General features: G+C 39.9%; 1 protein-coding gene and 1 long non-coding RNA gene across 5 annotated transcripts; one reads left to right on the top strand and one right to left on the bottom strand.

Annotated features, from left to right (window-relative positions):
* Positions 1 to 14,251: 14,251 nt before the first annotated feature.
* On the bottom strand, positions 14,252 to 43,775 carry LOC136145628 (uncharacterized). Its single transcript, XR_010658817.1, has 3 exons — positions 43,646 to 43,775; positions 29,509 to 29,593; positions 14,252 to 16,754 (listed from the first exon to the last, which is right to left on the bottom strand). It is a non-coding gene; the product is annotated as an uncharacterized lncRNA (long non-coding RNA).
* On the top strand, positions 43,578 to 108,435 carry GASK1B (golgi associated kinase 1B). 4 transcript variants are annotated; one of them, XM_065904127.1, is made up of 5 exons: positions 43,578 to 43,722; positions 44,922 to 46,065; positions 67,039 to 67,253; positions 102,370 to 102,596; positions 105,772 to 108,435. In XM_065904127.1, exons 2-5 carry the CDS (start codon positions 45,156 to 45,158, stop codon positions 105,977 to 105,979), a joined length of 1,560 nt encoding a protein of 519 aa, XP_065760199.1. In that variant the 5' UTR covers positions 43,578 to 43,722; positions 44,922 to 45,155; the 3' UTR covers positions 105,980 to 108,435. The 4 variants fall into 4 exon arrangements, with proteins under 4 accessions (XP_065760199.1, XP_065760198.1, XP_065760201.1 ...); XM_065904126.1 differs by lacking the exon at positions 43,578 to 43,722 and adding an exon at positions 44,024 to 44,219; XM_065904129.1 differs by lacking the exon at positions 43,578 to 43,722 and adding an exon at positions 44,024 to 44,223.
* Positions 108,436 to 120,784: the final 12,349 nt, after the last annotated feature.

Below are 120,784 nucleotides of genomic sequence, written 5' to 3'. Positions count from 1 at the left end.
CCCCAAACAATAAAGTAATGGTGCATGAGAACCGCAGACTGACCAATGTGCTCAGTAAGTTAATGATTTCTGTGACACGCTGTCTTCACACATACAAAACAATAATTTCCAAAACTTGACCATGTAGGGACAAGGCAACTCCCTGCTCAAACTGGAGGAGGAACTGCCTACTCAAGAGAGACAAATAAGGTCTTCTTCTCCCTCTCCACTTTTCCTTTGATTATAAAACTGTAGCCCATAGGTTCTCAGAGCAAAGCATTTCTTGCCCACCTGCTTGTAAGCCTCACAAGCATCCTATTCTAATGCATCACTTCTTACCTACCACTTTGCTCTCATTGAATTCTTTACACTGAGACATAAAGGACTATGGTAACAAAGTTCTTTGGAGCACTCCTGAAATGACACTTAAAGACTTCCCATTAGATGATTATAGCTTATGGGTAAGTGAAATGAATGACAGAGTGTTATAAGAGATAGGAAGGAGGAGCTGGAAATAGTTTATAATAAAGAAATTGCATTACCTGTGAAGAGGTATAGTGTTATTTGAAAGTGCATTTAGATTAGTTATAATTGTGCTGTATACTCGGACAATTCTTGAAATAACTGTGCAGAAAATATAATTAATATGCTGAGAGGAGAGAAGATGGAATCACATAAATCCTTATGGACCTCTCAGGTGGCACCAGTGGTAAAGAACCCACTTGCCAATGCAGGAGTCTTAAGAGATGTGGGTTCAGTCCTTGGATCAGGAAGATCCCCTGGAGAAGGAAATGGTAACCTACTTTTATAAAAAGCATAATTAATATGCTGAGAGGAGAGAAAATGGAATCACATAAATCTTTAATTAAAACTGAAAAAAAAGAAAGGGGGAGGGGAAAAAAAGACAACAAAGCAGAAAGGCAATAAGCAGAAAAAAGTTTATGGTAGATATTAATCTACCTCTATCAATAATCACTTTAAAGGTGAATTGTATAAATACACCAATGAAAAATAAAGACTGACAGAATGAATAAAATATAGGACTCAATTACATACATGTTGTTTATAAGAAACCGACTTTAATTATAAAGACACAAATGAAAAAGGATAAAGATACACCATGGTTACACTGATCAGAAGAAAGTTGGATTAACCATTTTAATTTCTGACAAAACTGACTTCAGAACAAGGAAAATTTTAAGGATGTATAATGATAAAGGGTCAACTCACAAAGATGACATGACAATCTTGTGTCTGCATCTCAGAGTACAGCACAGCACTGAAGTATATGAGGCAAAGCCAGATAAAACTGCAGGGAGAAACAGACTTAAATGCACTATTATAGGTAGAGTCTTCAGCAACCCTCTATTGGTAATTGACAGATTCAGCAGGCGTAAAATCAATGAGGATATAGTTGAATTGAATGCCGCCATCATCATCTGGGTCTAACTGCCAGTTGTATATTCCACCCAATCAGAGGAGATGATGCATAAAACACTAACCTTATACAGAAAGTTCTTCAAGCTCACATAAAACATTAACCAGAATAGGCTACATTCTAGGCTGTACAGAACATCTCAACACATATAAAAGAATAAGTATCACACAAAGTATTGAGAGAGTTAAAACTTAAGGCCCTTTAAGGAGGAGGTGAACATTCTTGCTCATGCTTTCCTTAAGCCTTGTGCAACAAGGTATCTTCCCCCAGAACTGGCCTTTCTTTAGGTCTGGAACTAATGATCACACAACACAATGTCTTATTCATGGAAATGCTTTTTTATGTTAGTGATTATAGTTGTAACAGATCTTGCCTGGGAACCTGTTTCTTGATACTTGTACCCCTGATTACATAGCAATAGTATATCTCACCCAGAGACGTTGCCCAGAACCGTTCTCTCTGGCTAATCTTGTGCCAAAGTTATCTCAGGATGTATACCTTGGGAAAAGGTTTGGTGGAACTCTTACAACCTTGAAATATTCTTTTTATCTGTTATCAGCAGCTAGTTGAGAAGTATATAAGGTCGCGCTTAAAGGAGTGAGGCAGTTTTACCCCCTTCTGATGTCTCTGTCAGAAGCATTCTCTGTCCCGTCACTTTAAATAAAATTTCGCACACAAAGCTCTGAGTGACTGAGACCTGTCTTTGGTTCCAGAGTTAAATCTTCTCTTTCAGAGACCGTGAATCCAGCAGCACCATTCACCATAAGCTATCAGTATGCTCTCAGAACACAACAAAATTAAGTTACAAATAAATATGGAAAATACACATTTCTAAATAACTCATGGATCAAAGAAATGCTCTCAAAAGAAAATTTATTTCAAGCTGAATGAAAGTACTGCTTATCAAGCTTATGGGATGCAGTGAAAGCAATATATAGAGGGAAATTTATAGCACCTAATACATACATTAGAAAAGAAACATCTAAAATCAACAATCTAAGTTTCCATAAGAGGAAACTAGAAACAGAAGAGCAAAATAAGTGCAAAGTAAGAAGAATAAAAAAAAAAAATAGAAATCAATGAAATTGAAAACAGGAAAACATTAGAGAAAATAAAGGTAACAACTATTTATTTGAAAAGGTAAATAAAATATATAAATCTCTAGCTTAGGCTAACTAAAGAAAAAATACACAAATTATTGTTACTAGAAATGAAAGTAAGGACATCACTGCTTATCCCAGGGATGTTAAAAGGATAATAAAGAAATGTTATAAACAGTCCTATGGCCATACATTTGATAACCTAGATTGAATGGACCAATCCATAAAAAGACGTAATTGCCAAAACTCAACAAAAGAGAAGTACACAATTTGCTTAAGAAATGTTATACAAAGAAACTGAATCAGTAATAACCTTTCCAAACAGAAAGCACCAAGCCCAGATAAGTTCACAGGTGAATTCTACCAACATTTAAGGAAGAAATGTATACCTATTATCTATACTCTTTCAGAAAATAGAAACAGAAAAACACTTCCCAATTCATTCTATGAGGCTAGCACTACCCTAATAATAAAACCAAATAAAGACATCACAAGCAAACTACGGACCAGTATCACTCATGATTATACATGAGAAGATTCACAGCAAAATCTTAGCAAATGGAAGCCAACAATATTATAAAAAGAATTATACCCAAAGTCCAAGTGAGACTTATTGCAGGTGTGCAAGAATGATTCAATATTAAAAAACCATTTAATATAATGCATCATATTAACAAACTAAAAAAAAAATTGCATGATCACATCAATAGATACAGGAGAACCATTTGGCAAAACCCAATACCCATTCCTAATGAAAATACTCAGTAAACCAGAAATTGAAGAAGAGGAACTTCCCCAGTTTGATAAAGAACATCATTAAAAACCTACAGTTATGATCATACTTCATAGTGAGAGACTAGGAGCTTTCCCACAGAGATCAGGAACAAGATAAGGATAGCTCCTCTCACAGCTGCTTTTCAACACTGTAATAGAAGTAATCGCTAAAACAATAAGACAAGAAAAAAATAAAAGATACGCAGATTGGAAAGGAAATAATACAACTGTCTTTATTCATGCATGATTTGATTTTGTATGTAGAAAATCCCAAAGAATTACAAAAAGAACTCCTGGAACAAGTAAGCAATTATAGCAAGGTTGCCATATACGAGATTAGTATATATGTCAATTGTTTTCTATATGCCAGCAACAGTCAGTATAATTTGAAATTAAAAGTACTATACCATTTACATTATCACTAAAACAAATACTCAGTATAAATATAACAATATATATATAAGCCCTATATGAGGAAAAGTACAAAATAATTTTGAACAAAATTGAAGAACTAAAGAAATGGAGAAATATTCCATGTTCATGGATAGAAAAATATTATTATGATGTCACTCTTCTCAAGTGGATCTGTAGGTTGAAAGCTATCCAAATAAACATCCTAAAAACTTATTCTGTGAATATTGATGCATTGATTCTAAAGTTTATACAGAAAGAGGAAAGACCCAGAATTGTTAAAACAGTACTGAAGACAGCAAAGAAAAATGATAGTACCAAGTTTCGAGGCTTACTGGAAAGTACAATAATCAAGATAATGTGGTATTAGTGAAAGAATAGGCACATAGATCCATGGAACAGAATGACAAGCCCCAGACAGACCCATATGTAGAGAGTCAATTATTTTTTATAAAGAAGCTGATAGAGAAGGAATAGTCCTTTCAAGAAATGGTGCTGGAACAGCTAGACATCCATGTGCAAAACTAAGTTAGCTGCAGACCTTATAATTTTTACAAAATTTTCAGACAAATCATATACCTAAATGTAAAATACGAAACTTAAAAACTTGTAAAAGATAGCATAGGAGAAAATCTAACTGACACTAAGTCTAGTGATGAGCTTTTATATGCAATGCTAAAACCACAATGAATAAAAGAAACAATTAATTGAACTTATTAAAATTAAAAATAGTGCTTTGTGAAAGATGTTAAGAGAATGAAAAGACAATCCTAATATGGGAGAAAATATCTGTGAAATACATGTCAGACAAAAAACTTGTATCCAAAAATATACAAAAAACTTAAAATTCAATAGTAAGAAAGTTAGCAACACAAGATAAAAAGTGGACTCAAGATCTGATGGATAGTTCATTAAAGATTTAAAAATAGCAAATAATTATATAAAATGATGCTGAGTATCATATGTTACTAGGAAGTTGCAAGTTAAAATATTTGAAAGTTACATCACACTTTTAAACCACTAAACACCTACTAGGATGGTTCAAATCCAAAAATCTGACAGTAGCAAATTATGAAAATGTCTTAGAACAATAGGAATTCTCATTCATTACAAGTAGGACTGCAGAATGGTGTGGTTACTCTGAAAGACAGGTAGGTGGTTTCTCACAAAGAAAAGCAGTCTTACCATAAAATTTGGTAAACATGCTTCTAGGTATTCACACAGAAGTATTGATACTTATGTCTAATCTTTCTAGCAGCCTTATTCATAATTGCTAAAAATTGTCAAGCAACCAAGATATCTATCAATAGGTGAGTGGGTAAGCAAACTGTGGTATATCCATACAGTAGAATGTTATTTACTAATAAAAAGAAGGAAACTATCAAACACAACAAAAACATGAAGAAACTTTAAATGCATATTTTTAAGTCAAAGAAGCCAATCTGAAAGGGCGCCACACTGTATGATTCTAACTATATGATATCCTTGACAAAACAAAACTATGGAGATATTAATACTAAAAAGACCAACAGTTGTGAGAAGTTCAAGGGGAGGAGGGGAGTGATGGTGGAGGATTAAGAAGAGTGAAGCTGTCTGAATGATAATGTAATGGTGGGTACTTGATATAATACATTTGTCAGAATCCATAAAATTGAACAATGTAAAAAGTAACCTCTAACCAAACAACAGACTTTATTTCATAAAAATGTTTCAACATTGGTTCATCAATCATATCAAAAGTACCAAACTAATGCAAGATGTTATTAACAGGGGAACTGTAATAGAGGAGGAATGAAGTGTATGGGAACTCTATTCTGTATGCTTAAATTTTTCTGTAAATCTAGAGCTGTTCTAAAAATAAAGTTGGAGGGGGAAGGATAAATAGGAGTTTGGGACTAACGTGCTAAGTTAAGTTCAGCCAGTTCAGTCACTCAATCCTGTTCAACTCTTTGCGATCCCATGGACTGCAGCATTTCAGACCTCCCTGTCCATCACCAACTCCCAGAGTTCACTCAAACTCATGTCCATTGAGTCGGTGATGCCATCCAACCACCTCATCCTCTGTCATCCCTTTCTCCTCCTGCCCTCAATATTTCCCAGCATCAGAGTCTTTTCAAATGAGTCAGTTCTTCGCATCAGGTGGCCAAAGTATTAGAGCTTCAGCCTTAACATCAGTCCTTCCAATGAATATTCAGGACTGATTTCCTTTAGGATTGACTGGCTGGATCTCCTTTCTGTCCAAAGGACTCTCAAGAGTCTTCTCCAACACCACAGTTCAAAAGCATCAATTCTTCAGTGCTAAGCTTTCTTTATAGTCCAACTCTCACACCCATACATGACTAATGGAAAAACCATAGCCTTGATTAGATGGACTTTTGTTGGCGAAGTAATGTCGCTGCTTTTTAATAAGCTGTCTAGGTTGGTCATAACTTTTCTTCCAAGGAGCAAGCATCTTTTAATTTCATGGATGAAGTCACCATCTGCTGCAATTTTGGAGCCCCCCCCCCCAAAATAAAATTTCTCAGTTTCCCCATCTGTTTGCCATGAAGTGATGGGATCAGATGCCATGATCTTAGTTTTCTGAATGTTGAGCTTTAAGCCAACTTTTAAACTCTCTTCTTTCACTTTCATCAAGAGGCTCTTTGGTTCTTCTTCACTTTCTGCCATAAGGGTGGTGTCATCTGCATATCTGGGGTTATTGATATTTCTCCCAGCAATCTTGATTCCAGCTTGTGCTTCCTCCAGCCCAGCGTTTCTCATGATGTACTCTGCATAGAAGTTAAATAAGCAGGGTGACAATATACAGCCTTGAGGTACTCCTTTCTTGTTTGGAGCCAGTTTGTTATTCTATGTCCAGTTTCTAACTGTTGCTTCCTGACCTGCATACAGATTTCTCAAGAGGCATACCAGGTTGTCTGATATTCCCTTCTCTTGAAGAATTTTCCACAGTTTGTTGTGATCCACACAGTCAAAGGATTTGGCATAGTCAATAAAGCAGAAGTAGATGCTTTTTTGGAACTCTCTTGCTATTTTGATGATCCAGCGGATGTTGGCAATTTGATCTCTGGTTCCCCTGCCTTTGCTAAATCCAGCTTGAACATCTCAAAGTTCACAGTTCACGTACTATTGAAGCCTGGCTTGGAGAATTTTGAACACTACTTTACTAGTGTGTGAGATGAGTGCAATTGTGTGGTTGTTTGAGCATTCTTTGACTTTGCCTTTTTTGGGATTGGAGTTAAAACTGACCTTTTCCAGTCCTGTGGCCACTGCTGAGTTTCCCAAATTTGCTGGCATGTTGAGTGCAACACTTTTGCAGCATGATCTTTTAGGATTTGAAATAGCTCAACTGAAATTCCATCACCCTCACTAGCTTTGTTCGTAGCGAAGCTTCCTAAGGCCCACTTGACTTCACATTCTGGCTTTAGGTGAGTGATCACACCATTGTGATTATCTGGGTCATGAAGATCTTTTTTGTATAGCTCTTCTATGTATTCTTGCCACCTCTTCTTAATATCTTCCGCTTCTGCTTAATATCTTCATTTCTGTCCTTTATTGAACCCATCTTTGCATGAAATGTTCCCCTGGTATCTCTAATTTTCTTGAAGAGATCTCTAGTCTTTCCCATTCAACCGTTTCCCTCCACTTCTTTGCACTGATCACTGTAGAAGCCTTTCTTATCTCTCATTGTTCTTCTTTGGAACTCTGCATTCAAATGGGTGAATCTTTCCTTTTCTCCTTTGCTTTTCACGTCTCTTCTTTTCACAGCTACTTGTAAGGCCTCCTCAGACAGCCATTTTGCTGTTTTGCAATTCTTTTTCTTGGGGATGGCCTTGATCCCTGTCTCCTATACAGGGATCCTAACTCTGTCCATAGTTCATCAGGCACTCTGTCTATCAGGCCTAATCCCTCGAATCTATTTCTCACTTCCACTGTATAACCGTAAGCAATTTGATTTAGATCATACCTGAATGGCCTAGTGGTTTTCCCTACTTCCTTCAATTTAAGTCTGAATTTGACAATAAAATGTTCATGATCTGAGCCACAGCCAGCTCCCAGTCTTGTTTTTGCTGACTGTATAGAGCTTTTTCAACATGTACACACTACTATACATAAGATAGATAAACAACAAGGACCTACTGTATAGCTCAGTAAACTATTTTAAGTATCTTATAAAAAATCTATAACAAAAAATGTACATGTATGTATGTGTATGTGTGTTTATAACTGATCAATTTTGCTATGTACTTGAAACACTGTAAATCAACTCTTTACAAAGATTGAAGGCAGAAGGAGAAGAGGGGGACAGAGGATGAGATGGTTGGATGGCATCACCGATTCAATGGATTCGAACTTGGGCAGAATCTGGAAGATGATGAGGGGTAGGGAAGCCTGGCATGCTGCAGTCCATAGCATCACAAAGAGTTGTACATGACTTGGCAACTGAACAACAAAATCAACTATATTTCAATAACAAAGTAAATAAAAAATAAAACCTACAAAAGTATTAAGTTTTTGATTATTTTGTGAAAGTTAACACTATTTCATATGCTAGTTAAAGTACATCAACTACATAAATATGAGAAGATGTAGATAGATAGATATGTTTTTTTAATTTGATTAACTTTTATACCATTCACTGAATATGAGACAAGTTTATAAAGTGAAACATATACTGAGAAGTACCATTTTATCCTTTCCCTTAGAATAAAAACCAGTTACTTCCCATTTTGATCTCTGAACACCTGTTTATCATTTGATGGCCCTTCTGGATAAGTATGGATGTAAGATCTAGGCTTCCTTTCTCTTTCCCATAGTTGCTAAATGATCTTCTTGGATATAATATGTGCTATCCTTATCCCAAATTTAGATTCTATACAGAATGAGGAACTGTGAATTACAGAAAAATCCTCTTTATTCATTAGATAGTGTAATAATTCACTTCACTGTTGAAAAGAACTCTCACTGGGTTCTTTGCAAAAGAAGGCATCAATTTAAAACAAATAATTTTCAAAAAGAGTTTTATTATATCATGAAAGCAAACAAAAATTTCCAAGAATAACGTGACACTAGAAAAATATGCTGTGAGCATTGATGATGCAAAATGTTAAAAGTAAATGTTCCTTCCCCAATCCAAAGCTTATTTATCATGTAAACTATTTCACAATAAAGTTTACTTCAATGAAAAATAAAACAATTACATTTTATTGAGTTTTTAAAATTGGGTTCACAAAAAAGTTAGATCTTTATTCTTGAAAAAGTTTACTATAATATGCTGAACCAGTGATAGTTTTAATCACTTATTTTGAGTTTAGGAGAGAACTAATACCATTTATTTGCTTTTATTTATTTATATTAATTTTATGAAGTCTTGGAAGCAGTGTAGAATGAGAACATAATAGGAATGAAATATAAAAAACAGAGAACTTATAAATGAGAGAAGAAAATCAAGATGAAACGAAACAAAAGGTACAGATTCTAAGAACCCATATATTTGCTATGCAAATTAGTAGTAAATTTTAGAGGCATCTTTATAAAGTGGAAGCCAGTCACAGAAGCCTATATTTGAGGCATTTTTAAGGTATTATTTTTTAAAATCTTTTGACCATGCTAAGAGGAACATGTCATCTTAGTTCCCTGACCAGGCATCAAACCTGTACCCTCTGCCGTGGATGCCCGGAGTCTTAACCACTGGACCACCAGAGACATCCCCTTAAATTAATATTAATTGGATATCCATGCATCCTTGACACTCATGTATTCATCTGAGAAATCTTTATGGAGGACCCACAATAAACTGGAGAGTGTATCCGCATTGGGAAGAGACAACAATCCATGCACCAACTCAGCTCTCAGCTACCCAGTGCAGAGATAACATCTATAATGAAAGTGAAAGTGAAGTCGCTCAGTTGTGTCCAACTCTTTGTGACCCCGTAGACTGTAGCCCACCAGGCTCCTGCATTCGTGGAATTTTCCAGGCAAGAGCACTGGAGTGGGTTGCCATTTCCTTCTCCAGGGGATCTTCCTGACCCAGGGATTGAACCCAGGTCTCCCGCATTGCAGGCAGATGCTTTACCATCTGAGCCACCAGGGAAGCCCATCATACGTAATATATGAGGTCTATTAAACAGTAATGTGTGTGAAGGAAAAACTAAAGGAAAGAGAAAGAATAATGTTTATGGGTGTGGGTATATGTGGGGAGCTGCATTTCTGGAAAGGTCATCAGGGAAGACCTCCCTGGGAGTGGAACACTGAGGGATGGCCTAGCAGGAGGAGAGGGGAGGGAACAGTGATGCCCTGATGCTCCTGCAGAAGGCAACAGGGTCCCTGTGGGTGGGCCTGGGGTGGTGAGAAGAGGGTGGGGCCAGGGAGCAAATAGGAGGCAAGCAGGATAGGAAGGGGGCTTCTCAGGTGGCACTAGTGGTAAAGAACCTGCCTGCCAGTGCAAGAGATGTAAGAGATGTGGGTTAAATCCCTGAGTAGAGAAGATCCCCTGGAGGAGGGCATGAACCCCGCTCCAGTATTCTTGCCTGGAGAATCCTATGAACAGAGAAGCCTGGCAGGCTATGGTCCATAAGGTTGAAAAGAGTTGGATACAGTGAAGTGACTTAGCACACAGGCAGGAGAGGAGGGTCCTTGTGGGGTCTCCAGAGGACTCTGCTTTTCCTCTGGGGAAGGTGGGGAGAAGTTCAAGTCCTGTGGTCACAGAAGATGTATTAGTTAGTTATTGCTGCATAACAAAATGTCCCAAATACATTATCTTGGGGAATATTAGATATTTGTCCTCTCTCACAGTTTCTGTGGACCAGGAATTCAGGAATATCTTGGATAAGATTCTCACTTAGAGTCTCTCCTGAAGCTGCATGGAGACGCTGGCTATGGTTCCTGGCATCTGAAGATGTGGATGGGCCCCGAGACTCCACCTCCAAGGAGGCTTGCTCATGGGATGGGCACACTGGCTGTCTCTCTGGGGAGACCTCAGTTTCTCTTCATGGGTCTCATTAGAGGACTGCTGGAGTGTCCTCATGGTGGTGTGGCTTCCCCAGGGTGAGAACTCCAAGAGGGAGGAAGACCCACTGTCCTCTATGACCTAGCATCTGAGGTCACACAACGGGGCATCTGCAGAATTCTGTTGATCATGTACTTCAGCCCTGACTCCGTGTGAGAAGGGACTGTTTCATAGTGTGGATACCAAGGGCTGAGGTTCATCAGGGACTGTCTTGGAGGTGGATGACCAGGGAAAAGAAAGGAGGGAATTCCTGGAACAATGTCCTCCCAAGCAATGGGATCTAGTGCAAAGGAGAGAATAGGAACATCCCGATCAGCGATAGCATACAGGTGCAGCGGCAAAAGGTTGGGAAGATGTGCTATTTTTGTTGTTACTGTTGTTGTTCTACTTCTGATTTTTTCCTACTTCTCAGTGAAGTAGAAAACAAGGTCATGTGTCAAGAATGAGGACTGGGAAGGAGGTTTTGGAAATTCATCAGTATTTCAAGTTTTCCAGTATCTCTCAAGCAATGCAGTGGTCATTGTCACTAAGCATTGCCTGGTCATATTGCTAAGGAGGAAAGAAAAACACCTTTTTGGATCATTGTTGTATTATATGGGGCGCGGCCTGGGTTTGGGGAAAGTAAAAGAAAAACCAAGAAGTTTAGTCATTGGTTTTTGTTTTTCATTTTAAATACAGTGATTTTCTTCCTCTGATCTCAAGAATTTTCTGTGTTATATAGCATGGAAACTTTTAAGTTATAAACATCCTTTGGTTTGCAATTAGATTATTTTGTTACTCCTGCTTACAGAATGGAATAAAACACAGATAATTAAAAGTAAATATTTGAAATATAATACACATTCTTTTCCTTACCTGATCAGCCTAAGACCACCAGAGATAAACCTGTGGACTACCAAAGTCAGATACACTGACTCATTGCCATATGGGGACATTTCACGAGAGAAAAAGAGAGAGTAATGATGGGATTTTGCAAGAATGGCATTTAGGTGTAATGTAAATGAAGCAGTATCCTTTTTTTTCCTTTGACCGTGCTGTGTAGCATATGGGATCTTAGTTCCCCAAACAGGGATCAAATCTGAGACCCATTCAGTGGAAGCATAGAGTCTTAACCACTGGGCTTCCAGGAAAGTCTTGAAGCACTGTTTTGATGGTCTCCAAGCAAAGTCGGACGGTGCGTAAAGGGGTCACCATCAGTTATGGCCTGTGAATGGACCTGTGGTTCTGTTCCTTGCAAACGAAGTTAAGAGAGATGTCAAATGCTATGTCAAGATTGCCGTGCAAAACTCTGCGTATGGACCACAAGTCAAGGCTATTACCCTGTGATGCAATGGCTAAACTCCTTCAGACCAGACTTGCATATTTCATCTTACTGAAATAATTTCAAAAAGAAATGTTCCTGATAGTCCATGATTTCAGAAAGTAAGATTTTTCAGTATTGAATTCATGGTCATTCCAAGAATTGGATTGCTATGACACTTTATGGCTGTAGTGTGTATTTGGAAGAATTACCGTTTTCTGATAAATTTGTACCTGGCTTTACCTGAAGTTCAGAACCCGGGCTGGTGAATTGTAAGGAAGATGCTTATTCTTAGTCAAAGTAAAGTTTTTCTCCAGAGGACCTTTCTGTCCCAGGGATCGATCCCAGGTCTCCTGCATTGCAGGCAGATTCTTTACTGTCTGAGCAGCCAGGGGAGCCCTATGTTCTGTATTATTATAATTTACTAAATCTCAAAATCTGTTTTTTGATGGTTAAATGTAGTTTAATGATGTAAAAAAAAGGAAGTAACCTATATGTTCAGCGATAGAAAAAGGTTAAGTAATTTTATATCTATGTTATGAAATATTATACAACCATTAAAACTTCATGTGCCTCACTTCTATGTATGAAGAGGTTATCTCATTAGGTTGTTGCACAGATTAAATGAATTATTATGTGTAAAGTAAAGCTCAAAATCTTGGTGCAAATGTTGTTCTCTCTTCCCGGGTACTCTTGGTCAAGAGACTTAAAGAGTTTGTACCTCATATTTTAAATCTGAAATATAAGGAGATTGAAGAAATTCCTTGCCAGTTGGTTTATAAAATTAGACCCCTTTTATGTTTAATACTGAATTTACAATGCCTCCAGCAGTGTGTTTATGAGACCTCAGCATCTGAGTTCCCACACCATCGCTCAGCACTTGCCAGTCCCTAAAAGGAGGCCTCCCAGGTGATCACAGTGCCCATGTGACACTTTCATCTTCTTTTCTTGTTCAGTTTCCCCAGGCTAACAGCTACCAGCGTCCAGTTGTCTGGGGAAGACCTGCAGTGTCTGTGATGGATGGGATGGGCACCACACCCGTGCTCCCATAGCTGCAGCTCCCCAGGCATGGGACACTGTTGGTTCAAGAAGCTCAGAGGAAGCCCCTCCTCTCAGGACGTCCTCTGGGCCTTGAAGCAGTTCTGCTCCACCTCATTCACCTGGCTGAGCCTCTTCTGCCTTCTGGGCCTCGTCACTTGCCCATGATCCTCAATGCTTTGAACAAGTAAGCAAATGAAACAAAATCAAAGAAACAAATCAACCGATAATAACAATAATGATAAAGAAAGGATGTCTATATTCCCAGAGATCCAGCTCATTCTACCTTGCGTGGTGACTGATCAAACCTCAACATCTAACTTCAGCCTACAGATCACCTCATCTTTGTCAGAAACAAAGGACTTGCCTTAAGTTTGTGTGGTCAAAGGGCTGGTCTGCTGATCTTTCTAAACACACGGTAATGGCATGGTCCAAGTAATTTAAACCCTCTGTGTTTGGAGATCAAAATCTTCTCCTAGTATCACATTTAATTAAAAGTTTTATTTTATTTATTTATTTTTTTATTTAACTATTTTTTATTGAATATAACTGGCATACAACATTATGCTGGTTTTAGGTGTACAACATAATGATTTGACATTTGCATACCTTATAAAGTGAGCATCATGATAAATCTAGTAATAGTCTCCCCACAAAAAAAATATATTACAATATTGTTGACCATAATCCTTATGCTTTATATTGCATTCTGGTAATTTATTTCTTATATAAGTGGAGGTAACATTTAATTAAAAGTTTTAAATTGATTTTACTCATCAAAAATATAAAGTTTGCTGAGTCCAATCTTATCTGGGATAAAGCAGTCTTTTACTGCTTGCCGGTAAACCCACATGGGCTCTTTATGCTTGCTTGTCAGTGTGAACGTATTTTTTTTTTCGTGTTTATTTATTTGGCTGTATCAGGTCTTAGTTACAGCACTCAGGATCTTCGCTGGGTCATGCAGGATCTTTTGTTGTAGAGTACAAGCTCTCTAGTTGTGGCTTGCAGGCTTTAGTTGCCCCTCGGGATGTTGGTTCCCAGACCAAGGATCAAACCTGGTTCCCCTGCATTGCAAGGTAAATTCTTAACCACTGGATCACCAGCAAAGTCCTGTGTGACTGTAATTTTTCCTCAACACTGTTTCCAGTTGATGAATTCACAGGATGAGAGGGAGCTAACACAATACCTCTGGTGGAAGGACATAGGAGCAAAGTCATGGGGCAGCTGATGAGAACTGGTAGTGGGGTGGGGGGAGGCAGAAGTGGAGTCAGACACGGAGGCAGGAAAGAAGGTCACTAAAGGGGCCCTAAAAGGAAACCTTCTGGGTGGTGGATAATTACATTAATGCTAACTAATAATTACTGAGCGTTTACTATGGGTGTTTACAACAGACCCTTCTCTTCATTATCTTGCTCAATTCTTAGACCAACTGGGTGATGTCATTACTACCGCCATTTTTGATGGATGAGGATGCTGAGCAAAGTCTGAAAAGTGACCTCAGATTCACACAGAGCGTCAGTAGCAGTGCTAGTTCTCAAGTCAAAATCTCTCTGATATCATTGCTTGGGTTATTCATTCTTAATATGCTTTCTAAAATATTATGACATGGATGCCTCATTCTGACCTCTAAAGAGAACTGAAACATGCATCTAAGTATCTGAGCAAGTAAAAAACTGTAATGCATCTATACAGCTTGACATGTGTGTTCAAAAATTCTCTAAGCTGGCTTCATCCACCGCTGATCAACTACAGCTTTACTCACTTTGTTCCTGACCTCAGAGCTCTGTTAATCTGACTCTCTTCCCAATGTCTTTATACTTTACAGGTGAATGTTCCATTTTCAAACTTAGCTTATCAATTTCTCCCTTATCAATTTGGGAACCAAAACCAAGAGTAAGAGGCAGCTCTACAGCTCACGCTATCACAAGAAAAAGATGAGATGTGTTTGAAAAGAACTGTCAACAATAAGCTATGGGTTTGGTAACTCAGACGGTAAAGAATATACCTGCTGTGCAGAAGACCTGGGTTTGATCCCTGGGTCAGGAAGATCTCCCGGAGAAGGGAATGGCAACCCACTCAAGTATTCTTGCCTGGAGATTTCCATGGACAGAGGATCCTGGCAGGCTACAGTCCATGGGGTCACAAAGAGTCTCACATGACTGAGCAACTAACACTTTCACTGATGTGGGAAGCTTATGAAAAGAAATTAATAGTGGATATAGCAAACCCATTTCTGGATATGTATTAGAAGATGAAATCTGTATCTCAAAGAGATATCTGCCCACTTGTGTTCACTTCAGTGTTGTTCACTTCAGACAACCTATATGCCCATCAACAGATAAATAGGGGAAGAAAATGTGATATAACAACATTACTATACATATATTATAATGGAATATTATCATCCGTGAACAAGAAGGAAATCTTGCAATATGAGGCAACAGGGTGAATCTGGAGGACATTATGCATACTGAAATAAGCCAGTCACAGCAGGAAATGGCATAATCTCACTTTTATGTGAAATTTTAAAAAGTCAAAACAGAGAGTAACGTGGTAGTTGTCAGGGTCTGGAGGTTGGTGGGGGAAATGAGGAGGTGCTGGTCAAAGGGTTGGAAGTGTCAGTTTGAAGATGAATAAGTTCTGAGATCTGATGTATGGCAGAGTGACGATCCTTCATATAATATTGTATATCTGAAAATTGCTGAAAGAGTAGATCTTAATCATTCTCACAACACACAGAAATGTAACTGTGTGTGATGATGGGGTGGGAGGTGATGGAGTGTTAATTAGCTTGATTGTGGATCATTTCATAATGTATGTATATCAACTCACCACATTGTGGACTTTATATATGTATGATTTTCTTTATAACTCCATAAATTGATAAAAGTCATCATGAAACTTGACTGCAATTAGAATAAAAACTTATTAACACAGTCGGTGAATCCAATACGAGGACACCACATAGATCCTTTAGTGTTGTCTGACTGTGACTTGGTCTTTCTCCCCACGTGCTGGTAAGAAGGGAGAACATGACCTTTGATTTAGGGTTTAGTGAGATCTGCTCTTTTAAGTAAAAGCTTTATTTAGTGCTCAGATTCTCTTAATAACATAAGAAAACAGTGCTCAATTGATCAAATAGCCTCCCAGCCCCTGTTCTTCCAATGCAGGGGTTGGGGTGGAAGGTGCGGCTTATGAGATGTTAGGGATCTGGAGGAATCATAGCCTTAAGGGGTTGTGTCTTAGGAGATATTTAAAATCTACAATGTGGTCCAGGTTAGGGACCTGGAGGAATCAGATCCTTAAGGGGTTGTGTCTTTTGATCCTCTATTTCCAGGACAGTGTCCCACTTAATCTCTGTTTCGTGTGCTGGCATTCCCAGCTCAAATGTGACTTTTGCCTTGAGTGCCATCACTTCATGGAAACTGTCAACATCACCAATGTCAGCCACATTGCTAAATCGGATGATTAATTCTTAGTCACTTTTTCTGTGACCCTTCAGCAGTACTGTCACAGTGATCTCTTTGATGTTTTTCATTGACATGTCTTCAGAACATCACTCTTCCTGGTTTTCCTCCCATAATCTGAAGGCTTCCTCAATCTGCTTGGATGGTTCCTCATTTGCTCCTGAACTCTTAATATCAGACCCATTGAATAACACAGGGAACTATACTGAACACTGAGTAATAACCTACAAGGGAAAAGAATCTGAAAAAGAACAGACATAAATGTATGCATAACTAAATCATTTTTCTGTATACCTTAAACTAACACAACCTTGTAAACAAAGACACTTCAATTTAAAAAAAAAATGACTGAAAACGGAGAGTCACCAAAATATAAATAGGGTATGTAAGTTGAAATCATGAAATCCACCCACCCTGAAAGTCAAATATTAAAAACAAAGAGGAAATCACAAAAAACAAAACCAGTAATTCAATCAAAAATTGTAGCAGTGACCAGATTGCTCTTCTGATATCCAGTCCCACATTTCTAACAGCTTCCTTTCTTTTTAAGATTTTTTTTAATGTGGACCCTTTTTAAAAAAGTCTTTATTAAATTTGTTACAATATTGCTCCTGTTTTATGTTTTGCTTTTGGGGCCAGAAGGCATGTGGGATTAAGATCCCTGGCCAGGGATAGAACCCACACCTCCTGCATCGGAAGGCAATGTCTTAACCACTTAACCAGGGAAGACCCTCTAATAGCTCCCTTGATCTCTCCTTGTGAGCATCTGAGAGAAAACTCAAACTTACCCTAGTCCTGCCCTGCTCATAAACTTCCCCTTCTCCATCAGCAGTAGCCCCATTGTTCACGTTGCTCAGATCAAAAATCTTGGGGTTCTGAGACTCTGCTAGCTCATGACCTTGTCTCTTGCTCCAGAAGGGAGAAACATATCAGGATGTTTTGCTCTTGAGCTCTTGCCTTTTTGTGATTTATGACCCATTCTTTGCTCTTATAACACCCACTCTACTATCACCCATAACCATCTTAAAGTGAACAAAAATTCCTCTGAAAACTAAAGTTCTAGATAATCTCATGGTAAAATTACACACACTTTATAGTTTGAAGTTTTGGCTGAGATGACCTGTTTCATTAGAATCAATAACATGCATAAATTGTCTCTTATAGATGTTGAGCAATAATGTTAACTGTTCACATTTCCATGGCCTCATTTGCATCATCCATGGGGCTTCAGATAGGCTACCCTCTCCAGTATTCTTGGGCTTCCCTTGTGGCTCAGCTGGTAAATAATCCACCTGCAATGCAGGAGACATGGGTTCGATGCCTGGGTTGGGAAGATCCCCTAGAGAAGGGAAAGGCTACCCACTCCAGTATCCTGGCCTAGAGAATTCCATGGACTATACCCATGGGGTCTCAAAGAGTCGTACACGATTGAGTGACTTTCATTTTCACTTTTTTTGGGGGGGGGGGTGCTTCAGATTCAGCATATTTGAAACATTATCCTTTCAGTAAGGGACACCTCTGCTGTTTGCTCTTCTTCCAGGAATAATACTCCTGTCCTTCTTGGGATTATTCCTCTCCCTTCTCTGACTTTGTGGTTTCCCTGAGCATGGCTGTTCTCTCATACAAGTCTGCCCCACTGACCTCATTTTGTTGGTTCAGGGGTATCATCCTGGCCCAACCTAAGCGAGGGGTAGGACTGCAAAACCCTCGTGACGATTGCTTGATCTTTTGTATGGCACAGGGCAGTTGATCAGATTCCTCTCTTAGAATTTTTGAACTTAAAAGCACAGAGAATAAAAGGGAGAGAGTAAAACTGCCTGCCTTTTACTCTCTGCACTTTCAAGTTCAAAGATAAGAGACAGAACCTGGTTCAGAAATAGAGAGAGAAGCAATGAAGAGTGAACCCAGGGAGCTGTATGGTGGCCACGCTGCCAACGATGGAACGTAGTCTGTAGTGAGAGGAAAGGAGGCCAGCATCCACAGAGATGCACAGAGAAAAGGCGGGCCAGGTTCTGTTGACAATCTGATACACCAGTCCCCGGACTGAGCTTTTCCTGAGGCCCAGCTGTAGCTCTGGCCTCTCAGCAGGTATTCATGGAGAATCCCATGCTTTATATTTCAGAGTCCCATTGCTAGCCAAAGGGAGAAAAAGGCCTTTATTTCCTCATATGATTGGGAGGGATGTTGAAAGAGCTAATATGATCAAAGAAATACCTGCATTACCCAGGCCTCTGCTTATGCCTGGAACTCACACTGTCCATTTGTCACCTCTGCTTCTCTCAGCAATTGAGTTGGTCTCAACTGAACTTCATACAATTACACTGTTTTCTAGGTTGTTGCGGAAGAGGGTTGCTTGCTGCTGTAGCTGTTCATTCTTCCTAGACATTTCCCCAAAGACAACAACTCCAGGAGAAAGCCCCTGCTGGCTGTACTGGAGAAGTCTCCAGAAGCCCTAATTGGCATGCTCAGGTCTTCAGACCACCTCTGAGCCGGTCGCTCTGGAAAAAGTATGGGCACGCTGACTGGCCAGCCCTGGCTCCTTCACGGCTCCTATGTCTGTGAGTAGATCAGAGTTGCTGTACTTAAAAACTGGAGACTTATTAGAAGGGTTATGAAAATGCATTCTGAGAAGACAATTGTAGCTACCACCACTGTCCACTACCCCATTGCTGGGTCAATGCTTTCTTTGATTTCATGCAACAGAAAAAGCTTTTTTTTTTTTGGTCTTAGTCTGTTTACTTGTTTCATCTCGTTTGCCATCAAGAGTCAGATCTCCTCTCTGTTTTTCGTTTTATGTGCCTCTCTCCCAGCAGGATGCTGTTCACCAAGCCACCCTAGTAGGAGATGTGGGAATCTTCTTCCATTTCTTCTTATCCCTCCGTCCCTTTATCCAAAAATGTGGGAATTATCCTCCATTTCTGCTTATCCTTCCATCTCCATATTCAATCAAATATCCTACATTAGCTCTAGCTCTGAAATGTATCTAAAAATTTCTAGATCTGAAATGTCTCTAAAACTAACCTCACAGTTCCATCCCTATGGTCTCAGCTACTGTCCCATGCCTTCATCACCTTTCAGTAGACTTGCCCCTTCATTGGTTTCCTTACTGCTAGTCTTTTTAATAAAAAATATAGTGACTTTATTATTTATTTATTTGGCTGCACTGGGTCTCACTTGTATCACTGGGCTCTTTTAGTTGCAGCAGTGGAATCTAGTTCCCTGACCCAGGGTCTAACCCGGGCCCCCTGCACTGGGAGTGTGGAGTCTTAACCACTGGACCACCAGGGAAGTTCCTAACTTCTAATCTTGTTTCTTTGCCTTCCATCATCCATCTTACTGTGAAAGTGAAATGATCATATCACTTCCTGAATAGAGTTGTCTCTTGGGCCCACTGCCAAGAAGATAAAAACTCCCTGGTGACGCACTCAGGACCCCTGTAAGCCTGTGCTGAGCATGCCTCACAGGGGCCTGGTGTTCGAGTCTCAGCATCAGCTCCTAGCTATACATCCTGTACCTTGGCTGGTGTTATCCTCTTATCTTGGGTCCTATTCCTTTCAGGCATCGCTGCTTTGGCCCTGAACTCTAATCTCATAATTCAGTGTCTCTTTTTGGCTCTGGGGATTTCTCAATATCCTGACTCCTTCTGTCTTTGATATTTACCATGTTCCCAAGCATAATATTCTCTATAAATAGCTCAGAAAGATTTTAAAAGTCACATAATTCCTTGACTCAACCCAGATACTCTATATTAGAAATATTTTTTGAAATGAACTCCTGGAGAGTCTGAAGTAGGTGGTTTGCAGATGCAGGACTTTGGCAAACACCATGCTTTGGTGTCTGCTTTTGCCTGCTATCTGGTTCTCTGATGTCTCTTCTTCCCATTGACTGGCTTTCCTCCTCTACTTACTCCTGAGACCTCTGACTGGTTGACTTGACTTTGGAATCTCTTCAGATTTACATTCTAGTCATCTCTGCTCTGGACTCTGGAGCCATCAGCCAAGGATCAGTTATTTCAACCACTGAGCTCTCCTTTGGCTATATAGCCCATCATAATTCCACAACCTTGGATTTATTCTATTTTTCCTTTATCATCCATCCTTCAACCTATAGTTCAAGTCCAAATTACTTTTCCCATCTACTTTGGCCATGTCTCCAGCTATAAATTCTCCTGACTTAGGGGCCCAAATGGGCTTCCCTCGTAGCTCAGCTAGTAAAGAATTCACTTGCAATGCAGGAGATCCCGGTTTGACTACTGGGTCAGGAAGTTCCCCGAAAGAAGGGATAGGCTACCCACTCCAGTATTCTTGGGCTATCCTGGTGGGTCAGATGGTGAAGAATCCACCTATAATGCAGGAGACTTCTGTTTGATCTCTGGGTCAGGAAGATCCCCTGGAGGAGGGCATGACAACCCACTCTAGTATTCTTCCCTGGAAAATCCCATGGACAGAGAAGCCTGGAGGGCTACAGTCCAAGGAGTCACAAAAAGTCAGACGTGACCAAGTGACTGAGCACAGCTCGGGGGCGCAAATACTAGATAGATAGGCAGACTGTCACTAACCCTTTAAAATTATCATAAAGGCTCAAGTTAGTGGTAAACTTCAGCTGACAGGAGACTGTACTTCTCTTCCAAACTCCATATTCAGTAAAATCATGTTGTTTGAGATTGAATTTGAATATTTACACCAACTGCAGAAATCAGCAAATATTCAGAAAATGCTACTCTCCCCAACCCCAAGGGACTGAGAAACATTTTCCAGCATACCCCTGTTTTCAGAGCAAGACCAGCGGTGGGAGTCCTGGTGCCAACCTGGACTATCTGATGTAATCCTTGCAGGAAGAAGTGTGCACCATGAGCGCACAGGTGTACTGAGCCTAGACACGTGGGCAGTTAGTGGTCTCTGGGGCTTGGGAAGTAGAAAAGTAAACTCCTCATATTGCTTCAGACCTGTTCAGCTGCTAGATGGGTCCCTCTCAGCTAATGGCAACTACATTTACACATCATGTAGGTGATCTGTACAGCAAGTTCCTCATTCATGAAAAGGGAATGTTAATAACATTTATCTCACAGATAAAAACAAAACAACCCCCAGAGTGATCCTCTTCCATCATTTTTAGACTAAGTCCACTTCTCAGTTGAAAACTCTCTAATGGCTATTTCCCTAGAGTAAAAGCCAGCATTCTTACAGTGGCCTTGGCCTTGCTCTGAGCTCTCCTGGGACATAAAACCCTCTCAGTCAATCCAGACTGAACATCCTAGCCACCCTAGAATGGAGTGACTGTGGGGAATACAGTGGAATTGTTAAAACAAGGTGGGAATGAAGATGGAGACACTGAACGCATGTGGGTAAGTGGTAAGGAGCAGAGGAGGAGCAGGTCAGGAATTCTGTCCAAAGCAAATCAAGTAAAACCATGATCTGTAATGGGTACCTTGAAAATGGGCCTGCTATGAAGAAAGCAAGAAACTATCCCCAACTAGTACCTGCAGAAAACCTGGCAACCTTCAATACTCCTTAGTCCTAGGTAGACGTGGGCAAAGTGTGGTCTGGCTTTGTTGTGGAGTATTCAAAGTCAGGAAGTCTGTGCAGGTTTGGACAAAAAGTATTTCCAAATTGCGTGGTATGTGGAACATGCTCCACTAATAATATTGACCTGCTTCTCTCCTAGAAAAGCGAGTAGGAACTGAATGTTCCTTGGGAGCAGCTGGGATGGGTTTAGGGTTAGGGTGAGGGTTAACACAGCAAAGAACAAAACAAGGGCACTTGGGAGAATCAATCTCAGTCCAGCTCATGGATAATCTTCTTTTTCTTGAGGCAGAAAAAACCTAGGCCAAGAACAAATATCCTAAGTGTTATCTTTAAAGTCTCATCTTGATAAGGTGGGGATTATAAACCAAACACACAGATAATCAAAGAGAAAACAAACATAAAAACTGATATTTAGCTTGTTCAGTTTAAAAACATTGCACTTGGGACTTTCCTGGTGTTCCAGTGGTCAAGACTTTGCCTTCCAGCGCAGAGGGCACATGTTCAGTCCCTGGTAGGGGAGCTAAAATCCCGGGGCCAGAGAGTCAAAACATAAAGCAAAAGCAATACTGTAACAAATTTAATAAAGACTTAAAAAAAAAAAAAACTTAAAAAAAATCCCTCAAACCAAAAAATCATTGTATTAAGTAAAAGATCCTACAACAAAATCTACCAGATTTGTCAGAAGAATCAGCGTGAGATCCTGTCTGTTGTCTTCAGCCTGGCTTCATCTATCTTTTCTCCTTTTTTGGTACTGGTCTATTGATTCTGTTCTGGTCTGGACACGCACCTTTTGGGCTGGTGTCTGATCCCTGAGCTGCTTGTTAGCCTGTATCTCAATACTCTAATTATAACTTGGCTGTGGTTTGTCTGCGGGCTAGATCCTATGCTTTTGGTACCCAGTGGTACAGGAGACTCTCACACTATCATCCTTCTGAAACCGTTTACCACAGATTGGGACTTGAACCCAGCCCAAATCCACAGTACCTGGTCGCAGGACCTAGTGAAGCTCAGGTTCTTGATGTCTGATCACAGAAAGAATTCAGTGAGAGACAAAGTGGTAGGTATAAAGTGGGTTTATTCAGACTCAGAGAGAAGCGCACTCCATAGACAGCGTGGGCCATCACAAGGGGAGTGCACAGCAGTCTTGGAAGGTGGCCTGGTTAGTCTTTAGAGGCTGGGTAATTTCATATGCTAATGAGTGGAGGACTATTCCACCTATTGCGGGGAAGGGGCGGAGATTTCCAGGATTTGGGCCACCACCCACTCCTTGGTCTTTTAACAGTGCCTTGGAACTGTCACGTGCCTCCGGGTGTGTCATTTCACTTGCTGACTGAGGATCAAGGTCCATCTTGGTCCCATTTGATTCTAATCTGTTTATATTGTGCCCTTGGGCTATGTCATTCTTTCAGAAGCTGTCCCCTGCCTCGTTCCTTCCTGTTACATTTCCCCCACTCCCCTTTGTCCCCTGCATCCACCCCATCCTGGTTTCTTCTGGATCACATGCTTGGGTTAATCCAGGTTCTCTCAGAGATCAATGCACAGAGATAGACTCTGTGCAAATGTCTCACTGCAGGATAGAAAATTCCATCACAGCACATCCAGCTAGCAAATAAAAGATTCTGGAGTGCTGACAAGGTCAAAGCTTTGTCTTGGAAAATTTGTTCCTGCTGAGAGTTGAGGACTTGGTGAAGAATCGTTTCTGCTTGTATGCAGTTGAGGCTGTTGGTTCCCACAGAGTTCCTGTAGCTGGTGTGTCCTCTCCCAGCTGCTTTGAGTAGAGGAGCTCAAGCTAGACTACAGCTTCCTCCTGAGAAAGGCCCTCACCCTTCCTTGGCTAGTGGAACCTGGCCCTCCCAGAGAGGCTTAGGACCTACTCCTCCCTCCCCTAGCAGCCCACTTGGATCAGATTTCAAATCTCATTCCACTCGTAGGTGGAGTTGGGAAGAAAGATGCTTCTGCCATATAATCACCACACATAGTCCTCTGCAAAGGTTGTGGGTCTGTGACTTTGTGCTGATCGTGTGCTGTCACTTAAAATGATCCTCCTCCCATCTTTATATAAAATCTACCTCACGACTTGGATTTTTTTTTTTTTTTTTCCTATCAAGTCAAGCATTCAAACCTTTCTCTAACTCTGATTAGGGAATTATTTCCAGATGAGAGCTTTGATACATCTTCTGGGACAAGCTGTCAAACCCACACTTCATCAAGGGTGCCTCACCCCAGTAATGATTTGCATCTTTGGGAGGGAATATATCTTCAGACTTATAAAAAAAAAAAAAAGAAAAAGAGGTAGGAGGTGGTGTGTGAGTCTCTCTCATCAAATTGCATTGATGTGGAGCTCGAGACAGAGGTATTGGATTCTGTTTCCATAGCAACTGCTTCACTGCTCAAGGGGAAAAACAGGACAGCAATTGAAGTCTGTGTTAATAGCAGCTCTAAAAATAATCGGTAATGTGTTGAAATCAAGTGAAAGACCCAGAAAGCAATAGGTAAAAATTACAGCCATGCAGGATGGGGTTGAAAATGAGGTGTTGTGCAAATACTGTCACAACTACAATATGCTTTAAGAATTACAGGAATAGTTGGTAACAAATACATGTTTGAGGCAATCAACTATTATTTTATTTGCTCATTCATTCAGGCAACTATCCAATCTTGATTTTATGCCAGCCACTAGATAACATCTGAAGGAACAGAGGTATGTCAGGACTGTCTCTCTTACAGGCTCTCACGGTTTTATGGGGGCAATAGATGGTGGTTAAAATGGATGTTTTGTTTGTCTCCCAATACCAGTCTGTTTCCCACCGTGTAAGCAGCCAGAAGATTAAGGATTTGTATGGGATTGCTATCACATGCGGCTCCAGGGACAATTGAAAGTCATTTGCTTCAGTTATTGGTTCAGCAGTGAGGGTGTAACCCTACATGGCACCATTTTAACTATGCTGATTGCCTTCTGCGTGAGGCTCAGGAATCTTATTTGGTGCCGTGCTTATAATTATTTTTTTTTCACCTAGAGGTAAAAGAGGGGTCATGGAGGGTATATTGCTCCAGGAAGCCACCCGCTTGGTGATCAGCCTGAGGATGTCAGCTGTTGACAGAGGCAAGGCCAGGATAAGAACTCAGAAACACGGCCAGACGTGACCCAACAGACCAATGGCTGGCTCTACCCTAGCTGCTCTGGCAATGCCAGCCAAGACAATTTCTCTTTTGTAGATTGATTTTTTGTAGAATTTTGTAGCTTGAATTGAGTTTTTAGGTTTCTTGCTGCCTGCAAACAAAAACAGCATCGCACTAGTGACAAATGACAATATCATGGAATCAGTAAATTATTGGAAACAAGTGGGGAGAATGAGAGACATAAAGAGGAAGAATGAATCAGGAGGAAGTGACAACTAGCTCCATCTTGGAGAAAGGAGTACAGGAAAGATCCAAGAGTGTCCTCCGTAATGAGGTAGAGAGTTTCTGTCTGCATAGTTGCTGGTGGTTGCTAGAGAAACGGGCCTCTCCTAACCCAGGCTGAGTGCCCAGGGCGGGGTGCACTATGATCCCCAGGGAGCCCGAGCCCAGGCATCCTTCACCTTCACTGCCCGTTGTGGGGATGAACATCACAGCCCCCGTTGCACAGCAGCAACTTGACCCCAGGATGGAGGTCCCCCTCCAAAACCCAGGGGTGTTTCTAGGCTGCGGGTGGGGAAGGGGGTGCCAGTAGCATTATTTTTCCACTTTTCCGGACTTCAAGTTCCTAGCCCCTGGTGGACTAGTGGCTAGGATTCCTGGCTTTCACCCATGCTGTGTGTGGTGCATGTGAAATCGCTTCAGTTGTGTCTGACCCTTTTCAACCCTATGGACTACAGCCCACCAGGCTCCTCTCTCCATGGGATTCTCCACGAAGAATACTGGAGTGGGTAGCCAGGCCCTCCTCCAGGTGATATTCCCCACCCAGAATCTAACCCGTGTCTCTTGTGACTCCTGCATTGGCAGACAGGTTCTTTACAACTAGCACCACCTGGGAAGCCCCTTTCATCCAGGCTACACAGGTTCAGTTCTTGGGCAGAGAACTAAGATCTTACTTCAAGACACCACTCACTGCTGTCTCCCTGAGATCAGATGGAGGTCACCCTCCAAAGCCCGGTGGTGTGTCCGGGCTGTTGGGGCGGTGGGGGCGGGGGCGGGGTGGGGGGAGGCGTTGTTGCCAGCGGCACTATTTTTGTACTTTTTCTGACCCCGGGTTCACAGCCCCCTAGACTCCATTGAGCACCAGGGCTTTATCTTTGACCCGGACATCATGCAGCTTCCTGCTTTCCTTCAGGTCTGCCCTGCACCTCCGCAGTGGAAAGTTGACCAATAATTTGAGGGAAGTGTGAATGCAGATTTAAGAGCAACCTGTCTGAGGACCCCTATCCTCAAAGCCCAGCTCCTTTGGCATTACTGACTCCGTGTCTCTCTGAGCCTGTAAGACTTGTGCCTTCCTCTGGAGCCCTCGTCACCCCGGCCACAATCTGGAAGATGCCCACAGGAGACGTCTGAGGTCACTGGGGTACCCCATGTGCTTCCCTTTCCAAGGATTCCCACTGCTCCTATCCACTTGTGCTAACCCTCCAAGGCCTTCAATTTACCACTAGCGCCACCTGCCTCATCCTCCAAGGATTGCTTATATGTTTCTCCAACTTTTCCAAGTTATTTTTTGGTAGATGATTTTATTCAGTATAAGCTACATTGTTGGGCCCAAAATTGTATCCATTGAATTTTAATTTCTATAATTTCTTTAATCATCTCTAAATGTCACTTTAAAATTTCTTTTAAATGTGCGCTCAATCATTTCTAATCTTTTCTTATTGCCTACTCACTTTGCTGTCTTTTAAACACTATTTGTATAGTGCATACTAAATATATGTTTGGATTCTAATTCTAAAATTTCTCTCTTTTTCTCTTTAATATTGATGATTTCTTATACTCACCTCATATGAACTTATATCCATTTGTGGAAACTTTAAATTTGAGAGATGCTTCATTTTAGAGAAGTTGCAAACAGTGGATCCTCTGCTTTTCCTTATTTATTTTGAGTCTAGATTTAAAACACAAAGGCCTATGAGAGTATCTAGCTTGACATAATGCTGAAGCAGAAATTATACAATTTAATCTTGAATTGTGTTCTCTGTGGAAAACTTATAAAAGTGATGGAAATGTTTAGTGATGAACTTAGATTCACTCAGCTTCTCAGGCTAAAGTTAAAACCTTTAGCTGCTGAAATCGCATGCTCATCTTTTAAATGTTTTATTTATTTAAAAATTAATATTTTAGAGGGAAGGTTATTTACATGTTAGTTAAAATTTAACTCATTTTAAAAGATTTTTTTTTTTCCTTAAGGAAAAGGACAATGTCTTTTTCCCAAGGTCCAATAAGTGAATACATAAAAATAAGCCCCTGTTTGGTTTGAAATTTATGACAGATTGGCAGTTGAATTATTCATCAAACTAGAATGAATAATCTATAAAACTAATCAAAGCAGTCTAGCTCAGTCACTTGGCAGATGACAAATTTGGCCTGATTAGGATTGTCGTGTTTGAGGCTGTGTGTAGGTGGGACCAGTTGGACTGTGTTGGAACAAGACAGGATGGGAAGAATTTAGATCTGAAGCCAGATCTGTCTGTTAGGTTCGGGCAGGTCCTGAGGTGGTGGCTGGGGAAGAGGAGGAGAACCAATAGGGTGAAAGCTCCAAAATAGAGTCTGGCCTGGACAGTGGGATCCCATACGCCTCTTGATGGGGGCACCGTTGACTCTCCTTCATGACTACGTCCAAAGAGACTTGACAGCGACTGCCGCAGAGTAGCTACTCCAAAAATATTTTAAATAAAACAAAAGACTATAACAGGAGCCTAAAGACATGGCAACAGGCACCTCATGCTCTCATAACCCCTTACAGGTGTCTCTATAATAGGGAGATACCTGCCTGGAGAAGGACATGTAAAACCGTCCAACAACTGGCGACCCCTCCCCTGAGTTCTGAGCAGATGGGCATGATCAACCTGAACCTCTTTCTGGCCACGATAAGTAAATATTCCTAAGTTCTCCCCCCTCCCTCCCCCACTATAGTGTCCTGGTAAAGACCAAGCTAACTCCTTTTTGGTATGCTAAGGGCTTTTATGTATTAATTCATCTAACCCTAAGGAAAGCTATTATTAAGAAGAGTAAAATGAACCTTAAACTATTATATGTTTACTGGCATCATTCATTATTGTTCTGGTAATGTTGCCAGGGGTCTAAGCAGCCTGAAGATGTCAATTTACCTGAGGAGAAGTCTGTCCATGTGTGATCTACACACAAGACCGTCTATGATAAGTGCCCTAAGCCCATGGCCATCACATTGCTAAAGAACCTTGGCTATAGCCTCATGTGGTTACCACAGACTAATTTTGAATAAAGGCAAAAATTACCAAAGATTTGAATCCAAAATAAACCAGCCAGATGTACCTGATTATCTTTAAGTCCTTTGCTAAGTGTAGAAGGAGATAGTGAATCAAATTCCGAATAATTTGCTGTGTTAATAACTCAGTAAGGCTAATGACTGTTGAATCTGAAACTAAGTGCTGATCAGTGTTTTACCCACCGCTGTTTTCTTGCAGCCTCCTTAGAGAATGCTCAGTCATCAGCATCATCCTTGCTAGAAAAAGGGAGCAGGTGAATAAGCCATGACTTCTTCTGTGTATTAAGCACTGTGCTAAGTGCTTTACACACATGTAATATGTAATTTGACTGTTGGCATAACCCTTGAACTAGATACAATAATCCCAGTTTTTCAGATGAGGAAATTGAGCAAAATGAACTTTCTTGGTGTCTTAGTCCAGGCTACTATCACAAATTATCATAGACTGGGCGATTAAAACAACACACATTTCTTTGTCACAGTGCTGCAGGCTGGGAAGTCTGGGATCAGGGTGCCCGCATGGTGGGACTCTGAGAGCACTGTTCCTGGTTGGCAGGGGGCCATCTTCTTGCTGTGTCCTCACATAACACAGAGCAGAGGCAGTAAGCAAATTCTTCTGTCTCTTCTTTTTATTTTATTTTGTTTATTTGGCTGTGTCAGATCTCAGTTGTAGCATGTTCCCTGACCAGGGATTGAACCCCTGCATTGGGAGTGCGGAGTCTTAGCCACTGGACCACCAGGGAAGCCCTGTCTCTTCTTCCAAGGGCACTAATTCTACCAAGACGGCTTCACTTTCATGATCTCATGACCTCCCGAAGGCCTGGACACCATCACAGTGGTTATCAGAGTTTCAACATGTGAATTTTGAGGGGACACAAACATCCACAGCACTTGCCAAAAGCACCTCACTGAGATAAGAGTATTTTGTTTACAGATTCCTCAGCTCAACTGAATTCAAGTGCAGATTTCCTGTCATCAGCTCTATTGTCTGGTTATTTCTATATCCTAAGCAATTAGTGCAAAGATAAAGCAAAGAACCTTGCCTTTGAGCTGGTGATGACCTCAATCAAGGTTGTTTTCATCCCCCAGAGAACTGCAAAATGATGTGCCTTCTTCACCAAAGATTTCCTGAGGGGAAATAATTGGGGTGTGTTATATTTAGAGAAAAAACATGTTCGTTCTTAGAAAAATATTTGATTTTCTTCTATGTGTTACAGCGCTTTGTATCTGTTCATCTTTTTAGTTTCAGAATCCATTCCAGGCTTCTCACCAAAGTTTTCTGGCTTATAATTTTTGGCTGCGATACACATTATGTGGCCATGGGAACCTGAGGACTGCTTTTTGGAAACCAGTGTGATTTTACCATAAAAGGTGTCTTTATGGGCACAGAACTGGTGCTGGTCCGAGGAAGTTTTGATTCTTCCTGCAATTTTCCTCAGTCCCTCCACACCCAGCCACGAGGGCTCCTGGTTTTCATTTCATGGACTGTGAATTGCAGTCTCTCTCAAAATTTTCCTTTCCCCAGTGTTTATACAGCATGACCTTGCTTTGAGAAAGGGGCTTGGATCCAGAGGGCTGGGTGACTGGCTGGGCAGATATGTGTATTAACCTGTTCTGTCTGTTCTAACCCAACAGATTAAATGTCGAGAAGGAAAAAGAACACTCATAAAGGAAGAAAAGGTACAGAATGACTTTGCATAATGTGGTTTTGAGTCTTCACACAACTTTTTTGTTTCCTTTCCTTCCTCTTTTGGCATTTTTCCTCTCTTCTGGGACTGCCTAGTTCTTTTGAGGGTTCGTCCATCAGGGCAATGATTCTCAAACATTAACACGCCTCAGATTATCTGGAGGGAGGGCTGGGTTGAAGCACAGTTGAAGAACTGTGCTTCTAATAAATTCCCAAGTGAAGTTGTAGCTGCTGGTCCAGGGCCAGAGTCTGAGAACCACTGGTCTAGGGACTGTGCTTTATTATCTGAATCTTTTCATTCATTCACTTATTCATTCATTCATTCAGTGTTTAGTGAGACATTACTGAGTCTTGGACACACCATTCCCCTGACAGAACCCAGTTTTAGGGACTGGTATTTTAACTGAAAGTAGGGTCTGGCTCAAAAACCAATAAAGAGGCCAGGTTGGTAGAAAGGAAAGTTTGCTTTACTTTGGAAGCCAGCAATGAGTGGGAAGGGTAGTGTGCATGCTCAGTCACTCATTCATGTCCGATTCTTTGCGACCTCATGGATTGTAGCCTGCCAGACTCCTCTGTCCATGAGACTCTCCAAGCAAGAATACTATAGTGGGCTGCCATGTCCTCCTCCAGGGGAATCTTCCCAACCCAGGGATTGAACCTGCATCTCCTGCTCTGCAGGAGGATTCTTTACCATCTGAGCCCTGGGAAGGGTGGACACCTGTCCAAAGGCTGAACCCACCCCCCATCCCCCTACTGACAATGGCAGGCAAGAGCTTTTATAGCTGGGGGTGGAGGAGTCTACATGCAGAAACAGCACAGTCAGCTCTAACAGTCATCCTGAAATTGGTCATCGGTGGTCTGATCAGTGTCATCTTGGTTGTTTTAGGTACAGTTAATCTTCAGTTCCAGGGTCTGTTCCCATTTCCTTGAGGCCAGTTCTTGGAATTGTGGCAGCTTATGTCATGGCTACAGTCTGGTCAAAATGTAGTTCACTTTTTCTACCTGGTGGGTGTTTCAGTACCTGCAAAATAGCTCACAGGATATGACTCTGAATATTATCTATAGCCCCTGAGAAGAACTGAAAGTCCTTGATTTTGCTTACTGACTACATTATTATTATTTGGTCTCCTTTGACTGTTTTTCTTGGCTTCTGACTGCTTTTCTCACTTCTCTGATTATGCTTATTCTTTGGCTAAAGGCTTTTTCAAAGACAGAAGGTGGGCAGAAGACATGGGGGGCAAGGACCATAGAGTCCTGCTCCATTTTGTTATTTAGTGAGTCTTTAACAAATGTTAATTTATTGTGCAACCTACATTTCCATGAGTGTCGGCAGTCTGGGAACCAAGCATTCTTTGGTGGGACTGACTCCAGCTTCACTGATACTCCCCATCTCCTGCATGAAAGCAGACCTCCAGCAGCTCTCAAAAAGCACTATTTGTGCCGCAGGGACTTGTCACTTGTGTGTTTATAAACCCGGTCAGTTCTGATCACCGCACGCCAGTCTCTCCGGGATGTTTTCTCTGAGGAGCTGCTTACAGGGGACTCACTGCCCAGCCTCCTCCTGCCACTGCCGCCGCCTTCTATGGTGTCCACACCAGGAGAGCCAGCCCTCTGTGTCCCAAACTGCCAATGTCTGGAAGTGGGAGCAGGGAGGGGAGCAGCTCCCTGACCCTGCACTCTTTCTCTTACCTGGAAACCAACCCGTACTGCCAGAGCCTCAATATCTCAGAATAAAACATGTAAATCCCTCCATCAGAGTTTGCCTGTAGTTCTTTCCTGGGGCTTGAACTCATAGGGTCAATGGGTCGGATACATGACACTCACACATTCTGTCTTTTCTCATCCAGCTTTTCTATCTGTTCGTAACCACGTGTGTGTGGTTTGCCACATGTGTCTGAACCGTCATCGGGAGCACAACTGAGTCTCAAAACTGCTAGATAGAAATGCAAAAAGGGACCTCAATTCCTCCTGGTCTTATTTTCCTGTACTTTTAAGGTGTTCATTTATAGCTCCATTTCTAATGTGGCAAATTTAATCTAGGATTGCCAGGGGCCTTCCTTCCTTCAAGTGTACTCTGCCTGCAGCTTATTTCTTTTACAGCAACTTGCCGTAGGGTAGGAGAGAAGTGATGTTTTGTCCACACTAGGCTCCTGCAAGGAGCCTAAGGATAGAGATACAGACTGAAGACCACTGCTGCCCAGGACGTTTGGTCCTAAGCCACGAAGGACCCAGGGCCAGTGTGTCTGTCTGTCCTGGCTTTCTTCTGTGTGGCCTGGGTGTGTGGGCAGGAAGTAGAGAATTGAGGCTTTCAGCTTCCACAGCTGAAACAAAGAAGCTTAGTTGTCCAGACTGGGGCTTTTAAACGGAACTTACCTCCAACTTACCTACTTTTCCTGTTCCTCCACAATGACTCTGGGTGTCGTTGGGTTTTAAAATTATAAAACAGACGCTGAATATTATAACATGCATGGTTATAATGGTAGCGGTTTAGTCTCTAAATCATGTCCAACTCTTGTGACCCCATGGACTGTAGACTGCCAGACTCCTCTGTCCATGGGATTTCCCAGGCAAGAATATTGGAGTGGGTTGCCATTTCCTTCTCCAGGGGATCTTCCCAACCCAGGGACTAAACTCGAATCTCCTTCATTGTAGACGAATTCTTTACCACTGAGCCACCAGGGAAGCCTATGACATGTGTAAATCCTTTAATTATTCAGAAATGAGATGACAACCCTATGAATATCTGTTATTGTGAACAGATGTCAGATTGGTCGAAGTACATTTCATCTGCTTCCTGGAAACACTGCTCAGTTTCTGATCATCCTAACACAGTTCAGTTCAGTTCAGTTCAGTCGCTCATTCGTGTCCGACTCTTTGCAACCCCATGAATCGCAGCATGCCAGGCCTCCCTGTCCATCACAAACTCCTGGAGTTTACTCAAACAAATGCCCATAGAGTCGGTGATGCCATCCAGCCATCTCATCCTCTGTCGTCCCCTTCTCCTCCTGCCCGCAGTCCCTCCCAGCATCAGGGTCTTTTCCAATGAGTCAACTCTTCGCATGAGGTGGCCAAAGTATTGGAGTTTCAGCTTCAGCATCAGTCCTTCCGATGAACACCGAGGACTTATCTCAGAGACATTACTTTGCCAACAAAGGTCCGTCTGGTCAAGGCTATGGTTTTTCCAGTGGTCATGTATGGATGTGAGAGTTGGACTGTGAAGAAAGCCAAGTGCCGAAAAACTGATGCTTTTGAACTATGGTGTTGGAGAAGACTCTTGAGAGTCCCTTGGACTGCAAGGAGATCCAACCAGTCCATCCTAACACAAACATACTCTAAATAAATGGAACCAACATTCCTAGGGAGATGAGGGCAAAGGGACTGTTGTGGGGGATTCCTACACTGGGAAATGGCAAGGTAACTCTTCACCAGGTGTAACAGCGGACCGAGGGGAGGAGGTCCAGTGAGTGAAAGACTGGGTAGTTTGTTCCCTGGAAATAGGCCTATTGGGGGCTCTCTTGGCCACATATGAGAGATGAATCTAGGACACTCAGCACCACTTCATAGATCTGCAAGGCTAGCTCTGAGGCGACACTGGGTTTTCTTTCACAGGCCTCCCCAGGAGGCTCAGTGGTAAAGAATTCGCCTGCCCATGCAGGAGACTCAGGTTCGATCCCTGAGTTAGAAGGATACCCTGGAGAAGAAAATAGCAACCCACTCCTGTATTCTTGCCTGGGAAGTTCTACGGACCGCAGAGCCTGGCAGGCTACCGTCCGTGGGGTCTCCAAGAGTTGCACATGACTTAGTGACTAAACAACAAACAACAACTCCTATTGAGACTAGACGTGATGGCCTGAGTCAACAGGAAAGATGTCCTTAACTGTGAGTCATCAAGTGTCAGATAAAAGTGCACATATTTCTAGAACATACAACACGAAACCTGTAACTTCTTTATAAGGGTTTAGAGACAGATCTAGGATTTCCCTGATGGCTCAGATGGTAAAGAATCTGCTTGCAATGCAAGAGACTTGAGTTCAATCCCTGAGTCATGAAGTCCCCCTGGAGAAGGGAATGTCTATATACTTCAGTATTCTTGCCTAGAAAATCTCATGGACAGAGAAGCTTGGTGGGCTATAGTCCATGGGGTTGCAAAGAGTTGGACATGACTGAGTGACTAATACACAGAGACAGAGCTAATATAGATCACTATTGAAGGAACCACCAATTTCTTGGTACCAATGAAACCCGTCTATAAAAAACATTTCAAAGCTTATCAGGCTAAGGGTGTTTCAGTAACAGGCCAGGCCAGCTTGGTGCTGCCCAGGCCTGATGTTAAGATGGGTGACAAGAGTGCTAGCAAATTCCCCATGACAAGCAGGAGAGAGGTCGGACCCAAGAACTGAGGCTCAAGTCAGGATTATAGTTCTAGAAGAGCTGTGGATCCTAGAGATCAGGAGGGCAGCAGGCAAAGTTCAGGACTCAGTGGACAGGTTTGCGCATCACAAATTGATTTCACGGAGGAAGCAGTGAGTGAGATCTTAGTTCCCTGCCCAGGAATTGAAACTGAAGAGTCTGGTTCAACCACGTAGAAGCGAGCCGACTGCGAGGAACCGCGCAGAAGCGCGGCGGTGAGGAGCGACCCCTCGCCCAAGGTCAGGGGTAGCGACCGAGAGCGCCAGGCTGCGACAGCGCAGGAGCCACAGCCGAGAGGAGCATCCCCACGCCCGAGGTCAGGGGTGGCGGCCTGAGAGGAGCTACCCCACCTCCAAGGAACGGCTGCTGCGAGGGCGCAGGAGGGCTGAGAGGAGCTGCTCCACGTTCAAGGTCAGGAGGGCGGCCTGTGAGAAGATATCCTTCCTCCAAGGTAAGAAGCAGTGGCTGCGCTTTGCTGGATAATGTCCGAGGTAACAGAAGCCCAAATAAGACGGTAGGTTTTGTGAGAGGGCATCAGAGGGCAGACACACTAAAACCATAATCACAGAAAACTAGCCAATCTGATCACAGGACCACAGCCTTGTCTAACTCAATGAAACTAAGCCATGCCATGTGGGGCCACCCAAGACGGTTGGGTCATGGTGGAGAGGTCTGACAGAATGTGGTCCACTGGAGAAGGGAATGGCAAACCACTTCAGGATTCTTGCCTTGAGAACCCCATAAACAGTATGAGAAGACAAAATGATAGGATACTGAAAGAGGAACTACCCAAGTCGGTAGATGCCCAATATGCTACTAGAGATCAGTGGAAAAATAACTCCAGAAAGAATGAAGGGATGGAGCCAAAGCAAAAGCAATACCCAGTTGTGGATGGGACTGGTGATAGAAGCAAGGTCTGATGCTGTAAACAGCAATATTGCATAGGAACCTGGAATGTTAGGTCCATGAATCAAGGCAAATTGGAAGTGGTCAAACAGGAGATGGCAAGAGTGAATGTCGACATTCTAGGAATCAGTGAACTAAAATGGACTGGAATGGGTGAATTTAACTCAGATGACCATTATATCTACTACTGTGGGCAGGAATCCCTTAGAAGATATGGAGTAGCCGTCATGGTCAACAGAAGAGTCCAAAATGCAGTACTTGGGTGCAATCTCAAAAACGACAGAATGATCTCTGTTCGTTTCCAAGGCAAACCATTCAATATCACGGTAATCCAAGCCTATGCCCCAACCAGTAATGCTGAAGTTGAACGGTTCTATGAAGAACTACAAGACCTTTTAGAACTAACACCCAAAAAAGATGTCTTTTTCATTATAGGGGACTGGAATGCAAAAGTAGGAAGTCAAGAAACACCTGGAGTAACAGGCAAATTTGGCCTTGGAGTACGGAATGAAGCAGGGCAAAGGCTAATAGAGTTTTGCCAAGAAAACATACTGGTCATAGCAAACACCTTCTTCCAACAACACAAGAGAAGACTCTACACATGGACATCACCAGATGGTCAACACCAAAATCAGATTGATTATATTCTTTGCAGCCAAAGATGGAGAAGCTCTATACAGTCAGCAAAAACAAGACCAGGATCTGACTGTGGCTCAGATCATGAACTCCTTATTGCCAAATTCAGACTTAAACTGAAGAAAGTAGGGAAAACCACTAGACCATTCACGTATGACCTAAATCAAATCCCTTATGACTCTACAGTGGAAGTGAGAAATAGATTTAAGGGACTAGATCTGATAGAGAGCCTGAAGAACTATGGACAGAGGTTCGTGACATTGTACAGGAGACAGGGATCAAGACCATTCCCATGGAAAAGAAATGCAAAAAGGCAAAATGGTTGTCTGAGGAGGCCTTACAAATAGCTGTGAAAAGAAGAGAAGTGAAAAGAAAAGGAGAGAAGGAAAGATATTCCAATTTGAATGCAGAGTTCCAAAGAATAGTCAGGAGAGATAAGAAAGCCTTCCTCAGCGATCAATGCAAAGAAATAGAGGAAAACAACAGAATGGGAAAGACTAGAGATCTCTTCAAGAAAATTAGAGATATCAAGGGAACATTTCAGGCAAAAATGGGTTCGATAAAGGACAGAAATGGTATGGACCTAACAGAAGCAGAAGATATTAAGAAGAAGTGGCAAGAATACACAGAAGAACTGCACAAAAAAGATCTTCATGACCCAGATAATCACAATGGTGTGATCACTCACCTAAAGCCAGACATCCTGGAATGTGAAGTCAAGTGGGCCTTAGAAAGCATCACTATGAACAAAGCTAGTGGAGGTGATGGAATTCCAGTTGAGCTATTTCAAATCCTGCAAGATGGTGCTCTTAAGGTGCTACACTCAATATGCCAGCAAATTTGGGAAGCTCAACAGTGGCCACAGGTCTGGAAAAGGTCCATTTTCATTCCAATCCCAAAGAAAGGCAATCCCAAAGAATGCTCAAACTACCGCACAATTGCACTCATCTCACATGCTAGTAAAGTAATGCTCAAAATTCTCCAAGCCAGGCTTCAGCAATACGTGAACCGAGAACTTCCAGATGTTCAAGCTGGTTTTAGAAAAGGCAGAGGAACCAGAGATCAAATTACCGATATCCGCTGGATCATCGAAGAAGCAAGAGAGTTCCAGGAAAAACATCTATTTCTGCTTTATTGACTATGCCAAAGCCTTCAACTATGTGGATCACAATAAACTGTGGAAAATGCTGAAAGAGATGGGAATACCAGACCACCTGACCTGCCTCTTGAGAAATCTGTATGCAGGTCAGGAAGCAACAGTTAGAACTGGACATGGGCCAACAGACTGGTTCCAAATAGGAAAAGGAGTACATCAAGGCTGTATATTGTCACCCTGCTTACTTAACTTATACCCAGAGTACATCATGAGAAACACTGGGCTGGAGGAAGCACAAGCTGGAATCAAGATTGCCGGGAGAAATATCAATAACCTCAGATATGCAGATGATACCACCCTTATGGCGGAGAGTGAAGAGGAACTAAAAAGCCTCTTGATGAAAGTTAAAGAGGAGAGTGAAAAAGTTGGCTTAAAGCTTAATATTCAGAAAACTAAGATCATGGCATCCGGTCCCATCACTTCATGGGAAATAGATGTGGAGACAGTGGAAACAGTGGCTGACTATTTTTTGGGGCTCCAAAATCACTGCAGATGGTGACTGTAGCCATGAAAAGATGCTTACTCCTTGGAAGGAAAGTTATGACCAACCTAGATAGCATATTAAAAAGCAGAGGCATTACTTTGCCAACAAAAGTCCATCTGGTCAAGGTTATGGTTTTTCCAGTGGTCATGTATGGATGTGAGAGTTGGACTGTGAAGAAAGCTGAGCACCGAAAAATTGATGCGTTTGAACTGTGGTGTTAGAGAAGACTCTTGAGAGTCCCTTGGACTGCAAGGAGATCCAGCCAGTCCATCCTAAAGGAAATCAATCTTGGGTGTTCATTGGAAGGACTGATGCTGAAGCTGAAACTCCAGTACTTAGGCCACCTCATGTGAAGAGTTGACTCATTGGAGAAGACTCTGATGCTGGGAGGGATTGGGGGCAGGAGGAGAAGGGGACGACAGAGGATGAGATGGCTGGATGGTATCACCGACTCGATGGACGAGTTTGAGTAAACTCTGGGAGTTTGTGATGGACAGGGAGGCCTGGCGTGCTGCGATTCATGAGGTCGCAAAGAGTTGGACACGACTGAGCTACTGAACTGAACTGAACTGAGTCTGGATGAAAACCAGAAATCCTAGCCATCAGAACAGCAAGGGCTAGAGGCTAGAAGCTAGAAGTTATTTTCCCTGGATCTTTGCTCCCATTGAAAAATGCATGTCTTGGAAAGGCAAAACTGTAAATGCAGGTACAAAGTTTATTATTACTGATACAGCACCACAAGTGAGGAAGCACACAGAAAAACAGTTTTAGTTAAGACAGAACTAAGGGAGAGGTGCAGGAAGAGAAAGGGTGTGGGGATCCCCTCTTAGTGAGGAGGCAGTTAAGTCGTTTTTATATAGGGCTGTTCTTCCAGGTTTTTGTTTACCTTTAGCCAATTATCTTTTTTTCCCCCCACACCTGACCTGCCCTATGACCCTCCCCAATGTTTTTTCCAAGATAGATTCCAGCCAAGAGGCCTATGGGATATTAACATCACCTATTATGGGGTGGTGCCCCCTCCTTTTTGACCCCTAAGGAGCCTTTCTGTGCATGTACAGTGTCTCCCTTGCTCCAAGGATGGGAAACATGTGACCTCTTGATCCTTGACTCAAACAAGATCTAGCCCCTTTCCGTTCCTGCCATGATTATTACCTTAAGGTATCCACAGGAAGCAAAGCCTGGCTATTTATCCTGTTTCAGTCATCACTGACATTTCGGAGAGCAAACAGAAGGCTGGTTGTAAGTATCTTAACCTGGAGCCCACTTATCCCCTGTTTCAGGAAATTCAAACAGGTTGTACGTGTCTGGCCAGAAATCCATCTTTTTCTTGCCCCAAGAAATGTAAACAGGAGGTTAGTTGTAAATATCTAGCCTGGGGCGCATCTATCTCCTGCCTCAGACCAGAAACAAGTATCCATCTGTCGGTCTGTACCTTATGCATCAAGTCTGGGTCAAGCACAGCAAGAAGTTTGCCACTAAGCTTTTCAGGGACTGGGGCCCTTAGGCATCCGTCTGGTGGGTGAGCTTGTGTCCATGTCAGCAGCAAATAGCACATCTGACAGATGTGGGGAAGGAGAGCCCTCCTCACCATCTGCTCGGGTCCTGGACTTCTCCCAGGTAACGGACAAACAGTCTTTCCACACGTGTATCTTTTCCTGGGAAGCCTTGAAAGATTTAAAGATTATTTCATGGCCAGTAAAATCTAAGATGTTTCACTTGACTGTAGATAAGTGTTAATTTGCTTCTGAAACTAGCCATTTAACTTTTAGAAGCCTGAATTATAACCTTTCTCACTAGACTTTTTCAAACTGTGAATTTCTGGGCTCCTTCTCACAGAAATTAAGGGGAATCTCTGGGGAACTGGATGGAATATAGGCATCTATTTTTTTTTCAAATTTTCAGTGATTTCATTGTTCTTTAACTTTTTAATTTAATTTTGAAATAATGAATACATCGGGCTTCCCTGGTGACTTAGCTGGCAAAGAATCTGCCTGCAATGCAGGAGACCCGGGTTTGATCCGGGAAGATCCCCTGGAGAAGGGAAGGGCTACCCACTCCAGTGTTCTGGCCTGGAGAATTCCAACGTCTGTATAGTCTGTGGGGTCGCAAAGAGTCGGACACAACTGAGCAACTTTCATTTCATTTCATTTCACTTCAATGAATTCATCATTGTAAATCACAAATTCTTCACTGTAATTACAAAAAGATGTAAAAAAGTATGACTCTCTTACTCCTTTTCTATATAAGGGTATAGTGTCTATGATCATGATATAAAGAATATAAATGAGTATTTGTTTACCCACCATCTTTTTCAGTTTTATTAAAGGATAAGATATTTATGGGAAATGCACAAATAATAAATGGATAGCCAAGAAGCTATCCCCAAATAAACACCACCTAGGTGAAGAAATAGAATATTAGGGAATTCCGTGGTGATCCAGTAGTTAAGACTCAGCTCTTTAACTGCAGGGATCCAGGTTCAATCCCTGGTCAGGGAATGAAGATCCTGCAAGCTGTGTAGCACAGCCAAAAAAAAAAAAGTGTACAATATGATTAAAAAAAAAAAAAGAAGTGGAACATTAGCACACACCACAGTGCCTGCTCACATTACTTCTCCATAAAGGTATAAAAAATTAGCGGGTTATTTATCTATTTATTTTTTTTAGTGGGTTATTTCAATGGGCCATACCACTGTCTCATTGTCTACTTTTCCACTTTGTTCTCCTGATAGATTTATTTTTCAATGGAGAGAGAATGCTTTAGGTGTGAGGATTATCCTATCAGTCTCTCTGAGCTAATAATATTCATAGCAATCACAAATATTTTGAGTGTTCTATGTGTCTTTATGTGGCATATGTGGATAGTAGAGCGTGGTAGCAAATTTTCAAGCCATGAATTCAAGGAATTGAGCCTTGTTTTTCTAAAAGTAAATGAAAATTCTCTTTGGTGCCCATGATACCTGATGGGGAAAAATACTTTCGTGTTCAGTTTCAATTGTGACCTTGAACAAAAGGTGGGAAAGGTTACACTTTTCCGTGTGGGTTCACCAGGCCTGCGGATGCAACAGCTTCCCTGGGGAGCCTGAGGTCTCTGGGGCAGAGGATGTTGGACCACTTGTGGGCCATGCACACAGGCCCAAAAGGGAAAGTCGGCTTGCCAGTCATCTTGAGTACTGCCCAAGAGGACAGCCTGAAGAAATAAGGAGCTCTCCATGGATCAGTGGGTTGTCAGATTCCAAAGGGCTGAGCAGACATCAACAGCCAGCCAGAGAGGCCATGATCTTCAAAGTGAGGGCCCCATCCCCCTCCCCGGTCAAGGGTCAGCTTTAAGCACCTGCCCAGTCCAGAGAGCCAGCACGCAATTCACAGCATCAGAGGGGAGCAAGGTGATTTCTGCTGTTAGCTTTACATCCCCATCACTCTTCACCTCTGGGACAGCCAGAGCCACTCACGGCAGAGTGAGTGGGCGGGAGGATCAGGTACAGGAGGTCTAGACAGAGAAAACAACCCTGTGTGGATTTCCTTTCTCCTTTTTCTATAGATTTTGGCCACACTTTCTGTGGAATAGCAAACTTCCAGAGAGGGGAAATGCTGTAAACATAAATGTGAACATCTTGACTATTACACAGAATCTAACTTTTGATTAGTTTATGTGTGTGTGTATATGTGTATATCTGTGACTAAAATACAGACATTGGAAATATAATCTAAGTCTAACTGCAGAAGTTATGTCTAAATTTTTATCCAAAGGAGTTGAAAAGTGCTATACTAGTCCAAAGAGCAGGTTTGAACAGGCAGTGAGAAGAATGACTCAAATTGCTTTCTGGGGCTTCTTGGCTCAGTGGTAAATAATCTGCCTGCCAATGCAGGGGACATAGGTTCGATCCCTGATCCGGGAAGATCCCACATACTGTGGGGCAACTTAGCCCGCTTGCAGCAACTCCTGAAACTTGTGCACCTAGAGCCTGTGCTGCACAACTAGAGAAGCCACTGCAACGAGAAGCCCATGAAATGCAACGAAGAGTAGCCCCCGCTCTCCGCAACTAGAGAAAAGCCCATGTAGAAACGAAGCCCCGATGCAGCCAAAAACTCAAACAAACAAAAAAAAAAGTTTTTTGATTCTCACTGCTGAGCATTGCTTATCCAGTGTATTTTTCATATCAGCATATTAGCTACTATGAGATGGTTCCTAGCGCTACCAGAGATCTTTGCTTTGGGGCAATGATGACTCCCTGTCAGGAGGCCAAGGCTGGGAAGGGACTGTGAGACGATCTGTGAGGCATCAGGGACAAAAATGTGGGGAGAAGAGGGACAGTCAACCAAACTCACTAGCTCAGACATTTTTTATCTACTTCCTATACATTTCTCCACGAAAAAAACAAGCTTTGGAAACAGTGGATCTTTCTCCTTAGTATAACCTGGCCTCTGCCAAACACTAACTTTTACTTTTTAAAGAGTTCAGGACAGTTATTCTTCTAAATACAAGAAAATAACAAGATAGTTTTACAAAACAGCTTTTGTTATAGCTTTCTTTCAAAAAGTTAATATTTAGTATCTAGAAAGTAATTCTGTGCTCATGGAGGGGTGCTTTAAAGAGTATTGCTCCCATATAATCCAGCAATCTCACTCCTGGGCATGTATCTGGAGAAAAATATGGTTTGAAAGGCTACGTGCACCCGAGAGTTCACTGTAGAGGTGTTTATAACATCCAGGACATGGAAGCAACCTAAATGTCCATCAATAGAGGAACAGATAAAGATGATGTGGTACATACATGTGGTGGACTATTATCAGCTATTAAAAAGAATGAGATAATACCATTTGCAGGAATATAAATGAACCTAGAGATTATCATACTGAGTGAAGTAAATCAGACAGAGAAAGATAGATATCATATGATATTATTTATATGCAGAATCTAAAAATGATACAAATGAACTTATTTATGAAACAGAAACAGACTCATTGATTTAGGGAATAAATTTATGATAACCAGTAGGGGATGGGTAGGGAGGAGGGCTAGAATGGGAGACTGGGATTGGCATGTACACACTGCTATATATAAAGCAGATAACCAACAGGGACCTACTGCATAGTACAGGGAACTCTACTCAATACTCAGTAATAACCTAAATGGGAAAAGAATCTGAAAAGTAGATGCATGTATATGTATAACTAAATCACTATGTTGTACACCTGAAACTAACATAACATTGTCAATCAACCATACCCTGATAAAAATTTTAAAAAGAGTATTGAAGTACAATGGAAATCAATTTGATGCTTAAATTCTCGTGAAGTTTAGACAGAAAGAGGTATTTCTAGGCCACTGTCAGTACTGGAATTGTCCTGTCCCGTTCCTCCACATGGCAGAACTTTTAAAGAGGAAGAAAGATCTGAATTTGAGTGCTTAAAGGAACAGTTCTATTACAATTTTTGGTATTTTATCACTTGGAAGTTAATTCTTTCCTTCTATATATATTCTAATGCCTTGATCTTTTTTGCATTGTCAAATGTAGTCTTTTTAGGATTACAGACAATACTCTAATTTCTCCCACCCCCATATCACAACCTTCTTTTCCGGGGGGGGGAGTCATTCCCTGTCCGCTTCCACTGTGCCTGCCTGTTTGCCTTCTAGATTCTATTTGCTGTAGAAGCAAAAACGGTAAGTCTAAGTGAGTCCCAGAGGTCATCAACCCTTGCCTTTGTGCCAGGACACACAAATCACCTAAACCAATCACTAACCTGTTTTTTAAATACCTCCAATCAGAGAGATTCTACAACTTTGTTTTTGTGAACAGTTGTACTGTACAATGGCACGTTGTAAATGTCTCTTCCTACCCATGTGTACTCCTATTTGCCTGTTCTATTTTAACCCTCATTTGCATTAACCTTTTCTTACCTTTTAATGGATTTCTAGGCCACTTCTCAGAAGAGGTGGGAGATCAACGTGACTCTGGACACAGCCAGGATGAAAAGGTGAGTCCCTGGGAACTCTGATGCTCTAATCCCAGGCCTCTGGGGTGATGGCATTCATCTCAGGAGGCCTTTATTCTACTGCTGCTAAGCAAACCCTCTCAAAAGCCTTTGAATTCCAAGAGTCTGTTTCTAAACAGGACACTAGAGGGCTCCCGGGGGTTAAAAATAAGTGGAGAAATATTTGAATGAAAACTGCTTCTGGACGGCATTTGTTTTTTTCAGAATTTAAAATTAAAGTTCTTTTTTTTTAATATTAAAAAAAAAAAAAACCCTCACATGTCTTAAAAGTGGGTTGTCAGCAGCCAGTTAACAAGTATCCGCTTTGCTTTGCAATCAGTAGTTTTCAAGGGAACTTTTAAAGCTGAGCTGAAATATTTGAAATGTGGAACACTCTTGACCATGAAATATGTTCTACTTACATGCCTCAGCCTTTAAAAGTTCTTTGCATTAGAGTCAGAGATTACATTCTTCCTGGAGCCAAGCACGGGGCCAGCTGTGTAAGTAAGGTTGCTTACCAGTTCTTTTCTTTTTAATAATGTGAAAAAAGACAGCTAGAGAGCTTTGGGTTTTCTTTCAGCTGAATTTGGTGGAAAGAAAAGGACTAAAACGCAGTTAGATGCATGTTTTGTGTTTATGTTTGTGTGTGTGTGACCGAATAAATGCAATTACTTCCAAGATACGTGAGCATGTATGGTTTTATAGTATAATGACCCTTAATGTACGATAATGAAATGTATTATGAAGAAAAGATTGTACCATCAGATTAAGAGAATATATTTCTGAATTTGAATGTTAATACTTGGTGCTTCTGCCCAGTTAATTAATGCAAGGCTTATAAAAATAAACAGAAGATAGCTATAGATTTTTAAAACCCTTTGTTGCTTTTCTTAAAACATTTTTTAATTTCAAAGAGAAGAGCCTGAATTTGTCCAATTTTAATGCTTTTCCTTCAAGACCAAATTAAAAGACTCTAGCTACAAGTTATAAAACAGTCTTGAATTTTGGTAGTTTGTTTTCACTAATTGCAACTGAATATCAAATGCATACATCTATCTTGTTTAATTTTTAACTCCATTTAAAAAATCATTTAGTGGGGACAGTAATGAAAGGAAAGCGTCCCATTTTTAAAATTTCCTCTTGTGGAGGAACTGAACGGGAGTTTGACACTGACTCAGTGCACTGTTTCCATTCATTCCCAGGAACGAGTGAGACTTCTCCTTGGGGAGACTGATGGGGGTGTAAAAGGTTTGTTGTGGCCAGTGTCAGAAGCCCTCCCGGCTCCATCACCAACGCCGAACTTCCACCTCGACCCCCTGGAGACCACTTAGACACCTGAGCGGAGGCGACAGCTGCGTTCAGAAAACCATGCTTCATGTCAGCAGGCACCAACGGCCGAGTTTAAACTCAGTTCAGCATGCGGACACGGCGGAGAAATGAGCTGTCGGGACAAGCCAGGGCAGCTCATAAACTGGTTCCTCTGCTCCTTGTGCGTCCCGACGGTGCGGAAACTCTGGAGCAGCCGGCGCCCCAGGACGCGGAGGAACCTCCTTCTGGGCACCGCCTGCGCCATCTACCTGGGCTTCCTGGTCAGCCAGGTGGGGCGCGCCTCTGTCCAGCACGCAAGGCCGGCAGGAAAGGGGCCGCACCGGAGCCGGGCTGCCACCGAGGCCCCCTTCCCTGAGATACCCCTGGATGGCACGCTGGCCCCTCCCGAGTCCCAGGGCAATGGCACCACGCTGCAACCCAACGTGGTGTACATCACCCTGCGCTCGAAGCGCAGCAAGCCAGCCAACATCCGTGGCACAGTGAAACCGAAGCGCAGGAAAAAGTATGCGGTGGCTTCTAGAGTCCCGGGGCCCGAGGCTTTGGTGGGCCCATCCCTTCGGCCTCAGGTAGCTGCAAGGGCAGCGGATCCTGGAGTGCCCGGGCACGTCCCAGGGGCAAACCTGGCCAAGGCTGGGGAGCGACCCTGGAGGTGGATCCAGGGTCCGGGAGCGCGAGGTGGGGGCGCCGATGTGCAGCCGCCCCTGGCCGGGGAGAGCAACATCCGGATCTACAGCGAGAGCGCCCCGTCGTGGCTGAGCAAAGAAGACATCGGCCAGATGCGCCTGCTGGCCAACGGCGCCGTGGCGGGTCTCCAGCCGGCCCAGTCCAGGAGCGGAGCACGCCTGCTGGTGCTGGAGGGGACTACCCGGCCCTCGGTGCCTGCCTGCGGTCCCAGCCCCTGCGGGCTGCTCAAGCCGTCTCTGGACATGAGCGAGGTGTTTGCCTTCCACCTGGACAGGATCCTGGGACTCAACCGGACCCTGCCCTCTGTAAGCAGGAAGTCTGAGTTCATCCAAGGTAACCCTTTCCCAGGCTTCGTTCTTTGCAGCTGTTGGGGATTGGGCTTGATTTTCTCTTTTGCCTCCCTCTCTTTTTCTAAATGATTTTCTCCACCCACGGTTCCCATTTGGACAGCAGCAGCAGCGTGTCTATCCACGTGGTTGGCATCCTTGATTTTCTCAGCTTTGGGAGGATGCAAGAGTGCTGGGGAGAGGCTGTCCTCCACAGGCAGGAGAAAGCCCCCACCACGGTAATCTGAGCTCTCGGTTTCCCTGACCTTGCTTCCCAGAGGTTTATTAAACCTAGTTAAAGCCAGTGGCAATTTCAGTGATGAGGAGTGGAAGCTGGGGTGGAAGAAAAGAACTTGCGGGCAGTCAGACATATTATTAAATAGGATACTACTATGGAAGTAAGTAAAATGTTATGCATGGGAAGTTTTTAAAAGTAAGGGGATCTGTTTCACACTTGATAATATACATGTTTCGATGCTGTTCTCTCAGATCTTCCCACCCTCGCCTTCTCCCATACAGTCCAAAAGTCTGTTCTATACATCTGTGTCTCAGCCTCCAACTAATAAAAATAATTGGGAAGAAAACAAAACAAAACAAAAATAAATAAAAGTAAGGGGAGAGTGGGTTATCTTTTTTCTGCAGATGGAATCTTTTTAAGAGGCCTAGAACCAGATCATGTTAGACTCAACACCTTCATTTTTCACAAAGGTGGATTTGTAAATGCTTTCATTTACAAAGCTAATGAGGTCAAAAGAGGTGATTTGTTCCGTAGATACACTAATCAGCTGGTGGTTTCTCCAAGTCCATGACTATGGTTTATGGAACCTGAGTGTCCAGATGCCTTCAGGTGATAAACATTTTGTCAAGTTCCAGGGTGTACAGCCAGTTGCTTTGGTTGCAGGTGGCCAGGACTGGTGTGTGGCCATGCTCATGCCACAGAAAGAATTTTCTCTGATGCCTGAGGCAATTCCAGAGTGTTAGGACAAAGTAGGGTAGGTCCCTTGCTTGTTTTTGAAAGCACAGTGATCCCAGAAGTTGTCACTAGCTCAATCCAGGCTAGTCCAAGAGGCTAAAAAGAACCCCAAAGAGATTCTAAGCTCAAAGGCTGTTTCTTTACTTCCTGTCGCCATGTGAGTATGAGTTCAGTCGCTTCAGTTGTGTCTGACGCTTTGCAACCCCATGGACACCATGGAGCCCGCCAGGCTCCCCTGTCCATGGGATTCTCCAGGCAAGAATACTGGAGTGGGTTGTCATGCCCTCCTCCAGGTTATCTTCCCAACTCAGGGATTGAACCGGCATCACTTGTGTCTCCTGCATTGGCAGGAGGGTTCTTTACCACTAGAGTCACGTGGGAAGCCCCTTCCTGTCACCATAAAAGCATTTCATCCCAGGCCCTGTGGAGTATAGACTGGAATGCATTAAAGCCTTGGGAGTGGTCAAAAGCCAAACTGCATTTTAATGACTTTAGGAGTATCTTAACCTTAGAATGGGTACTTCTTGAACTACCTGTGATTTGCTTAGAAAGACTGGTCATTCCCTACTCATCTTGGTTCATAGCTAAGTGCTTCAGATTCACAGGTGTGTTTCCATGTCTCAGGTTCACAGAGTCTTCACCAGGATGAGGCCAGTGTGAGAAAGCCTCTCTAACATTCAATCAAACGTTGGTAAAAGCTCATTTCTAGCGGGTGCTTGCTATTTGCTAAACACTACACAAGTTGAGACATATAGTCCATATACACCTTGATTCCTATGTTTCTCACAACAGTGCTAGCAGGTAGGTACTATTATCATTTCCACTTTGTAGATGAGAATACCGAGGCTTATTTAGGCAAAGTAATTGGCCTTGTATTCATAGCTAAGCTCGGTTTTGCACACAGGTCCAGCAAACTTCATGACATCAGCTCTTAGCCTTTGGGCTTAGGTGACTGTATCACTTCCTCCAGACAGGAGCATCCTGGAGAGAAGAGAGATATGGGAGGGGGCAGAGACAGAGACAGCAGGCACACGCTGAGGCTCTCCTGGGCCAGCAGCACAGAGGGTCCCCCAAGAAGGTTCTCTTGCCATTCATTTCACGTTGTAAAGGCCCTTGAGGAGAGGTGATGCATGCTCGAATGTATCCTGAGGAACCATAGTCTGATCCGTCCTTCCAGCTTCCCTGGGAAAATGCTGGATGGAGTTGGGAGAGTGAAGTAGAGTTAGAAGCCTGGGCTCTACAGCCAGACCACCTGAGTTTGAATTTACCAGTCATGTGACCTTCCATGAAACAGTACCCACCTCAAGAGGCTGTTGTTCGTTAATCCATAGAAAACCTTCAGTGTGTGTGTGTGTGTGTGTGTGTGTGTGTGTGTGTGTGAGTCACTGGGTTGTGTCCAACTGTTGGCGATCCCATGGACTATAGTCCACCAGCACCAGGCTCCTCAGTCCATGGAATTCTCCAGGCGAGAATACTGGAGTGGGTTGCCATCTCCTTTGCCAAAACCCTCAGTCAATATTGGCTATGCGTATTACTACACTAAGCATGTGAGGTACCAAGTTCATTGAGTATAGCCTCCAAGCCTCATCTGTCGTCTTATTTGTTTTAATTGAAGTGTAGTTGATTTACAGTGTTGTGATAGTGTTGGGTGTACAGCCAAGTGATTTAGTTATACATACACATATATGTTCTTTTTATACACATATATGAGCACTCTGCACAATATAATTCTATTCATGGAGACACTGTACTGATATAAAGATTCTTTTCAGATTCATTTCCATTATAGTTTATTTAAAGGTTTTGAATATACAAAGTAGACTCTGTGCTATATAGTAGGTCCTTGTCAGTTGTCTGTTTTCTATATAGTAGTGTGTATCTGTTAATCCCAAACTCTTAATTTATGCCTTGCTCTTTGTTAACCATACATTTGTTCTCTATGTCTGTGAATCTATTTCTGTTTTATAAGTAAGTTCATTTGTATCATTTTTTGGTGGTTCCACATCTAAGTGATATTATATATATGTCTTTCTCTATCTGACTTATTGTACTTAGTATGATAATCTCTAGGTCCATCCATATTGCAGCAAATGGTATTATTTCAGTCTTTTTTATGGTTAAGAAATATTCCATTGTATATATGTGCCACATCTTCTTTATCCATTCCTCTGTTGATGAACATTTAGATTGCTTCCATGTCTTGACTATTATACTGCTACTATGAACACTGGGGTGCACGTGTCTTTTTGAATTAGTTTTCTCTGGATACATAATTTCTTTATGTGACAGGACGAGGACTGAAACTCAGGTGTCCTGCTTGCTCAGTGAAACTTCTTGGTGCCAGGATACCTCTAAGGCATTTAATTATGTTCTCCAAATATCCAGCATCTTTGTGAATGAAGAAGGCAGGGTTGCATTCAATTTGAAGGAGGCATTTATAATCCCAATATAGACGGGTGTTCCCCTCTTCTTTCAGAAGTAAGTGGTTATGGAAAGAAACTGGCAAGGTTGCACTGACATGACTCTCTATGTGATTAATTAAATAGCAAAGATCATATTTCAGGTAATACCAGAACTTTCTTTGTTCTTTCTTTGATTCTTTCTCCTAGAATGTAGTTATTGAGAGTCATAAAATCAGGCCAGTTTCCTCAGGAGGCTAGGACCTAATTTAGATATAGTTATGAGCACTCTGCACAATATAATTCTATTCATGGAGACATTGTACTGATGTAAAGAACATACATAGATCAGTTCTGGTTGTGGTAAGGGATCCATAGTCTTAGTTTCCTGTTATCTACCTCTAGCCTTTTTCTGACTTGTGTCTTTCTCCCCTTGATTTCCACAGATATGTGTATCTTCCCTCTAGGGTCCTCCTAGTCCTCTCTTGGTCCAAACTTAGCTTTATTTGAGCCTCTGCATCTGCCTAAGTTGGTGGTAGATCTCATCTAGGTGCCCAGCATCTGCTTCTGGCTCATTTTGTGTCACTGCTTTGTAACTACAATTGCTTGTTGGATCATCTCTTCCTTCCCACTAGGCTCTAGGTCTGTGAAGGCAGAGATATCTCCTGTCTTGCTCATCACTGTGTTTTGGGATCCCAATGGAGAGTCTGGCACATAGTAGGTGCTCAGTAAATATTTTTGAATAAATGTAAGAATGCATTTTTGGACTGTTCCACTGACTCTAAGCAGTAAATCTATATTTGCTTCAGGCTTTCAAAACTCAGGACAACTGCTGCCATTTTTTTGTCCTAAATCCAGGCTGGTCTTTCTCCTGCAGCATCTTATAAATAGCTCTTTGGAAAGGGTAATGAAAAATGTCCTTGGCAGCCTCTGAATTATGCAAATAATAAGGTTTATGGAGCTTATTCTTGTGAGGCCCATCAATATAATACGGTCTGCAACCTCATGTGCTCGGTCACTTAGTTGTATCCAACTCTTTGCAGCCGCATGGACTGTAAGCCGCCAGGCTCCTCTGTCCATGGGATTTCCCAGGCAAGAGTATTGGAGTGGGTTGCCATTTCCTCCTCCAGGGGATCTTCCCAACCCAAAGATGGAACCAGTGTCTCCTGCTGGCAGCAAGAGTCTTTACTACTGGGCCACCCGGGAAACCCCTCATACCGTAATGTATGGTGGCATCATGCAATGGTATGGTGGCTTCATACCGTCATGTATGTGGCCTCATACCACTGAGCCACCTGGGAAGCAACCTCATACTGTAATGTGATTTGATAATGAGTTTTCTATAGGAGGAACAGTGGAACTCAGGTATGTATTTTTCTGATGATCTGGCTTGGTCTGGGAGTAAAGCTTTTAATATCTGGGAGAGTGGTTAGGGAGACAGTCCTGTAAGTAATCTGCCTTAAGTGTTGTTTTTCTTCTCTGACTTTTGATGAATGTTTGTGAAAATGAATTTATGCTTGGTGACAAGAACACGGCTAGTCTGTCTTGTGTGATGAATACAGATATTTTGCTTATCTCAGTTAATCTTTCAAAGAAACCTATGCAGGAGACACTGTCTTCAATTTTGAGAAGAAAGAAAGATAAGAAGAAGGCAGCTCAAGGTCATACAATGAGTTTAATTTCCAGGAAGAATTTAAGCACTTGTCTTGTAACTTCCTGTTTATCATCTGCTTTCCTCACCAAATCATTTCAGGGGCCTTAATTAACTGTGTCTTCTTTCCCCATCACCACAACCTATTCATGTACTCGTTAGTCAGTTATCTGACACAACTAGACGCTGATGACTTGCATGCTGATGCACAAATATGGGCTGTTTTATCTCTTAAGGAGACAACACTGTAACCATAGCAAGAATAATATTGAATGTCACCATGTATCAGGCACTGTTGTAAGTACCATGTGCCTATTATCTCATTAAATCCTCCTAAACTTTTATGACAGGTACTCTATGAGAGACATTTTGTGGACGTGGAAGGAGAGGCCTAGTGTAATTAAATACCTTTGCTCATAGTCATATAAATTACCCTGATGTAAAAAGGGTCCATAAGATGCAAAGGGAGATGTAAAAGAGCGTCAGAGACTGTGATTGAATGATGTGCCTGTTGCAGCCCCTCAGATGAAGCTTTCTGCCCATTCAGTCCAAAGACAAAATGTCCCAGTGATAAAGCTCATCTCCAGGTGTTTCTTTGTCTTTTTGTAAAACTGACAGAGGTGATCCTGTCATCCCAGAGCCACTGGCTAAGGTTCATCTGGGGCAGGTTCTTGGCTGTACAACTTGATGAATTCTAGATGTCTCTCCTTGAATCCCAAAATATATAAATGTGAAATTAGCAGGTATACTGGCCCTGAACAGTGTACTGAACCATTTTCTGACAGATGTCACTCCAAATATATCCTAGAAAATAAGAAGGGTATACTTGGGGAAGCGTAAGGTTGTAATTAGGTAGGGAGAGTCAGGAGGGAACCATCCTAAGTCTAGCCATGACCACTGGGCCAGAATCCCATCCTATGATACCTGTGTGGGAAACACAAACCTGAATTGAAAGATAGCATCAGAGGCTTTGTAAAAAAAATGCAAGTTTGCAATAATGAAATATGTTTTTAGTTGTAAGTCTATAAAGAATCTAGTGTTATGTATCACAGGACATCTATACTGCATTTGATGTCATTTACCTGTTGAATTACTTAACAATTCCACACAGCAGACAGTATTAATACTTTAAATATGGGAATCCTGAGACTTGGTAAGGTGTATTTGCACAAGGATACATAGCTAGTGAGCAGTGGAAGTGGAATTTGTACCCAGATCTGTCTCATACTAAAGTCTCCCATGTTGCTTCTCTTACGCACAATACCACTCAAACATAATTTGATATAATCATGAGATAGTGACAGCAATGTGCAAATTTTAACCTGGTGACTTCTGACTTACCATTATGCCAGGCTTTCTATTTAACCTATTTTTTCAACTCAACCATTTAATATTGATACAATTTTCACTCAAGGGAAGTATGACCATACTACTCTAAACACGGCTACAAGGGTTCAGTTCAGTTCAGTTTAATCACTCAGTCGTGTCTGACTCCTGGTGATCCCATGAATCTCAGAACGCCAGGCCTCCCTGTCCATCACCAACTCCCGGAGTTTACCCAAACTCATGTCCATCGAGTCGGTGATGTCATCCAGCCATCTCATCCTCTGTCATCCCCGTCTCCTCCCGCCCCCAATCCCTCCCAGCATCAAGGTCTTTTCCAACGAGTCAGCGCTTCGCATCAGGTGGCCAAAGTATTGGAGTTTCAGCTTCAGTGTCAGTCCTTCCAATGAACACCCAGGATTGATCTCCTCTAGGATGGACTGGTTGGATCTCCTGTCAGTCCAAGGGACTTTCAAGAGTCTTCTCCAACACCACAGTTCAAAAGTATCACTTCGGCGCTCAGCTTTCTTCACAGTCCAACTCTCACATCCATACATGATCACTGGAAAAACCATAGCCTTGACTAGATGGACCTTTGTTGGCAAAGTAATGTCTCTGCTTTTTAATATGCTATCTAGGTTGGTCATAACTTTCCTTCCAAGGAGCAAGAGTCTTTTAATTTCATGGCTACAGTCACCATCTGCAGTGATTTTGGAGCCCCCCCAAATAAACTCTGACACTGTTTCCACTGTCTCCTCATCTCTTTCCCATAAAGTGATGGGACCAGATGCCGTGATCTTAGTTTTCTGAATGTTGAGCTTTAAGCCAACTTTTTCACTCTCCTCTTTCACTTTCATCAAGAGGCTTTTTAGTTCCTCTTTACTTTCTGCCATAAGGGTGGTGTCATCTGCGTATTTGAGATTATTGGTATTTCTCCCGGCAATCTTGATTCCAGCTTGTGTTTCTTCTACCCCAGCATTTCTCATGATGTACTCTGCATATAAGTTAAATAAGCAGGTTGACAATATACAGCCTTGACATACTCCTTTTCCTATTTGGAACCAGTCTGTGCTACAAGGGTTATTGTTGTTTAAGTACAAGCTAATGCCTCCCAGATCTTTTTGTTTTACCATATACAATTACTTGTATGTAAATGTGACTGAACATATTAGTATGTGTTCTGCCAAACTGTCCTTGGGAAAGCCATCAATCAGGACAGAGGTCACCAGATACTGTGTGGTGTTGATACATTTAGATAAGTTTTTAACAAAATATTTCAAATATGTATCTAAGGCAAGACAAAGCAGATTATGTTCATGTAAAGAGCAGAGGAACCCAGCGGACCCTGTGATCCTCCATTTAGCAGCTTGGCCAACCTTTGTGGCAGTCTGCTCAGCTCTGCAAATGAATCCCAAGGGCTACCATTTTGGTAGCATTTAAGCATCCTACTATTTTTTCATGCCTAGCATGGAAGATGCATTATGTTTGCTTTATTTTTAGGATGCTGCTTTACTGCCACAGAGGTGTCAGACTGAATTAAGGTAGCCTCGTCCCAGGAAGTCTGTGTGCAAGGCTGCTTGGATGACAAACCGCAAGCACCCCACCAACTTCCATTGAAATTCATTGTAAATCCCAAGTTGCTCACTGTTCTCCGCCTTGTACTGGCTCGTCTTATCATAAAGCAGGAGAAATATGCTGTGTATTTTCCACTCTCCTCTTGAGTCCATGTGATCAGTGCTGTGAGTTTCTGGCTGATAGTGAGACTGCCAGGGCAGGGAGATCGCAGGTGCACAATTCATGTTGTCTCAAGCTCTCAGGTAAGGACAGAGGTGTTTTGCAGGGAGTTATAAGAATCACCCAGATGCCCATACAACTTGGAAACACCCTGACTTCAAAATCTTAGAAATCTTGGACACGGGTGCAAACTTTCTTAAAATATTAACTCAAGAGTGTAGGAATCATGTCTTATTTTTGAGGAGCTGGGAGGAAAACATGTTGTGTTCTTTATCAGAAAAGCCTTGAGGGTTTTATTGCTTTAGCAATCAAATTGAGTTGGTAAGTTTAACACACAGGTTTACGGAGCATGGGCTCCAAGCAGTGCTAGGCTCTGCTATTTTCTTGGTTGCTCATTACATACTTTCATTGGCCAAGTAGGGGAACCTGGGAGCCTTCTCTGCTGTTCTTCTGGAAGGTGCCCCTGGATCTCCCATATAGCTGAGATAGAAGGGTCAGTGGCTAATAGTTGCCACAGTGCTCACAGCCTGAAAATGGCATGTTCCTCAGTTCCATGAAATCTGTTTCCTTCTTCAGCATCACATTATCTTTTCTTCTTTTAAGAAATATTTATTGAGCACCTGCTATGTGCCAGCCACTCTTCATTGGGGGCCATATCAGTGGACAGAACAGTCAAGAACCCCTGTCCCCATGGAGCTGACATTGTTGGACCAGGTGACAGCTCATAGCCTGGAGGGGTTCTTCATATGACTCATGATTTCAAGATTCAATCAGCATGTGCCTGAGCCCAAGGTCATGACCTTTCTGTTGGGACTGAATCTGTTGCCATCTCTAGGTGGGTTAAGGACTACACAGGTGCCGATCTCGGTTAATGGGCAGATATTGACATTTCAGCTGAGTTTGGTTGTAATTTGTAGCATGTACTTTCTATTTGTGACTCTAAACATGAGGAAGAAGCTGTAGAGTTTTTAATTCAAATAGCTTTGCAGTTCACAGCGTAGACTGGCGTATCTGCTAGGGCTGATACCACAAAATACCACAGACTGGATGGCTGAAACCTTTATTTCTCACAGTTCTGGAGGCTGGAAGTTCCAGATCAAGGTGTCGGCTGGTTTGGTTTCTTTGAGGCCTCTTCCCTGGCTTGTAGACAGCCACCTTCTCGCTGTGTCCTCCTATGAGCTTAACTGTGTGATCCTGGGCCCCTTGCATTCCCTCACTATGTCCAAATCTCCTCTTTTTCTTTTATTTAAAAAAAATTAAAATTTTTCCAAAAAATTTTTTTAGGATTTTTTTTTTATGTGCATAGTTTTTTTTTTTTTTTTTTTTTTTTTTTAAGTCTTTAAGTTTGTTACACTGTTGCTTCTGTTTTATGTTTTGGTTTTTTGGCCAAGAGGCATTTGAGTCTTAGCTCCCTGAATGGGTTGAACCTGCATCCCCTGCACTGGAAGGAGAAGCCTTAACCACTGGACCATCAGTCAAAGTGAAAGTCACTCAGTAGTGTCTGACTCTTTGTGACCCCATGGACTATACAGTCCATGGAATTCTCCAGACAGGTCAGAATCCTGGAGTGGGTAGCCGTTCCCTTCTCCAGAGGATCTTCCCAACCTAGGAATCGAACATTTCTCCCGAATTTCAGGTGGAATGTTTACTAGCTGAGCCACTAGGGAAGTCCCCAAATCTCTTCTTCTAAGGATATGAGTCATATTGCATTTAGACCACTCTTAATTGCCTCTTTAAAGGCCTTTCTCCAAATGCAGTCACCTTCTGAGGTGCTGGGGTTGGGACTTCAGCATGTGAATTTTGGAGGAACACAGTTCAGCTCATAATGACTGGCAGTCTAGACTCCCTGAATTTGAAGCCGGGTTCTACCGTAACCTGAAAGTTGTGTGGTCTGGGAGAAATGACTTAATCTTTTTCTACCTTATTTTTTCAAGAGTATCATGATATTGGTAATGGTACTAACCTCATCGAGGTGTGAGCATTGAGTGAGCTGATGTGGATAAAATATGTATAACAGCACCACCCCTCCCAAAAGGACACTCAGTGATTGCTATCTGCTATTTTCATTTGGTTTCTAAGCTAATTCAGCTCTTCGTGATAATGTGTCCTTAGATTTTCTTAGTTTGTTTCTCTAAATTGATGTTTACATGAACTAAATAAACAGACCCTTCATGTTGTCATTTAATGAAAGTACTTCGGGTGGATGGTGGATGATCCCAGTCTTTCCTGTTTGTGGAGTGCGAGGCACTTTACCTTCATCATCTCACCAAATTGTATGGCAGCTCCACACACCAGTTAGTCTTGAACAGGTTTCCTGTGGGGAAAATGAGACTCAGAGAGTAAACATGTCCTCAAAGGCTGGCAGGTCGTGTGGAGTCCAGCCTCGTCCTTATCACTGTATGAGCCTTCACCATTATCCTCTCACCTTAATGGATTCTCAGCGGGTGTGGGCTGGGCCTTCCCAGGTAATCACCATCCACACCAGAACCTGCTACCTCCATGGCCTTTTAGCATGATTCCCGAGTAGAGCCAGGATGCCTTAACTGTCCCCTTCTCAAGACGCTGACTTAGGGTCACAAGGAGTGAGGCAGTGTGTCTGCACCACTCCTGTCTTTATCATTCCCAGTCTCAGAGAATTATGGAGATGTGGGGCTGTAGAATGAGGACCTGGAAACCCCTGGACGCCCCCACTTCTACTCCTCAAGGGCCTCTGATTCTTTTTAATCCATTTATACTGTTGTTGTTCAGTTGCTCAGTCATGTCCAATTCTCTGCAACCCCATGGACTGCAGAACACCAGGCTTCCCTGTTCTTCACCATCCCCAAGAGTTTGCTCAAACTCATGTCTATTGAGTCGGTGATGCCATCCAACCATCTCATCTTCTGTCGTCCCCTTTTCCTCCTGCCCTCAATCTTTCCCAGAATCAGGGTTTTTCCCAATGAGTTGGCTCTTCACATCAGGTGGCCAAGAGTATTGGAGCTTCAGCATCAGCATCAGTCCTTCCAGTGAATATTCAGGACTGATTTCCTTTAGGATTGACTGGTTTGATCTCCTGCTGTCCAAGGGACTCTCAAGAGTCTTCTCCAATACCACATTTCAAAAGCAAAATTTCTTCAGCACTCAGCTTTCTTTATGGTTTGACTTTCATATCCATACATGACTACTGGAAAAACCAAAGCTTTGACTATACATACTTTGGCGGCAAAGTAATGTCTCTGCTTCTTAATATGCTATCTAGGTGTGTCATAGCTTTTCTTCCAAGGAGCAAGGGTCTTTTAATTTCATGACTGTAGTCACCATCTGCAGTGATTTTGGAGCCCTAAGAGATAAAGTCTGTCACTGTTTCATTGTTTTCCCATCTATTTGCCGTGAAGTGATGGGACTGATACCATTATCTTCGTTTTTTGAATGTTGAGTTTTAAGCCAGCTTTTTCACTCTCCTCTTCTGCCTCATCAAGAGGCTCTTTAGTTCCTCTTCACTTTCTGAGTACAGTGAAATCACCACTTACTAGGAGGTCACATCAACCAAGTGTTTATTCAGGGGCCATGGACCATTGATTAGAACCTACAGGCTGGAGATGGAAAGTGGGGGATTCTGAAAAATTCACTGATTTATTCATCAGCATATTTGAATGCGTGGTCTCTTAGACATTATGTCAGCAGCTGGAGAACCAAAGATGATTGGTGATGAGTCCCTGTTTTCAAGAGCTCCCAGCTTGGAAGACAGGAGGTGGCTAAGCAAACCCATCGTACAGAAGTGGTCAGGTAAAGACCCCAATGGAGATATTTTGGGGGAACCCTGCAGGCTCAGGGAGGGATGTGTATTTAGGGGGATAGTTAGGAGTGTTGCAAAAAGATGTAGAAGCAGTAATGTCAGACTGTGGGTGAAGTGAGAGATGGGTGGGTGTAGAAAGATGGAGAGAGCATGTGCCTGGAAAACAGTTCTGGGAAAAGATTAGCGATTGGAGGGGGAGTGGAGAATGACTGGTTTGTGTCATGGAAGGACATGGACTTCATCCCACAGACCATGGGGAATCATTGATGTGTCTGAAGAAGAGGGGTGATGTAATGAGCTTCGGACTGCAGGAGGCTTACTCCAGTCAAGAGTTCATGGCTTCTTCATCTACATTAGCAAACACTAAATGGCCCAGGACTGCATCACCCAGATGTGACCAACACTTTATCGACAAAATGTGATTGTCTGTGGGGCCTGGCAGTGATCCCATCCTCATGATCCTCTGAAGCTGAGGTCGGTTCCTGTTTTTCAAAGTGGAATATTGAGGCAGGAAGAGTCTGGAAGTTTCCATTTTCATAGCGGAAGTCCTGGGCAGACCTCGAAAGCAGAAGTTCCTGTCCATGAGTCAAAGTTTCAGAACAAAGAAGGACACGTTTTAAAGTGGAACTGATGGTTTGGATTGTTTGAGTTGTCTGTGGTGGAGGAAGTCACAAGTGCCTCACACTTGGCTAATGCTTGAGGAAATGTGGAGATTATTTAAACTCAGTTCAACCTCAAGAAAACTAGTGAAACAGTTAGAAAAGTAACTAAATGCATTTATTTTTTTTTGTTGCAAGAACTAAATCACCCAGAAATCGGATTCCTAAAACAAGCTCTTATATTCAGGGCTCGACTGTCTGCATAGATTCTTAACATATAAAATATTTGGAATTCTGCCTCTCTGTTGTCTCCCCTTTTAAAATCATAAAAACCTCACATAAATTGGTTCTTTCTAATATGTGACAGTGCTGTATTTCAGTGTCTGTCTGGATCTCTTACCACCCTGCCAGACAGGTTTGGAAGATGGTCTTTTTACCCCTTGGGACACTCAGTGCCTCAGTCAGGGTGGCTGGAGGACTGGGCTCCAGTCCTATGGAGACCAGAGATACTGCCAAGAGTGGAACCCTGGGACTTGGTGGTCCCGTGGCTAAGACTGCATTCCCAATGTAGGGGACCCGGGTTCTATCCCTGGTCAGGGAACTAGATCCCACATGCCACAGTTAATGATCCTGCATGCTACGATGAAGACCCAACATAGCCAAAAAAAAAGGGTGCAAGAAATAGTTGTGACTTCTTTCTTGACCCCATCCACACACTCAGGTCTTCTTTAGAGAAGCTTCTTCTCCTTATCAAAGGCTACAGCCCAATTCTGGAGTCCAGCAGTTTTTTGTTCTGCTTGTCTTTGCACTGAGAGCTCAGCCTTTATTTTAGTCCTTCATTCACTCCCTTCAGAACATTCTTCAACTGGCAGACATGTAACCGGATCATCATTACACACGTGTTTGCCTGATTCTACTGAATTCCTAGCTACAGCCTGGGTCTTGTCTGGACTGGGATCTGGTAGGGCCTCCATTTTTGGTATGCTTCACTCTCAACTCTTTCTATCAAAAACAAAGGGACAAAATGGGTCCAGAAATTAAGGGGCAGTGGTAAATACATACTTTTAGAGTAAGAGGATGTTTAAAAGCCTGAGTATCTAATTCTCTGTCCCTACCCTCTCCCCCAAGGCCATCAGAATCTTGCATTCTTATTTACCCTCTTTCACATTGACTAACTTGTCCATATTCATCAACACTAAGCCAAGAGGTCCTGCCTGCTTTTTTCACTTCTGTCTAATACTTTTAATCACTAGAACCCTACTATGAAAGGCACTGTAGAAAAATAGAGCAGATCATTCATTAACAACCAGACACCTGCTTCTCTCTCTTGGGAGGTGCACCCCTTCAACACTTGCTTTTAGCAGATTAGAGTTTTACAACGTTCCAATTTTCCTTCAGTGCATCAGACAGTTGCAATGGTCCTGGGCAAAATTTGTTTCCCGTAACAGAGATGAGCCTCAAGTTTTGGCGGGTCTTGGTTTTCTTTAATGGATTTTGGAGTTATTTTTAATGAAAGGCTCTAAGCTGAACTGTCTCTTTCCTTTCTGTCTTGTTCACAAGAAGTCTTGGAACTTGGCCCATGTGATAAAAAAAGGCTTCTGATTTCAGAGTTCAGGGAGTTTTACTTATTTTTGCCCAGTGATAGATACAGACTGACAACTCCACCTGTAGTTCACAAAGACTGGTCACCGGTTCAAGGTGAAGGGCAGTTAGTAAATTAGGGTAGAGGAGGCTGTGTATAACATTCATTCTTAGTGGATTTTCACATTCATCTTCTCAAAAGAATGTCTTCTTTGTGCTTTTGAATAAAGAACAGATGTGGGAGGACATAAAAATTCAGGGGAACTATTCAGATTTTGGAAAAAATAAGTTTTTCTGGCAAGTCTCATTTTTTTAAAAGACAGCTGTATAACCTTTAGTTTACGTGAGCACCCACATATCTTCTAAAACCCCACTTCCTCCCCACTCTGACAGTTAGAATTTTATTTCTTCGCTGTAAAATTTCTCTAGAGAGCGCAGTGCTGCGTCATTTTGACAAACTCGAATGTGAAGAGATGAATGCAGCTCATCTCTGAGGCACTTCAGGTAAGTTGCTTTAACCCATTTCCTGCTTTCAGAGACTATTTTTCTGTCATGCCTTCAGATCTATCAAAGTTCATTTAATGCTGTTATCAGCCATGTTTTATACAAAGTGGAGTTCTCACGGCAGCTGCTCACAGTTCTGAGCTCTGGAGCCGTTCTCAGCTGTCACTACCTCAAGGGAGGGCGATGTGCACAAATACTCTGCATGACCTGTTTGTTGGGAGGAAGAGTGGGTGGCCTACCCACTCTCAGAACTGGCGCTGGCCTGCTTTCTGGAAGCCCCTTTCCCGTGGCGACTCATGTCAGGCAGGGCAGGACAGAACCTCTTTCTGTGACAGTCAGAATGTTTGCCAATGGGAGATGGATGTGGAGGAAAACAGTCGATACTGACTGAAAACCAATTATTCCTATCTGCTGAAAGCTCCCTGTGGCCGTTTGAGAACAATTTTTAAAATGATTTAATAGCAAATGTATCATTCAAAAAATTTAAGGTTTAAAAAGGAGAACTGGAAAATGAAATGCAATATACTCATAGGCTGAAATGGTAATAATTTTTTCACTACAGTCTGTGGGTGAGAGATAGCCCACAGCCCATTTTTGTGTTTCGTGAGCTACCAGTGGTTTCTACAATTTTTAAATTGTCGAAAAAATATCATCATCATAGTAATATTACTATGACACTTAAGACATATATAAACTATATATGTCAGTGTCTAATAAAGTTTTATTGGAACTTAGTCACCACCCTTTGTGTGTGTATTGTTTTCAATGCTTTTGTGTCCCAATGGAGTTGAGTACCTGCTAGTGGACATTGTATGACCCTCAGTCACCATCTGACCACGGGTCTAGATATCACAGTTAAAGTGATAATACTTAAGAATATTTAACTGTAAGAGATATGCTTGCAATATAACATTTAGTGAAACAGTTCTGACAAACTATATATGTAACACGATTCCAAATAGTTTATTATCCTTGTATGATTTTTGTGTCTTTCCCTTGGTGGAAATGTAAGTTCTATGAAAGCCAAACAGCCACAAAAAACAAAACAAAAACCAAATAACTGAAAACCTGACATGTATGCTTGTGTGTATGTATGTATGTATGCTTTAGGCCTAGAGCAGCACTTGAGATATAGTAGATGCTCAATAAACAAATAAGGGCTAAGGGAAGCTTGATGAATTATGTGATTGTATAATGCATACATGTAATAATAGTCAAAGCAAAACCTTTCTAGGATATGCATATATGTGAGGCACAATGCTGAGAACTTTAAATGCATGATCCCATTAACCCTAATGCAGTTAGTTTTGGAAGGTACAGTATTGCCCACATTTTACAGAGGATGAAAGCAAGGTTTGAAGAGATTATATAACATGTCTAACATCACAAAGCTAAGAAGTAATGTGACCAGAATTCAGAAAGTCTCTTGGGTTCCAGAGTCTGAACTCTAACCACAAGCTGTATTCCTTAAATTTCTAAAAACAATTTATTTTTTCAGGTGCGAAAGAAAGACATGGGAAAGTATCTGATGTAAATATACAATTACTAGGATAGGAGATTTTAGATGATTGTTGTTTTCTGGCTGTATACATATATTTCTTGGTATTATAGTTGCTTAGAGTATTTTATTAGTTTCTTGTGTAGTATAGTGGTTCAATGTTTCTGTAGTTTTATACTCCATTTGAAGTTATTAAAAATCATGGTTATATTTTCTTGGGCTGTATATTGTTTTTTTGTTTTTATGCATAGTCGCTTGTGACTCTTAACCCGCTACCCCTGTCTTTCCCCTCCCACTCCCCTTCCTCCACTGGTAACTACTAGTTTGTCCTCTACGTCCGTGAATCCGTTTCTGTCTTGTTATATTTATTCTGTCTTGATTTGTTTTATTTTTTAAATTCCACAAGTATGTGATAACACAGAGCATTTGTCTTTTTCTGTCTGACTTATTTCACTAAGCATCATACTCTTCAGGTCCATCCATGTTGTTGCAAATGGCAGAATTTCATTCTTATTACCGGGTAGTATTCACTGAATGTATACACACACACATACACACACACACACATGCACACATACCACATCTTTGTTACCCATTCTTTTGTTGATGGACACGTAGGTTGTTTCTGTATCTTAGCAATTATAAACAGTGCTGCTGCAAAGATTGGGATGCATGTATCTTTTATAATTAGTATTTTTGTTTCCTACAGATATATGCCCAGCATTGTAATTGCGATTCAGCCACATGGATACCTATGTCCCCTCCCTCTGGAATCCCCGCCTCCCATCTCTCACTCCATCCTACCCCTTTAGGTGGTCATGGAGCAGATCTCCCTGGACCACACAGCAAATTCTGACTTACTGTTTCACATATGGTGATATATGTGTCCCTACTATTCTCTCAACTGTCCCACCCTCTCTTCCCTCGCTGTGTCCACAAGTCTGTTCTCTATCTCTGCATCTCCATTGCTGCCCCACAGATAGGTTCATCAGTACCATCTTTTTAGATTTCATACACATGTGTTAATATACAAAATTTGTCTTTCTCTTTCTTATTTCACCCTGTAGAATAGACGCTAGGTTTGTCTACTTCATTAGGACTGACTCGAATGTGTTCTTTTTTATAGCTGATATTTTAGTAATATTTCATTGTGTGTGTATCTATATCTATCTATTTATATACCACAGTTCATCTGTTGATGGATGTCTAGGTTGCTCCCATGTCCTAGCTATTGTAAAAAGTGTTGCTGCAAACACTGGGGTGCATGTGTCTCTTTCAATTATGGTTTTCTCAGGGTGTATGCCCAGTATTGGAATTGTTGGGTCATAAGGTAATTCTAACTCTCTTGTATTGTTGATGGGAATATAAATTAATATAGCTGCTATGGAGAACAGTATGGAGATTCATTATTTGTATTCTTTATTATGTTAGCCATTCTGACAGATGTGAGGTGATATCTCATTGTGATTTGATTTGCATTTCTCTGATGAATAGCAGGTTAAGTGTCCTTTCATAACCTATTGGCCATCTGTAAGTTTTCTTTGGAAAAATGTTTATTCTCATTTTTTAAAGCTTTCTTTACTTTTAAAGCTTTCTTTATTTTTCTGATATTGAATTGTATGAGCTGTTTATGTATGTTGGATATTAGCCCCTTGTCAGTCATTTCATTTACAAATGTTTTCTTCCATTCAATAGAGATCAGATGTTTCCTCACACCATGTACAATAAACTCAAAATGAATTAAAGACCTAAATATAAGACCTGAAACCATAAAACTCCTAGAAGAAAACACAGGCAGAATATCCTTTGACATAAATCATAGCAATATTTTTTGGAGCCAGCTCCTAAGAGAAAAGAAGTAAAAGCAAAAATAAGCAAATGAGACCTAATTAAACTTAAAAACATTTACACAGCAAAGGAAACCATAAACAAAACAGAAAGAAAAACTATTGAATGAAGACATGACTGAAGCGACTTAGCAGCAGCAGCAGCAGCAATCCAAGAGCGTGGGCTATCTTTCCATTTTTTGTGTTGATATAATTTTCAAATTCCTTCATTAGTGTTTTATATTTTTCAGTAAATAGAATTTTTACCTCCTTGATTAAGTTTATTCTTAGGAATTTTATTCTTTTTGATATGATTGTAAATGTGATTGTTTCCTTAATTTCTCTTTCTGAGAGTTCCTTTTCAGTATATAGAAGAGCAATAGATATCTATATGTCAATCTTGTATCCTGTAACTTTACTAAATTCAATTATTAGTTCCAACAGTTTTTTTTTTTTTTTTTTGGGTGGAAACTTTAGTGTTTCCTATATATAGTAAGATGTCATCTTTTAGCTATACATTTTAATGTTTTTCCACATTTCCTAAAATGAATAGATTTACTTTTTAAAAAAATGAAACAAATATTTCTAAAGCAAAGAAAAAAGCAATGCAGAAATTGTTAACTGTTTATGTGCACCATTTCCTCGTTTCTCTGAGGGCCTCGTGTGCTGAGGAGACTGCTGGTTTGTCTTTCTTGTACATTGATTTGTTTTGTTGGAGTTCAGTGTTGGATTTTGACTCCCCTTGAGTACTTTCTAGCCATGAGAATGCAAAGCGCTAGCTGTGTATCACTTTGTTCCAAAGATACCGACTGATAGAGCCTCTTGGTGTTAATATTTCGAAGTCCATGTCTTTGTAAGCTTCCCTGGTGGCTCAGTGGTAAAGAATCCGCCTGCAATGCAGGAAACACATGCAGGAGACGAAAGTTTGATCCCTGGGTTGGGAAGATCCTTTGGAGAAGGAAATGGCAACCCGCTCCAATATTCTTGCCTGGGAAATCCATGGACAGACGATCCCAGTGGGCTACAGTCCATGGGGTCCCAAAGAGTTGGACATGACTTAGTGACTAAACAACAAAAAAAGTCTTTGATAGCTATGCTGTGTCTCTTACATGTGTTTGGTTACACTGGTTTATTTGTGTCTCCCACTACATGATGGACTGCTCCTCTTGTTATTGTTGTTTGGTTATTAAGTCATGTCTGACTCTTTGCTGTCCCATGGACTGAAGCATGCCAGGCTCATCTGTCCTCCACTGTCTCTCAGAGTTTGCTCAAATTCATGTCCATTTAGTCAGTGATGTTATCCAACTATCTCATCCTCTGCCACCCCCTTCTCCTTTTGCCTTCAATTTTTCCTAGCATCAGGGTCTTTTCCAATGAGTCGGCTCTTTGCATCAGGTGGCCAAAGTATTGAAGCTTCAATCCTTCCGGTGAATGCTCAGTGTTGATTTCCTTTAGGATTGACTGCTTCTACCTGAAATTTATTATTATTATTATTATTTTTTAAATTGACATAGTATTTGGAACATATACATTTAGCATTATATTTATCTAGCATCTAAGAAGATAATCAGGTCCCAGTAGCACCAAATCATTTAGGACAGTAAAAGAAATAAAAAGGAGTGAGATAACAATTAAGTTCTTTAGTCATGGTTCCTCTTTCTTTATTTTTCTTTTAATTGTACATCAGTGACTGTGACCTATTTTCCACAGTCTAAAGGACTTTCTACATGCCCTGGCCTAAATTGCAAGGCTAAAAGAAGAAAAAAAATTTTTTTTGAACAAAAGTGGAATGTAGGTGCTTAGAATGATTAAGGGAATGTTATTAATATTAGTGAGGTCCCTGGAATACCAAATTGAAGAGTGGTTAGAAGAGTGACTGTCCTTGCATTAAAGACCAGAGATAAGAACTCTACATGAAGGCAAACAAGCAGGGTGGGAAAATAAATCTTTAACAAAAACAGTTATAGATTGAGAACCTCTCAGGTTATTTGAAAAAGCTTTAAAAATTCCTATGATGTGTCTTGACATTCCAGCCATAGTTTCAGAGGCTTCTATTGTTCAGGCTTGTTAAGAATGAGTTAAATGGGATTTTTAGATCTTTGTGACTTACTTTATTTATTTATTTTTTTCCCAAGAGATCATTCTGATTTTTTTTTTTTTTTTTTTTTTTTCGGACGCGGGAGAAGCGGCCGGCCACCTCCCCCGCCCCCCATTCTGATTTTTAAGTTACAAGCAAAGCTGCTCATCATCCTCTTTGAGTGACTTTATTTGACAGACATGGAGGCTTGATGGAGATACTTTTGGTTTTAAACCTGCAGTATCATTTAATGTATAGTTTAGCAGTGAAATTTCTAAACTATCAAAACTGAGACAAAAACATTCAAGTGACATTTTCTTTGAAATATATACTATGCACTGGAAATTGAAAAAAATGATATTTGTTTAAATATACTTTATGCAGTTTTATGTGAATAAATGATCATTTACCAGCAGTGCCATTGTTCCATCAGAAAAGAAAAAAGAAAAACACCTCAAAACACCTCTAAACCTCTTACTTCCTTTTTCTTTCTTTGGAGATTATAGTGACTGGTGTGAAACATACAATTTCACTTTTAAATTTGCAACTTCTGAAAATTCTTTTTCTTCCTGACATCATACTGTGGCCTCAGAAAATCAGACAGTTGTTATTACAAATAGAGTGCAGCTCCACTCAGACACTGAATAGACAATTATAAATGTCTGGATTCTTTCCTTTTTCAAGGTGGCTGCTTTTAGATGTGGAATAAAACCACATTAACCAGAGGGTGTTGTTATTGGTGGTTACAGGCCTATTCCTGCCACATCTATAAAGTATCTTTTTTTTTTTTTTAATCCTTTTCTTTCCTTGTCTAACAGTAACTTTCCATCGTATAAGACTGTTATCAGGAAGCATCATAAAGGTATATGAATATTAAATTATTCAGAAGACAAAGGGACCATAAATGTCACCTAATCCAACTCTAGCACATGACAGATGAGAGTGTAAAGCTGTGGAAGAGTGAATGACATCCAAGGGCACACACAGAGTCAGTAACTTGCTAACTATTTTTTTCTCTTTTCTTTTTTTTGCTTTTATAGATGGCCGCCCATGTCCTTTCATCCTCTGGGATCCATCTTTGTCTCCAACAAATAATGAGACCCACTCTTCTGTTAAGCTCACTTGGGGAACTTATCAGCAGTTGCTGAAACAGAAGTGCTGGCAGAATGGTCGAGTACCCAAGCCTGAATGGGGCTGTACTGAAATACATCACCACGAGTGGTCCAAGATGGCCCTCTTTGATTTTTTGTTACAGGTAAGTTTATTTAATCAAGTAAGTAGTTACCTGAGACTAACACTGAGCTATGGCAGTCTACAGTTAGGAAGCTTCTGCACCTTTTGGGTTTTTATGAAAGTGTAGTTTAAATTCTATAATGTTGTATTTGTCAAACCTGGTACAATGTCATAAGACATTATATCCTTTAGGAAATGTTCAGAAATGTCCCTTAGCCCTTTTATTAATTTCTGAATAGGTAAATCTTCAGTACATTACTACTGGAATCATCATACCTATCATAGATACAATTTATTATGATAACCAATCAGTGGCTTTTCAAGGTAGGCAGTCTCACAGCACTTGGGAGGTAAGTAAACTGAAGTTTGGTGAGGTTAAGTAACTCACCCCTGTTGTCACAACTGCTCAAAACTGGGCTGGAGTCCTGGGATCTGGTGGTAGTAGAAGTTTGTCTTCTTTCTATTTTTCCACACTGTTTCACTAGTCCCTTGGTCACTTATCTTACAGTCACCATTTCCTGTTTTCTTTCCAGTAATTCTTTGTAAATACATCATTAAGATTGACATTGGAGAATAATAAATATTGACCATCTACATAGCTGCATGATTAGATGTTTTATAGGTTTCTTATAACTTTTTTCTCCTTCTAATGAGGATCTCATGACTCTTCCTGTCCCCTCATTCCAATTACTGCCTTCCTCTTCTTCCACTTTAGAAAAGCTGCCTTTCTGTTGTTGTATTGTTAATTAGTATTTTGTAGCCATTTAGGACTACCTTAGGACATCTGCAAAACATTCTCCTTTTGTTAAATTTGTGTGTGCATATGTTTGTGTGTGCCTTTTCTAGCAAGGAACTAGAGAGGGACAAAAATGTAGGAAGAGGAGCTTACCTGGTGATCTGGTGGTTATGAATCTGCCTGCCAATGCAGGGGACATGAGTTTGATCCCTGGTCCAGGAAGATCCCACATGCTCAGAGCATCTGGGCCTACACGCCACAACTACTGAAGCCCCCATTCCCTTACAGCCCATGCTCCACAATAAGAGAAGCCACTGCAATGAGAATCCTGTGCACTGCAACTAGAGAGTAGCCCCTGCTCACTGCAATTAGAGAAAGCCCAAGCAGCAATCAAGACGCCATGTGGCCACAAAAAAAAAAAAGAAAAAGTATAGAAAGAAACCCAGTTTGGTGAGAGCCACAGGAAAGGGATTAGGAACTTTCGAGGAGAGATGATCTCTGGTGTCCATGCCTCAGAGCCACCAGTGAGAACTGAGCTGGGAGCAGGCCACTTGGTTTGGGGAGAAGGCCATCAGGAAGCACCAGATACTGATGAACTGTGTAGCTGTGAGGCTCAGGCCAGGCTCCGGATAGGTATAATCTTATTATTCCATTTATTAGCATACTCTCTCTGTGAGGTAGACACCTTCTCTCCATTGTACAAGTAAAGTCACTGAGGCATAAAGAGGTTATTATTGAGAACTGTGAAGTGTCTGAGGTCTTACTCTGCTTGGAGGCTAACAGGTTAGCCAGCTGTAGATGTTAGCAGAAGACAAAGGACTCTCAGATGAGAGACAAATGACTTCATTACCCATATTCCTCTGCCCTCAAGGCCCACTGGGGAGTTACGGAGTGGCCTCACTGAATGCTGCACACAGTGGGTTTCTGTACCTTCTAAGAAAACCTCCAGTGTTATTTCATTTTTTTTAACTGAAAAATGAAATGATGTACATCATGCTGGTTTCAGGCATACTCCACAGTGATTTGACACTTGCAGACATTGTGAAATGTGCACTGTGATAAAGCTAACATTCATCTGTTCCCATACAAAGTCATTACAGTATTATTAATTATATTCCTTATGCTGCATGTTACATCCTTGTGACTTGTTTATTTTATTTTATTTTATTTATTTTTATTTTTATTTTTTTAATTTTTTTTATTTTTCAGTGGGTTTTGTCATACATTGATATAAATCAGCCATAGAGTTACATGACTTCCCCAACTGGAGGTTTGTATTTCTTAATCCCAGTCACTTATTTCACCTGTCAATCTCCCTCCTCTCTGGCAACCACCCATTTTTTTCCTCAACATTTAGAAGTCAGTTTTCCTTTTGTTTTGATTTTTTGTTTATTTTTTAGATTGCACATATAAATATGGTGTTTGTCTTTATCTGACTTATTTCATTTGGCATAATGCCATCTAGATCATCCACATTGTCACAAATGGCAAGTTTTCACTTTTTTATGGCTGAGAAGTTTTATATGCATATACATATATACAGATATCTCACATCTTTATCCATTTATCTATGGATGGACACAAGCTGCTTCCACATCTTAGTTATTGTAAATAATGCTGCAATGAACGATGGTGTGCATAGATCTTTTCAAATTTATGTTTTCTTCAGGTAAATACAGAGAAGTGAAATTAGTAGATCATATAGCAGTTATATTTTTAAGTTTTTGAGGAACCTCCATCAGTTCAGTTCAGTTCGGTTGCTCAGTCTTGTCTGATTCTGTGACACCATGGACTGCAACACAGCAGGCTTCCCTGTCCATCACCAACTCCCGGAGCTTGCTCAAACTCATGTCCATTTGAGTTCGTGAGGCCATCCAACTATCTTATCCTCTGTTGTTCCCTTCTCCTCCTGCCTTCAATCTTTCCCAGCATCAGGGTCTTTTCAAATGAGTCAGTTCTTCTCATCAGGCGGCCAAAGGATTGGAGTTTCAGCTTTAGCATCAGTTCTTCCAATGAATATTCAGGACTGATTTCCTTTAAGATTAACTGGTTTGATCTCCTTGAAGTCCAGGGGATTCTCAAGAGTCTTCTCCAATACCACAGTTCAAAAGCATCAATTCTTCAGTGCTCAACTTTCTTTATAGTCCGACTCTCACATCCATACGTGACTACTGGAAAGACCATAGCTTTGACTAGACAGACCTTTGTTGGCAAAGTAATATCCCTACTTTTTAATAAACTGTCTAGGTTTGTCATAACTTTTCTTCTAAGGAGCAAGTAGCTTTTAATTTCATGGCTGCAGTCACCATCTACAGTGATTTTGGAGCTTAAGAAAATAAAGTCTGTCACTGGTTCCATTGTTTCCCCATCTATTTGCCATGAAGTGATGGGACCAGATGCACTGATTTATTTATATGCCCACCAATATTTCACAAGGTTTCCCTTTTCTGCACATTCTTGCCAAAAATTTCTTATATTTTGATAATAGTTATTCTGATAGGCACGAGGTAGTATCTCCTTGTGGTTATTTGCTGATTTTTTGGGGAGCAGAGCAGTTGGTATGCAGGATCTTAGTTCCCTGACTAGGGGTTGAACCCTCACCCACTACAGAGGAAGTGTGGAGTCTTAACCACTGGACTGCAGGGAAGTCCCTTTCTTTGCTGATTTTTTTTTTTCCTGTGGTTTTATATTTCCCGGGTGATTAGTGATGTTCAGCATCTTCTCATGTGCCTGTTGGCCATCTGAATGTCTTCTTTGGGAAAAATGTCTATTCATATTCTATGCCCATTTTTAAGTTGTTTTTTGATGTTGAATTGTATGAATTCTTTGTATATTTTGAATATTAACCCCTTAATAGATATATAGTTTGCAAATATATTCTCCCATTCAGAAGGTGGCCTTCCTTTTGTTGACAGTTTACCTTGCTGTGTAAAAGCTTTTAGGTTTGGTAGTCCCATTTGTTTATTTTTCCTTTTGTTTCCCTTGCCTGAGTAGATAGATCCCAGAAAAAAAAATTGTTAAGACAGATGTCAAAGAGCATACTGTCAATATTCTCTCCTAGATTTATGGTTTCAGTCCTTATATTTAGGTCTTTAATCCATTTTTGACTTTATTTTTTCATATGGTATGAGAAAGTAGTCCAGATTGATTCTATTGTACACAGCAGTACAGTTTTCCCACGACCACTTATTTAAGAGGCTATCTTTCCCCACTGTATATTCTTGCCTGCTCTGTTGTAAATTCATTGACCATATAAACTTGGGGTTGTTTTGGGGCTCTCTATTCTATTCCATTGATCTATATGTTTGTTTCTATGCCAGTACTATACTGCTTTGATTACTGTAGTTTTGTAGTATAGCTTGAAATCAGGGACTGTGACAACTCTAGCTTTTTTTTTCCTTCTTTCTCAAGGTTGCTTTGGCTCTTTTGGGTCTTTTTTGTTTTCATACAAATTTTGGAGTTATTTGCTCTAGTCCTGTGACAAATGCCATTGGTGTTTTGACAGGGATTGCACTGAATGTGTATATTGCTTGAGTAGTATAGTCATTTTAACAAATATTGATTCTTCCAATCTATGGGCACAAAATATCTTTCCATTTGTTTTGTCATCTTCAATCTCTCATGGTTTTCAGAGTACAGATCTTTTTCTTCTTTGATCAGGTTTATTTCTAGCTAATTTATTCTTTTTGATATAATTGTAAAAGTGATTGTTTTCTTAATTTCTCTTTCTGATGGTTCATAATTAGTACTTATAAATGCAGCATATTTATTTTTTATTTTTAATTGGAGAATAATTGCTTTACAATGCTGTGTTGGTTTCTGTCATACAAAAATGTGAATCAACTCTAAGTATACATATGTCCCTTCCCTCGTGAAGCTTCCTCCCACCCTGCACGCCATCCCATCTGTCTAGATTTTCAGAGGATCAGGTTGAGCTCCTTGTGTTAAACAGCAATTTCCCACGAGCTATTTATTTTGTACATGGTAATGTATATGTTTCAATATTACTCTCTCAATATTTCCCACCTTCTCCTTCCCCTGCTGTGTCCACAAGTCTGTTCTCTAGGTCTGCATCTCTATTCCTGCCCTGCAGATAGGTTCAATAGTACCATTTTTCTAGATTCCATATATGTTAATATATGATATTTGTCTTTCTCTTTCTGACTTGCTTCACTCTGTATAACAGGCTCTAGGTTCATCCACCTCACTAGAACTGACTAAAATTTGTTCCTTTCATGGCTGAGTAATATTCCATTATATGTACCATGACTTCTTTATCCGTTCATCTGTTGATGGAAATCTAGGTTGCTTCCATGTCATGGCTATTGAAAATAGTGCTAGAGTGGACATCAAGGTACATGTGTCTTTTAGAATTGTGGTTTTCTTAGGGTATATGCCCAGTAGTGGGATTGCTCAGTCATATGGTAGTTTTATTCCTAGTTTTTAAAGAAATCTCCATATTGTTCTCCATAGTGGCTGTATCAATTTACATTCCCACCAATAGAAAGTTCTTGCACCATTTTCTCTACATCCTCTCCAGCATTTACTGTTTGTAGATGTTTTTGATGATGGCCATTCTGATGGCTCATCAGGTAAAGAATCCACATGCAATGCAGGAGACACCGGAGACACTCGTTCAATCCCTGGGTGGAGAAGATCCCCTGTAGAAGGAAATGGCAACACACTCTATTATTCTTGCCTGGGAGATCCCATGGACAGAGGAGCCTGACAGGCTACAGTCCAAAGCGTTGCAAAGAGTCAGACACTACTGAGCAACTAAGCACATTTGGACTGGTGTGAGCTGATACCTCATTGTAATCTTGACTTGCATTTCTCTAATAATAAGCAATGCTCAGCATTTTGTTTATTGACCATCTATATATCTTCTTTGGGGAAATGTCTGTTTAGATCTTCTGCCCATTTTTTTTATTGTGTTGTTTTTCTGATATTGAGCTGCATGAGCTGCTTGTATATTTTGGAAATAAATTATTTGTCAGTTGTTTCATTTGCTATTAATTTCTCCTATTCTGAGTGTTGTCTTTTCATCTTGTTTATGCTTTCTTTTGCTGTACAAAAGATTTTAAGTTGAATTAGGTCCCATTTGTTTATTTTTGTATTTATTTCCATTATTCTAGGGAGTTGGTCATAGAGGATCTTGAGGTCAAAGAGTGTTCTGCCTATGTTTTCCTCCAAGAGTTTTATAGTTTCTGCTCTTACACTGAGGTCTTTAATCCATTTTGAGTTTATCTTTGTGTATAGTTTTAGGAAGTGTTCTAATTTCTTTCTTTTACATGTAGTTGTCCAGTTTTCTCAGCACCACTTATTGAAGAGGCTGTCTTTTCTCCATTATATATTCTTGTGTCTTTTGTGAAAGATAAGGTGCCCCAGAGGTGCATGGATTTATCTCTGGGCTTTCTATCTTGTTTCATTGGTTTATATTTCTGTTTTTATGCCAGTACCATTCTGTGTTGATGACTATAGCTTTGTAGTATAAAGTCAGGAAGGTTTATTTCTCCAGTTCCATTCTTTTTTCTCAAGATTGCTTTGGCTATTCGGAGTCTTTTGTATTTTCATGTGAATTATGGAATTTTTTGTTCAAGTTCTATGAAAAAATGCTATTGGTAATTTGATAGGGATTGTATTGAATCTGTAGATTGCTTTGAGTAGTGCAGTCATTTTCACGATATTGATTCTTCCAAAACAGGAACATGGTATATCTCTTCATCTGTTTGTCTTTGATTACTTTCATCAGTGTCTTATACACTTTCTGTATACAACTTTTTTGTCCGCTTAGGTAGGTTTACTCCTAGGTGTTTTATTATTTTTGTTACAATGATGATTGTGACTAACTCCTTAATTTCTTTCTGATCTTTCATTGTTAGTGTATAGGAATGCAAGGGACTTCTGTATATTGATTTTGTATCCTGTGACTTGATTAAATTCACGGATTAGCTTTAATAATTTTCTGATAGTATCTTTAGGGTTTTCTATGTATAATATGATGTTATCTGCAAACAGTGATAGTTTTACTTCTTTTCCAGCCTGGATCCATTTTATTTCTTTTTCTTCTCTGATTGTCATGGCTAGGACTTCCAAAACTATGTTAAATAATAGTCATGAGATTGGGCACCCTTGTCTTGTTCCTGAAATTAGAGGAAATGCTTTCACTTTTTCACCATTGAGAATAATGTTTGCTGTAGAAAACCGATCTAATGAGGTGTTGCTAGCAGACCTGCCCAACATTTGCCCCAGAAGGAGACATTATTTTTATTATTTGGTCAGGAAGAAAATCTATCTTCCATCCCAGAAGGAGACAGTCTTTGTAAGTTGAAATGCTTTCTGCTATATTGACAAGGTTGCAGAACAAAGCTTAATATAAGACATTCAGAAATGCCATGAAGAATTGTTTCTCAACAGTTACTTCTTTCATTTGTTATTACTTAGTTAACAAGTTCCCAAATAGAGATTTCAGCAAGCTTGTCTAATTGCATTTCATATTTTACACTATTATTTTACAACAACTGTCAAGTTATTTTTAGTTTAATGAAAGAAGTTGGTGTGATAAAATGTTGTAGCAATAAAGTGGATAATGTATGAAGACTTCTAGGATGAATGTAAAGGTACTCACTGTAGGGGTTGAGCAGCATAGTTGTTGAAAGTCCTGAGGGTGATGATGCCTTGGGGGAGCAGAGGATGGAGTCGAAGTTCATGAAACTAGTGGTGAAATCTACAAGAAAAGAAAGACCTTGAGGTTTGCAGCCTATAATCAGAAGAGCTAACCAATAATGATTAGAGGGCATGCCTTGTTTCTGGTGATATTTTGTTGTTGTTGCCCTGATTCTTGGTTTGCTCTGTGTGTTCTTTCCCTAGTTGTGGTGAGTAGGGGCTACACCTTATCATGGTGCATGGGTTTCTCATTGTGGTGGCATCTCTTGTTGCAGAGCATGGGCTCTATTCAAGGACTTCAGTAGCTATGGATCTTGGGCTTAGTTATTCCAAGGCATGTGGGATTTTCCTGGAGCAGGGATCAAACCCAGGTTTCTTGCAGTGGCAGGCAAATTCTTATCCACTGTACCACCAGAGAAATCCAACATATGTTTTAATTTTTGAACCTTCAACTAAATCTCAACAGCCTCTTTCTTTATCATTCTCCTTTCTGTTGAAGGAAGCTCTAACTGTTCTCATCCAATGAAAATATATTTATGCAACATCCACTATGCAGGGGCAGCAAAATCATGTGAAATGGTTATCCCCCACTACCCTACCCCAAGTTTGGTTTGTAAAACATTATTTAGTTAGGAAAATAGAGTGTATAAAACAAAAATATAGATCCATGTAAAATGGCTGACTGAGATAATATAAGTTCCTATTGTTATGAGGTCAAAAGAAGAACCTTTGGCCATAAAATAGTAAGGAGGAAGTTTGAGTAGGGTCATAGGCTGTGAATGATAAAGAAAAGAAACGTGTGTGAAAGAACATGGGATTGGCAATGTCCTTGTGATATTTAGGATATCCTAAAGACAGGCACATCACAGGAGATTTGTGGTTTGGTTTCAGACCACTGGGCTTCTCTGGGGGCTCAGATGGTAAAAAATCTACCTACAGTGCAGGAGACCCAGGTATGATCCTTGAGTTGGGAAGATCGCCCGTAGAAGGGAATGGCTATCCACTATAGTATTCTTGCCTAGAGAATTCCATGGACAGAGGAACTGGTGAGCTACAGTCATGGGGTCACAAAGAGTTGGACACAGCTGAGCAACCAACATTTTCTTTTACACTTTTTCAGACCACTACAACAAAGTGAATATGATGACAAAGTCAGTCACACAGATTTTTACATTTCACAGTGCATATAAAGTTTAGCTTGATAGTCTATTATAATGTCTTAAGGGTATAATAGCATTATGTCTAAAGAAAGCAATGTACTTAAGTTAATTAAAAAAATAACGCTGCTGAGAAATGACTCCAATGGACTTGCTCAATGCAGAGTTGCTACAGACTTACCAAATGCAAGTTCTTGTGCCTGATACACAGTGAGACCAAACAGAAACTTGGAGTTTAGAACAGAGAACTGCTTATTGCAGGGCCATGCAAGGAAACTCCAAAACCCGGATCACCCCCAAAGGCTTCAGCAAAGTATTTTTAAAGGCAAGGTCACCATGTTCCTGTGAACTTCCAACAAGACAAATGTTATTCTCTATCTGCAGCTTTTCCCCCCTATATGAATGGAAAAATGTTATACCCTTAAAAGTTAGAGACTTGAGAATGGGCTATCATGTATATATATGACTCTAGGCAACATTCTTAACTTGAAGCAAAAGCAATAGAATACAAAAGTTAAAATATGGAGTCAGATTTGTTCTTTCCTACTATAAAGCCAACTTGTAAAAAACACATTTTCTGCGGAGCACAATAAAATGATATATGCCTGTATACCATTTATCTGAAGCAGTTATTTAGGGGAGTAGTTATACTCTCTGTCTATAAGAGATACAATAGAACATTGAGGAAGAGAGCTATTTTTAAAAAATATAGTTATGTTGTAACTCTCTGTTCATTACCCTGACTCAGCAAAAACCAATCCCAGCTGAGACACAATCTCATGAATACATCAGCTTTTATCGTCACTGTGTCTATTGCCTGTAGTTGTGAGGATGTATCTGGGTATCACTCTAATAAGTTTTCAACAAAGATAAATATTTCAAATTCTTAAACTAATACTATTAATGATCTATCAGTCATATAAAATGTGCTATATGCATGGCACTGTTCTAAGACTTGCTCCTAAGCACTAAAGTATTCACTTATTTAATTCTCATGTCAACCTTATAAAGTAGATATTGTTATTCCCATTTTAGAGGTGAGGAATCAAGGCAAAGAGAAATTAAATAATGACCTGGATCATATATCTGGTATGCAATAGAACCTGGAGTCAGACTCAAAGAGTTCCAACTTGAGAGATAAATTTCCTACAATACCTCTTCCTCTTCATTTTTGGGGGGTGGAGTGGGAGGTGGGGGGTAGATGGTTGTCTTCCTGTTTTCCAAGTAAAAAATTTGGAGTTGTGTGGGTGCTTCAGGATACTTACCCTTTCATCCACACAGTGACCAAATCCTTGATATCTGCCCAATCCATCTTGTTGCAGGGGTAGTTCACACTCTTATGTTAGTTCAGGCTTTGCCATTTATTAACTGGATGATTCCCTCCAATCCACTCAAATTTTATGAGCCAAGGTCACCTTTGGCATGAGACACCAGACATCAGGCTACTACCTCAGCAGGAACTGATGCTCTTGGCAGATCAGCTCTATTTGTAGTCTACCCTCTGCTTCTGCTGCTTGGGTGGGGAAGGCAGTCTTTTTCACCCTTGATAATTCATGAGAATGAGATCTCAGCAAGCCTTTCCTGAAAGTGTTCAAGTAAAGACACAAAGATTAGAGTTCCTAATTATGGCTCCAGTAAAAGCACTGAATCTAAAAGTCAGAATTTAATCTGGTTGGTAAGAAGTTAATCTGGTTGGTGTGTATATGTATACACACACACACACACACACACATACAAGGATGGCATCTGTGAGAATGGATTTACATTTTTTTTAAATTCATCCAACATTTATTTACTCCCAAAGTCTCAGACAAAAGGCTAATTTTTCACTAGATTTTGCAGTGTTTTATAATTCTACCAGTAATGTATGAGTGTGTCTGTTTTTTTCTCTTTCCTACTTTGGTAAATGGAAAACTAATGTTTTTGCTGATTTTTATGGAGGATTATAAGGTCTTGTATATATTCCAGTTCTTTCATTACAAGTGAGATTGAGGATATCATATTTCCATCTATTGATCATTTGCATTTTGTTTTCCGTGAATTGCTTGTTCATGTCATTGATCTTTTTATTGCATTCCATAATTTTTTTCTTAAAGATTTATAAAATCATTTTTATATCTGTAAAATTAGCCATTGTCCAATCCTAAATGTCTCAGATAATTTTTCTTTATTGTTTTCTTTTGAGTTTTCCATTAGTAGATTTTATGCTAGAGAAATTTTACATTTTTTGTAAGGTCATATTTTATCTTTTTACTTCTTATATTTAGCATGATACAATGTTTATTGAAAATGTTTACTGAGCAAATAAATGAACAAGCTTTGGCCATTTTTTATGAGTACCATAATGAATAGTTATCTTTTATACAATAATGCTTCCCATCAATTGCTTGAAATTTTTATTTTAAAGTCGAATGTATGCCTTATTTAAATGGTGTTTGGGAATATGTTGGATTGTGGTGGATAGATTTTGTAAGCAATCTTAGAAAAGTTATGCCCGAAACAAATTGAAATCACTTGCTCTGAGATGTTGCAGCAAGGACAAGAGGATACAGAACACAGTTGTTAATTTTCTGTACACAACATTCTTTCTGTTTCACCCAGTTAACAAATCTACATTCCCAAAGGCAATGGCATTTTACAGGGTCTGTAAAATGTGATAGAGGCACAAGTAACCTTTTATTCTTGAAGCGTGGGGTTCTGAACTGAGTGGATAAAATTTCTTCTCCATTAGTATGACAAAGAGTAGTATTCTAGAGAGCATTTGAGTTTCCAAGATTTGGTCAGATTTCTTTCAAAAGATTAAATAAAATAACAGAAGAAGATTTAGGAGGTAGAAAACTTGCTTTTTAACCTCAAATATAGTCTGTATAATAGGAACTGAGATTCTGGAACCAGCCTGCTAAGCTTGAAATCTAATTTCCAATGACTAATTTTTTTTCTAGGTCTTGGTTTCCTTAACTGTAAAATAGGAATAATCATATTGTTTATATAGATTATATATAACAATAACAATCATATTGTTATTTAGAAGATTCAATACTTTTTATACACATAATGGATATAGAATAATGCTTGTTAACACAGGAGGTGCTCAGTGGGTATTTCATATTAATTAAGAAATTGATCACCCGGAAATAATAGTAGAGGTAAATGTCAACATAAGAATTAAAGTATTTTATCATTATTTTCATGTATTAAATTATAAATTATTCCCAAACCATTTCATTTTTTCTACTCTCATGTGCTTTCATACTTATATTTAGATTTTAGCCTATTAAGTTTTAATTATTTTTGATTACTCTGTCTTCTTTAATAAACTGTGAATTTCTCAAGGGCAAGTCCCTGTCTTACTCAGCTTTATAACCTTTCAATTAGCAGCAGCATGTCTGAAAATGTTACAGTTACTCAGGGCATTTGTTTTTTTTTGATCAAAGAAAACTACCTGGTTACATCAAAATATTAAATTCAAAGTGTGAAATTAAGTGTTAAAAGTGAAAGAAATAAAAGCATACTTGCCTTGCCATAAAGAAATACAGTTTTGTTAAAGGCAGAGAATGAGATGTTTAGAAAATGAAAATCAAATGAATAGAAAATGTTTAATACTTTTGCTCTTTAATAAAGTCCTCCCTGTATTTATATTTTTTGTTTGTTTGTTGGTAAGTTAAGGGATGTTTCTATAGAGAGAGACCAACATAAAGGTGTCTTGGGAGATGTTTGCTTTCACCATAAACAGAATAAGTCACGCATATTTCTTTCCAGTTGGATTTGACAGATGCTTTTTGAGCTCTTCTCTTTTATAAAAATTTTTATTTTTACTTTTTTGATTTAATTTTATTTTATATTGGAAAATATTTGATTTACAATGCTGTGTCAGTTTCTGGTTATGGAGCTAAGTGATTCAGTTATATCTATCTATTTGTATTTATATATCTAAATCTCTGTTCTTTTTCAGATTCCTTCTCCCATTTAGGTTATTACAGAGCATTGCATATAGTTTCCTGTGTTGTATAGTAGATCCTTATATAGTGGTTCATATATGTTACTCTGAAATGAGCTCTTTTCTGTTCCAGACACTCAGTAGGTTTAGCGCTGGGATAAAAGGCTGAGACTGTTTCTGTGCCCACAAGAGTCGTGAAATCAGAAGAGACAGATCATCACAGAAGAATATGTTATGTCTAGTAATTGAGTTTAACAACCTGTAGAAACAAGTGAGATATTATGTGTTCTTATGGAATTTGAGGTAAAAATATATGGACAGAGAATATGACATTTAATATAGAAACATAAGAACTGGCAGAAATCAGGTGAGCCACAGGAGTTAGGAAGAGAGTTTCAGAGGGATGGATGCTAACAAAGGACTGGAAGAGGGGAAAAGTTCCCCGAGTGGAGGAAATGATGCTTTGGAAACTTCCTCTTCCCTTAAGGTAGTTTCTCCCAGATGTCTGTGAGTAGTAAACTTGTGATCACAGATTCGGTGAGTAGCAACAGCGTGAACTGGTAAGCCTGACCCCTAGCATGCTCTCTCCTCTTTTACCTTGGCTCATGGTTTAATATGTCAATTTAATGAATCAGTTAGCATGTGTTAAATTCTGACCTATTCTTCCCCGCTGTTTATTCTGTGAGTTATTTTTTGCTCTTAACGGTGTGATAATAGTAAAAAGGGCTTCTCAGATGGCGCTAGTGTTGAAGAACCTGCCTGCCAGTGCAGGACACATAAGAGATGAAGGTTTGATCCCTTCATCAGGAAGATCCCCTGGAGGAGGGCATGGCTAACACACTCCAGTATTCTCGCCTGGAGAATCTCAAGGACAGAGGAGCCTGGTGGGCTATGGTCTATAGGGGCACAAAGAGTCGGACACTACTGAAGTGATTTAGCTCACACAGCACAATAAGTAAAGGTAAAAATTCAACTGACTATTAAGAGTAAACATTACTCTTCATTAAAAAGAAACTGAGTCTGTAGGAATGTTCTATATGCCCAGCAAAGAAAGATCCCTGCTGTGTGTGGTCTCCATGGTAGTTGATGACAGGCTTCTAAGCATCCTTCCCCTTTATCCGTACAGCTCAGTGATCAAGGGCCTCGCTGCCAACTTTGGAGGTCAGTGCAGAAAAACACTAACAAGCAAGTAGGTGTTCTGACAGCAAAAGGCGTAGCAATCCAGGGACCCAGACACTGGTATTTCAAATACATAATTTGGGTCAGTTTTACTGGTTTTGTGTAATTAGCACACTGCCAATCTAAATGGCCCCTGGCCATGTATTTATTAGTAGGTCCAAACAAGCAAATATAGGTTCTCATTCATTTGCTGGCAGATAATGAGGGATGATCCCGTTGGATTCTATCTTGGCTTCAGGTAGCAGAGAAAATCTGGGATTAGCTTTGGCAATATATGTTGGCATGCTGCAGTAGCTGGGCTCTAGGGAGCAAAGACTGCCAAGGATGATGAGAGGATTTAGAGAACATCACATTCCTGCTTTTTATTGTTGGTTAAAAACGCAACAGTGCTTCACTTGACTGTAGAGTCACTTTACTAAGGTAAAGGACATGGAGAATATGTCAGTCTAGGCTTTAAAAATGACAAGCTTCTAAGTTTGCAGATACTCATGTGCTAAGCACTGAAATGTATTCTGGTTAACTAATAAATTTTCAAACTGTAAAATTAATTTGCCCTTTTGATATTCAAAAATCTGACTTTGACATAGTTTCTTCCGTATGTATCCTCACACTGTCACTAGAAGAAACTATTTTAGTATTAATGATGCTATAATATAGGGACTATTTATTGAAGAGACCTCAGAAGACTTTATGGATTAACTTATGACACTATGTTTTTAACCTTCTGAGTACTGCTTGCAATATGTGGCAAACTGTGTAGAAAATTTGGTACCATTGGGCCGTACAGCAGCTTTATTATTTTTTATGTTTTATGTGTAGAGATAGGGAAGTGAGGTAACAGAAGCATATTTGCTCCTGATGATATCAAAGAATATAGAGATTTTTATTTTATTAATTAAATTAATTTATTTAATTGGAGGCTAATTACTTTACAGTATTGTGGTGGTTTTTGCCACACATTGATCTGACTTAGCCATGGGTGCACATGTATCCCCATTCCCGAAATCCCTCCCACCTCCCTCCCCACCCCCTCCCTCTGGGTTGTCCCAGTGCACCGGCTTTGAGTACCCTGTCTCATGCATCAAACTTGGACTGGTGATCTGTTTCACATATGATAATATACATGTTTCAGTGCTTTTCTCTCAAATCATCCCACCCTCACCTTCTCCCACAGAGTCCAAAACTCTGTTCTTTATATCTGTGTCTCTTTTGCTATCTTGCATATAGGGTCATTGTTAGTATCTCTAAATTCCATATATATGTGTTAATATACTGTATAGGTGTTTTTCTTCCTGACTTACTTCACTCTGTATAATAGGCTCCAGTTTTATCCACCTCATTAGCACTGATTCAAATGTGTTCTTTTAACAGCTGAGTAATACTCCAATGTGTATATGTACCACAACTTTCTTATCCATTCATCTGCCAATGGACATCTGGGTTGTTTCCATGTCCTAGCTATTGTAAACAGTAGTGCAATGAATATTGGGGTACATGTGTCTCTTTCAATTCTGGTTTCCTTGGTGTGTATGCCCAGCAGTGGGGTTGCTGGGTCGTGTAGCAGTTCTATTTTCAGTTTTTAAGGAATCTCCACACTGTTCTCCATAGCGGCTGTACTAGTCTGCATTCCCACCAACAGTGTAAGAGGGTTCCCTTTTCTCCACACCCTCTCCAGCATCTATTGTTTGCAGACTTTTTGATAGCAGCCAGAGTATAGGGATTTTTGCAGGAAAAGGATATAATAAAGTGGCTAAGCCATGCTAAGAAGATATTTTTATTAAGGAAGAATTGGGGCTATTTTAATATTACGTCCAAGAAGACTTAACATGTATTTTTTACTTAATTATTTTGTTATAAAACTTGAATGTATAGCACTTTATTTTTAAATGAGTCCTTCCAGTCAGAGAGAGAGCATGAAGGACATCATTTTTGTACATGTATAGTTAAAATATAATTTACTTTTAACAAGTAAAAGTAAAACCTTTTATTTAGACAAAATTTTGTTTTTAATAAAGGCAACTTGTCTCTTCAGCCTCTCAAACTTGAAGTCTGGAAGCAAATTTGTCACTTCCTTCCCTAACAGTGTGGTTTCTCTACTTACCTATTTCTTCTATTTATGACATTCCTATTTTTAAAATCAGCTAGATTTGAAATTTTTGAGTCATCTTTGCATCTTCCTTTCCTTGGTGACTTGTATTTGAATAGCACTAAACTTTGACAGTTCTGAATGACTCCACATGTTTCTTTTCATTCTTACTAATGTTGGGAACAACCCAGACCTGAATCAGACTCACCCCTATCGGTCAAGATGCTATGAGACTCTGAAGTGATTTCCTGGTATCTGGCCTTCCCTAGCACAATTTATTGTGCAAGTCACTGCTAATTTCCTCTCTTCTACTTCATTTAATCGTATTACATCTTGTGAAAAAAAAATCTCCTAAGACTTCTATTTGATTGGAAAGTGAATTTTAAATGCCCCAATGCATTGAAAAAATGTATTATAGACAAATTAAACATATAGAAAATAGAACATTATAGTGAGCTTTCAGGTAACTGTTATCCATATACATCAATCAGTCACCTCATGGCTGGTCTTGTTTCATCTCCATCTGTCTATTTCCTGTGCCCACATTTATTTGAGACAAGTCCCAAACATCATATTTCATCTGTGAATATTTCAGTATGTATTGTTGGAAGATAGAACACAGAAGCACATTACCATTGTCACAGTCATAAAAAAAATTATCAACAATTTCAGTCAGATATCTTGTCAGTGGTCAAGTTTTTAATTGTCTACTAAATATCTCTCTATGTATCTCTCTATGTATTTATCTATGCATCTGCCTATGTATTAAAGTGTATATGTATCTGTCTCTCTATCCATTTATCTCACAGCTGTTTTCAATCAGGATTAAAATGAAGGCTTCCCTTTGTGAACAGTTAGTATGTCTTTTAATGAATAAACTCCACTTCATCTCTTCTTTTCTTCCCTTCATTCTACTTATTGAAGAAACTAGGTTGCCTGTTTTTAGAATTCTGGACTCTGGAAATTGCTAGTTTAACTTCTTGGTGACTTTATCTTGTCCTCCCATCATCTCTTTCCATGTAAGTATGTGTCACGCTTAGAGACTTGATCAGACTTAGATATAACTGATTTTATCTAGACTTCTTCACAGATAGTGGTGTATTGTACTAGGGACTTGCTGGTGGTGTCGAGCTGGTTCTTCTTTTCAAGATAGTATCACTGTGTATATTGATCACTCAGTATTGATCCATGCATTCACTAGCCATTGAAGATGAGGGTGTTCTAATCCTGTCATTACTGCTTTACTGATTAGTTGGAATACTTTACTTTAGGGAGTAATTTCCCTTCATCTCTTATCTGGTTCTAGGCAGTACAGGTCATGTAGCATCTGTTTATCTAGAGGTATGGTTTACATAGAAGAAAATTAGCGTTACTTTTTAGCAACATCATGACATGACCTTCTAACTTCCTTTTTATTCTCGTCTGTTATGATTCTCTTATATAGTATTTGTGTACCATAGGCTGAGAACATTACAGGTAACAAGCACAATAAGGAGGTATGTGTTTATTAACTGCCTGTGTTAACTCTGTGTGTGAGTGTGTGAATTTTACAGTTTGGGGTATTCCAAACTGTCAGTGATGGAACGTGCCCCCAACTCTTCTTTACTCTCTGCTCACCACCAAGACTCTGTTCCTGCTCCTATCTGATGTACAGGCTGCTCACCCCTCCAAGTCCAGCTCAGATTCTGTCTCTGCAGAGTCTCTGGGATTAACTTAATCTGACTAAGCTCCCTTTCCCCCCTGAATGTCTAATACAATTTTTAAAAAAATCCTACATGTTTTTAATTCACTAAATTCACAGAGAAATAGCATAGATAGCATTCATGTAAAACAGACTTGGGTTCAAATCCAGCTTCTTCCAAGTCACCTCTGTAACCCTGGGCAAGTTTATAATCGCTCAAAGCTTTACTTTCTTCTTTATATGAAGAAGAAAATGATTTTACTTCCATTGGAGATTTGCTGTGAGAATACCATGAAGTAATTCACATGAGGTACTTACCATGGTACCTGGCTGTCAAGAGCTGAGGGTTTGTTCACCCCAAATTCATATGTGACTCCTGCCCCTCCAAGGTGATGGTATTAGGAGGTGGGGCCTTTGATGAGATCCTGATGACAGAGCCCCTAGAATAGCATCAGCCCTCTTAGGGAAGAAGTCCAACAAAGTCTCCCCGACTCAGTCCCTTCTGTCACTCCAGACTCAGTGAGGAGTCAGGAGTGTAGCCCCAAAGAGAGCTGTCAGCAGAACCCAGCCACACTGGCACCATGATATCAGACTTTCAGCCTCCAGAGCTATGAGAAATATATGCTTCTCATTTATAAACTAACCAGACTAATGGACTAAGACACTGATACAGAGCAAGTACTCAATGGATCAACATAGTTATCATCTATAACCACCCCGTTTATAGGAACTGAATTTATACGGAAGCTATGATTTCCTGAATCTCCAAATACTGCAAACCTTTGGTGGTGGGAATCATGTAGGTCTATCTTTGAATTCTCTGCAGTGTAGAGTTGCTCCTGGTAGCCTTTGGTGCTGCAGGAAACCATGAGCATATGGGAGACCATTTCCATGGAACTGCCATCCGGTCAGGTTGGGGTGAGGGGCATTTTTGCATACATGGGGGAGCTGCAGACAATACCTCCTTTGGCGCTTGTTAATTACAGGGTTCTCCACTGACAGAATTCAGGAAACTAGCTGGAATTTTATTCTCATATTCTATTCCTTGAGATCTCCTTGTCAAGACAAAAAAAAAAAAAAAAAAAAAAAATCAAAGAACAACAATGGTCTTAAAAAGTAATGTGTTTTTCAGCTTCTAGAATTATCCTGTCAACTTCTTGTGCATATTGGCTTTCAGAATTTTCTTTAGAGATAGAAATATGTGAAAGTTAGTGAAAGTCCCTTTGACCACCACCTCATGTCCCCTTCATGCACTTTGTCCCCAGAGGTGATCACTGTCATGACATTTGTATACATTTTTTCAGCCAATTAAAAAATTATTTTACATGCACAGTACATGGATATCTGTGTGTTTAAAAAATTTTACATATTGAAAATGCAGTTGAGTACATGCATTTGTCACTGCTGGTTTTTTTTACCAATTGCTTATACTTTTAACAATTCAAGAGAGGCAGGGTCTAGCCAGGCTGTGGTTTTAGGATGAGGGAGGTGGGAGGTGGATATTAGGGAGGATCTATTCCTGAGAATATAGGTCTACAAGGCAGCAGCCAAGAAGTTTTTCCAGGATTGGAACTGGAGTCTTAGTGCGACAAATCCCACATTATTGCTTTTGAACTCTAACATTATGCGAAAGGCTTTGCTTGGTTTCATCAGTATTCTGTTTAAATAATTTGCTTTATAACCATTTGTTCTATTTTTCCTGTAAGCATATCTTCTTGCTTTTAATTTTGCTTTATAAACAAAACTAGGAATCTAAGTGTACAGGATACTGCTTCCAGCGTTCAATTAAATTCAGCAAACTTGGACTGAGGGATTTCTGTGTTCTAGCTAGACATCCTCAGGCATCCTTTCAGGTTTTATGTCTTGGCTCTCAAATTTGATTCAGTGTCATTCCCAGGCCTGGGAACTATTGTTCTCTCCTTTCTCAGTGTGATTCCTCCCCAGAAGGCTCCTTGGTAGACTCACACACCCAATTCCATCTACAGAGTCAGTAACATCTGCAGAAACGGACCCGTTAGAGCACCCTTCTCTTTAAGAAGTAGAGCCATCCCAAAATCTTGGGGAGATTAGAAAACCAACAGTAGAATTATATTCGCCTATATTTCAAAAGGCAAGCAATTTTACTTTTTATGACTCTCACATGGAATGTACTTCTGTTGCTAAAATTTCTCTACAAGAACATGGCAGGATGGAGAAAATCAGTACAAGGTCTTGACGTTTGTCAATCTGTGTTTGTGGCCTGGACATCATTTCTCTAGTGGAGACCTTTTAGAGACCACATTCTCTCACTCTAGAGAATTTAAGATATTTATTTTATTTTTCACAGAGACAACTTTGAAGAGAACGAGTTGCCCAGTCACAGTAAGCCTAGTGCATGATAGAGGTGACCTGGCCTCTACAACAGGAAGGTATTTCTGTAGATCCTGTACTGTGCTCTGTTCAATCACACAATTGTGTCTGACTCTTTGCAAACCCACGGACTGTAGCCCACCAGGCTTCTCTGTCTATGGAATTTTTCAGGAAGGAATACAGGATCAGGTTGCCATTTCCTATACCAGGGGACCTTCCTGACCTGGCCTACTTCCTATAATGATTCTATGTGTCTCAAAGCATCTGCCTCCTCTGAAGAGGCATAGAGGTGCTCAGATATCTTCTTCCGACTTTGAAACCTTTAGAATTTTATGTATCCTTTCCACCTACTGTCTAGCATTTATTCTCAGAACTTTCCAGGATGGATTATGCTAAAGCCTTATTTGCATAAAATGTGGACTGGATGACATAGGTCTTTGCTATTGTATCTTTCTGAATCAAAGGGGAAGTGTCTGGTCAAATCCATTATATTCATAAACCTCATATTACCAAATGACAACCAACTGAGCATTTCTGGGTCAATTCTAATTTAGCTATTAATCAAAAGCACGATCTATTTTCCTTAATAACAGGTCATTTTTTCGTATTTCAATCCTTGCCATGGCATTTTTAGGCTGTGCTGAAATTGATGAGTACATAGTCAGTATATATCAGCCCTAAATCTTGTTGTATCCATAGATGGACTGGAGAGTTCAGGGATTGGAGGAAGTCTGTGTGATTCTGTAAATATTTTGAGACTCAAAGATTGTTTAATGCATCATTTGAGCTAGCTTTTGGGATTAGTTTCCCCACTGATCCTAAGCCATTGAAATGTAGACACTTTGAAACCATCCTTGACTGCTCTGTTCCAGAAAACTATGAGGTCTAAGTTTCGGAGCTCTAGATAAATACGCCACAAAGTAGATAAGAATCCATGGAAAAGGCAGCAACAGTATGCCACAGGGACAATGAGAGGGCAAGCAGATACTTATCTGGCTCAATATGTATTATAATTTTCTATGTAATCATTTAAAAAGATTTATGGTTCATTTGGGCCAACTGAATAGACTCAGGGAGACTTGGGGCAGAGCTGGTCCATAAGGATTCTGTTAGCACAAGGCTCTTCCCAACCATATTCAAGCTGTTTATGGATGCAGATAACTAAGAGATAATGAGAGCTTTTAACATTTGTTACTGTTTGTGGTCACATTGAATGGGACTGTTCAGGACAGTGGCTTTTCTGTGGCCCTTTCAAGGGGCTCCGTGAGGTCACGACTATTTCTATAATAACACTGAAAGAGGTTTTGCTTTTTTTAATGATGTTTACAAAATTTGCAATCATGGGGTGAATCTGTTGGTGCCTTAGGATGAATCAAAGCTGGCACCAGAACCTCCCAAGGGTCAAACTGCTCTCTGTGGCCAATGGACTCATGTGAAAAGACACATGGAATCCATGCATGATTCAATCAAGAAAGTCCTTGATGAAGCATTTGTATGTTGATGATGTTTTTAAGTCTTTACCTTTAAGTGTACACCTTTTGAATATTCTGGGTAACAAAATGGAAAGTGTATATAAAGCACTTCTACTGCTTCTCACAGTGCAGTGGTTGTCTTGAGGAAAACTGCTTATTCAATTGTTTGAATCAGGGGCTAAGCTCACTGCAGAGTTTTTCTTTTAAAACTATTTTAACTTGTGAGAATAATTCCATTTCTCTTATTATTTTTAGAAAGTGTAGCAATTTCTTGTAAAATTGTTAACGTGTAACAAGTGTATCAGTGTTATTTTTCAATGAGTTAATGCATAGCTATTCAATTTTTTTCAGTTTTAATTTCTATATGGTAGATAACCACATCAAAGAGGCTTTTGAGGCTCCCATCCTTTTAAGAATGTCAAAATGTTCTAAAATAAAAAAAGTTGGAGCACTGTGGTTCTAGGGTAATTTTTCTGAAATAAACTTAACTTTGCCTGTATGGATTTCCTCTGTGGCTCAGTGTAAAGAATCTGCCTGCAATGAAGCAGACTCAGGTTTGATCCTTGGGTTGGGAAAATCCCCTGGAGGAGGAAATGGCAACCCACTCCAGTATTCTTGTCTGGACAATTGCATAGACAGAGGAGCCTAGTGGACTATTGTCCATGGGGTGGCAAAGAGTTGGACATGACTGAGCACACACGCATGCAGTTATTTGCTTGTATAGGCTCTAAAAACTTCAACGTCATTACATTTTTGTAATTCTAATATTCTTTGATTTTGATTTTAAGACTGAGCTTTTTACACAATATTGGATAGAGGAAAACATGGAGGTCCGGCCTGATAAGAGGTATTTTAGTAGTTTAGTATCTCCATTAGACAGACGTCAATAGGAACCAGCATCCGTTCCTTCATTTTCCCCCACAGACTTTACTTAGAGTATGTACATTGCACAAAACCTGATGTGGTCAACGTGGAGGATGTACAGTGAATCACACTTAGAGATGATGGATTGCAATCTCCCAGAAAGCAGGAATCTTGTCTTCTCTACACTGGGGGCAGTGTGGAAGAGGTAGAATTTGGTAGAAACCCACATCATTCATAGCTGAGTCTCCTTGGGCAGGTTCCTTAGCTTCATTGAGATTTTTTCTTTATTTGCTAATATGAGAGAAAAAAAATGATACCTTTGGCTCAGCTGGTAAATAATCTGCCTGCAATGCAGGAGACCCAAGTTCAATCCCTGGGTCAAGACGATCCCTTGGAGAAGGAAATGGCACTCCACTATGCTTACCTGGGAAACTCCATGGACAGAGGAGCCTAGTGGGGTACAGTCCATGGGCCCATAGAGTCAAACGTGACTGAATGACTGAGAACATATATGTGTGTATAACTGAAATCCCATGGACAGAGGAGCCTGGCGGGCTATACTCCATGGGGTCGCAAGAGTCGGACTTGGTTAAGCGACTAAACCACCAACAACAACTTTTTGGGTTATTTTAATAATTAGAAACTGTATGATACAAATTGCTGTGGCAATAGCCTTGGATTTTATTTCCAAGCTACATAAAGGGCTTTATTTTATAGCTTTTTGCCAACCCAGGGAGCATAAAAACAAATCCATTTTCAAACAGGAAATTCTATACATATGTGTAAAAATAATCTTTTTAAAGTTTAATTTATTAAAGCAGAATTCATTTTTTACTTTTCTGATTTTTCCCTTCTATCTTTATTGAGGTATAATTGAGAAATACAATTGAAAATACTTAAAGTGTACAATGCTGTGATTTGGAGATGTGATTTATATATACATTATGAAATATTTACCACAGTCAAGCTAATTAGCAGATTCATCACCTCACAGAGTTAACCTTTGTGTATGTATATGTTGAGAATGTGTAAGATCTACTCTGTTAGCACATTTCAAGTGTACAATACACTGTTGTTAAATATAATCTGATCCTCAGAACTCATCCAGCTCCTCCCATCCAAAGACTAACCAGGCCCGACACTGCTTAGTTTCCAAGATCAGACGCGATCGGGTGTGTTCAGGATGGTATGGCTGTAGACAGAAATTATCCATCTTCTAACCAAAAGTTTATTTCCTTTGACCCACTCCACAGCCCCTGGCAACCACCATCCTACCCTCAAGCAATATTTATTTTTAAATAGCCAAAGAATAATCAGTCTAGCAGAATTAACTTTTTATAAGAGAGCCAGTTTCCATGAATAATGAATTTCAATATCTTTAGGATATATTACATTAAGTTGTGTTAATCATTGTAAAAGAAAGAATATTTCATGGTGCTTGTTAAGGATGGTGAATGAGACTTTATCCAGGACCATCGAGACAGGTGTAGGGATCACTGTGATGGGATTTGACAGGGAGGCAGGGAGAAAGATGGGGCTCCATGCAGCCGTGCAGGTGGGGATTTATAGCCAAGGAGCAGAGGAGGGGTCATGGGGTAGACAAGGGCTAATAGCAAACATCAGGGGGAAGGGGAGTTCCAGGTAAAGTGGCCTGACCAGATTCTTGCTAAAGACAGGTGACAAGACTTCACCTTGAGGATGGTGGAAGCTGAGGACCCAGGTTAGCTATTAAGTGTGATCAGGTAACTCCGAGAGTAAGGACTTTTTAAGGTTCTTGCTAAAAGTTAATTTTATAAGGAAGTGCCCCGTTAGGCTTAGGAGAATTCAGGAGACTAAAGTTTGGTCAAGCAAAGTAGTTGTGTCACCAAAATCAGAATTATGTTTTAGTGCAGTCATTTAGTTTGTTTTTACTTATTTTTGTGACTATCCTTATGATAAAATACTACATGATAGGGGACAATAAAGCTGATAGAAATTTCATAAAAATGCTAAAAGTGAATGCATGTCAAGTTGAGCAAAGCAAAAGCTTTTAATGACGCTGCCCTGAGATGTAAATGTACATTGTTTTAAAATTACCGGACAACCCTATTTAATGTTAAATCTTGAAAAATACTATCTCAGTTCACTGGAAAAAAAGCATTTTTAAGAAACAGTACTTATAATCAAGGTTATTTTATTGCTATTTTAAATTTATTTGCTTCATATAAATCCATTCTATAAATGAGAACTTGATAAAATGTAAAAATTATTGTTTCTCTTGGTCCAAGTGCTCTTTAGAAATCTTTACAGGAAGGTGGGTGTGCCTTTGATAGAGGCTATTTTCATGCAGCCCTGCTTGTGCAGATTACAGAATGTGAATTTTCTTTTCTTTAAAAATAGATTGTCACTTCCCTGGTGACTCTTTCCAGAGTCTTTCTGTGGCAGGATGATGTTTGATTTCTGGTATTTATTCAGAGTTACATGAATTCAAAATATTACATCTGTTGAGACTTCCCTAGAGGCCCAGTGATTAAGACTCAGTGCTTCCACTGCAGGGGGCACGGGTTCCGTCCCTGGTCTGGGAACTAAGACCCCACGTGCAATGTGGCATGGTCAAAACAAAAACAAACAAACAAAATTATTCTATCTATAGAAACAGATCCAAATATATTGTAGCATTAAAAATAGCTTTACTTATACATAAAAAATTAAGAAAAAAATAGGCCTCCCTGGTGGCTCAGAGGTTAAAGCGTCTGCCTACAATGCGGGAGACCTGGGTTCAATCCCTGGGTCGGGAAGATCCCCTGGAGAAGGAAATGGCAACCCACTCCAGTATTCTTGCCTGGAGAATCCCATGGACGGAGGAGCCTGGTGGGCTACAGTCCATGGGGTTGCAAAGGGTCGAACCCGACTGAACGTTCTATATATGAAAATACTATTATGTCTTTACTTATGGTTCAGAAATGGGACGTAAACTGGAGAGTCTGTCTTGAACTGATACTCAGTGATTGTTATCCTTCAATGTGGAGCTCTGGATTATAGGTGGTGTAAAGCCTGTTTGCAGAGGCCAAGGCACAGGGGAACTCATGCCCATAGTTAGATATATGTACTGTAAATGATTTTTACTTTCCTCATTGTTTGTAAGCTGCTCTGCTGGGCATTTGCATGCATACTCATTTAACAGGCTACCTGTTGCCATGGTAACACAGAAGGAAAATGAAACCTATTCTTTTCTGAGGTGAGAGTTCCTCAGCAAGACAGATGCAGGCTGGTGAGAACCTCTGCTTTTGTTTTTGCTTTGTCAAGTTCCTAAGGTATCAGGCCAGGTCTGTGATCACAGGTACTGTGGGGGCCGTGGGGTTTGTCTGAAGTTGCCCTTCTCTATGATCTGGTGGACATCCACACATCCATTAGCCCACAGGGATCCAAATATGGCCCCACTGATGACATGGCAGCCATGTATTGATTGACATCAAGACAAACCCAAGTACAAGGATTTCCCAGTGTGAGTTATTATTAGCTGATGGATAAATAAGCGCATCTGTTTGTGTTTCTCTTTCTTGGGTGGGGATGATAATGTTAGTGATTCTCATGCATTTTCTAAAGACAAATGAGATGTCAAATGAGATCACTGAAATTCAAAGGAATTTTCCAGAAAACTGCGAATTACAGTCCTGTTGTTACCTCTGTCACATCTTCTTGTCAAGTGTTTATCAGATGTCTCTTACAAGCAGGATGTCATGCGGACTCCCTGTGGGCTGGGAGACTTCTGGTCCAATAGTAACATTGAACCCACATGGAGACGCCATCCAGGAGCAGATGACGAGCACAAGCAGCTCTGTTCTTTGCTCCCTGCCCATCTTTCCCCACTCGTTAATACTGGATGCTGTTTTTAAAAGACCCACGTCTTACTCTGCCAGCATGATTTTATTTACTTGACTCTTCCTAGAGAAGAGTGCTTTGGAGGAGCTTTGTAAATAGCCAGATTCAAAGTGGATACCAACCATCAGGAAAATTCTCTTAACGATAAAATTTTATCAAGTGCCTGCTCTGTGCCAAGTGTTGGATGAGTTACTGTGCTAACACTTTGCATATTTTATTGCGCAGTTTAAGCTTTCTCTCTAAAAATGCAGTTTTCTTTGTAAAATTGCAGTTTTTAATTTTTATTTTATTTATTTATAATTTTTAACATTAAAATTTAAGTATACTTGATTTATAATGATTCAGGTGTATGACCAAGTGATTCAGCTTTATATATATGTTTTATATATATATATATATATATATATGTTCTTTTTTGGGGCTTCTCTGGTAGCTCAGCAGTAAAAAATCTGCCTGCAATGCAGGAGACACAGGAAATGTGAGTTTGATCCCTGGGTCTGGAAAATCCCCTGGAGAAGGGCATGGCAACCCACTCCTGTATTTTTGCCTGGAGAGTCCAGTGGACAGAGGAGCCTGAGGTGATACAGTCCATGGGTCGCAGAGAGTCAGACATGACTGAAGTGACTGAGCATTTACACACATGTTCTTTTTCATATTACTTTCCATTATAGGTTATTAAAAAATGTTGACTATAGTTCCCTGTGTTCTCTTATTGTTTATCTATTTTATACCTTGTAATGTGTATATTTTAATTCCCAATTTCCAATTTATTTCTCTCTCCCCAAAAGGTGGCATTTTTAAAACAAATAATTTGAAAAGAGATGATGAGAAGCTTGAGGTATTGACTTAACAGACCAGAAGCACACACACACACATGTGCTCACTCAAACCTTCAAATAAAGTATGGAAAGACAGGTAGAAAAATAGGGTGATAACATTACCTAAAAGAATTGAATGAAAGAAATTTTTGAATCGGAGAGTTTCTTATCTGTGTTCGAAAGTATCTCTTCATTTTAGTCTCTCCAGCTTCTGAGCACATCTGGCCTTGGTTCCCTTCGGTTCCTGTTCTGATGTCTCCTGATGGCCTGCTCCCTGCCTTCTCCTCTTCCAGCCTTGTGGGAGAAGGTGGTGGTGGAGCCTGCAGACACATCCATTTCTCAGTTTTCCCTGTAGACACCGGGCCCTTGGTCCACTCTGGCTCCGAGTCCTTGGCTTCATGTCCCCTTTACCTGCAGGAAATGGACCCAGACTGTGCTGCTCCAGGTGTGGTCAGGCACCTGGGTTAGTCCAGACCCATCCGCAGAGAGAGAAGGGCAAACACTGCAGATGAACATCTAGAAACTTTGATATCTGTTTGGTACAGTGGTTTTGTCTGTTGAATCTAACAAGACATTTGGTTGGTATTTTGTATCTTTTAAAATTTCATTTCTCTTGTAATAAATTATTTTGTTTTATTGTATTATCTTTTTAAAAAAAAAGTTTCATTAGAAGGGCAGTGAATACATTCCTAAGAACATTTATCATAGTATGGTCTTTATGAAGCTCTTGTTCCCTGAATTCTTGAGATGATTAGATGACTCTAATGGAAGCACTTCTAGCTGTGAGTGATGATGTTCATTTATTTATTTATTGAAGTGTAGTTAATTGACAATGTTGTGTTAATTTCAGGTGTAGAACAGAGTGATTCAGTTATACATATATAGATATAAATTCTTTTTTAGATTATTTTCCTATTATAGGTCATTACAAGATATTGAATATAATTCTCTGTACTGAACAGTAGGACCTTGTTGGTTACGTTTTATGTATAGTAGTGTGTATATGTAAATCTCAAGCTCTTAATTGATCCCTCCACCTTTACCTTTCAGTAACCATAAGTTTTTTTTTTCTATGTTTGTGAGTCTGTTTCTCTTTTGTAAATAAGTTCATTTATATAATTTTTTTCATTCCATGTTTCAGTGGCATCAGATGGTATTTGTCTTTCTCTGTCTTATTTCAGTTAATATGATAATATCTATTTTATTGTCTTTTAACAAAGCAACAGTCCACATGGAATGTGAAGCCCTGGGAAGGAAAAGACAAAAATACCAGGTTTTTCACGGTAGATCATTTGAGAAGTGACCATCTAACATACCCTCAGGTTCTCTAAAATGTCTTTTGATTTCCTGCCTTCATGCCTTTGCCTGTTTTTTAGCTAATATGACCTATCTCTTAAATCCCAACTGTAATATCCTCTTCTACATGAATTTTGCCTGAACTTTTCATTGAAGTTCATTGTGTTTCTGCAGAAACCTTGTGACCAGTGGTTATTGCAAGTAGGATCATTTAACCTTCTGTACAAACTCACTTGTCTTTCTATAGCACCATCTTTGAAGGCTGTCCCTGGGAGATACACTCAGGGTAGATAAGAGATGCACTTTGAAGGGGTGGACACCTGCTTTAGAATCCTGAGTTTTATCATGTATGAGCTGAGGGACCCTGAGTCATCAGCTAGCCTGTCTGCACAACAATGTCCTCATTTATAAAATGGGGTTCTTGGTAGCACCTAGGTCTTAAGGTTGCTATGAAGATTGAATAATCTATGTAAAGATTTAAGTGTACAATTCCTGGCACATACAAAACATGCAATCAATGAATGCTATTATGTTTTACATTATTAATATTAACATGTTTGAAATATTTTAATTGCCTTTGTTCACACAATAAAATTAGTTATTTAACTGTTTTACTTTGAAGAAATAGAGATAAGAAACTCCCACAATTGTATGGACAGACCCACGTTTTGAAGACACAGCTAGGATGGGCGGGATGCAGAAATGACTGCATTTCTGCAGATTTCTTCTGGGTCTTAGAGAGCTAGTCAGGGCAGCTAAGACTTCCTTGTTTGGACTCTGCACACATAGCTTGAGTCACTCATAGATACTTTTTCTTACAGACAAAACTTATACAACCAAAAGGAAAATGGGATTAGAAAAAGAAACTTCAGAAAGGCCAGATATCTAAAAATACCCCCACCAACAAAATATTTGGCTGGAACATCTGAATTTTCTGAGTATAATTTTAATTAGGTAAAGATTGAAAATATGTATTTTTCTAAAAGAGGAAAGAGTAATTTTATGGAAAATAATGATTGTCATGAATCTTCAGATGCCTTCAGAAGATCGATTTTGCAAAAGACTTTTCTTGTTTTAAGGAGTGAGAAGATATGAATTTGAACAAGCTGCTGCAATGGTGATCAACACGTAACTGCTTAACTAACAAGATTTCCTCCCAAACTGGCTTTTTTGTAGGATTATTATCTAAAAACATAGAGAGGAAGTTGGCAACTGTGGTGCTTGATCATGTGATTGTTGTTCAGTTGCTCCATCATGTCTGACTCTTTGCGATCCCATGGATGGCAGTAGGCCAGACTTTCCTGTCTTTCACCATCTCCTGGAGCTTGCTCAAACTCATGTCCATCACATCAGTGATGCCATCCAGCCATCTCATCCTCTGTCGTCCCCTTCTTCTCCTGCCCACAATCCCTCCCAGCATCACAGTCTTTTCAAATGAGTCAGTTCTTCACGTCAGGTGGCCAAAGTATTGGAGCTTCAGCTTCAGCATCAGTCCTTCCAATGAATATTCAGGACTGATTTCCTTTATGATAGACTGTTTTGATCTCCTTGCAGTGCAAAGGACTCTCAAGAGTCTTCTCCAACACCACAGTTCAAAAGCATCAGTTCATCGGTGCTCAACCGTCTTTATGGTCCAACTCTCACATCCATACATGACTACTGGAAAAACCATAGGTTTGACAATACAGACCTTTGTTGGCAAAGTAATGTCTCTGCTTTTTAATGTGCTGTCTAGGTTTGTTATAGCTTTTCTTCCAAGGAGTAAGTGCCTTTTAATTTCATGGCTGTATTCACTGTCCACAGTGATTTTGAAGTCCATGAAAATAAAGTCTCTCACTGTTTCCACTGTTTCCCCATCTATTTGCCATGAAGTGATGGGACCAGATGCCATGATCTTAGTTTTTGAATGTTGAGTTTTCAGCCAGTTTTTTCCTCTTTCACCTTCATCAAGAGGCACTTTAGTTCCTCTTTGCTTTCTCCCTTAAGTGTAGTATCATCTGCATATCTGAAGTTATTGATCTTTCTTCCCACAATTTTGATCATGTGATAGTTAAATGAAATGATTGTTTTCCTGTGTGCTCTAGACAAGTGAATATATTAAAACCATATTATGGATACATAGATGTCTAGAATATGCTTTGTTAGGTCTTAAAAAGTAGGTGAACTCTACTCAAAGTAAGCAGAAATATATTCAAGATAAAACTGAATTAAATGCCAAGCAAAATGACACTTAATTTAAAGGAGTGGATAATGATTTTGTGGTCAGATTATTTTGGATATATTGAATGTCAATTTGAAAGAGAGCCCATAAGAACAATTCTGGGAAGACCTAGGGAGTGATATTTAAGAGCTGCTTAGGCCCTTAGGAGACAAGGCCAGTAAACAAAGACATAGTTTACTATAGGGGAGGCTAAGAAAAACAAAGTAAAGCAATTATTTTAAGCCTTACAGTGTGATTCTCTGTATGTGTACACACACACACACACACACACACACACACACATACACACCCCATTTGAAAAGTGGTGATATACTCACCAAGTACATGCATTATCTGAATAAAAGGAGCGATAAACATTTTTGGAAGAGAAGTTAGGCTGAAATCACACACCTACTTTCATTAACAGGGTCTGTGAGACTTGAATGGCACAACAGTCTGACAGGGAAGTGGTGAAATCATCATAGACTGTTGAATGATTCAAATTGGATCAGACAAAATGCTTTAAAAATACACTGTTGGGGGGAAAAAACATGCACCATTGGAAACAATCTCACGTTGGGAAGGCAGTAAAAAGATGGACCTAGAGCCCATCACACAGAGTGAAGTAAGTCAGAAAGAGAAAAATAAATATATTTTAAGGCATATATATGGAATCTAGAAAAATGGTACTGGTGACCCTATTTGCAAGGCAAGAATAGAGATGCAGATGTAGAGAATGGGCTTGTGGACACAGCAGGGGAAGGAGAGAGTGGGATGACTTGAGAGACTAGCTTTGAAACGTATTAGGTTGGTACCAAGGTAATTGCAATGTTGGACTGCGAATTTTAAATCGTTATAACTAGGCTCAAACACATCTTTATTTATCAAATAGGAACGATTACACTCAATACATTTTTGCCAACTGGAAATAAGTTTGCTTATTCCTGTAGTGTAAAAATTCATGCTTCCAGATTCCATGGAGTCTTGGAAAGCATTTTCTGTTTCCTGCTAGTTGTGGAAGCATTTTCCTTGCCAAAAGTTGTTGAGATGCTTGAAGAATTGGTAGTCAGTTGGCAAGTGGTCAGGTGACTATGGCAGATGAGGCAAAACTTCGTAACCCAATTCACTGAACTTTTAAAACATTGGTTGTGCAACATACAGGTTGGTGGTGTTGTGGAGAAGAAATGGGCACTTTCTGTTGACCAAAGCTGGCTGCAGGCATTGAAGCTTTCAGTGCATCTTATCGAGTTGCTGAGCATACTTCTCAGATGTAATTATTTCATCAAGATTCAGAAAGCTGTATTGGGTCAGACCGGCAGCAGACCACCAAAGAGTGATCATGACTTTTTTTAGTACAAGCTTGGCTTTGGGAAGTGCTTTGGAGCTTCTTGTCAGTCCAACCACTAAGCTGGTCATTCACTGGTTGTTTTATGGAATCCACTTTTCGTCTCATGTCACACTCCAATCAAGAAATCATTCATTGTTGTTGCATAGAATAAAAGAAGAGACACTTCAAAACAATTGTTTTGATTTGCGATCAACTCGTGAAGCACCCGCTTATGAAGCTTTTTCACCTTTCCAATTTGCTTCAAATGCCCAATGACTATAGAATGGTCCTGTTGAGTTCTTCGGTAACTTCTGTAGTTGTAAGAGGATCAGCTTCCATGATTGCTTTCAACTGGTCCTTGTCAACTTCTGATAACCAGTCATTTCACACTCATCTTAAAGGCTCTTGTCTCCTTTGCAAAACTTCTTGACCTACTTCTTGACTCACTGCACGGTAGAGTTGTTTGCAGTTCCTGGGCCAAATGCATTGTTGATGTTACAAGTTGTCTCTGCTGCTTTATGACCCATTTTGAACTTGAATAAAAAAGTCACTCGAATTTGCTTTGTGTCTAACATCATTTCTGTAGTTTAAAATAAATATAAAATAAACAGCAAGTAATAAGTCATTAGCAAAATAAATAAAGCAAGATATGTGCATTAAAATGATGTATAACAACCACATTTATTTAAGAATGTATTCCAACGTCAAATGGCAAAGTTCGACAATGTAAAACTGCAATTACTTCTGCACCAAACTAATATATCACGATGTGTAAGATAGATAGCCAATAGTAATTATAAAAGGATGCTCTAAGTTGCTCTGTCTCACCTCTAACTCTTAGTGCTTTCTTGTAGTCTAAAAACAGAAAGATATAATATTTATAGAGTACTGGAGGTTAGGGCCTAGATGCTAAATTGCTTGTTATCAAACAATATTATATGTGATACCCCTGGTTTTGTTGTAGTGACAACAGAAATGCTGCTATTTGTTTTGGTCCTTTCCCGCTACTAGAAATCAACAATGAAGAAAGAGCTTAGAGTTCAGAGCACCGTTTAAGAACTGGTTGGTAGATGTGTCCTTACAAGTAAAACTCTAAACACGCTTACCCAACACAACACACCTTAATGTTGTAGCCAAAGTGAAATAAGATTAAGCTTTCTCCCATATATAATGTCATTGTAATTGGATAAAAGCATACAATGATGATGGGAATAGGGTATAGAGACTCTTTGAGAATTATTAGCTACTGTATATTAAAAAAAAGGGATGATCAATGAGAATCAGCTCCTTGAAGAGGTATTTTTTACATTCTCCCTGACCCCTTGATGGTAACTTGAATAACTGGCAAGCACATACCACCTCTTCATATCATTTGATTTCCCTTATATTCAAATCAGTCAAGATAATACATAAAAGGAATCAACTGAGGAGAAAGGAGTAAATTCATTTTTCATTTTTCTAGTAGTTTCCAACTTATGCTTTTTTCATTTAACCACAGTGATGTGGTTGGGGCTCTCTTGCTCACCTTTGGGAAACATTCAACCAGGCCTGGGAGCTTATGTGCCTTGAGACAGCCAGTGTGACATTTTTGTATAAACCCTGGTTAGGCCCATGATCTCACAGATCAGCTTGCCTGAAGCTAGTTCTGCCAAGGTCCCCTGATCTGTATACTGTTTCTTGACCAGCACCATACCCTCTGAACTGTCCAAGAGGCTGGTGGCTCATGGAACACCTCATCCCATGTGACTGCTTTTATATAAATTTCATAGAAAATTGGCTTACACTAACTTCTTATATAACCACTGCTTCCCAAAGTATGCTTTTGGATGCAAAGTCCACTTACCTGCAGAAAGCAGAGAGGAGGGTCATTTTTCTGATCGTGGGTTTGCTGTGTTAGCGAGGCAAAACTAAACTGATTCATTTCCCTCTGGAAGTAGTGCTGGTTTGGGCGGGGTGCTGGCCCTGGGTGACATTTGCCTCAGTGCCTGGCCCACTGCTGGGTGGTAGAAGATATTACATAGACATTTGTTGGATGAATCAATGCAGGATTTTTGCAATGTAGGCTCAATTTTGGTACTACTCTTTCTGCATTTCTGTCTTAGCAACTGACGACCTAGAGTGACCAGCCCTATAGGGTCTGCAAGAAAACAGGAGGAAGAGAAGAGATGGGAGTTTAGTAAATAAAAGAATAAAAGACTTAAAATGAAAAAATAATAGAAATGACAGCTTGGGGACTTCCCTAGTGGTCCAGTAGTTACGACTCTGTGCTTCAATATGCAGGAGACAGAGGTTTAATCCCTGGTTGGGGAATTAAGATCCCACGTGCTGGGTGGTACTACCAAATCATTAAAAAATAAAGACAATCTGTGTTGAGCCGTCTTTTGAATCTTGAGCATACATACAATCTTTGACTAGACAAACTATTCAATGTGGTGTATTAGGGGGAAATGTGGCATTTCAAAGACAAACACAACTGCGTCTGAATCTTAACTTTGCTACTTACTAAAATTCTATGCAGAGTACAATGTTTAACCTCTCTGAAGCTCAGTTTTCCTTCACTGAAATGAAGAAACTACTTTTTGTTTTGGAAGCTTGTTTTGTGGTCAATCATTTCATACAGTGTGTGCATGTGTGTCTCAACAATAGTGAGGACAGTTTTCATTTTTGAGTATCTTCTAGATGCCTGGGTCAGGCTGGAGTGTATCCAGACACTTTTGTGTCCTTAACCCACCAAAAGTACAATAATAGTATGATTCCATTGAGACTCAGTATTGTAAAGGGAGCTATACAAGTTTGCGGAACTGCAAAGAAGAAACGAGTTTAAATTTATCTAACTACTTAGCCTAGGCTTTAATTTACCATGATTAATAAACATTATTTTTTCCCTTGCCAAAAAGATATGGAAGTAACCCAATTCTCCCTTTCCTAGTTAAGGTCTGCCCTCTGTAGGGTGGTCGCCCTACTCCCACAATAAACCCCAATAAACCAAAGTGTTCTGCTCATTCATTTAGAGTCTAACTTTGCGCTCCATTATCATTGGGCTATCATTGTTGGATATCACATCTTTTCCATAGGTTTGTTCTCAGTAACTTGGAGTTTTATACTGTAATACTAAAATCCAGAGAGAGTTAGGGAATGCAGTAAACTTTTGGAGCCACTGAGACAGCCCAGATTTTCTGGATGTATCCAAGTACAGTGATTCGTATCTTCTGTTCCAAGTAGCATCAGAGATTCTTCTGGCCACACATTGACATATGATGTCAGTGGGAACTCTGAATGTGGAGGGTGGAGATGCTTAGTTTGGATGATCTGCCTATGGAGCTGTTAATGGAGCTGGGTCAGAAGGATATGAAATTTGGACTTATTCTGACAGTTAATTAAACGAACCTGGCCCCAATTAAATTCTGGCAAGTCAACCACTTGGAAAGTACTTGTTCTTTGGAAATCTAACTTTCCCAAGTTTTGTTTTTACTCAGTATCTTGGATTTTGTTTTTGTCTTCCCTTTCAGATTTATAATCGCCTGGATACCAATTGCTGTGGGTTCCGACCTCGGAAGGAAGATGCCTGTGTACAGAGTGGACAGAGTTCAAAATGCGACAACCAGGATTCCGTGGTTCTAGCCCACATTGTTCAGCGAAAGCAGGACCCAAGACACTTGGTTTTTATAGATAACAAGGGTTTCTTTGACAGAAGTGAAGATAACTTGAACTTCAAACTCTTAGAAGGCATCAGAGAGTAAGTTTCCTGATATAGTAACATCTGTAGGATTTTGCATTTCTATTGAATACGTAGTAAGGTTTGAGAAGACTCATATCCTATGTCTGATCAATTTAACCCTTAAAGAGAATCTGGGAATGGAGGCGCAGAGAAGGGAACCAAACCCAAGGGAAGTAGAAAAAGGGTGCAACCAGGTTTCACTGTAACTAACCTGTGCAACCTACAGAGGTCCCGCTGCCTTTCATAGGCATCATATTGCTTGGCCCTCAGTGTGAAAATCCAGGTGGGATGAGGTTGGAAGCATGCAGGCCTCTCTGGAGTAGGAACTAGCCTGGTGAAGGTGAGCAGGTCACAGGGGCTCCGTTACAGGGTGCAGGATGGGGGAACCAACAGACATTCAAATACTGACAAGGCAGGATGTCCCAGGGCAGAATAAACTCAGTGACTTTGATAAACACATGGGAAGTTAGAGGCAACCTGCTGTGTAGAACACAGTAGCCAAGAATAATGGCTGTTCAATTCAGGGTTTCTGAGTATTTGGAAATCCTTCTGTAGACATAGATTATGGGGACAAGTATCTTGAGCTTACACTCAAGAAGTATTTGGAAATAAAGGAAACTAACATGCTCCATAGTGGCAGGGACCTCACTGTAGAGTCTGAGATATTCCTCCCCAAACGTGGGAACTGAAGCTACATTTCAGACTCCCCTTCATAAGCACCCATTCATTGTCTGTCTTTCTTTTTTTTTAATTGATTAATTTTTGATTGCACTGGGTCTCCATTGCTGCACGTGGCCTTTCTCTAGTTACGGTGAATGAGGGTTTTTTGTTGTGGAGCCCAGGCTCTGTAGTTATGGCTTGCAGGGTATAGAGTGTGGAATCAGTAGTTGTGGTCCGTGGACTTAGTTGCCCATGGCATGTGGGATCTTCCGGGATCAGTGATCAAACCTGAATCCCCTGAATTGGTAGGTGGATTCCTATCCACTGCACCACCAGGGAAATTCCCTTCATTGTCTTTCAGCCTTGGTCAGAGATCAGGGTCACTAAGAAACTGGGGTGTGTGTCTGAGACTTGAAAATAGGAGGGTGCTCTAGTGAGACAGTCCACCAGCCTTGTGAAGCTGAGTGATTGCTGGGGACACAGGAGCAAGTCTAAAATTGAGGGTAGAACCCAGGTCCCTCCAACCCCAAGTCCAGCCATTTTTCTGCAGTAATTCATGGCATTCCTGCTGTTACTATTTTTCTTGTTAACAAAACCCTGAAGCATATTTCAATAATTCTTCCTAGCATCATGAATTAGGTAATGGGGAATTTTATGTATTTCCAGTGCTAGAGTTAATGTGTTTCAGGATATCCATTTTCATGAGTTCTTGCCATGACTTTCTCTGTTAATACCCATTTCTTACATCTCTGTGGATGGAAGGTAAAATATAAGTGTCTGCTAAGTGTCTGAGCTGAGAAAATTTTATGTGTAGGAAAATTTACATACCAGTGGCATCACTTACTAAGTTGATATTATGGAGTCTTCTTAAATCCCTGAATTTCCTCTTAGAATTAATAGTGCCTGGAGAATCTATCTCTCTCATACATTCATAAAAATATGAATAACATTTTACTTATGCTTTCAAAGGAGATTTAGCCCTAAATGCATTATAAGGAGTAATGGGTTTAAAGTTAAATCTTCTTTGAATATGCAATTTCCACATTCAAAAGCAAAAATGAAGATTTCACTAACCCAGATTTATGCATAGAATATTTCCATTAATCAGCATAGTGCAGAGTCAGGCAATTTTTTTTTTATTTTCCTTTATGCAAAGGATTAGACACTAAAGAGATCCATGAATGTAGCCGTTTCATTTTGTACATTCTGCCAGAGCTAAGTTAGTTCAAGGGCCAGAGAATTAATAAATCATGGATTATTAATACTTCCTATAGCAAAAATGCTTAATTAATACTATGGTTACTAAACTCTAAAGGACATGTCTTTGGGGTGTTCAGAGCATCTGATTAACATTCTTTAATTCCACACTTTCTCAGACTCGTTAAGCACGTCCAGCTCTTTGGCCTTTGGTCTCTTGGCAGCATCAGAAATGCTGGAACATATGGACTGCTGTATTCATGCCCCTTCAGTGCCATCCCCAGCTTGATCCATTGACATTTGGAAAAGATGCTTAGAGGACTGAAGCTCTTGGCAAACTGTACTCTTGGAACAAATATATATTCTGTTTTAGTTTTTAAGGAACTACTAAATTTACTCTTAAACCCCAGTATTTGTACTGTACTTTTATCAGCATTTTAATGAAAGCTGGGAGAGAGGCCAAATTGGAGATTCAGCAAAATGTTGCTTTTAATTTTGAACCAGAAATTTTACTAAGTCCTTTAGATAATATATGTGCTGTATCCCTTCCTTTATTCTTTCTAAATGAGGAGCAGAAATCATAATGCCCTTCTTTAGGTAATTCAGCAAGGATCCCTCTAAATTGACCTCAGGTTTTCCAAAGAGGTGCTTCCTTGTGGAGTACCCTGGCCCTCAAACTTGAGTTTTGCTAAATTTATTTGAAAACAACTTAATATTCTGGTCTAATATAATGTTTCCAGATTCTTAGAATTTTTGAAGTATTATCTGAACAAAAGGCATTTCAGTCTTTAATTGGGCATTTTGGTGTGACTTCTTTCTTTACACTACATATATTTTGTATAATTTCTCATTAAGTTCATTCATGCAACTCTGCTTCAGGAAGAGAAATTTACTGAAATTGTCAGCATCTTTTTTTTACTTCTCACATTTTCTTGCATATAATCTCATGTTGACACTTAAGAGGACAGGATTCTACTCAACAGATTAAAGTGGTTTCTTATGGGTGCAATGGAGTTTAAATTTGAGGAAAGTACTTTTCCAGATTATCAGAATTCTTGCTAATTCTGTCCCTGTCTCTGCCTACATATAATGATCTTAAGTAAGACATTGGTATGTCAAGTTCTCAGTGGTATAGAAAACTCAGTTCCTTTGAAATCTGTTCTTCTATTACATAATTATTGAGAAGTGTAAGCTAGACACTGACAGAAATGTTTTGATCCTCAAAGTATTATCTGATAGTATGATTTATACCAGATTAATGACTGGCCGAACCACTGGGCAGGGCATAGTATTTCCAAGCAATTACGAAGAATGAAATATCATTTTCTCTTTTCAGGTTTCCCGAATCTGCAATTTCTGTTTTGAAGAGCCAGCACTTGCGGCAGAAACTCCTTCAGTCTCTGTTTCTTGATAAAGTCTACTGGGAGAGTCAGGGGGGTAGACAGGGCATCGAAAAGCTGATCGATGTGGTAGAACAGAGAGCCAAGATCCTGCTCACCTACATCAATGCACATGGGGCCAAAGTGTTACCTATGAATGAATAACACAAGGTCTTCTGGCTGGTGGTCCAGTCCTTTCAGAGATGAGGCAGTGGAGATGAATACACAAAGTAAATGAATTTAATCTAGTAAATATGATGAGCCTGAGCACAATAGCAGTCTTTAAAAGCTTTTGCAAATATACTGCTCAAATGTATCTGTTTACATTTTCCTTTAACATCATGACCTGGAGTCTCAACATCTGAGCACAGAATGGTTGCAATTTTTATCCCAGTTAGTTGTGTTAAAGCATCTGCCACAGCAGTCAATGGGATAGTATGAACGAGAAGTGGTGATTCCTTTAATAAATCTGATTTGATGCCATTTGCTGGTTTGACCAAATACTAATGGGAACAGTTCTGGGCATCTTTCTGTTGTTGACTGTTAGAACAGACGACAGTTTCAGCGCTACCCAGAGGCAACTCTACACTGGAAAATGGAGGTGTATAACCTTCAGAAACTTCAGACTCTATAGTAATTCTAAGGAGAAATGTTGGTTTATTTGTAAAGCCCCCAGTGTATATTCTATTATATCTAAAAATGATCAGCCAGCTCTGTGATCCTCAACACAAGAATCTCATTTTCCATTCCCTTTTGGAAATGTATTAACATTTTGTCATCAGTATAGAAACCTATATCTGACAGTTTATACATTAGGTAGCTTTACTCTCTGATTTGGTCCAACTTATATCTGGTGGCTTAAAAATTCAATTTTTAGGTATAAAGTTGCATATGTGAAACTACGCTTATTGAGTGTCTTTTGGTTGGATAGATGCTCTTTTTACATTTTTTGTCATTTTTACTAAGGATAAGCTAAAATTTCTGCTTATTTCATAAATAATAGTGGATTTCTTCAAGCTTGTTCTTTGTAATTATATTTAAAAAGAATTAATTGATATTGTCCAGATTTGACAATAGGGCCAGATATTGAGTGTGTTTGAATATATTGTTTGACTTATTCTAATATGAAAAATAGAAGCAAAATAAGTTAAAACCCAACTCTGATCAGTTCTCCTCAAGTGAAATCACATGACTAGAAACAGGAAATTGGAGGATATTTAGCCTCAAACAATTCTCTCTGAACTCTGTTGTTTAGTCAATAAATCGTGTTCGACTCTGCGACCCCATAGACTGTAGCCCTCCAGGTTCCTCTGTGCATGGAATTTTCCAGGCAATAATAGTGGAGTTGCCATTTCCTTCTCTAAAGGATCTTCCTGGCCCAGGGATCGAGCCCATGTCTCCTGCTTGGCAGGTGGATTCTTTACCACTGTACCACATGTCCTTGGAAGCATCTACATCATGGTGTTTGATAGATGTTCACATAGAACATCTATGACTTCTCAGTTCTGCATGTTATTCCTAAAGTACATCCCATTTTCTGTGTTCTAATAAGGGTCGCTCAGAATCACTGAAGTTTAGAACTGCTAGAGACAGTATGATAAAGGCTAACCTATCTATAGATTTTAATTTATACAAACGTTTGAGGCAAAGTGACATAAGATGTAGACAGAGGGAAAGGGGATCATTTGGTCCTCTAATTATAACTTTTCTAGGCTTACATTCAAGTCCTACTTTTCAGCACCCTCACTTCTCAGCTGACCCTTAGAGAGCTGGCCTTCAGACCATACTGTCTTCAGCGTTCCCTCTGTAGCCCTGAGTGCGTCTCCCCACCCTCTGCCCCATACTTTGTAAGTACACGTGGACTCTGCTGAGTCTCCACTGCTACCTGCTGTATTTGGTCTTTTTAAGATCACTTTGTGTCTCAATAATCAGCATATTAATGAGACACTGGCCTAACAGAAGTCTGGAGATGCAAACTCTACATTAAAATAACTCTTTGTCAAGTTGCCTTATACCTTGTCTTATCTAGGTGGCATATTTGCATTTTAATATGCCTTTCATGGAATATACCATCTTGTCCAACTTTGTGATACTGGTGCTGGAAATCCCAGGTTCCTCAGAAGTGGCTTTGATTTTGCATCTTAACCTATACCTCTTCTAGGCAACTTGGTTCTCCAGCTGGTGGGTCTCATTATCTCCAGTTTTTCTGAAATGCAAAGTATCAAATGACAGGTCCAGGAACACATGTTTAATTTAGTCACCTTTGCTTTTTAACAATATATGTTGTTTTAGAATCAGTGAATAATTCATGTTATATTATTTTTGAATAATGGATGACTTCAGGCCAGGCTTTTCATTCTAATAAGTAATACTCTTCTCTTACTGAAACAATGAGAATACTCTGTGCCTTTCAAATGTACTCATTATGCTGCAATTTGGTTCACATTGCACATTATGGGGTTTATTTATAATTTGATAAATTTAAAATAGAGCAGTTTACATAGGCAGACATACAAAAGCTTATTCTTGTGTGATTATTTTTAAACTGATATTATGAAAATAAATACATATCTTAAAAATATGTCATAAAAATGTTAAAAATTAAAGATGTGTACTTTAAATTTTGTCAGTGTTTTTGTTGTTGTTGTTTTATTTTTATCTTGTTTTATAGGTGAACTGCTTTTCAGAAGTGAACTCTGGGGGAATGTTTGCTACCTTTATCCATGATAAAAGAAACAATTGAATAGTCGAGAATTATACTAGACTGTGTTTGTGTATGCATATATTTGATATCATTAATAATGATATTATGCCTTCTCTTGGTGTACATTTAGCACTCTTTTAGGTGGTATGCAAATTACTTAACAGATATCATAAATTATAAGAAGATACTAATTTAGGGTTTTCTTTGCTTGATGTGAGTCTTACCATTATATTTAAGGCTTCCTTGGTAGCATTCATATTTATTAAATTTATTAGGCACCTGGGGAACTTATTAAAATATAAAATGTCTTAGACTTGTGCTCAAAATATTTATAATCTGTAAACTTCTGTAATAGCCTGTTTATACCATTGTGCTTTTAGATATATGGTAAATTATATCCAATGACTGAAATAAAATAACCTAAATGTAGATTCATCTATACATTGTCTTATGAAATTCTAATATTTATCTCAATACAGATTAAATAAGGCACATTTAGAGCACTAGCCTGAACATATGATATGGGAAAGGTATTGATACATAAGTCAAATAAAGATGATGAAGGCATTTCTCTAAAGAATAAATAATGCTATCAAGAATCAGGAACTTTCATGAATGAAAGATGATTTGACTTGTCAGAAAAGGTATTGGACACTTGGAAATAGCCCCAACTGTTCTTTCAGTGCAATGCTGGACTTGAATTTGTATTGAATGGACTATTTAACAATGCTCTAAAGCAGAGGTTAACTTGTAGATTTTTACCCCAGGAAGATACAAATATTTTCTGTCTGGTGGATAAAGTAATCCTACCTTAATGGCTTTACAAATTATTACCCTGTTGGACATTAGCCAGTTTTTTTTTTTTTTTAATTTGCCCAAGAATCTTATCCTAACTTTTGCCTGTAAATATTTAGCTTTTGAAACACTTTTGAAATCGTAGTGTCATCTTACTAGTTTCCTTGTTATTAATTATTTTAATAAAATCTTTGAATATGTTCATTTTATATTTGCATAAGAGTTGCAGTTTTACCTTTTTGAAGATTTTGATTTAATAAACTTTTGACTGTAGAGTCTTACAATTGTATTTACTTGAGTGTCATGATTTTAAATTTTGAAATTTTAACAACTTTTAAAACAGAGTCACATAATTAAAAAAACTGAATGCTACCATTTGATCAACAGCTTATTTTTATTTCATCCTTTAATTGATTAAGAATTGTTAGTTGATTATCTACTTGAAAGGTCCGACTTTCAAGATGGGTTACAGGCAGACTTTGTTTTGCAGTCTAAAAACACACATTGTACATGAAAGAAGTCACAGAAATCGTTTCTTATACTAGCATTGCATATAGTTAAAATAGTTCAACATTTTGGTTTTTCTTCTTAGAAAGTTATCTTTTTACCCTCATGTCTCCAAAGTGCATTTTATTTGTTGATAAAAACATACACAATTTTGCATGCATTAAGAAATCTCTATGCATCTTCTTAAAATGTGTGTTTCTTAGCAGTGCTTGTCAAGATTTTTAAAGCTTTTGAGACAAAGAGATTATAAAAACCCTTCCTTGTCAGGGGCCTTTTTGTCATGCTGCAGAATAGCTAGCTGAGCTATATTTCAAAAGGCAAACTGGGCTGCAGGGAATGTGGCCAGTCACTAAATGAGACTGAAACAGCTGTGATTTTGCAAGACGTGCCAACATTTTCTTTAGCTCCAGGACACCAGACATTATCTGGCTCATAAAGTACTCTGTGTTATTGGCTCAACTTCTGTTTAGGAGAACAAGAGATCTTGTTCTATATCCTCATTTCAGGCCCTCAGGAGTACTAAAATTTGAAGTCAATGTTATTTTTTGACCGTATAATACTTTAAAAAATAAACTGCAGTTCACAAATCCTCTCTAACTTGGTGAGAATACTTACAGTTAAACTTGCAAAGTTTAGGTCTTTCTTAAGAGAATTTTGAAAAATATATTGCATCTCCTAGGAAGGAGTGTCTTCTTCTCTCTCAATCAGGTAACAAGTGACAGTTAAAATATAAGACTTTCCTGAGAGTTTCACTGACAATTATGGCAGTACTATTTGTGTCATTTCCATCTTACTGCATTGTTAGTTGCAAGCAGAAAGAATACGTTTAAAAAGGAGTGACATGGTGGCATCCAAAGTAGGAAGTTCCTAGTTAAGGACTTAGATTCCTAATTAAATCTTGATGCTGGCCCCAGATTATTTTCCAGATACTAGGAGTAACAGGTCTCCAAGTTGTGACAACCAAGAATATCTCCAGATGTTGCAAACTATCCCCTGAGAGGCAAAGTTATCACCTTAAGGTTTAGAACTACTGCTTTAGTCCATTGATAAAAAGCACCCCCCTGCCCCGCCATAGAAGGTAAACATTTAATTTTCTTTTGTCTTCTCAAATTCATAAAGATTGTCCAATTCCTCATGTTAGAATGGGTCACCCTGTTTTATGGCATCAATCAGAGTCCCAAGAGGTTTGATGGTTTGGGAGAAGGGGTCTAGAAATAAGCCACTTGAAAATCATGAGGATGAGACATCTTGGGCTCATCAAGACAAATTTCAGGTGAAAAATGTATCTGGGAGCATATCATTAGAGTGAAGAAATGACTCCATGCTGCATCTGTTTCTCTTACTTTAGCCTTTGCTTCCCATTTCTTTTGTTCATTATAAGGATACTGTTTATACATCATGGCCTGCCTCAGGGAACCCTGACCCCTTTGTCTGAATGTTAAACCAAAATGCTTTGTTCAGAACCCTGTCCACCTGTGGATGGCTACAGGAAGGAAGAAATTAACACCCCTTCCCCCAGGCTGGCCATTCCAGGAGATATTTGCAAGATTAATGACCTTTTTACTTTTCCTCCTCAACTACTCCCATCTTTGTTTTATAAAAGAACCTGGAATCCAGACCCCAATAAGATGGTTGTTTTGAGACATTAGTCTGCCGTCTTCTCAGTCTACTGACTTTGTATTCCTAGCCCCAACACCTCGTCTTTTGGATTTATTGGCCTGTCATGCAGTGAGCAGAGTGACCTTGGACTTGGTAGCAATGTGATAAATTAAACATCAGGGAAAACATTTTGGATTGAGTGATTGAGTGGTGGTAAAAGTGCTGTACCTTCTTCTGTCTCTGGGGCCAGTATCTGTGTCCTTTGACATGAAGACTGGTCTGTAAAGAAGGCATCCTCTCCTCAGGACCCTAACAGTCCTAGGAACCTCCTCCCCTACCTTGACAGAAGATCAGACATTGAGGAAGGTGTTTCCTTGTTAGCAGGTGAGGAGAAAGAGAAATGAAGTGCATTAGAAAGAAACTGTTGGGCCAGGATACAGTTGAAGCCAAAGGGCAGAGCATAATCACATGGGAGATCTAAGAAAAGGATAGAATATCAATATAATAGACCAAGTAGTGTCACAGGAACAAAGTACCTTCAAATCTCCATGGCTGGAAACTGCTAAGTTTGATTTCTACTGGCAAATGTCCATCCCGGCTTGGCAGGAAGACTTTGCTTTTCATAAAAACTGGAGATTCAAGCAGGTGAGCAGCCTGGATGTTTCCATCGCTGTGCATGAGTGAAGGGAAGTTCTGAAGAGTTGGTACTTTCAGTTACAAGTCATCAGACAAAGCAGTTTGAGAATCGGTTAATGAACTATCTGGTGAATAACACTGGTAACTACAGTGGATGGTGAGAGGTATTAAACAAATGATGACTCTGATTATATTTGAAGCAAATACAAGCTACTTCTTTTGTCCATCCACCAATCCTCTTCTTCTGGGGCCCTCCAACCCACTGTGTCACTTCCCCTCTGTCAGGGCCCCCAGTCCCTATTTGAGAGGTTCAGGGATGTATGTGTGACTTCCACTGGGCAAACAACATCTCTTTATTATTTAGCTTTGTTTGCTGTCATCATTGATTGGTTCAGAATTGAACTCCTAACTGACTAGGAGAATGTGCCTCAGAATTTTAGAGCTGGAAAAGAGAAAAAAAAAAAAAAAACAGGAATAAAGTACTAATGGGCAATATTCTGGAGATCTTAGTCAGACTTTCTTCTTCATAAGCTGGAGAATGCTGATGGTAGAAGAGCTGGCAACGGGTGGCTGCACCCATGGTCCTGTGGCTTCTGCTGCCTTTGTTGCCCTGGAGATGACTTCCAATTCTTTCCTTGAAATGTCTCTATCTTTCATTGCTTTTTTGCTTCAACTTTTGCCTTTTTGCTTCAACTTAATCTAGGTTGATTGTTTTTCTGATGTTTGCAACCAACAGAAAAATCTCTGATTTAGCTCTTTTTCTAAGCCAAGTTTAGAAAGCATGTCATGATTTTTTCCAATGACAGACGAAGATGTCCATGCTCTTAGATGCTCTTCCCCTACTTCTTTCCTTCATGAACCAACTTCTGAAATATGTATCATCGTGCTCACATTGTTAATCTTCTTACTGTTTACCTTCTAGCTTCCTCCTCTCACAGCTGTCTTATTGCTTTGTGTGCATGGATTTCCTGCCCACCATCAATTATAACTTTTGCATTCCTGAGGTCTTTGTTTTTCCTCCTTAGTCTCTTTGCTGACATGTTTCTTCATCAGATGATTATTAAAGACTTACTCATGAGTTCTATATTCACAGAGACATCCTCATTTGTGAATAACAGTGTTTTATTGATGTATTTCAATAATGGCCTGGTGATAGGAAATTTGGATTTCATATTTTATTTTCAAAACAAAATGCCCCTGGAGGTTTGTAGACATTGCACATCTATTATTTGGCTTTGAACATTACTAATAAAATTACAGAGGTCACTCTGGATTCTTCTAACTTGTAGGTGATTTGCTTTTCAAATTTTGTTGCACATTGTGTTTTTTCTTCATTCCTTAATTTTAATAAATTCTCAAGACATGTCTTAAAGCTGGTCATTCTACATCAGATTTTCCTAGAACACAACAAGGAATCAACATATTTATATTTTCCTTCATTTCAGGAATACTTTTACAATAAATATTTGAATATTATTTGCTTCTATTTGTTAGGTTTTCAGATAAAGAGATATGTATGATGTGTGTATGGAATCTGTCTCTGAATTGTGTTTTCCTTATTTGCTTAATTTTCTCTATATTTTTCCTTCACAAAATTTACTATTTTCTCAAAGATTTTCTTTATATCTCTGACTTTATCTCAGCAGTATTTATTCTGTTTCTTACTGGTTCTAATTAGTCTTAATTCTTCTAAATGAATTTATCTTCAAATTTCCTTTTTAGAAAGCTTATTTTCATTTTCTGCTTCTATATTAATTCTGTGTCTATTAAAAAAATTTTTTTTAATCTTTTTAGGTAAAATAGGTTTTCAAAGAGTTTTAGAATTTTCTCAGAGACTGTAGGAAATAGTTTCTGAAATTTTTCAAGTAAAATTCAAATGAAATAAAGTTAAAATTGTATTTCCTCAGTCACACTAGCAACAATTTAAATGTTCAGTAGCCATGGGTGCTTTAATGGATACTCTGCTGTCATCAGCACAGGTGGAGGATGTTTCCATCATTATAGAATGTCTACTGGCTAGCATTGCTGCATAGCACAGGTGTCTCTGTATATTTTCATGTGCCACCCTCAGCAACAGCTGCTGTTCCCCAATCTCTATCTCACCCTCATCTGCCAGGTAACACATCTAGGTTAGGGTTGTGGTCTCTGTCTTAGGCAGCTCAGGGTGCCATAACAAAATGCCACAGACCAAGAATTTACTTTTCACAGTACTGGTGAGGGGGAAGGCCAAGATCATGGTGTCAATGGGGCCAGAATCTGGGGAGGGCTCTCTCCTTGGGTTGCAGATGTCCACCTCCTTGCTGTGTATTCACATGGCCTTTTGGGGGTGTGCAGGGGGAGAGAGAAGAAACACGCTCCTGGGTGTCTCTTCTCACAAGGGAACAAATCCCATCATGAGGGCTCCAAACTCACGACCTCTTCTAAACCTCCCAAAGATTCCCAGCTTCAAGTATTATCACATGAGATTGGGGTTTCAACACATGAATTTTAAGTGTGACACAATTCGGTCTATAGCACTAGCCTTTCAAACTTCACATCCTTTTTGCATAAAAGATGCATTAATTCCACACAAACAACCCTCAAGTCTTAAATTGTTTCTACATCATCTCTAAAGTCAAAAGTTCAAAGTTTGATTTAAAAATCATCGAAGTCACATGTGTAGGAGACTTGAGTTATGATTCATCCTGAAGCAAAATTCCCCTCCAGCTGTGAACCTGGGAAACCAGGCAAGTTAACTGCTTCCAAAATACTGTGATGGGGCAAGCATAGGATACCATTCAGAAAGGGAAAAAGAGGGATGAAGGGAGGAGGGAAAAGGCCCAAGCAAGTCCCAAAGCTAGAAAGGTGATTTTCACTGGCTCTTAAGTCTTGAGAATAACCCTCTTTGACTCTATGTCCCACCTCCTGGGACCACTGAGGTGCCAGCATCACCCCCACAGCTCCGACCCTGTTGCTCTCTGAAAGGGTCCTGCTCATGTGACGTCTGGGAGGGCAGTGAGTGGAGGCATCCTGGCCCAGTGAAAGCAGAAGGAACTAGTTCTGGCCCCCGAGCCTTTGGGGAGAGTATCAGCTCTGATGATCACTGAATCACCTTCAGCATCATCGTTCCATTTTCTTGAGGAAGAGTGCACCTTCATAACTAAAGAGCTTCACAGTCCTGTGATGTAGAATCATGCAGGCTGAGTAGTTCTGTGATTTGCAGTTAGCAGGTTTGACAGCCTTCCTTCATTCTATCCTGCTTTCTCTGTCCCTTTGATTTCAAAATGGCAGTGTATTTGGTGGTATAACCCCATTTTCTCTTTGTTAGGTTTCTTAGACCCTTTTGTTTATTTTCAAAGAAATCTGCACTCTGCGTTCTGCTTTTGGTGATGGTCATCGTATAGCTTTATACTAGACACATCATTCTTTCCCTTTTGCATCTTCTTCATTCATTTCAGTGGTTTCTGAAGAAGAATCATGTCTTTTATCCCTTGCCGTGTTTTTTTTTTCGTGAGTTTTTCTCTTCTTAAAGAAGAGAATCATGTGAGAAAAGAGTCTGTTGGGGTGGGCTGGAATGTATGTTGGGTGAGAGGATGTGGAGACCTGATCTAAAAGCTCTAGAAGTTATTTAGTTACAAAGAAATCAAAGAGTGAGGCAGGATGGGGCTAATTTTGAAGTAGTTTTCATACATAATTGTGAGCCATTGCATAAAGGTTCAGAGGGAATTAACTAACCATTCTGAGAAAACTGTCATGGCTATGGGAGATAACATGAAAAGATATTCCAGAAACACCATGCAATAGAAATAGTCTGCTCTGGCTTAGATCCATTTTGTGCACCTGTAGTCATCACACCAGTAGTCATCTCTAAAGGGAACTATGTTTACCAGGGAAGGTCACCTGAGTTTGTATCATTGAGAAAGATTCAGAAGGATTGAGACACACACACTCATGCATACACACACACACGACAATAAATCTAGATACAGAGGTAGATTGCTTTTCCTTCTTTCTTTTTTTTAGGGGGACAGTTCTTGATGAAAAGGCTGATTTCACAGTTGATTCAAAACCAAGTGATTTACTATTATCAGAATTGAGGCTTTTAATTTAAGTGAGGGTGCCCCAAACCATGAAATTAAACCACACCTCAGGATTTTCTGGTATAATTAGCTCTGAACTGGTGATGACTAGATACTTTTTTAACTTTATTTCTTTAAGGCTTTATTGACTTGTTCATGTGATAACTATTTCTTGAGTGCCACCTATGTGTCAAGCACTGCCTTAGATCTTGGGATATAGTAGAGGAAAATAAGGGATCACTTTTTTTTCTAGCAGCTTTCTTCTTCAAGCCATGAAATTGTAAAGGTTAATATCTGTCTATATGTGGTAGAATAGAAATCAGAAGCATTAGCTAATTTTTTCGCACATAAGAAAAACTAATTTTGTATAGAGTTCCTTTAGCCTTTTCTTTCTGTTCTTCAACTGTTCCTACTAAAAAGGCATGTCATTTTTCAGATATGTTTATGAATCAAAATCTCTTGTGTAATATCTCAAATATCCTTCATGATAGCTCCAGCCAATGCACTTTATTGTCAGGAATTGTGTGTTTTGTGCCCTTGATGCTCTGTTCTTCTTTGATTTTATCTTTGGTAAAAAAAAAAAGAACTCCTCGAATAAATCATGACAAGGACTCTGGAAAGGAAGAACTTGGATTTAGGCCAATCTGGGTAGCATGCTTTCAGATCAAGGAAATGTTCTAAAATCAATATTTAAATAGCATATTTGGCAAAATGTTCTGCCCTGAAAGGAATGGGTGATATTTTTTTTGAAGAGAAAGAGTAATGGGAACCAGACAGCAAAGTTCAAGAAGCCAGTTCCTGTAAGCCTGCCTCCCTCTGTTGCAACATCATCCGCTTCAACAGCTTTCAGTGTCTTAGATCTATTCCTCCATTATCAATTGTATTCTCTTTCCGTTTTGTTTTTAGTGCATTGCAGAATTGCTGTCCTTTATTTTGTTTTATGTAAAAAGCCTCTTCAATGCAATGTCTGACTATTGGAATCTTTTTCTGCCATATGCAGCCATTTCATCTATGTAAAACCTCCAGTGGTTCTTTCCCTTTTCCACTAACTCAGATTTATCCTCTTTCTCCGAGATACAGAGATATGGCTCTTGATATTCTGTCCTGTTCTCCTACTTCCCTCAAAGACTCTGCCCCCTTTTTTCCCCTCCCATCTTGTTTCTCTTAAGAAATGCATAGCTTTGTTTCTACTGCCGGGGACAATGACAGCTAAATCAGCTTTGTCTAATGAATAGTTTCACAAACCTCTTGTTTGTCTTATTTTTCAGCTTTTTGAAAGTTTCTTGAATGAGTAGTGGATACCATTTGAATAGATGGAGAAGAGCAGGACATAAAGTAAGAGGCAAATAATGAGTAGAATGAGACACTTGGATAACTGGTCATTATGTAGGCTCATTTGGTATCAATTTTTCATTTATATTTTGAAAATGATGATCTGTGAGTTATAGAAGGTTGTAACAACATAGATCTCCTAATTTAATAATGACAGCTACCCACCAGTCAGAATGGCCATCATCACATTTCTACAAATAATAAATGCTGGGCAAAAATGCTGGAGAGGGTGTGGAAAGAAGGGAACACTCCTACACTGTTGGTGGGAATATAATTTGAGGCAACCACTATAGAGGCACCGTAAAAAACTAAAAACAGAGCTACCATATGATTACAGTAATCCCGCTCCTAGGCATGTATCTGGAGAAAGGCATAACTCAAAAAATATATGCAACGTAATGTTCATAGCAGTTCTATTTACAATAGCCAAGACATGAAAGCAACCTAAATGTCCATCAACAGAAGGCTGGATAAAGAAGATGCAGTAATATGTACAGGGGAGTATTACTCAACCATAACAAGAATGAAATAATTCCATTTGCAGGAACATAGACGGACATAGAGATGGTTGCACTGAGTGAAGTAAGTCAAAGATGAATGTATCACTTATATGTGGCTTCTAAAAAAATTGCATAAATAAATTTATTTACAAAACAGAAACAGACTCAAAGACACAGAAAACAAATTTATGGTTACCAAAAGGGAAAGATTGAGCAGGGGAAGAATAAATTAGGAGATTGGATTATCATATAAACATTACCAAATATAAAATTGATAATCAACAAAGACCTACTGTATAGCACAGGGCACTATTCTGTAATAACCTGTATGTGAAAAGAATCTGAAAGACAATGGACAACTGAATCGCTTTGTTGTACACATGAAACTAACACAATATTGTAAATTAAATATACTCCAATATAAAATGAAAATTTTAAAAAGATAGTTACCATATCAGGTTCACACTTTGAGGCTGCTATATATACTGTGATATACTTCAAAACATAGTATCTGCTTTAGTCCTCTCCACTCTATCTGACACAAGAGAAAATTAAAGGATGAAGAACAAGAACAGCCAGGAAATGACAATCTGAGATTCATATCCAAATCCACCCAACTTTACAAGCTCTGCTTGTGACAATCAGGCCACGTGGCCTACACAAGTCCATCCAGGACTCTCCAATCTGTCAAGTGACTCACTTCCCGAGAGAATTTGCATCACTTATACACACCGAGATAAACTGCAGAAACCATGGCCAGGTGCCGAAGTGGAAACATCGTCTAATAGCCATCGGATTGAGAAAAGGGTCAGCCACTCAAGTTTTTCAGTGTTCGTCTCATGTTTGGTTCTACTCAAGCATATTGAAATGACAGTGACCATTTTCCAAGATGGGTACCTACTCTTTAAAATCATTATCTTCTTGGTCCATATGTTTGGACTTCCTGATTCACAGGAGACAAAGAGAATGTCAGCTCAGAATTGCAATCTCAAACCGTTTGCCATGATGCTGAGTTACACAGAACTCGGGCACATGTAAAATAAATACCTCTTTCTGTTCCAAGCCTTGATGAGCATTTTTCTTGATGCATTTGGATTCCTCGGGTAAGAAAAATCACAATGTAAAGCCATTCTTTACATTCGATGTTGTGAGTTTGAACAAAGGGCTGTGAGACCGCTGTGGTGTGAAAGCTGGTGAAGTTCACAGAACAAAGGAGGGCAAAGCCCCCTTAAAATCACAGCATTCCACTTCATTTTACTTTGTGTTGTTATGTCAAAAATTGAATTTGCTAGTTTGCAAGTAGATATAATAGCCAGTTAGAGCTTTGTTCAACTGATTAGTTAGTGTGTTTTAAAGCAGGAGATTGAAAAAACAATTAGATTTAAACTCATATAAAATCAGCTCTGTAGTGAGAACAAATTTTTACTTTCACTGAGAGGCATACAAAAAAGTTTATTTTCATGATCAAAACTGATACTTTCAAATTTTAATGTGACTTCGATTGAAGCATTTTTTTGGCATTCCTGTTGCCAGTTGTATGAGTGATAACACTCTTAAAAATGATACTAAGTCCCCACCATATATTTAACAATCCAGTATCTAACTGGTTGGTTTATATGGAATTTTGGGACTTTAATATTGAGGATTGTGGAGGACTGAGAGTTAAAAATAGACATCTCTCCCTTTATTGTTGTGAGCAGGTTTTTAAGCACACTGGACACTCCAAGCAGACATCTATCTCATCACGAGCATGAAACCATGTCAAAGCTCATAGCCAGGGGGCTATCTGAGCCTGTAATGCACAGAGCAGTATGAAATCCATGGCTTCAGTCCAGTGTTTTGTGTGGGAGATAAGGTGTTGTTTTAGAATATTATGTTCTTTCTTATGAAGATAATAGGCTATCAAAATCTGTTCCAGTGCCATATGTAATTATGAGAAGCAATACCTGAACAACTGGTCAGTCCAAGACCCGTTTTAGAAGAGGCTACTGTTGGAAAACAAAGCTCCATCAATCCATCTATCAAGATATGCATTCATACAGCATTGATTTATTTTTATTCATGTCTTTCTCTATGTCATTTGCAAAAAGACTTGAAGCACCTGGTTTCACTTGCTCCCAGTTGAAGCTAGAAGTAGCAAAACATTTATGCTATAAAAATGCAAATGATGAACTTTTGGAAGCTGAATTTTGATCCATAGCAAATAGAGATTGAAAAATAGAGTGATTCTTCTGAAAAGCTTTGTGTATAGGACTTCACAAAATAGAAGAATATCAGTGAGCTATTTAGGACCAGGATAATCGACATATTAGGAAATGGATGAATATGTGAGAGAAATGTCATCAATGTCACAGCTGCATTAAGCTTCACCAATGTTAATATTAGCTTTGAGATTAAAGCCAAAGGCTTTATGATATAGCTTATATAAATAGAGATTTAATGCACTATATGTTTATGCATACATATAACATACATATTATGTTTACATATATTATATACATAGATATGTATATATAAAGACCCTGATGCTGGGAAATATTGATGGCAGGAGGAGAAGGGGGCAACAGAGGATGAAGTGGTTGGATAGTATCACCGACTCAATGGACCTGAGTTTGAGCAAACTCTGGGAGATAATGAAGGACGGGGAAGCATGGTGTGTTGCAGTTCATGGGGCTGCAAAGAGTTGGACATGACTTAGAGACTGAACAACAAACAACAACAATATATTTAATATACACAGATGCATTAAAAAAATATATATTAAATACACTCGTGCATATTTATATAATGTCTGCTGTGCTGTGCTGTGATAAGTCAGTCATGTCTGACTCTTTGCAAC

Source organism: Muntiacus reevesi, chromosome 13 (assembly GCF_963930625.1).
Source record: "Muntiacus reevesi chromosome 13, mMunRee1.1, whole genome shotgun sequence".
In the NCBI taxonomy this organism is placed as follows: Eukaryota; Metazoa; Chordata; class Mammalia; order Artiodactyla; family Cervidae; genus Muntiacus; species Muntiacus reevesi.
The sequence above is the reverse complement of the archived record's forward strand: the minus strand, read 5'-3'. Positions and strand labels throughout refer to the sequence as shown.

Bases quoted from the DNA above. Each gene is read 5' to 3' on its own strand.
- GASK1B (XM_065904127.1), top strand. From the start codon at position 45,156: ATGAGCTGTCGGGACAAGCCAGGGCAGCTCATAAACTGGTTCCTCTGC. The intron at 46,066-67,038 runs GTAACCCTTTCC...TTGCTTTTATAG, and splicing joins GAAGTCTGAGTTCATCCAAG to ATGGCCGCCCATGTCCTTTC. The intron at 102,597-105,771 runs GTAAGTTTCCTG...TTCTCTTTTCAG, and splicing joins CTCTTAGAAGGCATCAGAGA to GTTTCCCGAATCTGCAATTT.